We start from the raw sequence: 141,714 nt of genomic DNA, 5'->3' as shown, positions 1-141,714 counted from the left end.
GATCAGTTGGCTTCTGATAATGAAATCAGTTACTTCTGATAATGAGATAACCATTCATAGTCCCTATTCAATCCAAGCCTGACTGAATCAAGTTTACATATGAATTCCAATTCAGCAGCTTCCCATTGGATTCTGTTTTTGAAAGGTTTCTCTTGAACTATGGTGACTTTTAAGTCCTTGATGGAATGTCCTGGTAGACTGAAGTGTTCTCCCACTGGTTTCTGGATGTTGCCATTTTTAATGTCAGATCTGTGTCCATTTATTCTTTTGTGCAGAGGTTGGCTGGTTTGTCCACTGTACAGAGCAGATGGACATTGTTGGCACATGAGGGCATATATCATGTTGGAGGATGAGCAGCTGTAAGAGCCAGAGCCTTTCAAAAACAGAATCCAAAGGGAAGCTACAGAATTGGAATTCATACGTAAATTTGATTCAGTCAGGCTTGGACTGAATGGACTATGAATGGTTATCTCATTATCAGAAGTAACTGATCCCATTATCAGAAGCCACTGATTGCGTCTGCTCCCCCCTCCCCCTATATATCTGACCAGTTTCTTCTTACCCTCCACACATCTGATGAAGAGAGCTGTGATTCTCGAAAGCTTATGCTACAGTAAAGTTGGTTAGTCTTAAAGGTGCTACTGGACTCTTTTCAATTTTGCTACTACAGACTAACATGGCTAACCCCTCTGGATCATTTATAATCTGCCTTTCTCCCCAGTGGGGACCCAAAGCAGCACACATTGTCCTCCATGTGATTCTCACAACAACCCTGTGAGGTAGGCTGAGAGGGTGTGATTGGCCCAAGGTCACCCAGCAAGCTTCCATGGCAGTGAGGATTTGAACCTGGGCCTCCCAGATCCTAGTCTGACACTCTAACCACCATGCCATGCCACTCTGGCTGGGTAATAATCATGTTTCACGCTCCCTCGTGAACTACCAGTCCCAGAATTCTTTGGGAGGCCAGCTGGCGAAAAAGAAAGTACGACTGTAATCAGAGATGATCTCAGCTACAGTGGCTGCCAGTGCCAGTTACCAGTAGAACATACAGGCCCACCAGTATACCTGGATACTACTTCCCACCTACTTGCCCAGCCATACTGCCAGGCCCGGCCACAAATACGAATTAGGCAGCCAGAAGCTATACAGAGAAGGATACTAATCAAAGCTCTGGTTTTTCAGAACAGAGAAGGACTTTCTGCCGTTTGGCTCAGGCATGCAGCAGCCCTCTTCAAGCGTTCCCACACTTTGTTGTGGTACTAATCCTTACCACATCCCTCTAAAGGTAGGGAAGTATTATCCTCCCTTTACTGCAGACTGAGGGTTGAAGATGGAGATTATTTTAGTACATTTATATTCTGGCTTTCTTCCATCAGATAACTCAAGGTGGCATTAGAGGGGAAGGGAGGGGTCCCCTCAGGAGACTTCCCATCAGCAAGGTTCATCATGCGCCTTCTGATCAAGCCCCTTTGAGAGATGGTGGCTCACACTCTCAGCCACTGTATACAAGCCTTCCACCCTTTTCACATTTGGGACTCACAATGAAAAAGTACAGATTTGAGCTAAAGGTACCTGTCCATTTCTCTTTCTGCATTATCACCCCATTCTCCCCTTTCTCCTTTGTCCTGTTTTCCCTCCTTTCTCTATCTTTTATTTCAAAGGAGGAAAAAGCGTGCCACTGGCACATCGCATTGTGGTTGCTGTGTGGCTCAGTTACAAGTCCCAATCCTCCTGGGGTGGGGTGGGGGGAGCATCTGAAACCTTATGTATTATGTAAGGTGTTAATGTTAATCTCAAAAAAGAGAGAGGGGAGAGAGGGGAGAGAGAAGAGATGGGGGGAGAGAGAAGAGAGGGAGGAGAGAGGAGAGGAGAGGAGGGGGAGGAGAGAGGAGAGAGAGGGAGAGAAAGGAGGGGAGAGGAGAGAGAAGAGGGAGGGAGAGAGAAGAGAGGAGAGGAGGGGAGAGGAAAGAGGAGAGGGAGGAGAGAGGAAAGGAGGGGGACGAAAGAGAAGAGAGAGGGAGAAGGAGAGGAGGGGAGAGGGAGAAAGAAGAGAGGAGAGGAGGGGGAGGAGAGAGAAGAGAGAGGGAGAGAGGAGAAGAGAGGAGGGGAGAGAAGAGAAGAGAAGAGAGGAGAGGGAGGAGAGGAGACAAAGGGAGAGACAAGAGCCATTTCACATTCCAAGACAGCAACATGACCAGGGCAAACACAAGATAATGATTTCTTTTGCCTCCTCAAGAGACTCAACCTTGCACAACAAACCGGCTCTAGCCTTGTGTTTTCATCTTAGAAGCAATTTTATTTTTTTCCAGCTAGAGAACACATTTCTCAGAACATTTTCAGATAGACAATAATACAGAGGCATGGTGCAGCTCCCTGCCATGGCAGAAAACTAAGGTACACAAGCTGGTCTCCAAATAAAGTAACAGTTCCCCAGCACTGGAGGATTCTCTTTCCATCTGATGGGAAACGTCTTCTGTTCAACAGGAGCTTTTAATACTCCTGGCTTCAGAACGCCACTGGCGAGAAGCAACACCTGGAGAAACACGGCATTTGTTTTGAAAGAAAACCAACCAAACCACCTCACCGTCTTCTCAGTTCTGGATCTTGAAGGAAGCGAGGGGCCTGAACTATGCCGGGAGCAGGACTTCCCTCCTGTTATGGGCCTGCTTCTTTCTTCTGCAGAACGGGACTCTGAAATGACCAACACCACAGTCACTCAAAGCCCCTAAACTGGCGGAATCATCTTCCACACATGTGAAGCTGCCTTATACTGAATCAGAGCGTTTGTCCATCAAGATCAGTATTGTCTACTCTGACTGGCAGCAGCTCTACAGGGTTTCAGGCAGAAGTCTTTCACATCCCCTACTGCCCAGTCTGTTTAATTGGAGATGCCGTGGACTGAACCATGCATGCAAAGCAGAAGCTCTTCCACTGAGCCACAGCCCCTCCAAAGCTTAACAGTGTCAACTGATCATTAGAGATGGTCACGAACCGGGAAAATGGCGTTTCACTGTTTCACGAACTGCCATGAACTTGCCCGGTTCACAAACTGGTTCATTTGGTTCGTGCATGTGTCACTTCTGGGGCTGCAGAAAGCCCATCCCCCCCCATTGCCTAGGTAACAGATTTATCAGTGCCAAGCTGCCTGCAGTGGCGAACCAAAAAACAAACCAAAAGAACCGCTCTAAAAATCTTATCAGAAATGAACTCTGATGAACTGCAGTTCGCGAACCAAAAGGAAAAAAAACCCAGCCTGGTTCGTGATGAACTTTGGTTCGTATTTCGGTTTGTGACCATCTCTAGTCATAATCATAGCATGATGGCAATTCTACCTATCCGCAAATGACCAAGGAAGAGACTTGTGTTGGTTGAGGTGTGAATCTGCACTGAGCTCAGTAGGTGGCCTCGGGTAAGCCACTCCTCTCAGCCCAGCTCCCCAGCTGACCTATAGGGACGCGAACACTGACTTTGCTCACCACTCTAATCTGTCTAAAAGAGTGGTATATAAGCACAGTTATTGAGTTGTCATTCCAGGATTTTGGAAGCTGGATAAGCCAGGCACAATCCTTCATCCACCAGCAGGGCTGACACTAAAGTTGGGACAGAATGTCGCTTGGCTGTATGCTCCCAGTACAGAACCTGCTGCCTCCTGCCTGCTCGGCTCTACTCTAGTCTAGCCCAGCAACTCTGGAACTGCCTGAAAAGGGCAAGCCAAATACAGCTGTATTTTTAAAGGTGTGAAAACATATCATGTAACGCTTGGTACCCGGCTGAAAAACCCCAATTCCACCCTGCCAATTTCACACCTCCTCTACATAAGACAGAGGCAGGCATTTTTTTGCTGAGACTTGGAGGAGAAACAGCACCCGGGGTTACAAAGGTATCTTGCTCAGTAACAAGCTGGGGGTCCAAACTAAAAATATCCTGTCATCCGCTCTGAATGCATCCAGTCGCAAGTCCTTGCATGCAGCTAATTAAAAAAAGGAGGGGGGAAGCAGGCAGTACTACTCAAGCTGGAACCCTTTTAGCTATTCAGAGGACCATTTGATCAGTTTGTTTCTTTCATTCCCCTCCATTGGCTACAGAATCAAAAGCGGAGCCTGGGGGAGGTGGGGGAGAACTGTGCAGATGAGGTGGGCTCCACTGCCTTCAAAGCGAGACTGCTCCTGTAGGTGCACGCAGAGCATGCAGCAACAAGGGCACTTCCTGCTTGCATGCACAAGCCAGGCAACGGCTGAACAAACGATGCACGCACCGCATGCCTGTTTCAGAGATAACCCTAGGGGTCCTCCAACAGGATGCCCTTAGGTGCTGGGGCGCCCACCAACACCTTTCATGGCACCCACCAAGTGTTTTTAGAAAGTGGGCAGGGCCAGGTGGGGCTTTTGCTCAGCAGGGCTTCTGACTGGCTGCTGGAGAGTTGATTGTTGTGCAAGTTGCTTCAGCAGTCACTGCCACCGTAGAACAGAAGTCTTACCTTCAGTCATGCAGTGAAGAAGTGTATGTACACAAGAAAACATTTTTAAATGATAGGTTCATTTTAAAAGGCATCCTGTCCAACATAGCTTCTGCTGTAAATGTGGGAAGAGTTCTGCCTGATCTCACTCTCTGACATTTTATGGCTGGGCTCTGCCTCTTGTGGAAGCCATTTTGTCATTGGCTCTGCCTCCTGGGGCAGCCATTTTGTAATTGCTTACCATCCCATGTCAGAACTCCAACAGCGTCTGAAGGCTCAAAACAGGTTGAAAAATCCTGGATTATGCCTTACTGGTCCATCTTGTGTGTGGGGGTGTTTTTGCTTGTTTGCTTATTTTGAAAGGTTAAAGATTAGGCTAGCGTTTTTTTTAAAATGTAGTTAAATCTAAACATTCTGCTCACAATAAGGCTGCCTAGCCTTTGCTCTCTAGGAAGCTTTAAGCGTTAAGCCAAATAGGAGGTACTGTAGCAGGTGGGCAGCTAGCAAAAGACTACAATGCCCTGTTAACCAGAGTTTTTTTTCTGGGAAAAGATGTGGTGGAACTCAGTGGGTTGCCTGTGGAGAAAATGGTCACATGGCTGGTGGCCCCGCCCCCTGATCTCCAGACAGAGGAGAGTTTAGATTGCCCTCCACGGAGGGCAATCTAAACTCCCCTCTGTCTGGAGATCAGGGGGCGGGGCCACCAGCCATGTGACCATTTTCAAGAGGTTCCGGAATTCCAGTCCACCGCGTTCCAGCTGAAAAAAAGCCCTGCTGTTAACCCAATTTTATCAACATGTACATTTTATTAGAACATGCTTAGGGTTTCTCTGTTAATAGAAAAGGCTGTTGTGACATATTTTGTATTAGTAGTTATATCTACTGTATGTATGTATGTCATTTATAGTCCACCTTTCTCACTGAGATTCAAGGCGGATTACACAGTGTGAAATTAGTACAGTCAGTATCAAGGACAACTTCGTAAACAATGCCATAGGGTAAATAAACACAATTTTACAAAGACACAGCATTAGTAAGAATCCAATAGACAACAGGTAGTACATAAGGCAAACAGTGGTGAAGTCTACGGTCCCTAACTCACTAGTGGAGCATCTGAGACCCCTCCCCACAGTACAAGAGCCCTTTTGAATAATTCGGTTTTGCATTCTTTGCAGGAAGCTAGGAGAGTGGGAGCTCTCCTGGCCTCCTCAAGCTGGCCGTTTCACAGGGTTCTGAGAAAGCCCGTGTATGGGCTTGCTGTTGATTTTGCCCACGGGCAGGGTGGCACCTGCAGGAGACCCTATTCTACTGTCGTGGAGGAACCCAGGAAGGGAAGTGGTCCCATAGGTATGCCGGGCCAAGGCTGTGAAGAGCTTTGTATGTGATAACAAATACCTTGAACTGAGCACGGTAGCAGATGGGTAGCTATCAGCTACCATGCTATCAGGTATTATAACAACAACATCTGATTTATATACTGCCCTTCAGGATAACCCAATGCCACACTCAAGAGCGGTTTACAAAGCGTGTTATTATTATCCTCAGAACAATATAGTAGCCATGTGGCTCTTTTGGTGGGGATAAGTGTGAATAATGGCTCTTAGCAGTGAGCACCACTGACCTTGAGCCACCATAGCGATGCAGTTGTCTCTGTCTGCAATCCTGTCTAGCACATACACAGTAGCTAAAACGCACGTGCACACACATACAGCCTCCTGCTGAAATCCTTAGACTGGGGGGGGGGGGGCTTGATTTCAAAATGCAAGCCAGAACCACAGAAGACCCAGCATGCGTCACGCCAACTCCGTTACCTTTAATTCTTCTCCTGCTGGAGGGCAGCTAAACATCCTGGAGCACATCTCTTTCTCCTTGTCCTTGTAATGTCTGTAACAGCTGCAAAAGAAAGCAGAACCCCCCACCCCTGTTGTCTTTGGTCCCAGGCTCTGTTTAAAAAGCACCTGGTTTGAAATGAAGCTGAAACATACAACTCAGAGCCAAAACACACGTTAAGAAATACGTGTTCAGCACGTGTTCTCTTACCTCAAGGTTTGCCGGGATCTGTAGGCATCCTGGAAGCTTAAAGTAGGCGTCCTGGAAGCTTAAAGGATCTGTAGGCGTCCTGGAAGCTTAAAGTCCTGGAAGCTTAAAGGATCTGTAGGCGTCCTGGAAGCTTAAAGGCGTCCTGGAAGCTTAAAGCTTAAAATACAGGCGCCTGTATTTCCCTTCCCCTTTTTGCTGCTCTGTAAATGCTAAACTTTAAGCTTCCAGGACGCCTACAGATCCCGGCAAACCTTGAGGTAAGAGAACACGTGCTGAACCTAGGTATTTCTTAACGTGTGTTTTGGCTCTCAGGTGCAGGCCAAAGCACTAAGGACCACTTGCATCTTGCCATTTCTTACTCTAATTTTAAAGCTTTAAAACAAAAAGGCGTTCTCTCCCCACCCCCACCACAAGTTCAATGTTCACTATCTGCAGGGTAGCAGCCACCATAAATCTGGGAGAGTGTGAAACCAGGCACCCACTAACTCTCCATCACCATCAAATCCAGGGCTTCTTCTAAGTGATGGACACTGTGATCTTAACACCTTCCTGAGAGGAGAGCCAAGCAGGATTTCGAGCAGACTTGCTTTGGATGGTGTTGCAAATCAGCTCACAGCAGCATTTAAATGGCTGTTAATGAACTAACACAGCTTCATATACACAAGCTTCATATACATATAATTTCAGAATTACAGGAAATAGAAAATGAACATAAACCACATTAGAAAATGAACCAGTAATCCAAATGGAGAGAGAAAAACAAAAACGAAATGAGCGAAAGCGAGATCTGAAATACTACAAAACTACACTTCAAAATACTACAACCATTTAAAATGAAATGGAGAACAGTGAAGTCAAAAGATTTCAAATAAAGCTATACATATACATGACACTTTCCAGTATGTTGAGAGATTCAACAGGATACTAGCAAACATCAAGATATCCTGTAAGTCGCATCTAACTGACCAGGAAAAAAATCAACCAACCGTACATTTTGACCTTGCGTGTCCAGAAAAATTGTTTGTCCTGATCAGGCTTTGAAAAGGTCCACGGGATGTTAAATATAACACCACCACCCCGTTCTGTACAGAACGTAAGCGTACCTGTTAGGGTGGAGGTTAGGACGGATGGGTTAATATAAATCTAAATATAAATTAGATTTATATTAACCCATTCTATGACCACTTATACTAAATCTTTAGAATTATTCTGAGCCTGGACAGGTCTATTTTATCCTAAGTAGGATACAGCAATTGATCAATGACCACTAAAGAGGGCTGTTCAGGCCGAAGCGTGTACGACTGGTTGATCACAGCTTGTTCCAGTCAACTGTACGTGACTTACCCGATATCCAGTATCTGCCAGTATGCCAGACTTGCCAGTATCCTGTTAAATCTGTCAACATAAGGGGAAGATGCTGTACTAAAGTGTCATGTACATCTAGCTTTATTTTAATTCTTTATTATTATTACTATTTATGTCATTTGTAGTCCGTCTTTCTCACTGAGACTCAAGGTGATTACACAGTGTGAATCAGTAAGTCAATATCTATCAAAGACATTTCAATAAGCATGTAATAGGTACGTACATGCACATTTGCAAAGATTTAAAAAAACAGCAGAAATCCAATACAGATCTGAAGATGAAACAGAGCATAGGCAACTCCATGACTGACATATAAAACATAGGAACTACCCAGCAGGATCCTAATTATAGAAGTCTATGGTAACTCAATCTTTACAGCAAGAGTAGTAAAATCTGTGGACCCCTCCTTATGCCTTTACTGATGGGTAGCATTTTTAATTTCAGTTACTTTTACACTATTTGCTCATTTTGGTTTAATTCAACCTCTTGGGCACCTAATTCATTATTGGGCTGTGTTCCGCCCCCCCCCCTGCTATCCAAATGAAGTGAGTTAATAAGGGCAGACATTACACCTAGATCACAGCTAACACAGGGACTGGTGGTTGCAACTTCCCCATGAGAACTCAATGTTGATATGCCGCAAACTGGGACTGTAGCATGGGAGGAAGGGGGGCTTCAGCCTCCCCCCTACCTAGTATTGTTTTTCTGAGTCAAAATAGCCCTGAGGACATCTGCCCCCTGATGGGGCTAACGGCACCTTGAATGTCGTTTCAGGTCAAGAAAGCAGCACAGGGAAGAGGATGGAGGGGGCAGATCCCCCACTTTCCCCACAACCCTGATCCGAATCGGGCCCCGGTGGCACAGTCCGGTTTCAGTTCCCCATGGCAGTCACAAGTTAGAGGTAACATCAAGTTTGGCCCTGAGAGATTTCCTTTTACCCAAAGGAACCAGTAATCCCTGAACAGCATTTATACAAATACAAAAAGACTTGCTGACCCTGGAAGCGAGCTTAAGAGACAAGATCAGAAGGATGCATCAACCATAAAGCGCTTCGAGGAAGAAACCTGGACATATCCTACCACCAAAGCGGAAGAAGGATGCATTTCATTCTGACAAACCGTTCTGTGACTTACAAAAGCTTCTGCCCCAATTAAATTATCTGGGCTCTAAAGATGCCACGGTCTCCTTGCTTTATTCCAGTGAAGCAAGTCTGCTAAGTGAAGTGAAGAAAGGGCTCCCTCACCTGGCCAGCTTCTTCAATTCATTGTTGATGTCATGATTAAAGGGCTGCTCTTTTTGTGCTCGGACAAGAAAATCACGAGCTTTCTTGTACTCTGCCAGACAGAGGCATGCCTGGAGTTTAGAAGAATATCAGTGAAATACAGTTAAACCTATGAAAAATGCTTACGGTCTGGAAGCTCCCCCGAAAGAGAAGCAAGCCTCCAATTCACTGACAGAGCACCAATGCTTAAGCACCTGTTTTCTTCTTTCTCCTCCCAAAGCACTAGTTTATTTATTTATGACATTTATAGTCCGCCTTTTTCACTGAGACCCAAGACAGATTACATAGAGGGAGATTAGCACAGTCAATATCAAAGACATTTCAATAAACAATGCCACAGGACAAATAAATACAAGTTTACAAAGATGTAACATTAGCAAAAATCCAATACAGTGTTGAAGAAATGCTATGCAACAGAAGGGAGGTCTACATGGCAAGATTTCACCATTCTGATTCTGGCTTTCAGAGCTTCAGGAACACTGCAACTGAAGTATTTAAAATATGTCTGCATACTGTAACACCTGCACCCCCAATACATGGTTTCAGACTTTTAAACCAGCCCTCGGCAATTCCGTAGAATGAATCTAGACCAAATCCTCTTTTAACACCGGCCTCTGCCATATTCTCAAAACAGCTACTTACCTGGCCGCACCGGAACAGGGCTTTGGCATTTTTCTGATCTAGCTCCACGGCCTTTTCTCCATAGAAAAGTGCCCGAGTAGGATGCTGAAGTTTCAAGTAAGTAATGGACAAGTTCAAGAAGACCAGCAGTTTGGCGCTATCTACTTTTTCTTGTTCGTCCTCCTTGGCAGCCACACGGAGCAAGACTGAAGAAGCCTGCGCAGGCACAATAAACAAGCACTTAAAAAAATAATTTAACTAAGAGATTTGACATGTGGAACGAGTAGGTAGAATCTCCTACTGGACCTCCACGTGCACTAATGTGGAATTGCCATGCATGTTGGAGCAGGGTAGGTTTTCACAGGTGGACTGATGGGACACTTAAAAGTTTCCAAAGAAGAAAACTTTTTTTTTTTTGGAAGAAGTCCTTTTTTGTGACTTCGAGTGAACGACAGATCCATGTAGTTAGAAATCTTGAGTGTGCAGGGGCGGGGAGACACAAAGCTGTACTGTCCTCAATGGAAACAAAAGCACAGACAAGACTACAGAAGGTAGACGCGCTACTGAAATGGCAGATACGATCAGGTTTCTTGCCCTGGTACCATTCAAATTCAGCCTCCAGCTTCAGCACATGTTTCAAAGCATTCCCAGGAGGTGATGAATGCCAATTTCACCATTGGTCCCTCATTACAGTGGTCTTGGTAACAGTCACTATGCTAAACCAAAATGAACCCAGGAAGGGTTCACTGGCATGGTCATTATCGCACGTAGTTGGTTTCAGGTGCATAGCTGTGTCGGTCTGCAGTAGAAGAACAAGGTTTCAATCCAGTAGCACCTTAAAGAACACAATTTCCATGGTATAGGCTTTCAAGAGTCAAAGCTGTCTGACAAAGGGAGCTTTGACTCTTTGACAACTTATACCCTGGAAACCTTGTTGCTCTTTAAGGTGCTACAGGACTTGAATCTTGCTCTATCATTGCATGGGACTCTGCCCACAGACTAGGTAGTTATTTCACCCTGCTTTGAGCTGTACAACTGCTACTTGGGAGCTGCTGCTCTGTGATGGATCCCCCTGCAGAATGGCCTAAATATAATCCCAAGGACTTCCATTTAATGAGATCTCAGGTAGCAAGGCTCAGAAAGCCCCTTCTAGGGCCTGCAATGTCAATGAGCAGCAGTAAGTACACAAAATATGGTGAGGTGGGCCACTGGTGTGACTTGGTGTAAGGCAACTCTTCTGTGTTGCGGGGCAAGTCAGTGTATACCAGGGCTCATTTCGAGGGGGAATGTACAGGAACGCAGTTCCGGCAGTTCCCCCAAGAGGTCACGTCAGGTGCCCCCGCCCACCTGACTCTCGGCCATTTTGGGCCAGTTTCAACCAGGATTGGGGCTGGATCAGGCCTCTGACGGGTGGTGGATCATTCTCCCACTCATTACCGGCTCGATCCTGACCATTTTGGGCCCCGTTTTGCTATTTTGGGCCCAATTCTGGCCCTGAATGGCCAGGATTGGGTCCAAAACAGCCAGAATAGGTGATGTCAGGGGGGTGGCATAGGCAAATCAGTTATACTAACGACACACTTCCGGTGATGGCAAGAGGCGTGTCATATGCTAATGAGTTATGTTAATGAGTTCCTCCAGCTCTTTTTCTACAAAATGACCCCTGGTGTATACCAAGGAAGGGAAGTCATTTCCAGAAGGCCCCTCTCAAAGAGCTGGAAACCAATGCTTTCTAGATTTGCCTTTTGGGCAAACAGGGTACAGAAGTGGCAACAAGCTCAGGACACATAAAACTGATGTATACCAAGTCAGAGTACTGGTCTGCGTATCTCAGTGATGTCTCCTCTGACGGGTGGAAAGATCTTCCCCGTCATCTGCTATCCGAGAATCTTTAATTGGACAATTCAGGGATGGAACAAGGGACCCACCGCTGAGTTGTAACCACTCCAAAAGTCCAGGCGATGCTTTTCCTTTGCATTCTGCACCGCTCTAGAGAATGTGCCTTCCTCTAACCTTCACATCTGCCTCACTTACTCTCTTGTATCTTTCTCTGGCATCCATGAAGTGCCTCTGGCGGAAGAGGTAATTGCCGAACTCCCGCTCAGTTTCTGCCACCTTCAGCACTTTCTGTAGGGAGAACCTCTCCTGTTGCTCCTGTGTAAAAGGAAGCCACAATATTTATTAGACAGCCTTTTTAAAATTTTGAGCTTTTATGTCAGAGCACATGAAGGACAAACACTGGTTCAAACAACTCAGTCCTGGGCTAGTAATCTCACAGGTGTCAGGTCAAAGAACTCGTCGGATTCCGCAGTGTCTAAGAAATCCAACAGTTCGATCTCAAACAGGACGGTGGCATTCGGGGGGATCAAGGGAGGGCAGCCTGCCGTTCCAAAGGCATAATCTGGCTTGAAGAGAAATCGGGCCAGCTCCCCTTTCTTCATGGTCAGCAGCCCAACCGCCATACCCCGCAGCGTAATATCTGGAAAGATAAAAGGGAAATAATAAGTTTATTTCTGAAATGCGTATGCCATGTTACCATTCCAGTGATGCCCAAACTAGCACCCACCGGTGCGTTTCCTGGTGCCCTCTTCCTTCTTCTCCAAAGCATAAAGCCAATCTTGGTTTTCTTCCATCTTTTTTAGAACAGGAGATGTTTCAGAGGAGCCCGAGACAGTTGCCTCCATTGTAAGATGACAGTTTGTTGTAGTGGTTCAGAGCGGCAGGACTCTAATCTGGAGAGCCAGGTTTGATTCCCCACTCCTCCACTTGAAGCCAGCTGGGTGACCTTGGGTCCGTTACAGCTCTCTCAGAGCTCTCTCAGCCCCACCCACCTTACAGGGTGCTTGTCATAAGGATAATAATAAAACACTGTGTAAACTGTGAAGATAATAGCAACACACTGTGTAAACAGCTCTGTTAAGTTGTCCTTAAGGATGGTATATAAATCGAAAGTTCTTGTTATTATTATTATTTCTTAATCTTCATTTCCTAAGCAGTACAAATTACAATACAGGTCTGTCTTCTCAAACAATTGAATAACAATATTTTTTGAATAATGAACAGTAAATAGATTCAAGTTTACAAAGGCTACCCAGCAGAACTGGATATGGTGTTGGACAAGGAAGAAGCGCAGTCAAAACACTGACCTACACAAACAACTGGTGTGAAATGCAGCAGCCCTTTTGGGGTGGCGCCCAGTACCCTTTCTCCAAATTCAGTACGTGCCCAAAGACTCAACCAGATGGTGACCCCTGTACTAGCCCCATGTGCTCTAGAATGGCTGCAGGCGTTAGAACTCCCATGGCCAGAGGCCTAAGGATGGGAGAGGAAGAAAGATAAAAATAACAACAACAGCAGCAGCACTTATATACTGCTAAATAGATTAGTGCCTCACCTAGAGCGGTGAACAAGTTACAGTTATTATAGTCCCCACAATATAGCTGGGGCTGAGAGGAGTGGCTTACCCAAGGCCACCTACTGAGCTCATGGCAGTAGTGGGATTCGAACCAGTAGAGTGCTGATTCGCAGCTGAACCACTTAACCACTGTGCTACAGCAGACAGTGCAGGATTACCACAAAAGAGCGTGAGAGAAGATGCAGAAGATGAGGAGAACAGAGGAAGTGAAATTCAGACAGAAGTAGGTGACATATGCTTACCAGCACAGAGCATGAATGGTTTTCACACCCCCATAAGACTTATTCTATACTGTTCACAAGCCTACTTTGCAAACCTGAACTCACCTTCGCCAAGTTTCATGAGTCTCAGATTTCTTTTGAAGCAGTTTGTGTCAAAGGGTCTGTCCGTGTGTTCCAAGTACCCCGAAAATTTCACTGAGGAAGTTCAAAATCAGAAGGGAACAAATCAACTTATGCTTGGAACACCCTCCGTATTACTTAGGTCGTCAGTAGTCAACTGTTGATTTTCCTTTTACCATGTGTTAAATTTTGCTGAGTTTTCCCAGACGCTCTCTGATGAGAACACAACAGCTGCATCTGTTCTAACGAGTAAGATGGTGTCAGATTTGCTCATGTTACTTCAGGTGCTGGGGTGTCTGTTATCCTGCACTCATTTCCAAACAAGAAAACAGAAACTCAAGATTCTCCATATTTTGAAAACCTGAGGGAACTGCCTGACAAAAAGTCCTCTGCTCTTCCTAAATACACAAAGGCCTTGAACTGAGGGCCAAATTAGCTTACACTTTCCCTCCTACATGGATCCAGAGAAAAGGGGCGAAAAGCTATTCCCTTTCCACTGGTGAAAATGGGGTAAAAGGGAAACTGGAAGCTCCTCCTTCCCCCTCACAGCGCTCCCTCACTGCACCAAAGGAGTGATATTTAAGGTGAGTTCCCTGATATACGTCTGACCGCAAGTCCAGTTGCGCACCTGTGATATGACACTTATCAGGTGTATTTTGTAGTTAAGCCCTAAGAGTTCACATTTCCTCACTAAATGAAAACCACAAACAGAAGATACAATTTCTGCTTAAAAAAACCATTCCGGTCATTTGACAGTTATTTTTGTCTTCAAATCAAAATAAAATAAATAGTTAATCCTTGTCTTGGAAAGACCAATTTGCTAAATTTCTCAGTGCTGGTCAATGAGATTGATTCTTCAGCCCAGTTAGAAGTAGCTACCAAGGAGTTTGCAACTGGGAACAGATTGCCCACAACAGAGTGCTTCCTTTTGGGCATACCAATGGAATTAATGAAAAGGCATAAATCTATGGCATAATCTGTGGTATAATTACTCTATTCAAGTGCTGAAATTGATGGAATTTTCCAAAATTTATATCCCACTTTCCCCTGACTGGGACCCAAAGCAACTTTTCACATTGTTCTCCCTTGCTCCATTTTATCTTCACAAAAGCTTTGAGAGGATGCAACAGGTCCAGAATTACCCAGTGAGTTTCCATGGCATAGGGGGATTCAAACTCAAGTCATCTCAGGTCTTAGTCCAGGGTTCCCCAATGTGGTACCTGTGCATGCCATAGTGCCCACCAGTACTTTCCTTGGTGCCCACCAAATTTTTTAGAAAGTAAGCAGGGACATTGTAAGGAAGGGCTTATTAGCTGCTCGCATTCAAATGAGAATCAGGAAGACTGGTGAGTATCCTGGCTTTCCTTAGTCAGTGTGTGAGTCCATTCTGCCTTCAGACTTTCATTCTTTTTATTTATTTGCAATTCTTTTGCAAAGTGATAAGGGAGTTATGTTTGGCTCCGCCTCCTGTGGCAGCCATTTTGGGTTTCACACCGCCTCCAGCAGCAGCAGCCATTTTGGGATGGTGATCACCACATCCTCTCAAAATTCCAAAGGGCCCACGGGCTCAAAAAGGTTGAGGACCCCTGTCCAACTTTCTAACCACTATGTCGTGCCAGCTTGTCTAGTGGACATCACTAGATAAGACCATCTATATGAACAAAAGGCACTGTAAAATTCTTGAAGCAGGTCTTTCAACACAAAAGTTTCACCTAATACTGAAGCATCGGGAGGCACTATGACACCAGTCCCAGCATGGATAATCTCCTTCAATACTCCTCTGTCGCCAGTAACGTCTTGCATCCGTTGACTCAATCGGTGGTACGAAGACTAGTGGCAGTGGAAACAAAAACCGAGGTCAAGTGCTGAATTAAAAAGACAAAACAGTAACCATGTCAGGCTGATTTTGCATGGAGGTTTTGCTCCCATTTGGATTCAATCTGGAGCAGGGATTCAGTTTTTTGGGGAACGGCCCCATGACATCATTGCCTAATCATCCACTGTCTAGGTTTTCCTTGCTTTGCTGTGATCATTCCAAAACCTGGTGGAAACACTGCAGTCAAAACATGCTGTGTGGATAGGAAGGTGCACATTTTTGTAGGTCCCACAGCCATTGTCCTTGCCCCAGGGCTTTCAACTGCCACACCTCCCATGTCACCATAGGACTTAAAAAAAATATCAGTAATTGACATACTGCTGTCATTTATCACTGGCACTGTCAACTGCTGCTGATTAGAAAAAATAATCCCCCCCCCAAAGTCCTCCAGGGGTGGAAAGTGGACCGTGGGAAGGGGAGCCAAATGAAAAAAGAGCAGCAGAAAGAGCTGTGTGGACAGTTGTTTGCTACTGTGAATGCATCTACATCTGGAGGAGAAAACTCCTTAGAGGATCACATTTATTTATTTCCTTTATTTACAGCCCACCTTTCTGGCTGTTATACAAGGCAGATTACAGAATCTAGAACAATGCAATCAGACATCATAAAAAATGACCAGTGAACAATGATTTAGGACTAGGATTACAGAATTAGAAATCAATGTAAGCAACAAACTACTCAATGCAAGCCGTACGATAAACAATTCAGAAGATGGAATCACGAGCAACCTACATTTGTTGTCGGTTGTTCATTGTTAGTAAACTGGAGCATACTTCATGGCATGTGAGAAGTGTTTTCGCTTGGCAGATATGTATAAAGGAGGGGGGGGGGTCAAATAGGCAGAAGCGCAGCTCAGCTGTGTACCAGGTAAGCACATGGTAGACAGCAGCAGCAATGAGACAGCTCAATCTCCCAGACTGCTAACTAATTTAACACCTGTAGCGCAATTCTTGCACAGGTTTCTTCAAATTTCATGTTTCAGCTTACTGAGGTATGTACTTGCTTTACAGATGCTTCTGTCACACCCTCATTTCTCACTGCGTATCCATTATTTATTCTTCATCAAGTAGCATAAACAGAAGCAAACAAGCAGAGATCTGTGAGAAGTAAAAAGGGACACCCCCCCCCCCAACCTCAGCTTCGCGACCTCAACGGTAATGGCAGCAACTTCTCCAGTGGATTAGGAGCTTTGTTTAGGGTTGCAAAGACAACCCTCTTGCATTTGGGGGGATTTAAACCCTCCTCTATTTTTTCCAAGAGTATGCTGTAGACTTGGGGGGCGGCGGCGGGGAGGCCGTCTCCCAAGTCTGCAGAACTGTTTTCTGTCTGATTTAAGTATCTGCAGAAGGGGCTATACTTGAGGGTTAGAATGTATGATAAAAATAACCAATATCTGTTTTTCCTTTGCTTATCCACCCTGAGCATTTCAGACCCTTAAAAAAATGCTTTCTCCCCCTCCACAGTGCATCCACCTTCCATGCGTCTATGAATAAGGGTGCTGGCGGGGGCATCAGAAGCTTTGGATCCCATCACAGTCCATCTTTTTAGTTCTACGCAAAGAAAACGTTTACTTTCTGGATTTCTGCAACTGACGCCTGGGTTAAACGGACTGGAGCAGACCTTTCCTCCCCTCCTGGCTAGCTGGAAGAATTTCATCTTTCCGAACAGCTGCCAGAAAACAAGTATGTAAAGCCAAAAGGTATTTTAGGTATTTGGTGTTTAAGGTTATAAATTCTCAACTTTCTGTAAGATGATTTCTTTTAAAATCAACATGTTTAGATAAGTGTCTTGCCTTGGGTCCCATTTCTAAAAACAGCAAGGGCACAGCCTCTCGTGCAAAGTTCCTTTACAATCTATACTGAAAACTAGCATATTTTCCTATAGATCAGAACCAAACAGGATGCATCTCTGAACACTAACTGTGCTTCTATCTTTTCCTTGCTCTCCTCAGAGTACAAAGGTGAAAGTTCTTTGTTGCAGGAGGAGACATTCTATATATGCCCAGACAGTCACTGTGCCCTTTATATTTTCCCGGCTCAGACCCTAATAATGCATACCTCCCCGCATATTTTTCCCACCACAAAAAATGTTTTAGAGAAGGGAAACTGACAGCAGGGTCTCTGTAAGTATCTTCCCCTTTGTTCCCAAAGGCAATCTACACATGCTGGGGGGAGGAGGGGGATTATGACCTTAGGTTACAGTTGAGCAACTGTAGGTTGTAGATTTCCAGATTGCAGAAACCAGTTCCACTGGAGGAAATGGCTGCTTTGGAAGGTGGGCCCTACGTTCCCCTGCTGAGCTTCCTCTCCTCAAACTAAACTATCCTGAATCTCCAGGAATTTCCCAACCCAAAGTTAGCAACCCTACCTTAGATCCATTGTATGCACAAAGACCCCAAACTAGGAACTGGTTCCCTTCCCAAAGAAAAGGCACTCCACACATACCCAGTGTTATTTTTCGCCTGTGTGTCTGACTTGTGACAATGTACAGCGCCTTTACTTTGTCAGTTAGTTCTTACAAAATGGGTCAGCTCCGTTTCTTTTACTTTGGGAGTGGAGGCTGTTTCTCTGAGCACGTCCAGAGAACTTGCCCAGGAAGTACCCCCTCCAAACATGTTTAGACTAGGGTTTCAAGAGCCAGACTGGAAAATTACTTAAGAATTTGGGGGTGAAGCCTGGAGAGAGCAGGGTTTGAGAGGGACAGGTGGGCGACGAGAAATGCACTCTGCACATGCTTTAGGGTGCTGTGCTCAAGACTTCTGGAGTCCCAACACAAATCTTGATCCCTCACCCCGGTGCCACCGTCTCCGTCCCCCGCCTGCGGGCGAGTCCCGTCCAGCTTTTCGCGGCCCGACCGACGACCTCCCTCGCTCGCCTCCATTCCGCGCCTGCAAGCTCCCTGCCCAGCTTCCCGCGCAGCCGGAAAGAGCATGCGCAACTTGCAATCCCGCCCCTCGAGCTACTCGCCCAATAGGCCCGCGGCGGGAGCTGCTCGCCACGCCCCTCAGCAGCCCACCCATCCCTTGCTCCCCTGAGGCATGCTGGAACATGTAGTTTCTTTGCTCGTCTGCTCTTCCGTGGAGGTTTCTAAGCAGCCGCAGGACTCGTTATTAAAATAAAAATACGACAAGTACAAAGTAAACTCACATAAACAATGTCGCACCCATATAGAATAAGGTTTGAACAAATTTTCTTTTCCAGGAAGAAGGGGAAAAACCTTCTGATCATACGGTTGCCAACCTCCAGGTGAGGCCGGAAGATCTCTCAGAATTACCTGGAGCTGGAGAAAATGACTGCTTTGGAAGGTGGACACTATGGCCTTAGTCCCAGATGAGGCCCTCCCTAGGTTCCACCCTCCCCAAATCTCCAGGAATTATGTAACCCAGCGTTGGCAACCCTATATAGGTGCTTCACATAAGTTACGTTGCTGTCATCTTTACAATGGCCCTATTAAAGTAGATTGAGAAGGAGAGTGTCTCGCAAATTTTAATGCACTACAGCCCCACCAACCATATGCAAAGAGGGTTGCCAACTCCAGGATCAGCACCTGGAGGCAGTGGAGTTTGGTGAGGAGAGGGAGATCAGCAGGGATGGGATGCCAGTCAGTTAATCCTCCACAGCAGCCATTTTCACCAGGGGAACTGATCTCTGTAGTCTGGAGATTAGTTGCAATTCCTGGACAACTCCGGGCACTACCTGGAGGTTGGCAATGGCAACCTTAATGCAACATTATTATCCTCCCTCTCTCTCTGGCACAGACTTACTCATTTATTTGACTGACTTATTCAGCTTGGATCCAGCAAAGCGTGAAGGAAAAGGAAATTAAATGTAGGCGCTTTCCACTTCTGCAAACTATCGTGCAAGACCTGAAGTAGTACATAGCTTCGCCAGGTTCTTTTTCTTCTATTGCAGCTGACTTAACTGATTGGCCCGATTCTGCTCGCTTACTTCCCTTTTTTCTTCTTTGATTTTTCCTGCTTTTTTCAGTATCACGATTTTCATGGGTTGTTGTTTGCTCTTAGCTGTTCTGTTTTAGTGCTACTGATGTTTTAAAGTTGCTTTTAGTCTTACCTGGTCAGATTCATTTGTGTAATTTGTTTTGTTATACTACGGCACATGGATTATTTGAACTGAATTCCCCTGCTGTGTGTTGCTGCAGACAGTTGCCACACAGAAGTGGTATGATGTGGAAGCACCTCAGCTGAGATATTTGCGTCCTGCCCTTTCAAGAAAAGGGCATATAGAACAGGATGTTCTAGTTATCAGGACTCTGACTAGATTGTGGAAGTTCCTAGCTACTGTGGAAAGACCGTAACAATTGACATCTCAGTCCCAAACACCTTCAACGAGTGTGTGTGTGCACAGCTGTCTGTTTTGTTTAACATCGTTCTTGATTATTTATGACTGTTATGACATATGCACACTCTAACTGTAAGTCTCAGGTCAAATGGGGTATTATACCCCACAAAATAAATAAATGAAAATCATAATTCACAGTCCCTGGAGCATCCACCTACACCATCCCTTCTTCACGTTTCCAGTTTCTCTGGATCCTCTTTCCCACAACAGGCATCTGGACATAGCAAATGAGTGATGAAAGTTTGCTCTTTTCTGCTTCGTATTCAAGAGGTCCCTCCAAATCAGGAATCTTCTTTTCACACCCAATCAAAAGCTGATCCAGACTTTCTGACCAATAAACTATTTCCTCAGGATCAGAAGGAACTTTCCAGTCAGTAATTCTGCAGAGTGTAAAGGAAGCAAGAGGATGTGGTAGACCAGAGGAAAATCTCCACTGATCCCCCGCCCCTCCCCGGACAGGTCAGATCCCCCCCTCCCCGAACAGGTCAGGTTATTGGGTCAGATGGGCAGCCACAACATCTGGATGTGTATTCTCTCTCTCCTCCTGGCTGAGAATTAGATGTTACTTTAATTATTGTGTAACAGGGCACCATTTGAAAACAACAACAACAATGTGGTGGCTTAAAGTAGTTACAAAATTTATTACACTCGCCCATCACATGCAAATGGAGTCCGAACTAAAAATAAAAAATAAACCTTTTCTTTGAAACGTGGCCCTTAAAATGTTAAACTTTGTTTCCCCTTGCTTATACTTCTAAGGCATAGATATATCAACCAGGGCAATTACAGTTAAGTACCTCCAGGGGGGAAAAATCTGTATTTGAGATTATTGGATTTATTATGGGAACACGGTATGTGCGTTTTTCCTTGGATATACTTCTAAGGCAGCTTGTGATAAAACTATTTTAAGATAACATTTAGTGAAATTAACAATCAGAATAGACAGAAGCAGGACATAAAAACTATTTTATTATCCAAAGACCTTGGGAAATCAAAAGGTCTTGGGTTCTTGAGAAAGTTTGAAGGGGGAGAGAATCTCCCAGGTGGGCAGATACCATGCCTGAAAATGCACGTTGCTTGCAGTTTACTCCGCACAGCAAATGATCCTGCAATGCTTGCTAGACTGATATTTATCCAGGCAGAGGACAGCAAACTCACCAACCATTCATGCTGAAGCAACACTGGAGCATGTCTAGTGGCTCAGTCATGCTCATTCTCAAGGGAGATGCCTGTTTACACATATCTTTTATTTTGGGTTTCTTGAAGAGGCTGAATCTCAGAGCCAGGTTCATCTCTGGGCATCCCCAGTGAAAAGATCTCAAGTTGAAAAGGATCATTCTGTACCTGAGACTCTGTAGAATCACTGCCAGTTGATGCCTTACGAAATATAACGCCATTCTCATGCCCACCTGCACCCACAAGTGTTGCACCTGCCTGCGCAACGTCTTCACGTCATCTCTTTTCTTTGCTCATGTTTCCTCTGATTTTTTGGTTTCTCTTGTTAGTACGACTGCGCACCCACATGTGTAGCTCTGGTATTTCTCATTTACTGAAACTGCTCCAGAGTACTGTCTGTAGGTTTACACTAGTTGAGCAGCCCAAACAGAGTGGCGTAGCTAGCCTGGGTTTGTTGCTCAGCAGAGTTGGCAATACATGGGTGGGACAGCACACTACCAATGATCATTGAGGTTGGTAGGCAGAGGAAGGCAACAGCAAGCCACCTCTGTACATCTCTCACCTAGAACACCCAGGGGATGGGGTCACCACAAGCTGGGTGCGACTCAGCAGCATGTTTTTTTTTACAATTGTTGTGTCCGCCCTGCTTGCTTTTCATACAGGGCACTGTGGGAGGTGTTATTATTTTAATGTTTCAGTTTCAATGTGAGATGGGGGGAGTGGGCAGGGCTTTTTTTCAGCGGGAACGCAGTGGAACGGAGTTCCGGCACCTCTTGAAAATGGTCACATGGCCGGTGGCCCCGCCCCCTGATCTCCGGACAGAGGGGCAGGGCCACTAGCCATGTGACCATTTTTGCCGAGGGTGATTTAAACTTTAAAAAACTCCCCCCTTGTTCCAGCTGACCCAAAGTGACGTCATTGTGCGGTCCTCAGTTTCACCACTGAGTTCCATCACCTCTTTTCCCAGAAAAAAGCCCTGGGAGTGAGTATTGTCAGTTGTAGGGGATGTCGGGTAACGGCTGTGCACATACGAAGATGCAAACTTACAGTCATTGCATGTGTAGCCCTTGGTCCACTAGAGGGAATTAAAGAATTGGGTATTCCTTATAAGGAAAAAAAGGTGCATTTTCCCTGAGAGATTGGAGGGCTTGAAACTGCAAGGAGAACCACCCTCACCTCAGAAGGCCTCCTTTCTATGAACACTCTCTATTAAAATTTTAGCTAGAATTTCTTATAGTAATTACTGGAAGGGAGGATTGTGTTTATATTAATTGGCTGTTAGTTTGTATTTTGATTATTGTTGGGACTATTTGAAATGGATGTTATATGTATATTTTTTCCTGAGAGACTGGAGGGCCTGAAACTGCGGGGAGAAGCACTCTCACCTCAGAAGCGCTCCTTTCAACGAACAATCTCTATTCATATTTTCGAAACTCCTGTAAAGAACAGAAGACATCCCAATGCAGAGCACAGCTACAAGTTGGTGCATCTTCAAGGGACTGCAAGACACAAGTCAGAAAGACTGAGAGCCGGGTCTGCTTGAATACAACAGGCCTGAATCATTACATGGCGATTGTTGTTGTATATGCTTAATTACTGTTCCAAATAAGATGTCTTTTCAAGTTGGTTCATTGTTGTTATCATAAACGCAAGTGTTACAAGGTGGGATCACACTATCATAGACATGAACTCTCCCAGTTCTTAAATTAAAATATATATATTTATTTGATATTGCTTCTTCAACTAAATAGGTTACACATGCACAAAAAGTACCCAGGGATTCAGAAAATGTTCATTTATACAAGGATAATGTCATCTCTGGTTAAAGGTAAAGGTAGTCCCCTGTGCAAGCACCGAGTCATTGCAGGGGGATGTTGCATCACGACATTTTCTTTGCAGACTTCTGTTACGGGGTGGTTTGCCATTGCCTTCCCCAGTCATCTACACTTTGCCCCCGGGAAACTGGGTACTCATTTTACCGACCTTGGAAGGATGGAAGGCTGAGTCAACCTTGAGCCGGCTACCTGAACCCGGCTTCTGCCAGGATCAAATTCAGATCATGAGCACAGCTTGGGTTGCAGTACTGCAGCTTACCACTTTGTGCCACGGGGCTCCTACACAGGGCTCCTTCTGATGGCCTAATCTCTGGTTAGGCCATCAGAATAGACAAACCAGGCCCATTCAAACAGTACAAAGTCTGAGGACCGCCTGGGCTATTTCAGTTCAGAAAAATGGCATGGGGGGAAGGAGAGGAGGCTGAAGACCCTTCTCCACACACCCCAGAATATGGCCCTGCACACTGGTAAGTGTGGAATTTGCCCTGAGGATAATGGACCAGTCCTCTGACTCCACAGAAGGCAGTTTCCAATGTCCCAAACGGGTATAAAACACCAATAAAAACATACAAAGCTATACAAGTAACAATGCAGTCCGATGCAACAGTATTGTGGCCATGCATAAGTCACCTGTTTGTATGAAATGAAATCTTTTGGCTTAAATCTTCCAGCCCTGCCGCTTGCTCTTAGTAATGACTGAACTAGCTTCTTAAAGCATTCTACCTTCATTGCTAAAAGTAAAAAAGACAAAGCGTTCTGAGTTTGTGAAATGTCACACACACACACACCTGAGTGTATAACAAACATTCCATCTCAGCAAAGGTCCATCTCAGCTAGCTGTCTGAGAATGGGCTGGAGAACCAGAAGTGGCTGCTGCATAGATGGCAACAAGAAACCACTCCACCCTTGGGGAATAACCATCCCAGCGATAGGAAGAAATGTCCCGGATTAGAGCTCTATAGCTTAGTAGGCTCTTGGAATTCTGAGCTGCTGTCTTGGGCCCAGGAATCCTGTGCCACAGTGGGAGTAGGCAGTACAATGGGCAGGCTGTTGGTGCCCCGTTCGTGCCAGCACAAGTCCAGGATCGGGTACAACTTGCCCTGGAACTCTGCATGGAAAGTATAGATGGCCACTAGCTCGTCAGGACTGTCCGCATTGTAGAAGGTCAGCTCGCCCTTTTCGTAGTGCAGGTACACCCCAATGCGCTGGGGGTGAGCCAGAAGCGGCAGCACCACTCGGGGGCTGTTGAAGGCCTCGTAGACCTTGCCGTCCTTCAAACCAATGAGCCACGCCCCATGCTCTGGGCTTCGGCTCAGCTTGCCTTTGCGGCTGACCGAAGCCTTGACGATCCCCAGGCGCCAGTGGCTCTTGGTGCCCACGATAATCTCCCAGTAGTGCTTTCCCCATGAAAACCCTTTGTTGGCTAGGATGCAGTTGCTGTAGTCGAAGCGGTCAGGGTTGCTGTCCCGCCGCTGGAAGAGTAGATTCCCACACTGCACCACGGTGTTCCCCTTGGTCAGCTCTAGGATGGGATGCGCACTCACGGGGTCAAGCTTCAGCATCTCTGGAGCTAGGAGAAAGAGGTGACAACCAAGAGGGTCTGGGAAAGAGTCAGGCAAACTGCTGGGGCAGCCAAGGGTGGAAATACACACTGCAAATTACCTAGGGATGCTCAAGTGCAGGATTTTAAGTGTGGTCCTCCATTCACAGGCAGGCTGTTCTTGCTTGGCACATGTGCATGCTGCTTCCGCAGAAGCTCCCTTTGTGTGACTGCGTCTGCAAGTGAGTCCAGAGGCCAAGCGCCAATTCTATGGGAACAAGTACTGTAGGCTCCTTTGACTTGCCAATTTGCATTTCTTTAAGGTGTGAGAAAGTGTCAAGATCTGCATTGCGATGAATGGATGTGGGAGGTGGGAGAAACTGGGATGCTTTCAGCAGTTGAGGAGGAACTGATATTGAATGGGTGAATGTACTCACACGGAGCGAACCAAAGTGAGATTGTGCAAGTGAGTGCATGGGAAGCTGGAGGGGGGGACATGTGGAATGTGGTTCACTTGAGCATCCCTATGTACTTGGTAACGTCTCTGTCCATGATGGCAACTTGCCACTGCTTCCTCCCACGTTTGGAAATAACAGGGTGATCAAGGAGGTGTTAGCAGTAACATGCCAGAGCCATCTCAAAAAATCCTCATTTGGTGACACCGCCACCACTTTCAGGCATCACCCCCCCCCCCCCGACACACATGAATAATGTGAAACCAACATGTGAAGCTAACGTAGCAAACATGTTTTTCAGCATCTTGTTTGAAAATGCTCTCAGGGCAGCCTGCCCATCGATAGTAACCACGCTAATAGAGCCCTGCCTCCCACAATAGTAATACCTGGTAGGATTTTGCGTAGCAGACGCTTCCACACGGTCATCTTGATGTCGTCTTGGTGGAAGCCGGGATTAAAAGAGACTGCACTGAATGTGCCATCGGCTGGGTGCTGGCGAGGGAGCTTGGACCTAGAGTAAGTGTACCGTTGTTACTATCTCCTCCTAATTAAGACTGCGAACCAGAGGCAAATTGGCCATTAAGGTCACCAGAAAAAGTCCCAGGTGGTCTGTGGCCTGACGGGGGGCTACCTCGGCCCCAAGTGAGGGTCTGCCCTTGCTCCTATGGGGTAGGAAAGGTGCCCAGTAAAGCCTGGCACAGAATGGGGAAGAAGGTGCCCAGTCGAGCCCAGCACAGGGAAGGAGGTGTCTAGCTAAGCCACCCATCGCACAGGGCTGGCTGGGCAGGCAGTTTCTCCTTCCCTTCCTTGGAGGACGGGGCCCATCTCTAGGACCATTTCCCCCTCCCAGTTCACCCCTGCTGCAAATTAATTATCCACAGCCTTATAATCCTATCCTAAACACTAACTTCAGTGGAACTCCGCTTAGCATGGCACTGTTAATTACTGATTATGATACGGTTGCCAGCTCCAGGTTAGGAAATTCCTGGAGATTTGGGGGGGCAGGCTGGAGAGGGCAAGGTTTAGGGAGGGGAGGGACCTCATTAGGGTATAATGCCATAAATGCCCTCCAAAGACCAAAGCAGCCATTTTCTCCAGGAAGGGAAATATCAGGAGATTTGAGGAGTGAGGCCTAGGGAGGACGAGGTTTGTGGAGGGGCAGGATCTCAGGGGGGTATAATGCCATAGAGAGCACCCTTCAAACCAGCCATTTTCTCTGGGGGAACTGATCTCTGTGGCCTGGAGATCAGTTGTAATTCCTGGAGCTCTCCAGTCACCACCTGGAAACTGGCAATCCTACCTCACCCTGATTAATTGCTGGGACTGAAAGTGACAATGAGCAAAGATCTCAGACTTTTGAAGGCCATGGGCTTCTTTCCTCTTCTTTGCAGAAAGATACAAGAAAGAATGGATTATGAATGGGCAGCCGACAACTGTTCTTGTCTATAAGGTATGCAATATCCAAAGCGTTTATCATTAAAACCTATACAACAATCTATTCAAATCAGATTCTATCTATTCAAATAATATTTTGTCCATCCAAAACCCATGCAATTTATTTGAATCTTAAGGCATTCAAGACACACTTCTTTATAGAGTAGCAGTATGACCCTATATTATGAAGGAGGCTGCAGTCTAATACGCACTTACCTAGGAGTAAGTCTCACTGAAAACAGGGAGTTTACTCCTGAGTAAACATGCTTAGGATGTAAGATCAGACATATTTCACTTGGCCTTCTTCAGCAGTGTTTATATGCTGCTGTGAGTGGGTTGCATCTGTACATAATGGCAAACCATGGTTTGCAGTCAGGAGAACAAGTCTTGGAAATCTTCCAGTACTGGTGCTCCCTTCCCCTTGCTGCACTTGGGATATTGAGGTTTTCCTGGATTGCAACAACTGTGCTTTGGAATTCTGGTTTACAGGCAAGAAAGAAAACCAAAGTTTGTGGTTTGGATGGAATGAGAAACTTAAGTGAAATATGCCTGATTAGCTTCCATCAGGGATAGCATGGATTCTGTAACATACGCAAGAAACACACGATGATGACTACGGTTGGAACAGGCCCAGTCAGTTCCTTCCGTGTCACTCCCTCTCCCCATGGGGGCGTCCCTCCTGGCTCCACATTACTCCCCGTCTAGCTCACTCATTCCACATACCTTGAGGGTAGAGATCCGTATTTCTGTAAAAAAACAAAGAGATGCATAAAGGCTTAGCGATGGAGTGCTGCAGTAGCCTCAGGTCTGCTAGCAGCACCCAGGAAGGGGTAGGGAGCAGATGGGCACAAATCCAATGGGACTAGGGAACACCCTGCCCACATAGTACTGTTCATCATTTCTAAACCTCTTTATATAGTGAACTGTGCAAAGCAGAAATCACACTGTTTGGGGGTGGGTGCGATGTTGCGCAAAACTCGCGTGAGAAAATGCGATATTTTGCGTTTTCCCCGGCATGATCCGCAACGTTGCGCCATGGCCCGGCTTCAGGTAAGCCGTGTGGAAACGGCCCTTTTTAAGTCCCACTCAAATTAACATTTGTTTCAACGAGGCTTGTGCTGGAGACCTCTTTGCAGGATTGTGTCCCACATTCATTAGTTGGCAGGCTGGTGCCATTTCAATTTACCTTCTTTGAAGCTAAAGCATAGGGGGGGGGAGTTACTCATGACAGCCAGGCGTACCCTGATGAAATCCAGATGGCCTTCGTTGTTGAGTTTCTCCAAGGACCTCTCCAGTTCCTTCAACTTCTGCAGGGCGTTTGCCGTCTGCTTCACCTGGACCTCGATGGAGGCAATGAGGTGGGCTGCCTGTCTCTCAGCCTGCTCCAGGAAGTTGGCCTTCTCTTCGTCAATGTACCTGTGCAACTCCTGGAACTGCTTCCAAATCACACGTTTGAAGACGTCTGACTCGTTCTGAGAAAAACGAATTGTAATCACAAAGAAAATGCTGGGTTTAGCTTGAGATGCGGGGAGTGGGGGGGGGTGCAGATGCTAATTCTGGCTCCTGCCTACAGGGATTGGTTTTCCCGATGAACAAAAGAACCACCTGAACAAATGCTCCCTGGCAGCAGCCACATGGGTGGCTGGGCACCTGCTGTTTAGAGCTCCTTTGACCCCACATCCTTGACGGCAAGATCAAACGATACAAAAACACCTGGGCTGGAGCCAGCAGTCCCACAATATCAATATTGATGGTGCAGCAGCAGGCGCTTTGAGACGAGTTGCCCTTGCTGTACATTAATCTCCTCACAGGTCCTTCCAGTTACATCCATTGAGAAATCTGGTATCAGGACCACAGGGCAGAAAAATCCTGGATGGTCCTTTTCAACTGACCAGCTGTTAGACCTGAAATGAATTTCGAAACAAACTAAACCCTTCCGCAAGATTCAGAGACTCACATTTCCCTGCAAAAATTCAAAGTCACCCCCTGTTACGACCCTTTCTTTCTCTTGGGTAGATTTTGCCTTTAATCTTTCCCTCGCACCTTCTGGGTAGATTGCGGCCACCAGGAACATTATATGTCAAGATATTTTATTTAAATTTCCCTTTTAGTAATGTGCCCAAGCGCCAGGCTCCTTCGTGGTTCTATGTGGCCCTGAGGATAGGAATGGGATATAGCAATGACCGATACTCAGGGATATAACAAAAACAAAGTAAACTTTTATTTTTTTAAGAAGCGTATCGGTTTCTAAAACTTGATGGTTTCAAAGAGTAGTTTTCAATTCTTAAAGTTACTTTCTTAAACCCAGTCACACAGATCTTTTCTAAGGCTTCACACACAGTTTGCCTGCTTTTCCTGGACTGAATGTCCTTTCACAAACATACTCAGTTCAGATTTCCACATAGGTTATTTTTCTCTCAGAAACACCTGAACACTTAGGCCAGCACACAACTGGCCTCTCTTTCCCTGACTCAATATTTCTCTCAGAACTGCTTAAAATTACTCAGGCTGCACACAGCTTGCCTGCTTTCTCCTGACTGAATGTTCTTTCTCCACTCTGAGTCTAAAACTGCCTTCACTTTGCCCACACTCTCAGAGCAGAACCACAAGTGACAAAAGGCACAGATTGGACACTTGTCAGCTTCCCTCAAGTTTTGATGGGAAATGTAGGCAGCTTAGCGGAATGTTGGACAAGTGACAGTTGAAAAGTCCATTGGACAGCAGTCAGAGAGCGAAGCTGCGAGACCAGGAGGCCTACATTTCCCATCAAAACTTGAGGGAAGCTGACAAGTGTCCAATCTGTGCCTTTTGTCACTTGTGGTTCTGCTCTCAGTCATCAACCAATCATATCGCTCACTCATCCCTCTCTTTCACCCCCACTCTTCACCTATAGCACACCAAGCACTTAAAGACACATGCACACATTTACTTAAAATCATTATACCCCCTAGTTGAATTTTTATTTCACCATTCTTTTTCGGATGCTGCCAGAGTTTTAGAAAATGGATGCAATCAGGGGTCATTTCGTAGAAAAAGAGCTGGAGGAACTCATTAGCATAACTCATTTGCATAGCTCATTAGCATATGCCACGGCCTTTCCCATCACCGGAAGTGTCATTAGCATAGCTGATTTGCGTATGCCATCCCCCCTGACATCACCTATCCTGGCTGTTTTGGACCCAATCCTGGCCAGTCAGAGCCAAAAAGGGGCCCCAAATGGTCAGGATCGGGCTGCTGCTGAGTGGGAGAGTGATCTACCACCCGTCAGAGGCCCAATTTGGGCCATTTCAGCCCCAATCCAGGCCGAAACGGGCCCCAAATGGCCGAGAGTCAGGTGGGCAGGGCCACCTGACATGTGACCTCTTTGGGGAACTGCTGGAACTGTGTTCCTGCGCGTTCCCCCTCAAAATGAGCCCTGGATGCAATATATCAGATGAATAGGCTTAGGCTGGAGTAACTCTGAATAGGATTGCCCTGTTAAAGAAAGCCTGGATGGGAGGAAGGGAGAAGGGGGTGGGGGGAACGGAAGGAAAGTTTGGAGAAGGATTCAAACTACAAGTCCTGGTGCTTACCAGTCCTCCTGGTTATCCAGACTTGTGCTTGCTATTGCAGCCATGGAAAACCCTTCCCTTTGAATGAGGACAGCCAATAACAATTCTCAGCAGGTGCCAGGGAATTACTGGTGGGCATCATGGTACCCACAGGCGCCACATTGGGAAACCCCGCTTTACATATGTACTAAGGCCAGCACTGTTGTATTCGTAGTGCTGCATAAGGCGATGAGTAGTCATTGCACTGGACATGGGGGTGCAGGGAGAAAGGTGACTGGGGACGATGCTCACCGTGATGCGAGTTTTGTTGTTCATCAACTTGCTGATGTGCTCATCCAGGCTCCTTTTTTGCTGTTGTACTACAGTTATCAATGCAGCGAGTTCTTCCTGAGAAGCAAGAACGGAAGAAATACTTTTGTTATCAGAACAGGCAAAAGGTGGATTCGTTCAGTTTATTTGGGTCCACCACGAAAGGCATGCCAGATACCTTTTGAAAGGGCACAAAGATGCTCGGGGGGAAAAAAACACCCTACTTGTTTTAGATTCTTGGTCAAATATCCCTCATGCCTTTTAGCAGAGATATGAGGGACAACAATCAAGGGGTGGCTGAGAACATCTGAGCATAAGAAAATGGCTCAAATTGCTGGCCCATTCAGATCTGTCTTGACTACTCAGACTGAAATTGGCTCGCCAAGACTTCAGGCAGAGACAGGTCGTTCCCAGGTGTGTTACTTGAGATCCTATGAGACTGGGGGTTTTCTAAAGGGGAGAAATCAACCGGTCTCTCAAGGCTACACCTTGAACTCTATTTTCCCTGACTCATCTCTGAAAGTTAAGAGTAGGGAAGTGAGTCTGAAAAATGTCCTTAGATCAATTTGGGGATGTCTGAAGCAGCATTTGACTCTCTTGAGTGTCTGTAAAGTTATGCTTTGGGCTGAGCTTCATCTGGCTTTCTTCCCATTTATTTTAAATGGCAGGCCAGAAGTCTAGAAAGAACTAAAGAGGGGGAAAAATAAGAAGTGCTACATCACTCTGAGCATGTGCAAAGTGCCTTTTTAGCTCAGCTTTTGGTAACCACAGCCTGCTCTCAGACAACTGGGGCGGGGATAGAAGAGGCAAGGATTCAAGGTCAGGGTCAAGATTATCAGGCTCTTTCTAGGATTTGGTTCCACTGTGATTCAAACACACCCTTTTTCTGAGCAAGTCCTCTAAAGCCACTTCTCTGGGTTTGTTTATGCTTCCAACTTTATCTCTGTGTCCTACCCAGTGTCAGGACGGAGCTCCAGGGGTTGGCTTTCCATTCCCTTGGAAGGCCCCTTCTTGTTTGACAAGCAAACTCCATGATGTATTGTTTCCCACTCCTGCCCTTTTCAGAGTTCAGCTAATCATACTCCTTATCTTCTCCTTACTTTCACATGAACCCTCTCCCACCTGCTCCCAAACACATACACACGCGCTAAAACACACACCGAGTGTAATAGAAAGACGCAGGATCCTCGACGGAATAAACTGTGAAACAGCAATTGTGTTAGCCTCTTGCCACAAAATAAACATAAAGTTGCCAAATTCACAAATACGCCAAACAGTTTGGGGGACTCTACTAAAAATAAGAGGGATGCAAAAACCAACCAGGCAATGCGAAAGGCTCATCTTGCCAAAACTGACAACTTATGGAAGCTTCATCTGACATCGCCACAGAAAAGGATGCATGAATCAGCACTGAATACCAAAAGTTGCACTTCAGCAGTACATCTGATGTCTGAAGACCCAGGGCCAAACTACACGTTTGGGTTTTTAGTCCCAGAGAATGGATTCTAAAAAAGAAAGCAAAGCTCATACAGGCTTGGAACAGCAGCATTGCAGGAGGGAAGCATCCTGCCGACCCCTACAAGTTCTTTTCCTGTGCAGAAACAGTGTGCGTGCGTGGGGAGGAGATTTCCCTATTTTTATGGCTCTACATGAGAAACAGTTGGTACAGGGTGGCAGGGCAGTGTTCTAATCCCATTTGGAGTTTCCTTTATTTTTTAGAAGCCATTTCCGGCAGCTGCTGCGTGGCCACGGGGAACCCGGACCCTGCTAATTAACCTGAATGTGTGTTTTGGCCCACAGGCAGGTCAGGATGAGACACTCCCGAATCCTAGTCAGACCTGGGGATTTGGAGGGGAGAAGATTGCAGCGATCCCCCTAACACAGGGGTGGAGTGACTTCAGACTTCTACTGCACTCTTTCTAGAATTTCCAGGGTCCATGTGTGTGTGTAACATTCACAACACCAACATCACAGAGCTGGGATTGCTGCACAGCAAAACTAATCCATGTGTAATGCTCCCAGATCTGCACTCTTGCTCAAGAATGTGCCTTTCTGGCTGGCTGGATCAGACCAGGGTCCACCTAGGCTTGCATTCTTTGCAAGAACCCGAGCACGCTGAGGCTCCTTCTGGCCCCAGTCCCCACCCTGCCCAGCACCTGCCTTCATCCGGCTGTAGACAGTGGAGACGGGCATGACTTTGTGTTGCTGGTGGGTGCCAATGGTGCCACACAGCCCACAGATCACCTCCCGGTCTTGCTCGCAGAAGAGACTGAGGGGGTTCCGATGGTCAGGACAGGATTCCTCATTGGGATCCGAGTTGCTGACGGCGTGCAGCGCCTCGATGATGCGGGCCAAATTCACGTTGGGCGGGGAACTGCTGCAATCCACAGCTTTCCGGCACACAGGGCACAAGAATTGAGTTTCCAAGTCACCCGAGAGGGCCACTACGCAGGACTTGCAATAGGAGTGTCCGCACTGGAGCATCAGCGGCTCCTTGAAGATTTCCAAGCAAATGGGACACAGCAGCTGGTCCTCCAGCTCATTAATGCTCATCTTCCGAGCCATCGAGAAGTGGGTTTCTTCGCAGAGTTCTCCGGGCGTCCAATGACCTGAGCTGAAAAACACCAGTGGAAAATAGATATGAGAAACAGCTTTTCTTTGTTGCTTCTAATAGGTAGATTCCCAGCAATGAGAGCTGATAAAATTAAGGGTAAAGGTGGTAGAAAGTGCTGCCAAGTTATAGCTGACTTATGGCAACCCCTGGTGGGGTTTTCATGAAAAGAGACTAACAGAGGCGGTTCGCCATTGCCTGCCTCTGCAACCCTGGTCTTTGTTGGAGGTCCCCCATCTAATTACTAACCAAGGCCAACCAAGCTTATCTTCTGTGATCTGATGAGATCAGGCACACCTGGGCTAGAAAAAAAGTGATGTAAACATAAATGAAAATGTGACAGGCCATTTTCACACTTCTTACCGGTTGCGGAACATTGCACGAAACTCCTGGAACAGCAGCATCTTCCTGGTGCAATTTCCCATCATAACTCCAGTTCTCGCGTGAAATAGTGCCAAAACGCTGTTGTTCCAGGAGCTTTGAGCAATGTTCCGCGTCCAGTAAGAAGTGTGAAAATGGCCATAGATAGGATTTCAGCCTCAGCTACCGCTCCAGCAGTAATTAAGTGTCAAATTGTCTCTAGTCCAGTGGGGGATTGTTCTACGAGTGCACGAAAGTCCATGAATTACTGCGCACGGAAGTCCATGAAGTCCTGTACATGAACTACTGTTTGCCTCCTTTCTAGTCTAGACCTTGGCAAAGAGGAAGGGTTAGCTCACCTTCTGGCGTTCAGCTTGCTTATTCCCAAGTCACCTTCCTTCTCTTGTCTGCCACACTTGAGGAAAACCAACAAAAAAGGAGGGGCCACTTGAGGAAAAGGCAGCGCTAAGAATGTTTAATCGCAGTATTGCTCAACGTGATTGCCGGTCCGTGGTCTTCAAACAGCAAAGGCCAGAAAAACAGAACCCACACTGGAATTCCAGATCTCACTCAGTTTTCTCTGCCTAAAGGAAAACATCAGCAATTTGTGTTCCTTTACTTCATTGTGGGGGCAGACCCCCGAGAGCCATACAGCCTTCCTTTTCTCACCTACACCAATCCTTGGACCTTTCAAGAGGCAACTCCCAGCCACGCCTGACTGACTCTCTTCCCCGACCCGCTGTGGGTTCGAGCATTGTGCTTACTGAAAATCAGGTGGGTCACATGGCCATCGCCTTATCTTCAAAATTCACCTTGCAAAATGACTTTCACGCCCACATTGGGCTATACAAAGCTGTCCACTTTATATGCCTGTTTCTTACGGGAGCTTATGTTTGGAATGGCCCACTCTGGCTTGATAAAATTCCTGGATTTGGTGCCTGGAGAGGATGGAGTTTGAGGAGGTAGAAGAGCTCAGCAGGGATGCCCACCCTTTGAAGTTGCCATTTCCTCCAGGGGAATGGATCTCTTTAGTCTGGAGATCAGTTGTAATTCTGGGAGACATTCAGGCCCCACCTGTAAGCCGGCCACCCAACTGTGATGCAATGAGTTTTCTTTGCCTTTAAGCTGACATAGGTCTCTTGATGAACCCTATAATTAGCCAGCCAGTAGGCTTATTAATAGCGATGCAATTGTTTACTTATTTATTCCGAGTCTCAAGGGAAAGCCCTATCATACCATGTCAGATCTGAGGTCGTGCATGTCAGGCTCTGTAACTGAGAATACAGCTAAACAAACAAGGAGCAGCCTAGTAGCTGCAGCCCCTCTACAAGTCCAATTGAAACCTGGAAGTATCCCAGTAAGGATAACACACCCAAATGGGTATGTGAAATGCTGACCTGCAGCAGTGCTCCAGCAAGCCATTGCATACATTCATCAGTCTGGGCTTCTAGAGACAGCGGGTAGTGCTTTATCCTCGCTGGGGTACTTTCAGGCTTCAATTTGACTTGTACAGGGGCTGCAAAGGCTTCCTCTGATTCAGGGAACCGTTGTGAAAACCACAGATAAAAGTAAGGTTGCCAACTCCAGGTCAGGCAATGCCTGAAAGGACTTTGAAAGTATAATGCCATACAGTCCTCAGCAATTTGCCATACAAAGCAGCCATTCTCTCTAAGGGAATTGATCTCTATTGTCTGGTGACCACTTGTAATTCCAGGAGATCGCCAGGCCCCATCTGGAGGTTGGCAACCCTACTTGAAAGCCCTGAGCTTTGTCTGTTTGCCTGTCCATGGGGCTGAGCTGCTGCTGTCTACTCTATGGGGCAACTGGGTGCTCCCATTGCATCCCAGAAGTCAGTCAAATGCTTTGGGTAACCAACATTGCTTACAATAGTCTGAAATAGCCAAGGTATCCGGCAGCTAAAATCAGCCAGTAGAGAGATATCAGTGGAGGTCGTGTTAAAAAAAAAAGTATGGACATTCTCACAAAGCTGTATACTATAGGTTTTCAATATAAATGTCACACAGCTGCCCTTTACACTGTAGGTTTTAAGTGTAAATAGGGCATGCCAAACAGCTGTTACTTTTACTGTACATTTAAATATACATGCCACGTTACTTTAATGTCACCTTCCACATGCATTTTATACATTTATACATTTTATGCATAAATACATTTTATACATAAATGCCATAAAATTACCCCTCTCCCTGTGTATGAACCCTGGTAACGTTGTCAGCTCCAGGTTGGAAAATTCCTGGAGATTTTGGGGGTGGAGCCCAGAGAGGGCAGTATTTGGAGAGAGAAGGGACCTCAGTGGCGTATAATGCCATACAGTCCACCCTCCAAAGCAGCTATTTTCTCTAGGGGGACGTATTATCCATGGTCTGGAGATAAGTTATAATTCCGGGAGATCTTCAGTCACCACCTGGAGGTTGGCAACTTAAAGACGTTTGACGGTCACGCTCTCTCCCACAATCGCAACCGCGGGGATTTAAGTCCTGCCCACAATCGCTTGGTCAGCCTCCCTTCCGTCGCCCCGCCGAGGAACAGTCACCAAGTAACTACGCATGCGCAACGCTCTCCCGTCCTTTCCGGCTTCACGTTCTGTGTACGCACGCGCAATCTTTGCCACACCGCCGGAAAGGTTTTTTAAAAAAAGAATCTTTGGGCACATGCACAGCTTCTACCTCGGAAAACAACCAATAGTCGTCGGGGAAGTAGCGCACGCGCACCATCTTTTTTGAAGCCTTCCAGCGTCCTTTTCCGGTGTTTGACGCGTGCCTCTGCTGCAGTTTAAGTTTTCTCGAGCGGCTGCTTGGGGCACCGATGGCGGAGCGCAGGCGGGGCAGTGGCAGAGGACGAAGCGGGCTCGGGCTTTACGGGGCGGCCGCCGCCGTTTTGGCCGGGCTGGAAAGCGGGGAGGGTTCTCTGAAGACCCTTGTGTACGGAAGCAGCTTCCAGGCACGTATGCATGCTTTTGCAAAAATTAACGTGTGAAACTGAACAGTAAGATTCGGGTCCAGGAGCACCTTAAAGGCCAATTAGATTTCCAGGGTAGGAGCTTTCCAGAGTCAAAACTCCCTTCGTCAGATACATTGAGAAGTAGAAGGATGTAAGGTTTTATCGAGCCAGAAGGTGAGAGGGCTATTTACAAAAAGGTGTAAGGGATAAAAAAAATTACTGTAAAAAAGCTTGATAGTTAGGGTGTGAAAGAGCCAGTTTGGTGTAGTGGTTAAGAGCGTGGAACTCTAATCTGGAGAACTGGGGTTTATTTCCCATTCCTCCACTTGAAGCCAGCTTCAGGTCAGTCACAGCTTCTAGGAGCTCTCTCAGCCTTACCCACCTCACAGGGTGTTTGTTGTTGTGGGGATAATAACATACTTTGTAAACCACTCTCAGTTGGTGTTAAGTCATTCTGAAGGGAGGTATGTAAACCAAATGTTATGATGATTATTATAAGCAGAAAAAACAGCATCTATAGTGAGAGAAGAATCCAGTGTCCCTATTAAGCCCTGGGAAGTCCTCTCCATTGTTCCGAATGTGCAAATAAGCTCAATTTCATGTATTTTTCCTTTGAAGTTTCTGTGCTTTAGAACTGCTACTCTTAGGTCATCCGTGGAATGTCCTGGCAGACTGAAATGTTCTCCCACTGGTTTTTGAGTGTTGTGATTTCTGATATGAGTTATGTCTAGTTATTCTTTTGCAAAGGGACTGACCTGTTTGTCCAAAATAAAATGCTGAAGGGCATTGCTGACACTTGATGGCATATACAATGCTGGAAGAGTAGCCGTTGAAGGGTGCCATTGTACAAACTTATTTCCTTGGCGGTTACTCCAATTGAACTCAGTCATGAACCCTTCCAAGTAGATATGCTCAGGCTTGTACTACAAGATTGTGCTCCTGTACTTACTCTGAAGCAAATGTTCCTACTCCCCATAAGACTTTTTTCTACATAATAATATCTGCATTTATATACCATTCTTATAGACAGGTTAGTGTCCTACTCCAAACAGTGAACAAAGTCAGGTATTATTATCCTTGCAATACAGCTGGGGCTGAGAGGAGTGGCTTACCTAAGGCCAGTTGCTGAGCTCATGGCAGTAGTGGGATTCAAAACAGCAGAATGCTGATTTGCAGCCCGACCACTTAACCACTATGTCATATTTATCTTCCAGGGGACCTGTGTGGTTCTTCCCACCCACCCCTCAAAACAATCCTGTGGTGTAGATTGGCCTAGTAAATTGTGAGTGCTTAAGGCCATCCACTAAGCTCCATACCAGGGATGTGAACACTCTCTTTTCAGTCTAATCCGACAATCTAACCACTACACGGCCATTGAACCCGTATGTGTGTTTGAAGAGCAAGATGAATGAGAGTCACATAAGGAAGTAAACAGAGATACCCTGAGTAGAAAGAGAATTCCCTCCCCACAAAGAAAGTGAGGTCTGTATTTCAAACAATATAAGAAGCAGCCAAAGGTGGAGAGCAATAACAAAGGAAGAGCCAGTTTGGTGTAGTGGTTAAGAGCGTGGAACTCTAATCTGGAGAACTGGGGTTTATTTCCCATTCCTCCACTTGAAGCCAGCTTCAGGTCAGTCACAGCTTCTAGGAGCTCTCTCAGCCTTACCCACCTCACAGGGTGTTTGTTGTTGTGGGGATAATAACATACTTTGTAAACCACTCTCAGTGGAGAGCAATAACAAAGGAATATGAATAAATACCTAAAGAGGAACATTGGTTTCTGAAGGAGATAGATCAAGATGGGTAGCTGTGTTTGTCTGTAGCAGTAGAAAAGAGCAAGAGTCCAGTAGCACCTTTAAGACTAACAAAATTTGTGGTAGGTAGGTAGATATCTGAAGAAGTGAGCCGCGACTCACGAAAGCTCACACCCTGTCACAAATTTTGTTAGTCTTATAGGTGCTACTGGATGCTTGCTCTTTTCTATTGGTTTCTGATGTTACCCTGCCAGCCACTCCTAGCTTGTTAGCCAAAGTTTGACAGGTAGGCCTAAGGTGGGTTGGTGTTACCTGTATCATGGACAGCTGGTCCGTCCCTTTCCCCCTTGAGAACGCAGTGTCGTTTCTGACTTGTTTCCAGTACTGATTGAAGGGATACAAGCAAGCTTGGCCCTGGTTTAGTGATGGATGGCTTCAGTCCAGGAGCGGTTTGGGTAGGGCTAAATCTCCCTTATTTAGGCAGTACCCAACTTTACCTTTTCCAGAACCCTCGGCTGCTGTTCGCTCTTGTGTCAGAGACCCTGCGCTATTCTGATGTGTTGGACTCTATCTTGGGTGCTGCTGGTTTGCTCCGCATCGAAAAGAAGCTGCAACCCCAGCTGGCTAAGGTGAACGGGAATCTCCCTTTCCTCCATCCTTATTCACAACTCAATAGATTCCCCCTCTTCCCCCTGAGGATCTCTGGAGCCCCTTAATTCCCATCCCTGTCAAAATGAACTCCTTCCTTTTGTACTACTACACCTTCTTTGAATTTAGGAAGTGAAGTTGATCACTCACCTTTGATCAACAAGAAACCACATCAGGACACACTCAGTGTTGATATCCAGTTTGGGCTATCCGTTTTTCTGGAAGTCTGTCTGGAACACTGCACTTCCATAAACTGAAGTTTTCAAGAAGTTTATGTAAAAGATTCTTCAGGTTACTGCTTTAAGCTACTCAGTTTTTTAAAAAAACTTTTTCCTGGCCAACGTTGCAGTGAGCCTTTGGGAACAAGGATGCTAAAGATCCAGTAAAATAAAATGTATAAAACAGAACATAGTTCTAATGAAATTCCTCTAGTGTCAGTGCAAACGTAGGGTGCATCTTTTTTAGCCCACTGCCAGTTGTCTCCTTGTGTAGCTTAGAGGCTGACTTACGAAGCTGCCTTTTCCTCTGCAGGTGCTGGTGTATGACTTGCTCTTTGGCAAGGGAATGTGCGGTGGTGGGCGTGGGAAGGCCTTGGTGCTGAAGCACCGCGCACGGCTACAGGCTGAGCTTGCTCGCTTGAAAGTCCAGAAGAAAGTGAGCCGCAACGAAGACCTGCTGCCACCTCTGGGAGCTGAGGATGGTATGTGTGCGTGCACATGTGAAGGCTTGTGGTGTATTTAACAATAGTGGTTTTCTAAGGCTGCAATTTAAAAACCGTAAACCAAAGTCTGGCCACTAATTAAAAGCTTGTTCTCAAGTTTCTGTAATGAGAAAATTTGCGAGTTGTATCTATCGTCCAGGGAAATGTGTTCCAAGGTGAGATGGGGTTAGAAGCAACCAGATAGGTTGCTTGAAGTCTGGGTGTGATGCATGTCTGGATTACTCAGGATAATGTATTTGTCCTGTCAGGATGGGATTCAGGGGGAAAGGCTTTATGAGTGACCTTTATTTTGGAACTTCCTCGTTCTTGCATTTCCAGCCCCGCGGGTGCCACGCTATGTCCGGGTGAACACGCTAAAAACGCACCTAGATGATGTTGTGGATTACTTCAAACGACAGCACTACTCATATCAGGGCAAGGCTGGCAGGTTAGTTTGGCTTGTCCTGGCTCCTGCTCACTCCTAGGGATGCCAAGGCCCTTCCAGTTAGTGTAGCCCACCCACCCTCCTGGTCTTAGGCATGATTTCCATTAAGTAGCTGGCTCTGGAAAGTTTTTTTTTTTAAAAAAAGACTAGTTTAGCTTGTGGGGCAGACTCCCTCTGCTGTGGCTTTCCAGCTTTGTGAAGTGGCTTCTAGGCAGTTTGCTCTGAAGACATAACATCCAAAGGTTTCTGGGCTTTAGGACCATGCAGACCTCAGTGCCTGTCTTATTTCTCTTTAGCATGGAGGAAGTGAGCTCCTTGTCAGGAAAGAAATTCTTCCTGGACCCCCACATTCCTGAGCTGCTGATCTTTCCTCCGCAGACAGACTTCCATGACAACCAGCTCTATGTAGCTGGGCATATTATCTTGCAAGACAAGGTGAGTGTGGCTGGGGGCAGAGGTAAAACAAAACATTGCACCATGGCAGGGTTCTCAGAGGAGTGACAAGGATATGTGGAACACATTTCAGCAATTTCTAATTAAGCAGTCAGCCGCTGTGTTGCCTGGCTTATCTTTTTGGTACCTTCCAACTGGAGTTGCTTCAGGCCTGCGTTGTTTTTTGCTGGGGACTGACAGTCTTTTTTACAGCGCCCTGGTGGTCTGTGGAGCTTGGTGCGAGCATAGGAGGGGCAGGGGAGTAGTTGCTCTATTGCTCCAACTACTAGTATTCTTCAGTACAGAATAATTGGCAAAGGCTAGGCTTGCCCTGAGAATATGGCATGATTGTTAAACAATTATGGGAAGGGCTGTCTGTGCAGAGACTCTGTGGCACTTGTCTTAGTAACATGTCTGTGTTGTTGTTTTTTTAAGTGTTGTGCTCTTCACTAAGAGCAATATAGTTTGGTTTGCAGAAAAGATTCTGGAGTTTTCCCTTCTCCTTCTAGTATATTAATAAGAACAGAGATTTCTCACCTTGTGGCCACATCTCCCAGTAAAGAATTCAAGCATACCCTAGTATATTGAAATCCTTTGTATGCCACCATAAGGTTGTGCTCTGCAAAAAGCCAGACCTCAGCTTCTGAGTGCTGTAAGACTTTTCAGAGGGTGGCAGTGAGTTGCAATAGCCCAGCTATGTCAGTCTTTCACTCTCTACATCTTGGTACCAAGGCCCACAGGGTCTGGTTGGAAGAGGGGGGTTCAGGATGTTCATATCTCCTCTCTTTTCCAGGCCAGCTGCCTCCCCGCTTTTCTCCTCAACCCCCCACCAGGGTCCCATGTGATTGATGCATGCGCTGCACCTGGTAACAAGACCAGCCATCTGGCTGCTATCCTGAAGAACAAGGGGTGAGAGCATGAACAGGGATCCGGGAATGGGAGGGGAACAGCTCGTTAGGACAATGGCTTCTGTGTATCCTGGTGAAGAGAGACTCCAGGGTCTTGAGGAGTTTGCTGTCACCGATCTAGGTTCCTGAAGCTTACCTGCATAGTCAAGGGAAGAGTGGTGTGCTAGAACATAATCCCCCCCTTCCCCCCATGATCTGGCTTCTTTTCCAGCAGCTGGAGAGCAGGCCAAAATTTTGGTCCACTGCCAAGAACGCTGGCATGCAGATGATTAAAAGTAGATCTGTCCTTTTGGGAATACCATGCAGAAGCCCAGGCCCTCATAAAGAAATGCTCTTTTGCTCTGCTGCTTCCTGTTCTTTATGGAGATGCTATGCTTTCCCACCTTTGTGGCAACAGTGTCTGCTGCTGTGAGCCTTCACACCTGTTTCCATTGTCTTGAAATGCAGCCGGATCTTTGCCTTCGACTTAGATGCCAAGCGCCTAGCTACCATGAGCACGATGTTGATGCGAGCTGGGGCCACCTGCTACCAGCTGGCGCATCAAGATTTCTTAGCTACAGACCCTCGTGACTCCAAGTACAGTCAAGTGAAATACATCCTTCTGGACCCCTCATGCAGTGGCTCAGGTGAATGGAGGAGACGGGTGCAGAGGAGGGACTTCTTTTGCAGGGCCTTACAGCATTTATTATTACAGTATTTAAGCAAATTGGAGAAAAGATCAAAAGTCCAGTGAGGCAGTATTCTCTCTTAGCTGTTCTTTAGGTGATTGAGGTTACAAACACAGTTGAAATACTACACAGAGGTTGGAACTCTTTGGTACAAGACTATTTTTTGTACCACCTTGCCGAAGAAAAGGTGGTGATGGGTTGGGCGGAATGAAGTATTAGGCTCACGGTAAGAGTTCCTTTTTCTTGGAGTTAAAAGACACCCTCCTGATTAGTTTCTCCCATCCAAATGTGGAAGCAGGACTAAGATTTTTTTTAAAATCGATTTATAATTGCTCCAGTAGGGGGAAAGCCCCTTTCTATGTAAGCTGAACACTAGAGAAGAAAGTACTGAAAATATATGAACAGTAGTAATTCATAGTCTCCCTAGTTTGCTAACACCAGGGAAATCCACATCTATTATTGTGTGAACACTTAGTAAGACTCCTCAGCCTTCAAATCCAGAATCTAGTCCATGAAAACTCAAATTGGAAGAAAATCTTGTTAATCTCAGGTGTCACGAGGTTCCTGTTCATTTTCACTATGACGGATGAACAAAGCTACCTAGTTAGAGGCTTCTTAGGGCGTTACAAAATATCAGTTCTCTCCTGTGGGAGTGAACTGCTAGTATCCCCGGCAACTGAAACAAATCAATGTGGTTGCCAATAGCTGGTAGTACAACGGGGCAGTTTGCCAGTTAGCAGGATTGGGGTACCAATTCTCACACCCTGCCCCATGACTGAGCACTGCTTTTTTCCTGCCCTTAGGAATGACCAACCGGCTTCCAGTGGAGGAGAATGCCCCGCTCCCAGAGCGGCTACAAGCACTGGCTGGATTTCAGAGAAAGATGCTGGCACATGCCTTGAACTTCCCTTCCCTCCAACGCCTGGTTTATTCCACATGCTCAGTGCACCAAGAAGAGAGTGAGGATGTAGTGCAGGATGTGCTGCAGCAGCAGGGAAAAGACTTCAGGTAGTGGGAGGCAGCAGTAAAGAGGGTGTGCTCTGAGCTAAACACGGGGCAAGTCTCCCACTGATCAGAGAGAGGGGACGTGCCACTTAAGCAAGGCCTGCTCTTCTGTTCCTCTAACAGGCTGGTGAAAATCCTGCCCTCTTGGTTGCATCGTGGCGTGGGCGCCTTTGCTGAGGCCAAGTGCTGTCTCCGCGCATCCCCCAAAGAAACTCTGACAGACGGGTTCTTCGTTGCGGTCCTGGAGAGGAGGCGCGCAGGGGCCTCTGAAGAAAGGTGAGTGGAAAGGGTGTGTCGGAAGGCCCCAAAGCTTAATTCGAATGGCTTAAAACTGTTGGGCTTCAAGCAACAGCTCTGACTAGCAAGCCAGAGAAAGCTACATCTTTTCAACTCCTGTGGTTATTTCATTTCCAGCTCTACAGCTGAACTCCCCGAGACGGAAAACAGTACAGGAGGAGACGCTTGTCCCGTTCCCAAAAAAAGGATGAAACAGGCAAGAAGTGCTTTGTGAACGAACGGTGGAATTTATGCACAAGAAGCTTCCACAGGCGGATGAAACCCTGACTGCTTGTGAGAATTGCAGCAGTGGTGTGCCGAGACAGTGGACGTTTTGTAGTTTGAGACAAAATAAAGACTCTTTACTGTCAAATGGGCAGTCAAATTGTGGCCGTATGTTCCTTCTCAGGACCATCTGCAGCTGTACTCGCACTGTGGTCACCAAAGGATGTCCAGGTAGAGTTCAGATATAACTTTATCCTAGAAGGGATGCTGGCAGTTACCCCTGCTACATGACCACCCACTACCTTTGTATTGGGGGATAAGACTCAGTGAAGATGATTGGTACAAACAGAGGATGTTGTTGTTCTCTGAGAGGAAACAAGGCAGAGCCAAGCACACAGCCTGAACTTCCTGGGAACAATCTGAAGTCACAAGTGGCCATCATTTTTACTTGCCTACCACATATTTTGCACTGGAAAACCCATTCTGTTTCAGATCATAAAGGAAAAGGCCTGCAGTGGAGGTTTAACCTTAACGCCAATGAGAAAAACGAGAATTTTCCAGAACCTTAGATAGATATATAGCTAAAGTTTTTGCATTTGCAAACTCCTAATTCCATTTTTTTTTAAAAAAGCATCTTAGTGGTAGTTGCTGCTCAACTTGGTTGATCCCACGGAATCACTCCAACTGATGAGTCAGATGGGAATGGCTCCAGTAGGCAACCTGAACAAAAGAAAGGCCTCTGTATAAGAGGAATGGACTGCTCTGGAACATCCTTCAACCCTAGCCTAAACTACTGCTACTACTACTACTATACCAAATTGACAAGCAACAACCCTAGAGGAACAGGTTGGTGGTGACCAAAATAGAAAGTGAGAGACTATGGCTCAAGCAGTTTTGTTTTTTTATTTTAAATCAACATAAGCAAGGGGGGGAAATTGCACATTCACACTAAAACCCTCAACAGGAATGATCCAAGTATTCATTGCAACATTTTTAAAAAAAGGTCAAACCCATTCTTCCCATATTCACATACTGCATCCCACTCACACAGCATCTCCCAGCAACAGGATGCTCTGCACAGGCAACCAGACACAGCCTTGAGAAGAGCTGCCTGCTTCCCTGGGCAGGTTAACTGCTAGTCACTCCCAAGGCAGCACAGGGCAAGAGAGCAAAGAGAATTTCGTCTCCTCTGTCAGACTGGGGGAGATACTTGAAGTCAAATTATCTCCACTGTGAGATAAGCTGTACCTACCCCCCAAAACACACACATACCACAGTAGGGATGGTATGCAGATACACTAGGGGCTAGCCCTGGGTAAAAACAAAACCTCAGCCATGGAACTGAGATCCTTGAAGAAGCACTGTTCCTAGGGTGAGACACTGCTTTGGTATCCCTGAAGGTCAACACGTTGGTGCCTCACAACAGCTGTTTGTGTGCCTCACAACAGGGCCAGCTCCTTTGCACACCACGCACACCCCCTTAAGATGCATCCAGCAGCCTGTCAGGTTTCTCTCCTCTGTACTCCAAGAGATGCTTGTTGGCCCAAACAGAACACCCCCCCCCCAAAACACCATCTAAACGTGCAAGAGCTCTCGAAGCATTTTTTTAAAAAAACTTAGCCACATCCACATTCTAAACACAAAAACATATGAAACACTGGCCCATGTGAGGAGGCAGCAGCAGGCAAAGGAGCAGGCCTGGGCCCTCCTGAAGCTATCAGATGAGGACAGAGGCCTGGCCCGTGACTGTTGCTGCCCCCTCCCCCTCACAACTGTGCAGGCCAATTCCTAACAAACAGCTTTGTACTTTCACACCTCTATGAACCAAGCTTGAAGGAATTCGAAGGCAATTTAGCTTAAATATAAAAATAAAGTTTTATTTTGTTAAAAAATGTTTAAATATTTTTTTTAATTTAGACTTAGGCAGGCGCACACACACATTCACACTGTTGTCTCCAATGTAGTAAAAAGAGCTGGCAGCTGGATTTGAACTTCTAGACCAGGGAGCAGGTGACAAGCACGGGAGTTCTCATACCGATCCCTTTCCTGGGAAGGAGAAATACCACTTGCTGAGTTGCTCTTATATAACGCCTGTAAATGCAGGAAGAACGCCACCGGGAAGAGCTGGATAAATCTTTTGCAATGATCTCTCTTCCACTGGGGTGCTGGGAAAATCCCTTCCAAGCCAGAACCTTTGCTCCTCCCAGTGGATGGGAACAAGGCCTCAGACCTCCTAGCAGGGCTCCAGAACTGCTGAGCAGTTGGGGAGACGGCCCCACCCCTCCCGCTGCCAGCCTTCCAAACAGCACAATGCTTCGCGGTCAGGTTCATTCAACGCTCATAGTCACACAGTGATGCTACCGTCCACACCCAATTAGGTGGGGTTCGTCTCCGCTGGAGACAGGCAACCCCCAAAAATGTTTACAGCAAGTCCGGCATTATCAACATGCCGCCATACATACAATTCAGTTCTTCCTCCAAACTCGATTCACAGAGCAAATTAAAAAAAAAGAATTAGAGCACAAACATACCGTGAACAAACACAGACGATTTGGGAAAGGGAGGGGGGAGAGAAAAGAATAGGGTACTTCAATGGAGCAGCAGCATCTCTCTGCCACTGACTCACACAAGCGGTGCAGAGGAGGGGGGGGGCCTCCCCTCTGTGCCCCCTCACTCTGGCAAATTCATATTTTCAGTTCGCTGGGACGTCTGATCAGTCTTGTAGCCCCCGTTAACCGTGATTAGTGTTTCGACCAAGGGCTCCTGTGAAACCACAACACCTCAACAGCATGGGCTTTCCCCTCCTTGCCTAGGTTGTGGTGGAGAAGACAACCCACAAACTGGAGAGGGTTTACTTTGGAGAGGAGTTGCGACTGGAGGTGCCTGACAGCGTCCTAGGGAAAGGCTTCTGAGATCTGGTGTGTGACAGGATCAGGGCACACCATGTAAGGAATTTTAAAATACGGGGAGGGAAGAAGAAGAGGGAAGAGGGAGAGATGGAAAAAGAGCTGGATTGCAACTGGGAACATGCATGTGGCCAGCAGCCACTTCTACACACCACCCTCATTTGGCAGCCAAACATGGGTGTCAGGCTGAGGTCAGAGAAGGCAAGGACTTGGGGAAGACAGACCCATGGGAGGCTGTTTACATGAGGGAGGGAAGAGAGCCGATAGGTACAAAATTCCATCCAGACTCAGCCATGGATTGTTCAAGTAAAAAGGGCTTGGTTTCCCTGTCCTGCTTGAGGGGGGTAAAAAAACTGCTGCAATCCAAAGTAATTTCCTGTCGATTTCACAGAACAAGACTGTCAGGCCAGCCTCCCTTAGGACAGATGCCAGAACACACCTCCCTTGATTTGTATGCCCGGCGCAGGCCTCTGAACAGGTAAAGCCAGAAGCGGAAGTCCAAGCAAGAAGAAGCTCCTGGCTACTTTTTACGGGGATGCTGCCGTCGTGCCTGCAAACGTTGACGGCTCATCGTTTTGGATCCTGCCCCAATGGAGAATGCAGGTGTTGGAGGCCCTGGAAGTAAAGAAAAGAAGCAAGGTCCTCTTCAGCCTTTTCTCAAGGAGCTGGGCAGAAGATACCCCCCTCTGCCCGCCCATCCCCACACTGCTGTTTACATACAGCAGCTTCAGATTTGCCCCACAATTCACAAGGGTGCAAAAGACACTAAATTTAAGGGTGATGTGGTCTGTGTAATTTCATAGTCATCGCCCTCTCCCCCAGTTTTTGACTCCACTCTTCCCTTTCAAGCTCCTTGGTGGGGGGGGGGGGGGGGACAAGAAAGCTTGCTCATAAAACTGCCTAATGAAGAAAAAAAATCCCTCCAGTTTAAGCGCTAAAAAACCCTCAATGATGTTCAAACCCCCAGACTCTTACCAAATGTAGGCCCTGCTCCTCCAAAGGCTGGGGTAATGGGGGTTCCAAAAGGAAGGTTACTGCCTCCAGTAGTCCCTCCTGGTGCAGGTGAACTCTGCCCAAAAGTGGGGGTAGGAGTTCCTAGAACACAAACCATGGTTAGATTAGGGGAGCACTGAAGAAGCGATGAGGATGGAAAGAGTGAAGAACTGGAGACTTGACCTCTATCATGGGAACAGGTAAGCTATCGGGGTCTTTGCTCTCTCCTTCATATAGCTAGGTCTGGGGGCATTAGTTTCTCAGCTACATACCCTTCACCCCTCTTTTGTGGCATCTCTCTTCAAATCAAGGCCCATAGGACAAAGACAGTGGAAACGGCCATCAAACATCCTAGAAACGACACTGCAGTGTCCATCTGTTCAAACTTAACCCATACCCCTCTGGCCAGCCCCATGCCAAAGCAAAGCACTAAAACAGGGTTGAGTGTACTCTGCAGTGCAGGAAAGTGAAACGCTAAGTTTTGAAAGCAGAAAGTCATAGTAAGCAGCATGTGCATCTGTGCACACACATTCTCAATATTTTACTAGTAGGAACTCTGGATGCAGAACTGACTTTTAAAAAAGGCTCACTTCCACAATGAAGGCAATACACCTTATTAAACAGTTACAATGAGGTCAGCACTCCGTTGTGTTACATTCCGTGCTCCCCCGCCCCTTGCCAAAGAGATCTAGCTGTCCAAAAGAAGCCTCACCTCCAAATGCTGGCTTGCTCTCCGGAGTACCAGGGATACTGAAAGCAAAGGGAGCACTCTGGTTCTGGGCACCCAGTGGGTTTTGTGCCAAGGAAGAGGCAAAGGGTGTCGCTGCACCCACAGTCCCACTCTGCCCACCAAAGCTGAAGCCCACCATAGGGGTGCTGGATCCTGCAGCAGCTGAAGTGCCAATGCCAAAGGTACTGCCTGCTGCTGTTGGTGGGTTAGATGCCCCAAATGTGAAAGGAGATACAGTGGAGCTACCGAACACTGAACCCCCCGTGCCACTGTTTGTCGTCTGGGTGTTGGATCCAAAACCTGACATGGCTGATGTGGTGGCTGTCCCAAAGGAGAAGATGGATGTTGTGGCTCCAAATGCTGGCTGAGTGGTGCTTTTGGAGCCAAAGGATGTTAGAGGCCCAGTCCCGCCGAAGGTCGTCTGTGTGGTGCTGCCAAATGCTGGCTGCGCTGCAGGCTGAGCAACTGAGCCAGAGAAGTTGAAAGGTGTTCCGAAGCTCACTGGGCTGGCTGTTGGCTTGGTGGTGAGCTGCTGCTGCTGCTGCTGCTGCCCATCGGGGACAGTAGGTTCAAAAGTCAGCTGGCTGGCATCCCCCGTGTATGGAGGGGGTGGTTTTGAAGCAGTGCCAAAGGCCCCACTGAAAGCAGAAGGGCCGGACCCAAATGTCAGAGGAGGCTGTGTCGAAGGTGGTGCCGCAGAAGGGGCCTGAGTGGTGGCGGCAGTGCTGCCGCCACTGCTAAAGATGCTGAAGCCCATGGCTGCTGTGGTGGCGCTGCTGGGACCAGACTCTGCTGTGCTGGCGGATGCCTGGCTGAAGGCAGAGCTCGCCAAGGTGTTGCTGGGGCCAGCAGCGGTAGCCAGTTTCCCAAACTGGAAAAGGGGGGTTGCGGTTGCATTGGAGGCCACAGCACCACTGGAGGGGACCCCAAACAGGAAGGACTGGGATGACGGGGCAGTGACAGCTGTTGTGGTGCTGGGTGCAGGGGCTGAAGTTGGCACGCCAAGGCCGAAGCTGAACACTGGTGTGTTCATGGAGACAGTTGTTGAGCTTGTTGTGGCTGAGGATGACATTGCCATAGTCACAACAGACTCAGAGACAGTGGGAAACCCAGAAGATGTGCTTGAGGCAGTGGCGGGCAGACCAGGGGCTGGCTGGGGTGTGTGCTTGAATGCAAAGAAAGAAGGTGTCGTGGTGGCAGGTGGAGCAGCAGCTGCAGGTGGGGGTACATTCCCAAAGATGGGCTTGAATGTGCTGCTGCTGGGGGTAACGGAAGGAGATGCAGAGGAGGGCACAGTCCCAGGAGATGCAGCCACAGCCACAGAGGCACTGCCTGCAGAGAAACCAGGACTATCAGTTTTTGTCATGTTGCCAAAGATGGGTTTGAATACAGGTGCTGTGTTGGATACAGAAGATGCTGCTGCTGCTGCTGCTGCTGGAGCGGGTTGACTGGCAGGAGGGCTAGTGAGAATTCCAAAGAGGATGCTTGGTTTTGGGGCAGAGGAGGGTCTTGATGGGGTTTGGCCCAATTCAGAGGAAGATGTCGACACCAAGCTACTCATAGTACTGGCAGGCTGGGGAGCACTGGAGGAAGGAGCAGCCAAGGAAGAAGGTATGCTTAGCGTGAGTGAGGGCTTGGCCTCAGATGGGGTCATAGATACAGGGGAGCCCAAATCCAGAGAAACTGCAGGTGCCGTTGTTTCAGGAGTCTGTGCAGCAGAACATGAATCTGAAAGGAACAAGAAAAGCTCTTAAATTTAGGATCCATATGAGGGATGACAGTGCTCAGGACATCTATGAAGATACACAGCGTTCAACAGCAGAAGCATGCTGATCCATCACCATGTGGGAAAGCACAGTCTCATACTTTTCTTTTTGATCAGTGAATCCAGAATGCAGATCACAATCATTAGTGCGGGCGAAAGGGGGACAAGACTCACCCTGGCAGAAGGAAGGCTAAAAGTGCAGTTTGTCTATCTTGACAATATCTATATTTGTATGTATGACAGAAGCAAAATATTCCGTGGCTTATTGGCAAATATTATGGAGGGAGAATATGTGTTAAAGCACATGCTCCCTATGAAGTTTGGCAGAAGCTCCAGAATTCTGTGTTATGCTCTTGCATGACATAAGTATCCCTTAATCTCCACAAAATGGTCGGTTGCACCTGATGCTGTAGATCCTCTTTAACATGACTAGGAATTGCTTAATGAAGGCTCTTCACCAAGTCACCACAAGGCCTATCACAGTGACGTGGCACCCACAGACACCACGGTGCCCTACTGCTTCATCCTCAAATCACCTTCTGCAAATCAGTCAGTTCTGTCTTTCTTCCACCTCATTGGAGCAGGAGGGGCTTCAGCAGTACCCAGGAGGCATCACCTTTGGGTCTGCAGGGAGCACCTACTCAAAAGCAACTGCCTGCATTATAGGAAATTGCAACACTTTGCAACTGGCTCCAGGACTCAACGGCAGCCATTCTGTAATTTGCTTCAGCCCCCACTGTAATGATTTTGTGGTGAAAACCACTTCCTGATCTCAGATTTCCAACAAGATTTGAGACCTTGGCCAATAAATACAATACGGACTTGTCTTCTGGCATAGGAACCCACAACCAGTTGTCATAACATACTGTAAATATACACATTAAGAGAGCAACCCCCCCCCCACAATACCAAATGCCACCTGAAAGACTAAAGTGTTCACTGTCAAAGACTGCATCTCACCGGCCTCAACTGTGGCATGATGGGAAAAAGCTCTCTCCCTTGCAGCTTCCAGCAAGGTTTACAAAGAGAATAGATACAAGCAGGGCTTTTTTTCTGGGAAAAGAGGTGGTGGAACTCAGTGGGTTGCCCTCGGAGAAAATGGTCACATGGCTGGTGGCCCCGCCCCCTGATCTCCAGACAGAGGGGAGTTTAGATTTTGTGTTTGAGATTGCACAGAGGGCAATCTCAACTCCCCTCTGTCTGGAGATCAGGGGGCGGGGCCACCAGCCATGTGACCATTTTCAAGAGGTTCCAGAACTCCGTTCCACCGCATTCCAGCTGAAAAAAAGCCCTGGAAGTTTACATGGAAGCCAGTGCTCAAGTCAAGGGAGCTCTCCACTAGCTTCTGAAGGAAGAGCAACAAGGTACTGGTCCCCCATCCACAGGACTGACCTGCCTGCACTGCACCGCTCTGTCCATCTTGCATTTTCTTAAGGCTCTCCAACAGGGAGTTGGTCCCTGTAGCCATGACAGCCAATGGCACAGATGCAGGCTTAGCTAGTATCAGCGAGGACGACGGCGTATTAAGTGGGGAGGCAGTCTCTGCAGATGTACTTGGGGTAGAATCTGTTGGGGAGGAAAACATGTTGGAAAAGCAAGCAGGGCTCCAGAGTCACAAAGCCAGCTGAATACCCCAAAGAGATCACACAGATTGGTCACCCCAAGGCCAAAGCAAGACAAGATCCACCGTGCCTCTTGGAGTCACAGAGTCTCTCTCTTACCAGTTTTATCCTCCAAGACCTTGTTGAACCACTGCAGGGCTGCCTTTTTTTCTGCATCCAAGTCCTCCGAAGTAATAGCATAGCCCAGCTGAGGTGGAGGCGGCTGCCAAAAAACACAAAATTCAGTAGTTGCCTCAAGGGGCACTACAGCCTGCCACTGAGCAGGCACCAAGAACAGAAGAAATGCGTGGCCTCTGTTATGCCTCAAGGTTCAATCTTGGATCATTTACACGAGCAAAAGGAGGAAATGAGGTACTCCACAGCAATTGTTTGACCACAACACACATGGAGCAAGGAGTAGGACTTGAATACCAAGGATTTGGAAACAGCATGAGTCACTCTTCTTTAACACCCCATCATCAGCCCCCTCCATAGGTCAGCCAGAACCTGGCCTTTGAGACTCTATCACAAGACATGGGGAAGAGTTGCTGAAGGATGGAAGATACATACCAAGGTGAAATGGTCTCCACGCCGAGCAGAGAGTAGCTGGATCTTACGCTTGCGTTTGCCGCCGCTGCCAGAAGAAGACTGCAAATGTACAGAGCTGCGTCTGTTCTGCACAGGCGTTTCTGCATCTGCAGAAAGAGGCCAGAGTCAGCAAGCCTGGTTTATGCATGCAGCAGTGCTTAGAGACTTGAGCTTCTGCAGCACTTATTAAATTTTTAAAACTTTCAAAGATGACAAGAACACACATGAATTCTAGGAGTAATAACCACCTAAAAATTAGAGAGATGGCTGGTGTGGGTCTCTTTGTAGAGAGAGGTTTGAGACCACCCAGCAAGCTTTATTGGCTGAGTATCATCTGGCAACCTTGGTCTGAGAGTCCCAAAATACATCAAAATCGTGCCAGGTGACATCACCACAGCCATGCAAAAATAAGTTTGAAAAAGCTTGCAGGCAGTTTTTCAGGCACATTTATTTGTCTGCCCGCCCCGCCCCCCCACTTCCTGTAAGGCAGAAAAACTTTTAAACAGAAGAGGATCTTCACAGCAGATTCAATTCCACATCCAAAGAAAGGTCTTGCTTATGCTCCTGTTCAATATGCCCCTTAGGCACAAGCCTTGTCCCCTCATACTCACTCATCTCCACCTGCATTTCTGTGTTTGCCTTCACAGGTGTTGAAGTGCTGGATCGGTGAGACTCTGCCTCTCTGCACCAACAAGGGGGGGGGAGTTAAAGACAGTTCTGCAGGACTTGCTTCTTTCACTACTTCTTCAAATACCAGGCTTCAGTCTGAGGCCATGCACCACTCACCTTGCAATAATCTCAAAATGTTCCTTTCACAAGAGCCAGCCCTGTCTTTTTACAGAATAATTATATCCCCCAAACACAGTATTACACAGAAAAATGATGCTATCAGAACACTTAACACAGAGATATTAAGTGGTGGTTTTTTTTAAAAAAAAATCACTTCACTCACAATCTCCACACATACCCTTATAACAGCCCTGTATGGTAGGCCAGTATTATTGTCTCTCAAACTGCAGATTTTAATATTTTATTTAGAAATTTTATATGCTACCTCTCCAGAGACCTGCTCAAGGCAGCTTGCAACAAAACCATTAAAAGCAAATCCACTAAAAACAGGCACTAAAACGAACCAGACTTGGGGGGTGGGGGGCACAAAGGACAGTGGCTAACCTAAGGTCATCCAGCGCATTTATGGCTGAGTCGAGATCTGAACTATGAACTTCCCAGATCACAGTTCATTCCCTTGACAATTACATGACACCATTTCCTACAACCTATTTTGGTTCAACTCTGCTGATAAACGCAGTAGGCATGCACCAAGGGAAACCCAAAAAGGAAAGTCACAGTCCAAAGTGTACACAGGAGGTGATGCTCCCTCAACAGCCTCTGCCCACAGAGGCACCCCAATGCCTTGTCAGGATAGCAAGGAGAAACAACACTCACGTGAGGCTGGAGTCGGGGTACCTTGCTTTCTTGTTGGGTCTTTCAGGAGTCTGCGAACGGGAGGATGCCGGACTGGAGAGAGGAGAGTTACTTAGGCCACTTTTTTTCCACAGCTGAGGAATGGAAAATCATGACAGAGGCTATCAGAAGCAAGAAAAACTTAGTCCCATCAAATGTTCTGCGCCACCTCGAAAGCCAGTTAAAAGACAGCATGCTTTGGCCTCTGAAAATTCCAAGGCCAAATATTTGGGGGCTGTCAGGATTCTCAAAAGGGCCAGCCTGGAAGGATGCTAGCCTCCACCAACTCATATGCAGTACCAAGCACCAAGGTACTGCATACACACACCATACCTGAGAGAGGCCTCGGGTAGAGCTGTAGGAGCTGGCGATAGCATTGCGGATGGAACTGGGAATTCCGCCCACATAAAGGCTGTTCACGGAACTGAGGGAGGATGTACGTGATCTCTTGGAAGAGCAGTTATCCAAACTGTGGGAGATGAGGCTCCGCTTCAGGGAACCAGGCCTAGGGAAGGAGTCAAAGATTACAAGTGCACTACCAATCTTGATTCCTTCCCCCAGCCCAACAAAGTGGCATCCCAGGAAAGGGCTCACACAATGAAGACTCAGGACTCACTTGGGTACCAGAGATGCTGGGGCTCCATTGGCCACCAGGGGCTCAAATGCAGACTGTCCACTGCCACTGCTATCACGGCGCCTGCAGGAAAAAAAGAAACCGTTCGTTTAAAAGCTTCAAAGCAAAGCCAAGGCACTGGACCCCAAAAATGAAAGAGGATCACAAAATGCAGCCAGGCCGATGCCACTCTCCAGCTGCTATGGAAAATTCTCAATTTAAAATTCCCCTCAGTTGCAGAAAGTCAATCATTTCTTAGGGCCGACTACATATTTCAAGAGAAACCAGTGATTAAGATCTTCCCAACGCTTTGGAGTCAGTCATAGAGGGCCAACTCAATCAGAATAGTAGAGGCTGCAAAGTACACATTTAACTCTCCCAGTCATCAAAAATCACACTCACCTCAAGCTACTTGACTCACAGAGGGGGAAAAGATCTATGGTATACCTGATCCCATTGAGGAATGTGGGTGTAGGCTCTCCTTCAGTGACCAAGGAAGGGGCTTCGCATGTCAGCCCATCAGCAACACCAACCACAGTCTCCCCCATCTCCACAACTCTCGGGCACTACACTTGGGTAAACACACACTTGCCACTGAGGATGCCACACTCGGTGAACTGATATTCCCTTCTTTTTACTGCTTCCAGAGACAGCAGGTGGCATAGAGCCTGCAATTTTGGCATGCTGCTATAAATCTACTAGTGCCTTGGGTGACAAACAGTTGGAAAAAGTGGGACCTCTTGGAAGGTACGCCCACCGAAGCTGTACACTTCTGTCTCTAGCGAGGGCTCCTGCCAGACCTGGACAAACGCTTCAGAGACTTTGCCATAATTTGCAGAGGGTTTCTTGTTTGCAACATGGGAGAATGGTATAAAGTGTCCTAGGTACTTTGCTGCTAGCGAAAGGGACGTTCCCTTGTCTCATCTACATCTCTCTTGTCAAGCTCCAAGACTCAAGCTCAGACTAGCTGCTCTTCAGTCAGAAAGTACAGCCAAAAAGTGGGTACAATCTTGACAGGCCTGTTCTCCTACCACTGAAGAGAGTAAATGTTTATGATTTCAATTCCTGAACAAAACCTTCCCTGTAGACATGCAACTCTAGGGTCCAGCACCTCCATGCTGGTCCGCCACCAGCCCCTTACCGTCTCTTGTTTTCCTGGCCACTTTGGAAGCTGTTGTCATCATCTTCCACATTCCTCTTCCTGCTCTCTTTAAGAGCATTCAACACGGTCTCCTTTGCACATGGGTCTAGGGTATTGTTGGGCACTGGAGAGAAAGCCAAAGGCGAAGCCAGCTCTTCCAACCTGAAAGATGAAGATGTGGTAGTGACAGACAGTGGAAGCTCTCCTCCTCCATGGCACGGCACCCCGAGGCCTGAATTATCCCCATCCCTCATTCCCACCCACTTCAACCCAGTCAGAGTCTACAGGCAAAGTAGCAGAACCTAGGCAGCCTAGCCAGATCAACTTTGAGGCTGGTGTGTGTGACCTCACAAAGCACTGTGAGAGCAACACACTGATGCAGATTTAAAAAGTCACTCTAGAGCAGTGATACTCGCTCAAGGGCTCTTTGACATGCTAACTGTGGCTCTTCAAGGCACTGCTCTCCGATGTGGCATCCACCCAAGGATGCAGGGAAAATAAGCAAGCCAGTGCCCTATATGGCTTGTGCTTAGCTAGTGGTCCCCACCATGAAACAACCACTACAGAATGAGTAAGCTAACAAGCCTCCCTGAGCTGCAGTCTGCATGCCAGGGATAGAAGGGTTCATCCTCTGCACCCTTCTCTTACCCTCCACAGTCTCATCCTAGCACCTAGGCAGCAAACAGGAGGAAAGGATGCTGGCCACAAAGAAAAGAGAGCACAACTTCTCAAACAGCCACCCGGGAAAAAGAGTGAGCTGTCCACAGCAGGGTGGAGGTGATGTTACTCTCCTTTCTCAATGACCAGTTTGCTTTCCTCCATGAGCTTGACAATCTCACTCTCTCATCTGAGGGGCTGTACTTCATGTTGACAGAGCAAGAAAGCAAAGAAGCCCTTCCCTACACTTATGATACATAAGAGCTTCCTAAAGTTCATTAAAGGTGGGGACAGACAAGCCTACATACTTGGAGGAATTCTGGTTATTACATAAGGTTATCGTTACATATTTAATAATAATAGTTATATTATTGTATTTGGCAGAGTGGCATATAGGACATACAGTAATCACATGGCTCTTCTGCTTGATGGTAATTGCAAATGTCGCTATCCAAGTCATGGAGTACCACAGCTCTAGAGCCACAAGCCATGGAGACAGTCTAAACAGTCATACTAACAGGCTAATCAGATTCTGGACTGATGACACAGGGCCGTCAGACATAGTGACCCTTTTGCTGCTATCTCGAGGAAACTCTTTGGTGGCTTCAATGCACCCAACCACCAATCCAGCAGGCAGATGCAGGAAAAGCGGATGCTTCAGCTTCACTCTAAAACAAGCCCTGGAAAGCTATCCTGTACCCTGGCTGCAGGCACTGCATGAAGGGGATCTAGAAAAAGCACTCACATCGGGGAACGGCCAATATTACTGTCTGGCCGAGCAATCTTCACAGTCACTGGGCTCTGGACCATGACAGAGTTGTGAGCAGTCAACCTGGTTTTGCGCCGATAACTATCCCAGCAAATGGAAGGCAGAGTTCCCAGGGTGGCATACTGGGCCTGCTGGATTGGGTAGCGCCGGCGCAGCGCAAAATGAGTTGGTGGTGTTAGGTGATTTCTGGAGAGACAAAAACACACAACATGCAATCAGGTGAGAGAGAAAGAGAAGAGACCACTAATAAGCAGAGGTTTCCTGCTAAATTTTCAGACTGAAAGGCTGTAGACGGCATCTCCTATAGAGCAGTCTAATCACCATCCTAACCGTTAAAGGGGGCTTTTTTTGCAACCATGTTCTCGACTTTCCAGAAGAACTATATGATTACAACAGATAGCCAAGGCAACAGCCAGTGCAAAACAGTTTTTAGAATGTTGGACTGGGATTGAGAAGATGCAGGTTCAAATCTTCACTTGGCTCTGAAACTCAGCAGGTAAATCTTGGGCCAGTCACCACCTCAGCCTAGACAACTTACAAGAGGGTTGTGAGGATAGAACAAAGGAGGGGAAACAATTTATGCCCCACCCAGAGTCCATGGAGCAAGGATGGGATAAAAATGTCAACACCACAAGGTAATCAAAAGATGCTCTCCATGGTCTTTCCAGGTCCTGAGGGTGCAAACCATGCAAATGCTTCACTACAGACATTCCTCAAGGAAGCAGAATGCATCTCAAGGATTTCATGCACGCTTGTCAACCAAGGCTGCAGATAAGTAAAGAAGATGCACAAAATATGAACAGAATTCAGAATGAGATAAAATCCACCATATCAAAACTATTAATGTCATAAAACATCTTGCATGGTTCACTCAACCCAAACAACAAACCAGGCACAAAAGGAAAATACAATTACAATATTGACAATACCAGGGTACCCTCAAATAAGGTAAACAGTCAACAAACTGGTGTCAAAGACATCATCACTACCCAGGAGAAGCCTGATAAAAAAAGAAAACATTTCACCTGTCACTAGAACTCAAAAGCCTGGGCACCAGGCAACCCAGCATGGGGAGAGAGCACAGCTCTATTGCTTAACCCATTTTACCTTGAAAGGACACCCCAACATGGCTTCTATGGCAGACCCTCACCCATGTTGTCAGAGTGCTGGCAAAACACTCAGCATGCTGTGGTCATTACACCAATTGAAACGTACAACTTAAGGGCTAGAGCTGGGTTTGCACTCAAGGATGGCCCTGGACAAGTCACTGTGTTGAATCCCATCTAAATTACAGACAAGAAAGCACAGCTTCCCTATCTCCTTGCTCCCAAAACAGCCAGAATTGCCCCCTTGAAGTGCTCCTCTTTAGGGATGAAAAAACCTCCCAGGATGACAAGGGTGGGTGGGTGTTAGACGGCTGCTGTAAGAGGGGGGAATAGCTCCCCTTGCATGCAGTGATCTTTTCAACAGGGTTCAACCCACAATCTCTCAACCCAACCAGCCACACAGAATTGTTGAGAGTCTCACATACAGTACCCCCTGCATACAGTACTCTGAGCTCCTGGAAGAAAGATCCAAGAACAAAAGCGCAAAAACAAACATCTAGAGTTAGTAAATAAGGGAAGATGTTCAAGGGGCCAAGGTTTATTGATTACTGGGCTCCTTTATTTCTCCCCATCAACCTATGGCAAAGAGTGTTACTTCCATCACAGAAGCCTTGCATGATTTTGCTGTAAACTTAACTTGGTGAAGACATTGCTTGAGTCCATCACCAGCAAAAGTTCTGCAGCTGGCTTACAGGAGAGTTGCAACAGGACAACACTCATTTCCTTTCCACTAATCCTGACATGTCAGCTTCAAGGGCTCCTTCAAGGCATCAGGGATTTTATCGTAAAGCAATTTCCTGTTGTGTTTAGGACCAAAGGAGAACAGAATGCCCTGTGGGCACTTTTCATTCCCTGGACCTGGCATCTCTGCAATAACCACAACAGGAAGAAAAACCTTTTTCAATTGCACCCCATCTAGGGCTGAAATGGGATCACTGAGAATGCAACTTGCTCATATCAGAAGACTAGGCCTCCACAACGTCACAAGAAGATGCAGTAGATGGGGATTAATGACATCAGAGCACCTATGGAAATCATGATTACTAGGGATGGGGGAAGAATGGAACAACAAGGCAATGAAAATAATCAAGACCTCCTCCATTTTATTCTCACAAAAATCCTATGAAATGCGCTAGGCTGAAAAGTTAAAACAGCTTCCTAAATTTCTTGGCCACCAGGGATTTGAATAGGTTCTATAAACTAACCACCACCACAAGCTCTCTTATTAGCCCCGTCTGGGTTAGTAATTGGAGGGGAGACCTCCAACGGTCACGGCAAACCACCTCTGTCCGTCTCTTGCCTTGAAAACCCCAACTAGGGGTCGCCATAAGTCAACTATGACTTGAGGGCACTCTCCGCCAGCAGACCACAGATATTGTACACAATTACGAAGATGGGAAGAAGAACATCTGAGCATATATAAAGTGTTTTCACTTCCATGGCAGCGCCCTCCCCTTCAATGAGAGGTGCACACCTAGCCCTGCCCACTCGCACGTCTCCCTACAGCGCTCCCCACTGACAGGCCCCTCGCAGCCAGGCCTTCCCCGAGCATGTGCAGAGCGCCTTACCCGCAGAGCCGCCTCCGGTCCGCCGGGCTGCAGCTCATAGCAGGGCCGCCGTTTGCCAAGGCGCCGGCCTTGAAGCGGGAGGCTTCGGTGGGGGCGGGCCGCGCAAACGGCGGCGACTTTCTGCTTTTCCCGGCCGCCGCCGCCGCAGCCCAGGCCCCGCCCGCCGCCGCTGCCACGGACAGCGCCGCCCCGGAGAGGCCCAGCAGGAGCACCAGCAAGGAGAGCGACGCGGCCACCAGCAGGCCCGCCGCCGCCGGCAGCGCCCAGGCTCGACCCCCGTCAGCGCCGTCCCCTTCCGCCGCCGCCCGCCGCCGCCTGGCATGCTGCTGTTGCGGCCGTCGCCGCGACGGAGGCCACCAGCCCCAGCCGGGCGCCGACCCGCCCCGAGACATCCAGGCCCGGCCTGACGCGACGCCGCCGACACCCAGGCCCCCTCCCCCCCGCCGCGGCCGCCGCTCCGCGCGCGCGGCCCCTTCCCCTGCCCGGCATGCACCGCGCGCGGCCGAGGGGACGGGGCTGGGGGAAGAGGGCGGCCCTTCGCCGCCGAGGGAGAGGGAGGAGCCGCGGGGGAGGCCGGGAAAGGGAGGCCCGGGCGGAAGCCCGCTCGGCCTCTTCTCCCTCCTCACGGAGCTGTGGCGAGGGGAAAGGGGGACGTCAGCGCTGCTCTCAGTGGGGCACACCTCGCGGGGCTGTTGTGAGGCAGAGGGAGGCACCCACACGCACGGGCGGGGCGGAGCACATTGAGCGGGGCGCCGAGCCCAACGGCTTTTGGGCCCCACGGGGGCGGGGAATGGCGCATGCTGGGCTCTGATTGGGAAGCGCGCGGATGATTGGCAGGAGGAGAGGCTGGCTGAAGCGTTCCTTAACGTTGGCCTTTCCCGCCTTTTTTTCTTCCCTTCAGGCTGAGGCAGCCCTTTGGATGCGGCTTGCCAATCCCCAGGTGGTGCCTGGAAATCTCCCGGAAAGACAACCAGGGGTCATTTTGTAGAAAAAGAGCTGGAGGAACTTATTAGCATAACTCATTAGCATAATTCATTAGCATATTCCACGCCGCTTGCCATCACCAGAAGTGTGTTATTAGTGTAACTGATTATATATGCCACACCCCCTAACATCACCTATTCTGGCTGTTTTGGACCCAATCCTGAGCATTCAGGGCCGAAATTGGGCCCAAAATGGCAAAAAGGGACTGAAAATGGCTGAAAAGGGGCCCAAAATGGTCAGGATTGGGCCGCTGATGAGCGGGAGAGTGATCCACCACCCGTTATAGGTCTGATCCAGGCCGAAAGGGGCCCCAAATGGTTGAGAGTCAGGTGGGTGGGGCCACCTGACATGTGACCTCTGGGGAACTGCCGGAACTGCGTTCCTGTGTGTTCATCTTCGTTCTTCTGTGCCTCCACACATGGGGACTGCGCAGGCGCAGGCCAGCCGCCGGAGAATTTTCTAGAGCTTCCATGGCTCCGAAGGGGCCGTTTGTCGCGCGCCTCAGCGACCGTTTTCCCGCCCAAACGGTCACGTGATCCTCCAGCGACCAACGGCCCCTTCCCTCAGTTCTCTTCTTGCCGCCGCTTGGAGAGAACGTGAGCTTCGTTGCTCTGTGCTTTTGTGCTTCGTGCTTTATTCTGACTGATTGCTTGGCTTTTGACTTCGGACTTCGTGACCTCGACTATTCTTCGGATCTCGTTTGGACTTTGTTGTGGACTCGGTAATTTGACTCGGACTGTTTTTTGACCTTCCTTTTGCGTGCCCCTGAAGATGGCCTCAAAGGCTCTCTTCAAGCATTGCCTCCAATGCCACACTAAAATGGCCAAGACCGATGGCCATGAACTGTGCCTGTTCTGTTTGGGGGAGACCCATAATGTAACGGCCTGTAAGATTTGCCAGGGCTTCACCAGCAAGGCCCGACAGGAGCGCAAGGCCCGTCTTAACTCCTCCCTGTGGCAGAAGGTCATGTCCGGAGGCGCCCCGTTGCCCTCCTCCAAGGCCGGCCCTAGCCCCTCTGCCGAACGGCATTCCAGAGCTGGCTCAGTGGCCTCCGCGAGGTCGGGGTCGAAACCGCGTCCCCCGAGTGCCTCGGCGTCGAGAGCGGCCTCTCCAGCGCAGGGACCGGTGCGGCCGCCCCGTAGCGCATCTTCCACCAGGTCGGATCCGAGACCGACATCGGAACCGAGGATCCGTCTACCGAGTCCCCGATCGGAACCGACGACCGGGTCGATTCCGGTAAAACCTAAGAGATCGAGGCCGAGGTCCCCTTCGAAGGCGAGGAGCGCGTCGGTTCCGAGGTCTTCTTCGGAACCGGCGAAGAAGAAGAAGAAGACCAAACATCACCGGTCGCCGCATCCCGCTCCCCAGGAAGAGGTCATCGTGCTTCCTCACACGCCTTCCCCTCATCTGGATTCCCCGGAGCCAGAGGACATCTCCGTGCCGGTGCCGGATCCGATGGCCTTCGAGACGGTGCCCGCAGAATTCTCTTCGGGACCGGAGCCGAGCCCGCGCCGTCGGATCCGAACATCGCCTGCTCTTCGGTCGCCGAGGCTGGAACCGAGCCCGTCTCCTCGTCGGAGCCGTCCGTCGCCTGCCCGTCCGTCTCCACCAGCTGCCGGTCGTGAGCGACGTCGGTCTGGGGACAGTGTCCGATCGGTCCGGTCCACTGCGTCCCGACATCGACAGGCCTCCTACCTCCCCTCGCCATACCATTGCCAGTGGGAAGGGGCACCTGCAGGTTTCTCCGTGTCGGAACCGAGGCCTTCGACATCGAGGTCGACGTGGGCTCCCCCTCCGCACCAGGTTCCGGAATCCCAGCTCGGTTCCGATGAGGAGGATGTGGAGAGCTTTGGCGGCTACCAGTCGGAGTCCTGGTCCGAACCATCACCAGCTGAAGAGCTTGTACCATCTGTGGACTCGCCATTCGAGGACCTCCGCATCTACGCCGACCAGATGGCAAGGATGGCCAAGGCTCTCGAGATGGACATCTCCTCGGCAGTTCCCCAGACCAAGGACAAGCTCCTCAAACGCATTTACGGAGACAACCCGGCATATGTTGGCTTCCCCATGCTCGAGGGTCTTGAGGAAATCGTGGAGAAGGTGTGGCAGGTGCCCTGCGATCAACCTCCAACATCCAAGAGGATTGAGCAGCTCTACAAGATCAAGCAGGGTACCTGGCCGGCGCTGGTGAAACACCCTCCACCTTCCTCCTTGGTCACAGAGGAGTTCAACCCCAGGCGATCGGGTCACTCCTCGGTACCTGCCGATAAGGAGGGCAAGAAACTGGATGCCATGGGCAGGCGCCAATACATTGTTTCTTCCCTAGGTCTGAGGATTGCCAACTATCAGACCATCATGGCAGGGTACCAGCTGTACCTCTGGGAGAAGTTGGCATCCTATACACGAGACCTCCCTCCTGAGCAGAAGGCTGTGGTGTCCCTGCTGCAGACAGAGGCTGTGAGGCTGTCTAAGCAGCAGATGAACGCTGGAAGCCACGCTGCTGACACTGCTGCTAGAGGGATGGCTTCGGCGGTGGTCCTCAGGCGCCACTCCTGGTTGCGGTCTACGGCCCTGTCCCAAGAGGTGCGTTCCAGAGTGGAGAGCATGCCATTTGAGGGGGATTCGCTCTTTTCCAAAGCGACCGACGAGACCCTGAAGAAAAAGAAAGAGGACCGGCAGACGGCGCGGTCTTTGGGTCTGGCTCCAGCGGACAAGCCCTCCTCCAGGTCACGGTACGCTCCCCGATCTGGCCCTTACCATTACCAGGGCAGATACCATCAACAGCGGCCAGGCTACCAGCAGTATCCTGCCTACCAACAGCGGCCTTACCCTCCCGCACAACAGCAGAGGAGGCGTCGGCCCTTCAAGCCTCGTCCAGCACAACAACCGGCCCAGCAGAAGGATCAGCAGGGCACCGGGAGGCAGTACTGACGGGTCACGCCAGCCGTATCCCCGAACTTTTCGGACAGACTTAGTCCACTCCTCTCTGAGTGGGAGTCAATAACATCTGACTCATGGGTCTTAACTATTGTTGAACTGGGATACGGGCTGGAGTTCGTTGAGCTGCCTAGATGCAGTTCACCCCTGACAGCTGTCAATAACACTATGGCCGAGCTGGATGCGGAGATCGTGTCGCTCTTGGCCAAGGGTGCTGTGGAAGAATTGCCCTATGAGGACTCTGTGAAGGGATTCTTCTCTAGGTTCTTCCTGGTCCCTAAGAAGGATGGGGGCTTACGTCCCATCTTAGATCTGAGGGGCCTTAATGCCTTCCTCAAGGTGACCAAATTCAAAATGGTAACGTTGGCGGCTGTGATCGCCTTGCTGAAACAGGGGGATTGGTTTGCGGTTCTTGACTTAAAAGACGCATACTTTCACGTGGGCATACGGAAGGAGCACAGGAAGTACCTGAGCTTTGTTTACCGGCAACGGGTTTTCCGGTATAGGGTGCTCCCCTTTGGCCTGTCCACTGCCCCACGAGTGTTCACTAAATGTGTGGCCCCTGTGGTTTCCTTCCTACGGGAAGAAGGCTGTACCATCTTTCCGTACCTCGATGACTGGCTCATCGTGGCTGAATCAGAGTCTAGGCTGGTGCAGGACATTGGCTTGGTACTTAGCACTTGCCAACGCCTGGGGCTCCTGGTGAACTTGGAGAAATCCAAGCTGGTGCCCAACTGCAAGGTGTCCTACATTGGTGCACTGTTAGACTCTGTGGAGGGTAAGGCCCTGCTCCCCTTGGAGAGGGCTCGGTCCCTAAGGGGTCTAGTGTCCATGTTTAAAAGGAACCGGTTCCAGTCTGTGCGCACTATCCAGTGCTTACTAGGGCATATGGCAGCGGCCACCTCTGTGGTGCCTTTCGCTAGGCTGCGTATGCGCCCTCTACAGAACTGGTTTGTGCGGAGGTATGATGCTCTACTGCACCCTCCGTCCCTCAAATTCTCTATCCCGAGGGTCATCCTCTCCTCCTTGGACTGGTGGCTGTCTGATGACAACTTGTTTAGAGGGACCCCTTTCGGGTATCAACACCATGACATCACGGTTACCACTGATGCCTCTCTGTTGGGATGGGGGGCTTACTGTGGTGATGTGTCGCTGCAAGATGTCTGGTCTGACAGGGAAAAGACCCTCCATATCAATGTGCTTGAACTAAGGGCCATTCGTTTCGCACTTGTGTCTCTTACAGCACTGCTGAGAAATCGTCAGGTCTTGGTACAGACGGACAACACGACTGCCATGTACTACGTGAATCAGCAGGGGGGCACAGTGTCCATGGCCCTGTGCCGGGAAGCCACACTCACTTGGCAGTGGGCTATCAAGAACGGCGTGTCGCTCCGTGCTATACACGTGGCTGGGTCGGACAATGCCCGGGCAGATGCCCTCAGCAGGGTCCCTTTACTGGAACACGAGTGGGAACTGAACGTAGAGTGCGTTGGGCCGATCTTCCAGATGTGGGGTCATCCAGTGATAGATGTGTTCGCCACTGCGGCGACCACCAAGGCCCACACGTTCTGTTCCAGGGCAGGGAGCGACCCCCTCTCTATTGGGGATGCCTTCCAGTTTACGTGGACGCAGGGCTTGCACTACATGTTTCCTCCATTCCCCTTGATTCCCAGGGTCTTGTGCAAGATAGAGGAGGACGGGACGGACTGCATTCTAGTGGCCCCCTTCTGGCCACGGCAGGTTTGGTTCCCGAAGCTCCTGCGGATGTCCCAACGGACGTATGTGAGTCTGCCCCCTCGGCAAGACCTTCTCCTAAACGGGAGCCTGGTCCACCACGATCCAAGGAAGCTGCATCTAACGGCTTGGCGGATCGTTCCTCCCCGATAGGCTTTACTGACGAGGTACAGAGGGTCCTCCTGAATGCTCGTCGGCCATCCACTAGGCGCGCTTATGCGGCCAAGTGGCGCAGGTTTGAGCTCTGGGCACTTGCCAGAGGAGTGGTACCTGACAACAGTCCCTTGGGGGTGGTGTTCGAGTATTTGTGCCACTTGCGTGGTCTGGGCTTGAAGGCTTCCTCCCTCAAGGTCCACCTGGCAGCGATATCAGCTGCTCACACCCGAGTTGAGGGTGCTACGGTGTTTTCTCACCCACAATCCCGCCAGTTCCTTAAGGGCATGTACAATCTTTACCCACCTGTGTCGGCGCCAGTGCCTCAGTGGTCGCTGTCCTTGGTGCTCTCACGTCTCATGTTGCCTCCATTTGAACCGATGGCTACATGCCCCTTGGATATGCTATCCTACAAGGTGGCATTCTTGGTGGCCGTCACATCGGCCAGAAGGGTCAGTGAGCTGTCTGCACTGCGGTCTGACCCTCCCTTTCTTGTGTTTCATCCCAACAAGGTGGTCCTGCGTCCCTGCCTTGGGTTCCTGCCCAAGGTGGTGTCCGCCTTCCACCTCTCGCAGGATATCTCACTGCCTGCTTTCTTTCCTCAACCTTCCTCTAAGGGGGAAAAGGCCCTTCATTCCCTAGACTTGAAGAGGGCCCTAGCCTATTACCTGGATAGGACAAAGGGATTCCGCTCCAGTCCTCACCTGTTTGTATGTTTTGGGGCCAAGGACAAGGGTAACAGGGCTTCCTCACAGACCCTGTCTAGGTGGATTGTGTCGGCCATTAGCGAGGCCTATTCCCTAGCAGGGGTGGCTTGCCCGCTTCATGTCAGAGCCCACTCCACGCGGTCCCAAGCATCCTCTTCGGCACTCCTCAGGGGGGTGCCCCTGGTTAACATTTGTAAAGCAGCCACATGGTCCTCTGCAGACACCTTTGTCAGGCATTACGCCGTTGATGTCAATGCGGAGCAGGATGTATCTGTGGCCAAGGCTGTCTTACACTCCCTCTTTTCCTGAGGGAGTTTTTGGTTTGACTTCCTTGACGTACCTGTTGGGTACCCTTGAGTGGAAGTGTGTATATATGTACCTTGGGGGTGTGTATATATGTAAATATTGAGTATTTATGTGTCCTTACACAGTATTTTTACATAGATGTATATATGCATGTCTATTTATTGTTGATCTTGTTTGCTTAATAAAATTGTGTTGGACTTCACCCCCGCCTTCCTTATTGTGTGAAGCTTGGTACACTCCCATGTGTGGAGGCACAGAAGAACGAAGATGAAAACAGGGTTAACATACCTGTAACTTATGTTCATCGAGTTCTTCTGTGCTGACACACAACCCTCCCTCCTACCCCGCTGTGAACTCCAATGCACAATACTGTGATGGCTGTAACGGATATTGGTGTTTTTAAGGTGTTACGGCTGAAGTGTGTTGGTCAAGCGGCGGCAAGGGAGAACTGAGGGAAGGGGCCGTTGGTCGCTGGAGGATCACGTGACCGTTTGGGCGGGAAAACGGTCGCTGAGGCGCGCGACAAACGGCCCCTTCGGAGCCATGGAAGCTCTAGAAAATTCTCCGGCGGCTGGCCTGCGCCTGCGCAGTCCCCATGTGTGTCAGCACAGAAGAACTCGATGAACATAAGTTACAGGTATGTTAACCCTGTTTTCTCACTGGAAATGAGCCCTGACCACAACTAATCTCCAGGTTACAGCAATCGGTTCCCCTGGAGAAAATGGCAGCTTTGGAGGGTGGACTCTATGGCATTATATACTGCTGAGGTTCCTCCCCTGCCCAAAATTCCAGAATCTCCTGGAATTCCCCAACCTGGAGGTGGCAACCTTGTGAGACTGCTCTTTGCACTTTGGTTGCCAGATCGGGACATTCCTGGAGATTTGGGGGGGGGGGTGGAACCTGGGAAGGGTGAGGTTTGGGAAGAGGAGAAACCTCAACTGGGTATGATGCCATTGAGTCCACCTTCCCAGGTAATTATTTTCTCCAGGGGAACTTATCTCTGTTGCCTGGAGTTAAGCTTTTAATTCCAGATCTCCAGCCACCACCTAGAGGTTGGGAACTATAATATAATCTCATAAGAGTCCACCCTCCAAAACAAGCATTTTCTCCTGGGAAACTGATCTCTTGTTGCTTGAAGATCAGTTGTAATTGAATATATCCAGCTATCACCTGGTGGTTGACACCCTACTTTGAGCCTCTGCTGGAGGCAGTTTTTCTCTCTGCTCAGGTGTCTCTCAGTATATATCTGAAGTCCCATTTCCTGTATCTTATCTGCATTGGCTCCAGCCCACAGAAGCTTTTCATTCAAGAAGTCCTAAACCCTGGAAATCTTCATCAGTCTTTAAGGTGCTACTGGACTCGAATCTTGCATTTCCTATAACTTCTGTTCAGTGTTGGCCTCAGAAGACTTGGGTCAAATTCTCTGTTCATCCCTGAAAATGACTGGGGCCAGTCACTGACTCTCACCCTAACCTACCCTACAAGAGTGTTATGAGAATAAAAAAATCAGGGAAAGGATAGCTGTTTGGTACCCTGACCTGGATAGCCCAGGTGAGCCAGAAGCTAAGCAGGGTCAGCCTTGGTTAGTAATTGGATGGGAACCCTCCAATGAAGATCAGAGGCAGGCAATGCCAAACCACCTCTGTTAGTCTCTTGCCATGAAAACCTCACCAGGGGTCTCCATAAGTCAACTATGACTTGAGAGTTCTCTCCACCACTATAGCTATTTCGTAGAGAGAGTGCGTTACATGCAGGTCAGAGGTTCAATTGACAGAATAATCAAGTAGGATGCTACATCAAGGACCTCCACTTGATACCTGGAAAAATCACTGGCAATCAGAGAAGTCAATACTGACCTTGATGGACAAATGGCCTGACTCAGTGTACGGCAGCTTCTGGTGTTCCAAATGGGAACTCATGAGTGCCTTGGGGGAATTGTAGAATAAAAATGTGACATGTCAAGAGGTTTTGCTTCTGAGTAGACACTTGGAGCATTGCAGTGCTATCTCTAGAAACATAGGTTTATACTAGTTTCTCCATGCAGGGAGATAGGGCTGGGGGAGGGGGCAGTGGAGAAGAAACCACAATGTTGTGCAATAATTTTAAGCACAGAAGGCAAAGCCTTCCTTTCTGTGCTGAACCAAATGGACTGCTTTTAACTTGGATCATGTAAGTAGGCCTCTACAGATTAGGCAAACCAGACAGTTTTGCAAGGGACTCCCAGTGGCAACAAGCCAGAGACCAGGAAACCTCACCGACAGGTCAAGCTACCGATAGGGGCTGTCTATTTCTTAAAAACAGAACTCATCCAGACATTAGCAATGCACACTCAGCCAGTGGATAGTGTATCAGTGTTCTCTTGCCTTTGTTATGGAAGGCCCTGTTCATGCCTAAATAGCCAAACTTGGCTTGGCTCATCTTTTCGAGACATTCTTCCTGCTAGTTTGTGGAAATCAGTTACATCTATTTGCAGACTTGCCTGCAAAACAATGTTTAGATAATGACTGTTACAAGATCCTTTTCGTTATCTTCAGTTTGTTAAAAGTTAAGTACTCACAAAAACTGCAGGTTGCAGGTGTCAAAGCACACCTCCTCCTATACTAACTGGAAGTGTCTCTGCCAAGGGTCTATGCCAGCAAATATATCTGGCTAGAAATAAAGTATATTTTTTGTAGTTATTTTTGTTTTATTCAGAATCATGAGTAAAAGAGGTCTGCAGGATTGTATCAAAGTGGCTTCCATCATCTTGTTCCCCAGACTGGCCAACCTGATGAATCTAAGAAAGCCTATGCACAAGAGAAATGCTTCTAATGAGCTACTATTTCCTGCCATTTAAAAAGATTTAAATGCCATTACTTGGAAAATCAGGTACTTGCAAAACCCTATAGCAGTGTGAAACATTTTTAATTTGGCCTAAACCTCCTGAGGCCATTTTTCAAGGCGCAAGCTAGCTTTCCTGATTCTTTTTTTCCCAGTAATTCCATGCAGCATTGTCCCTCTGTTGTGGCATACCTGTGCTAACTATTCAATGGAGCTAACCCACTGCAATCCAAGCAGTGTGTGCAAAGAGATTGAAAAATACAGTCATGGCAGGCACTTTGTTCATTATGCTATAGCCTAGAGGTTAAGTGGATGGGTTGCAAATAGGGTTGCCAGGTCCCCTTATCCTCCCAATAGAAGGGGAGAACTTGGCATTCACTGTGTGTGTATGCTCCCGGCATGGTGCGACGAAATCGCGCAGACTCCGGGAGCACTCCCACACTTCACACTGGGCCGATTTGGGCCCCAAATAGGAGCCCAAACTGTTTGCAGCCCAAATCAGTCCAATGAGAAGCACGGGAGTGCTCTTGGAGCCTGCACGATCACATCACTCCTGGAAGTGACACTGTTGCGCTGCACCGGGAGTGTGCACGGGAGGCCTGTTCCCCCGCTGGCCAGGTGAGTGGTGGCAGGGGGTGGAGGGTGGGAGATCCCCCGCCCCCACCATGGGACCTGGCAGCCCTAGTTGCAGATCAGTACTCTGCTAAACTCTCACTACTACCTTGGTGGCAGCCCCAGCTCCCCAGCTGTATTGTGGGGATAATTATAATACTGACTTTATTAATCGCTCTGAGTGTGGCACTAATCTGTTCAGAAGGGTGTTATATAAGTACACTGTTATTATTATTAGTGGGGAGAGCTACTACTGTTTCTCAGTTTTGCAGGAGATTCTAGGTATGTCTGCTGTTTCTAGAGAGAGGCTTTGCCACTGAACAGAAAGAAAAGTTGGACTGTATAAAGAACAACACTCCTTTCTAGCAGAACCATTGTCCACTGACAGTCTGTGGCTAAGGGTGTGTGTTATTATGTATACTGGCTTCCTATGTTGTTACGGAATGAGACACTCAAGATAATGGATCTTCATGCATATTTATCATGCTGGCAGCACAGGCTGATTCCTCCATCTCTAGTGAAGACAAGACTGCTTTAGCCCTTTGTTCAAGCGGCAGGTACCCCTTGTCCTGGCGTAGTCATGTTAGAAAACTCTTGATCTCGGAGCAGACCATTACCGTCTACTGAAACATATACACTGACCGTCCTCCCTAACTTCTACCCATCCCCTTCCAAAAATCAGGACAAAAAAATGGGTTGTAATATTTATTTAAAAATTGAAAACACACATTCAACATATTATACAAAAAAAATTCCTTGTATTTAATACAATAATTAAAAGTTTTGTTGGAAAACAAAAAGCTGGCTGCCTGGACCGATTGGTGGGGGCCCAAAGCACGTGGTGGGCGGATTGAGTCACTTACAGGGAACTGCTCTAATGGAAGTTTGTTCACCCCCCTACTCCCCGGAATATAAGAAAAGTAAAAGGAAGAGAAAGAGCGAGCATTGGGGAAGATCATTCCGAGCCAAAATGGCCTTTCTGCTAGTGTCATGGCAAGCTTCTCCAGCTGGTCCTCATCCTCTTCCTTTTTGCCCCCAACATGTGTGGCAAATCAGCCTGAAAACCTGAGGTAGTACAGGGGCACAGGAGTGGGGGGAGTTGGGATGTCCCTGGAAAGGCTGAGCTGGAGAGGGAGGTCAACACCATATCCGCTCCTCTACCTGTGCTATGGCAACAGGATTGTTCCTATTGCTTTGGAGAGGATGGGCAGCCAAGGGACTTCATTCGAACTGGCGGTGGAAGGAGTGCTATTTGGTTCTTGATCTGCCAGTTAAGTGGCAGGAAGGCCTGGGGTATAACAGGCACCAGTTTGTTAGGCTATCTGAGCAGTGGAGGCTGGAGTGGGTTAGAGATCCTCAAGGAGTAGGAATGCAAAATACTCCCCCCCACCCCGGGATGGCAGTGTGCAACAGGCAGGGTTCTCATCGAGTAACCTGGAGGGCAAGGGAGCCTAGTATGGACTTAACGTTGCCAAAGGCCAGGACTCCATCAGCCAATACGATAATCCCGGACCCGTGACCTTTCCTGCTCAATGCAAGGCAGAACCACAGGGTAGCCAACTCAACCTTTCCATTATACATCTTCCTGTCTCCCTTTCTAAAGCTTCTGAATTCATGAACAGTGCTTGCTACGTACAAGCTATCTCAGATGAGGCAACTCAATCTAAGGGGTAGCTTGCTAGGAGGGAAAGGGTTAGGGCACATTGTTCAGTCAACTCTTGCTGGTTTCCCTGACCTGATTTTTTCCCACCCCATGGCTGAAATAGACCATTTGGCCTGTATAAACCAGATGTGGAGTGGGTCTATCCAAATGTGCAAGAAGGTATGTTAACGTTACCCATTCTGGGATGTTGAATTAAGAGACACGCTGGATTTTGACCTTAGAAGGATCACACCTGTTTGTTTTTTGGAAGGTAGTGGGGGAAATCAGGCCAGAAAAAAGTACAGTCTCACTGCCCAGATGTTTTCTGGCTAGTAGCAGTGCTATCCCAGCAAGGGAAAGTTAGGAGGAAAAATGCTGCACTTTTGACAGCCGCTGGCGTGACTCTGAGGAATCTACTGCCAGGCAATTCTTTTGATTCAGAGCTTCTTCTGCCATGCATGCAGTTTGCTGGTTAAGTTCAGCCAAATGCTGCTGGCCAAAGTTTTCCCAAGGCCTCTCTGCACAGCAAGAACTGGGCTGAAAAAAAATATTTCATACGCTTAGGGCACCAGCATCAATTTCATACCTACGTTCCTTCAGGAGCCAGAATGAAGAAGGACGTGGGATGTCCTATCCCTGCACACCCACACCCATCCATCCCTCTTCTGGATAGAGGGACATTCTTTGCTTCCTCCACCAGTCACTCAGGCCACGAGCCATTGTCTTCCCTTAGAGGGGTCACAGTGATCATGAGGTGCCAGAGGCAGCTCAGCCAAACTGCATCTAATTGCTAGTAGCAGTGAGAAAAAGAAGCCAGATCTACGTTAGAATCCAAACACCACCCTAGATTCCTCGCCCCCTTTCTCCCTGACTCTGATGAGCAACGATGGCTGAGGGAGCAGCTGCACTAGGCTGTCTGGTTCCAGTAGCTCCTACTTGGATAATGAAGTCCACATGGCAGGAGGGCAGCTGATCTGATAGCCGCTTACACCCTGAACACAAAGGCAGTGTGGCAGTGGCTTCAGCTCCATGCTAGCATCCTCTCTACCCCCAGCCCTCAGCTTTTCCAGCTCCTGGATTCCGAGCTGTTCGTGGCTGACAGAATACACAGTGAACTACTTGAGGCACCAGAAGAGGATCTGTTCAGCTGAAGCCAAGATGGGAACGGGCACCGGGCTAGTAAAAAAGAGGCGCTTGGAGGTAAGGAATGCTCCCTGCCAGTCCCTGAACAACCTTCTAAAGGGCTTTTCAAGATCAGACAGAATAGCTGGAACTCCTGGGATGACTCAGACCACATAAGCCCTCTGCACCAAGGACTGAGCCTCACAGATGGGTCCTTTTGTCTCTGTGCAGGTATGGCTGCCCCTAAAAGGTCCTTCCAACCCCTGCGCCAAGTATCTTGCTCGCTGAGAAAGGACGGCTGCACACCTCTGCTCTCCCATCTCAAACAACAGTATTGGAATCTCCTGCCAACGTCTTGGCTCTGATCCCAAGCAGAGACAGGCAAAAGAGAAGCAGCATGATCAGGGAGAGACCACCACGGTCCCCGGTATGGTCAAGAGCCAAGGCCAACCGGCAGCTCGGAGGCTGTGCAAAAAAGGAGGAAATGGGGGGTGGGGGGAAGAGAATTCAACTCTGCAAAGATGCTGCAAAGCTGTAATACATATGAGAGCAGAGCTGGTATCTTGTGGCTATGGAGGGGCAATGCTATTGATGCTGCTTAGGAGACAACTACCTTTCCTCTTCTCCAGCCTTCACTGCTACCTTCTTGGCCAGCAGGACACCCTAGCCTGACCAGCGTGAGAGAGGAATGTCTTGGTGGGCAGAGGCTTTGCGGTATGTTCCAAACTAGTTCATCATTCATGTTCGGAAGGAGCCACATCAACAGAAGGGGCCTCTTCTCTGGCTGCCTCAGGGAGCCAAATCTGCGCCTGGAGAGGAAAGCAGTTAGCACTTCAGCTTTGATTTATTCAAAGGTTGCCGTTCTCATGGCTTTTTAAAAAGATTGTTTCTACCACATAAATTACAAACACCAAAGGAATTGCTTGGTGAGAGAACTATTTCTGAAATGCATGGTTGTCAGGCTCTAATTTGGGGCATGTCTTCTAGGCCATATGAAGTTATGGCCACTGGACCAAATCAATAGCCTTTTTTAAAAACAGGAAAGGAATTCTAGCTTTCTTTTACCTACATGTTCTCACCCTGTCTATTGGCTCAATGAGCACTGGCATGAAATTCTGAACTCTACCACATCCCAGAGGTGAAGACGACCTCCAGTCCTTACACATTACCTCCCCCTTTCTGTGGGTGATAAACAACCCTTTGATGTTGCCTCTGTAATGTTAAGGTTGGATAAGAACACACTTTGCAAGTGCTGTTCTTCATCTTGCCAAGCTTTACCATATCCCAGTGAAAGAGAGGCTACAATCACAGCTTAGGAACTGATGCGGAGTTAGAATTTGCTTCCAAGTCTCTGTGGTCCCAAGTCTGGCAGGCTAAGCAGACCTGTACAGCCAACTTACCATTCTCATCCCAGCCCTCTGCCACGCCTGCCAGCTCATAGTGTTTCTTGCGTAGCTCACCCAGGCGCTGGCGTTCCTTCTGTAGCTGGCTCTCCAGCTCCAATACTCGCACCTGGCAAGGAGGAGAAGAGCTGTCACATCACCAAGCGGCCATTCTAGCCCTGGCCCACACTGCAACCTGCCTTGGCCGTGCCACCACATACCTGGGAGTCCATTTCTTGGCGCTTGATTTGTGTTAGCGTCATGGCAGAGAATTGCATGCTGTCTGTTGAGGAATCACATATTTTCAATTACTTTAATTAAAGGGGTTCACTGACTACACAGAAGGCATCTACTCCTACCCCCAGCCTAGTCTGGTGAAAACTAATCAGCTAGCAAGCACGGTTGCATCCATGGGATCCTAGGCAGGAGATTTATAACATAATAAGAAGAAGAACAGTGTGCTTATATATACAGCCCTTCTGGACAGTAGTGTCCACCCAGAGTGCTGATCAAAGCCCTTGTTGCTATTATCCCCACAATACAGCTGGGGACCTGGGGCTGAGAGGAATGGCTTAGCCAAGGCCACCTGAGAGCTCATGGCACTGGAACCAGCAGAATGCTGATTTGCACCCCAGCCACCTAACCACTATGCTATTTGCATGGGGCGGGGGGAGAGGCAGGAGACAGCTACAGTGAGCAAGAGCTATACAGAACAACAGCAAAGGGCAAGTCAGAAACCACAAACCTTTCTCCTCAATCTGTGACTTCCCTGACTTGGTGGAGGCCACCACCTCTGCTGTCGCTTGGTTGACTGCTCGAGAAGCCACTTGAAGTTTGCTGAGATTTGCACTGTCTTTATCTGCTTTCACCTGCCCGATCAAATAGGACAGAGTCAGAGGCTTAATTCCCAATGGGAAGGGAAAAAAAACAGTCAGCTGCCTGCTGGCAGAAAGGTCTTACTTGCTGGCAGAAAGTGACATGTTAAAGACCAAGCCTGGTTAGTCACATGCTGCAGTTGCTCTCAGACATATAATTTCCAAAAGCAAAAAGGCCATAAAACATGCTTCTTTTATTTAAAGTTTCAGCTATTCCACAATTTTTATCCTACAAGATCATTCAGGTTTTTTTTAAAGAAGGAACTCTGTGGCAAAGGAATCCTGGAGCCTAGAGAATATTTAAGATGCCTTTCTTGAGAGGTCTTCTAAGCGTTTGTTGTACAGAGCTTTCAAGAATGCAACTCACCCAAGATTGAACAAGCCACAAACCATTTTTAAGGAGAGGAAAAATCATCTGAACATACATTAGTCCTCTTCAAGACAGCAAAAAGCCTTACTGACCTTAAGATAGCAAAGCAAGCTCTGGACACTACAGGAGAACTACACTCCTATCACAATTCTCACCTCGTAGGTATTTTTCTGGTCTTTTGCTTATGCAGTTATGTTACTGGCCATTATCCCCATGATCAGGCACTGAGCTACACTGGTCTACTTAGCAATTTGCAGCATAAAGGGGAAGCACCTACCTTTGAAGCAGCAACAAGCTGAGCTGTACTTGCTGCAATTTCATGGGAACAGACCATTAGCTCCTCAAACTTCCCTTTGCCTTGAACCATAAGATCAGCAGCATCTCTAGGAGAAACGTACACAGGCAGGTTGGGCTTTTTCCAGCATCACACGATACTGCCCAATGGCCAATCCCCTGACACTTACACCATGACAGTTGCTCCCCATCCTACAGCCTTGGAGGCGGAGATCAGCCCCTCTGTCCACCGGGAATTCCTGGCATAGAACTCCTTGGGGGATGCTGCTCCCTGGATGAGAAGGAAATCTAAGTACTGCATGCAACATTTGAGGAAGTTCAGTTTGAGGAGAGCCAGTTTGGTGTAGTGGTTAAAAGCGGCAGGACTCTAATCTGAGAGCCAGGTTTGATTCCCCACTCCTCCGCTTGAAACCAGCTGGGTGACCTAGGGTCAATCACAGCTCTCTCAAAGCTCTCTCAGCCCCACCCACCTTACAGGGTTATTATTGTGAACAATAACATATTTTGTAAACTGCTCTGAGTGTGGCATTAAGCTGCCCTGAAGGGCAGTATAAAAACTGAATGTTGTTATTGTTGTTGTTATAAATGCTCCTGTGATTGGAAGCTTCTGAGCAGAGTGGAAGATTACAAAAGGTGATATGCATTCTAGCCACAGACCAGGAGAAACAGCGTCCTGCTTGGGAAACAGCTTGGGAGATCTGCTGTAGCATAGTGGTTAAGTGGCTGGGCTGCGAAACAGCACTCTGCTAGTACGACTTCGACTACTGCCATGAGCTCAGCAGGTGACCTTGGGTAAGCCGCTCCTCTCATCCCAGCTGTATTGTGGGGATAATAATAACACCGACTTGGCTCACCGCTCTGAGTGCGCACTAATCTGTCCAGAAGGGCAATATATAAGCACACTGTTATTATTATTATCCAGGGCAAAATCTCTGTAGGCTCCCTCTGCATTCACTCTCTCTCCATCCAGCAAGCTCCCAGTCTGTGATACTTGAAGGTGTGTAGGAGCAGCATGGAAAACAGGCCCTCCCTCCTAAGTCACATAGAAGCTGAGTTGCTGCCAGAGAGCCATGCATCTTTCACTATCCCACTTGCCTGTCTCTTGTTTGGCCTGGGCCACACGTACTACAAGCACTGGCGGCACCTGTTCTGTAGCTCAGTGTTTTGGCTTGTCTGCTGGAATGAGGGCTGAGGGCGAATACGGTATTTTCCCCGGTTACCTCCCCAGTCAGCACTCCTAGAACTGGAGCCCATTGGCTTTAAAATGAAAACGCAAAAGAACGGCGGTAGAAAAAACACGCCCGAAGACACATTTGTGCAGCTGCCTCTGCACTCACCCTTCCGCTCTCCACAATCTCTCGCTGGAGATCCTTGGAAGCCAGAACCAGATCTTGGATCGCCTGCATCAAGCCTGTGCAGGAGCCTAGAATCCTACAAGACACAAAGGCGTGGAATGGGGAATCCCAAGCAGAGGGGCTCTTCTTCGGCAACAAGGATCAAACAGCAGGCAGAGGAAGCGCTGCAATTGGGGCCTGAGAAGGGCTTGCCCTTTTCTTCCAGCACATTTACTGACGGAATGGGAGAGCATGGTGGAATGAGAGTGGGTGGAGGAATACAGTACTGTCCAGGAAAAGCTCCACACTGAAAAAGGGAGAGCCTTTGGCTGAAATGCATACTTCCAAGAGGCCGGATCCACTTCTATTCTTTGAGAACATGCAGCCTTTCCTTTTAGGTGGATGGAGATTCAGAAGGATAAGAGGGTTCAGGGAGAGGGATGCAACAGGGCTTGCTTTCTCTGTTGTGGCTTGGCGGTCTGCATGAGGGCAACGGTTGAGTAGCTCAAGGGAGCTCGCCTGACTCTTCAAGCATGAGCAAGGCAAAAGGTGGAGCAGACCCTCTTCCATCCCCACTCGTTTCCTAGGTCCCCCCTCTCCCTCCCACAATGATAGCCGCCTGGTACAGATAAAGTAGCCCTCAATACCAACCTCTCATTGACCTCGAGTTTGACTCCAGTATCCCCTGCCCGCGATTTGCTCAGCATCCCCTGTTTCGACAAAGGAGGGTGGGAGGTCAGAACTGCAGTTGACATATCCAAATACATTGGGAAGCAGGGCGAGTCCAGGGGCCACCGGCACCCACACACCTATACATGCCACGCAGCTTTTCTGGAACACCAACCGGTGTCTTTCTGAAAGATGTCAAGCATGGGAGGGAGAGGCAGGCTAACGTTCTCACCTCAATTCTGGCAGCAGCCGTCTCAATTGCTGCTGCTGTGGCTGCCAGTTCCTTGTCCACCAGGTCCCCCAGTTCCTCCTGTTTGATGTCCAGGCCTTTTGGGCGCAGCTCCTGCAAGAGAGCAGGTCATTTCAAGCTTCCTCTTGTGCTCAGCCACCATCACCCATCCCAGCATCACATGAAGGGAGAGAAACTCAGAGGACCTCCTTCCCCCTCAGGTTTAGACTTCAGTGTAGCCTCACCAGGTTGCTCCTGGCCTTCACCAGGGATTCCCCACCTTTCTCCACTCTTCCATCCAGCTACACAGAGGCTCACCTCCCCAATGGCAGCAATCCGGCTGAGGCAGTTCCTGACAGCTGTGCAGTCAGCACCCTCTAGCAATGCTACATCCTTCAGGGTCCCTAGATATTGCAGGGCCTCGCTCCCACACTGTCTGCAGGACTCCAGCAGCACTGGAAGCACACAAACAAAATCTCTGTTCAGCCACGCGGCCCTCTGAGATGCCCTGATCTTTCTCCTTGCCTCCCCACCCCCCACCCCGAGATGCAACACTCACAGTCAGCAGGCTCCATGGGGGCCATGTGTGATGTGGCACTGGCATGCAGGATGGTGTCTCCAGTCAGGTGAGCAAAGAGAGCCACCCCTGACAAGAGGCTGCTCACATCTAGAAGCCAAGTGGAAAAAGAGCATGTGACACCTGGGCTAAGTCCTCACCCTGCGCACCAAGCTAATGAACCCTCAACTCCTTGCATCAGCTGTCTGGGCAAACGTGGAATTGTTCCAAGCACACTGAGATCTCCAACATTCAAGAGAAAACTACTGCTGCGTGTTGGTCTGTTGCAACTGATGCTAGTTTCCCCTGATACAGACTGGAAAACAAAGGCCACTAACTCCAGGGTCCTGCTTCTTGTGAAGGCACTAGGGGAACGAGGGGTTCCCATGGCTTCCCACACATGCCACCACCACTGAGCTCAGGCTCGGACAACTGAGTGCGGCTGTGGTTGCTCTCACCTGACCGGTCAGCAAGGTACTGGCTGCATGCCTCCTCAAGCTGCTCGGTGCACTTCAATGCAGCCAGCGTCCTGGACAGAAGGTAATCTGCAGTAAGAGACGGATCGAGACACAAGATTAATTAAAGACACTTCCTGGTACTGCAAGAAGAACCATGCAAATCAAGCTGGTATACACAACACATCATCTGCACTGTTATTGCTATTTGGTGGGCTTTAGGGATTGTTGCAATAGTGACAGGGCCAGAGAGAGAGAGAGAGAAATGGAGGCATGGAAGGTAGGAGTGTTGGCAAGACCTGGAGGGGACATGATCCCTGGTTCAACTGAAGTCCTAGTTTCATAAATTTCAAGAGGAGCTTGAAGTCCATGTGGGTTCAGATTATTACATAAAAACGGAACAGCTGTACATTTTCCTCTGAGAGCATGAGGGCTAGGAACATGCATGTGCTGCACATGGACATCTCCAAGGAGGAAGGAGAAGTATTCCCTGCTCATGCTTCCCGTGCTAACCTGCGGAGCTTGTGCAGCTGATGTGAACGGGGTCATCCAGTCGATTCAAGGCCTCCTGGATCATGTGCTCAGCCTCTCCCAAGGCACACTGTAGGAGAGCAAACTGCTTGTCCAGAAGCTGTTGTTGGAGTTCCTGCGCATTACGTTCCTGTGAGCAGAGAAAGACAAGGCCACTATGCCGGCTGGGTACACAGCAAGGCTCGTTGTCCTTCCCGCCCTCTCCCTGTGTTGCAGTACCAGTTCCCAGCATGCAAAGTGCAAACTTGGCTCCAGGCATCTGGCAAAGAGGAACCGAGCAGGCATGCCAGGAAACGGAGGCCTTGGGCACATCGTGACTCCTCTGGACTACTCCAGAAAGTGACCCATTCGGCACACTCTATCGGCTTCTTTGGATGGGTCAACCTGATACCCAACATGAAATAAGCACTGTCAGGGCCCTAGAGCCAAAGAACGTTGGAGGCCACTTTGCCTCCTCCTAATACAAAATTAGTAGTAAGTGGAAAGAATCAGAACTATGCAGCCACACTTACTCTGTTTTAATATTGCTTTGCAAAAAGGAACCAATGTTTTCTTCCTTGTTGCTTTGATGGTCTAACAGATTCCATTCATTTTGCAGAACAGGGGGACAGGTTCAAAATACAGACACAGGAAGAAACAGGCCCTGGAACTAGATGGGCCTTGGTCTGCCTAATACGGCTTAAGGTGCATGCTGATCCTATTGGGGCAAGGACCTCAGGCCCTCTCTACTGGTCTTGGTAATTAGATGTTTCCTCCTATCGATTGCATTGACTTACACTGCATAATGCACCTTGAGTATCCACAAGAAAGGCAGACGATCAAGTAAACACACAAACATCCTGTAAGAGAACTGCTGCCGCTCTCTGAAGCCGCCCTTTAGCCCACCTTCCCGACTCCAGCCCTTCCCAAGCAAAGCCTACCCTTTCCCCCAGGCGGCACTGCAACTCTTCCACTGTCTTGCTGCCGTTCTCCTTCTCCTTCTCCAACGTGGCCTTCAGCTGCTGAACTTCAGCCTGCAAGGCTGCCCTCTGCTGGTCATGCTGGGCCACCGTCTCGGCAAGGGTGTCTCTCTCCAGCTGCAGCGAAGCCAGCTGGCTGCTTTGCTCCACTTCAGACTAGCCAACAAGCAAAAAGGGGAGTGTATTAACTGCACAAAGACCACCATCCAGAACCCCGCAGGGGCGGCATCCACCCACCAAAGCTTCTCCATCACCATTGCCTGTGTGCTCTTGGCTGCTGCTTGCAATGCCAGCTACTGTGCCAGTCCCAACTGCCATGTTTAATTATTATGAAAGGTACTTTATGTTTTTATTGCTTCAAAACTGAATCATAGTGCGATCCCTATTAATATTCAGATAATACCTATTTGTACGCCGCACCAATTTTTATTACACCAGTTTGGTTTAGTGGTTAAGAGCACCAGGACTCTAATCTGGAGAACCAGGTTTGATTCCCCACCTCACAGGCAGAGGATATTAACAACAGACTTTCTAAAGCCCTCTGAGTAGGTGTTAAGTTGTCCCTGATGGGCAGTACATAAGTCAAATGTTGTTATTATTATTATATTCCCAGTCAGTTTGAGCCCGTTCTAATGCAGAATATAATGTTATCAATTTTTAAAATTAATCTGTCTTGGACAAATTGATTTTGCATAGCTATGGAAATGCTCATGGTTGGTTGATTGGTTGGTGAATGTGTTCATGCATCTATGCGTGTGAGAGAGATGATGCATTGTAAGCACGCGCACTCTTTACCATCTAAAATTAGGGGGCTCAACTATGTTGAATCTGTGGGCATATTTGAAAGATTGAGAAAAAGCAGAGGGACACACCACTGAATGGCTACTGGGAACCAACCATTTCAACGTATTTAAAGTTTTCGTTTAGGCGAGTGTGGATGTTGGATTTTTCCTGGTTTCCTTCCCCCTCACATATGTTTAAATACAGTTTCAGTCCAATTGAACATTCAGAGGGTAAAGTCAAAAATCTCAGTTTTTGTAGGTGGCCAAGAAAACATTCTGATAATAGTGTAATTGCCCATACTTATTACTATGCAATTATCATACATTGTGACGGGAGGACTTGGTTACCAACTTCAAGCCTTTATGGCATTGGGTACTCGAGGTAAAGGCAAAACTGGGGAGTCCATAAGACTCTTTACAATGGATTAGATTAAGCGGATCTATATGTATGCATGTGTACCAGAACGTGAGAAGTGTGCGTTTGAGATACTGAAAGAGAAAAGGTAATCTAGATGGAAGCAGTTGCTAGGGTTTCCTTGGCTGAGGATCCATTCTCTCCCTCTTCACTCTTTGGATTTCCAAATCTCATGTTTAGTTTTGCTTCTCATAGAGAGGAACCCTTCCCTTCTCTTCCTGTCAACAGAGGAGTTGTGGTGGTCAACCTCTTTCAAGCACATGCTCACTTCCCGAGTGAAGCCAAATAGAGTTAAGCTGCGACTCAAGTGTCTTGTTACCCTTTAAAAGTTACTGACTATGCTTTGTGAGAAGTGGTTGCAATGCAGCCACTAACACCCTTCCCCAATCATTATCACAGGCTCTCTTATCATTTCACTGCATCTCAAAGCCTGCTGGAGAAGTAGCATAGAGTCGAGGCGATGGATAAAAAGGGCAAAGGAAGGGGAAGGAAGAATTAGGGAGACAGGGATGGTGTGAGAACAGGGAGAAGGAGCTTAAAGAGAAATATTAAACATCAAAAAGGATAATGGAGGAGTATGGAAATGGTAAAAAAAAGGACAGTGTGGAAGACAGCAGGCACCAGAAAGCATGTTGGGGACCACTGAGAGTAGCGGGGAGGGAGTGAAGAAAGACCTGACAAATATTTTTGAGGGAAAAGTGCTGGGCAAGAGGGTCTCACCTGCGCACTACACTCAATAGTACTCCTGAGGTTCTGAATCTCCTGCTTGCTGGCAAGGAGTTCCCTCTTCAAAGTCTCCAAGACTTCCGTCTGCTCCTGTGTCTGCAAGAGGAGCACCGGGGAATTGTTACACCCTCTTCCTGGCAATAGCCTTCGTCTCTGGCTACTTCCTCCAGTGTCACCCTGAAGCCTGCCATGTTTAGTCCTCACCTTCCGCTGGGCCTGCTTGCTCAGCTGCTGAAAGGAGTCCTCCAGCTCTTTCTTCTCTCGTTCGGCCTCCTCTTGCACCTGCCTCACCACTGTGACCTGCTTTGTGACTTCAGCATTCTGAGAAACAAAAGCAGAAAGGCAAAGGAAGAAGACTCCAGCTCCTCAGTTTGTGGGTGTTGCTGGCCTGCCGTTCTCTCTTCTAGGACAGTGTGAAGAAGGTTTCCTGGACCTAACAGACTGAAGCAGCGCACACAGAGAACTCCTGTCTTTGGGTCACAGGCCACACTCCCAGTTGCTGAACAGGAGAGGTACAGTTTTTGAGACAGTTTGGTGACCCTAAAGAGTTTTTCACCTTTCCCCATACAGCTTCACCAAACAAGACAGCCCGAGAGCCATAAAGCGTCCCTCTACAGCGCTTCAAAAAACTGCAACTCCTCAAACCTCAGTGCTAAGCAAGAACCAGCATTTGTGCTTAACAATGCAAACCTCATAACCTGTCCCTCCTTCCTGTCTGGGGCTTGCTAAGAAAAGATCTGTGGAGACGACGACTCAAGAATTAGAAATGTAAGCAAATGCATTCAAAGTTACTGTACGGAGAAACACTGTGACCTGCAACTGATCCAGCCACAGCCTGGAATTCCGTGCCAGGAAAGACGTTAGACACCTCCAAAGCCTTAAACTGCATCAAATGGCTTTTGACTTCTACATGTTTCAGGGCATGCGACCCATGCTTCATTGGCATGAAGCTGCACAATCTCAAGCACGGGCACTGGCGGGGAGGAAAACAGCACTACCTTGCGCAGGAGGTCCGCGTGGTTCTGCACGAGCTCGCTGTACTTTTCCTTGAGCTTCAAGTAACGCTGCTCTGTGGCTTGTGCTTTCCCTGCAACAGAAACGGGCGATTCAGCAGGGGTCCCGCTCTGGAAGACGAGCTGGCCCAGCCTGCCCTCCTTCTGGGACAGGCACACCTGTGCAAGACAGGTGGGGCAGAAATCCAATCCTTCGCTCTCCACAGCATCCCATTCAGCATCCTCATGTGACTGATACACCTGCTTCTTCCCTACATTCGACTGTGATCTTGTCAATCAACTAAACAGGGAGGGGGGCACTCCACACAGGACCGCCAACACATCATATGCTGGGAAGACAGAAAAAGGAATTCTTGGGGCCTCTCCACGGCTCTCTTTTGGTTCATCAAAACTTCTCTGAAAAGGGGCGCCAGACTTTTCAAATTATGGCTAGCTTTAATGATGGACCAACTTATTGTTATATTTTTAATCCATCTATTCTACATAAATACTTCCAGACAGGAATTGGTAGCCAAGATCTGACAAAGGGAGCTTAACTCCTGAAAGCTTATACCCTGGAAATCTTGTTGGCCTTTAAGGGGCTACCAGACTCAAATCCGGGAGCCAAGATATGCATCATTAATTTTGGTAAACATATATCTGATATGGCCATGAAGGCATCATAATGCAACTAAGATTTTTGTCAAGTCTTCAAGATGGGACAGGTCTCACTTGTGAAGTAAGTGGGCCGATCAGATCCCCACACTTTTACACCTCCCCAGAAACCCTGGTGGGAGACACCAGGGGCTGCCCCATCGCTGCCCTCACTCTCAATCTCTGTCAGGCTGCGCTGAGCTTTCTCGGTGTCTTCGTGCCGCTTTTTCAGCTCATCCAATTCAGCACGCAGGAAGTCACTCTCGTCCAGCGCCTGCTGCTTCAGGTGCTGCTGCTCCGCCAGCTCTGCCTCCAGCTCACTGATCCGTCCCTTCAGTTGGACCACCAGGCGATGACTCTGCAGGCCACAGAAAGTTAGGAGAGTGGGGCTTTAAGAGGATCCTGAAGTGTTGCAAGGCGACCAAAGCTGTCGCACCAGTCTGGCTGCGGAGGTCAGGCACCGCTATGGCAAAAGTGGTCATAGCAGTACGAGTTCACCAAACAACCGGATGACTAAAAATGGGACACGTTCCTGCTTTAAAGGGATCATCCAAACACTACATTCAGGAAATATCAACCCTCTAAATTGCAATAAAGGTGGGACGCGGCCCGTGCATGTTTGTGTAGGGAAGGATAAGTGAAACATCAGCCTCAGAATGCTTTATGCAGCACTTCTAAGCTCCTGCCCACATTTCTTCCCTTTACACTTAGCAAGAGCTCTGGGAAGAGCATCTATGCACTCCAATGGTCCTGGTTTTCTATAACAATTGCTTCAGAGTGACCCTTGCTTATGATGCACACCCCAAATTGCTTGCCTGTGCCCTCGGACTCTAGGCAGATGGGAAACAGCCAAATAAGAAGCAGATAAAAGTTAAAAAGGAAGGCAGGAAATGCAGGTCTAATTTGAACCGTGCCTCTAATTTCTCATATAGTTGCAAACTTCTTACTCCTTCATTCGCATGTACTGATGCTGTGCTTCAAAATGCTTCAGAACCATTGTCTGCCTATTAAAGTAACATATGCCAAATCCTCCGAGAGTCTCTCTGGCTGCCCACACTTACCCCTGCAAACCTCCCTCCATCCCAACAACAGACGCCAGTCTCTGCATCCCACCAGGGACTCAGTGAAGGAGCAGCAGGAGAGAGGGGATGGCTTTATATTCACCTCTGCCTTGAAGTTTTTCAACTCCTCCTTGAGCTTGCTGATCTCTCTGTGCAGCTGCTCAATCAATTGGTCCCTGGAAGGAAAGAGAGAAAGTTGCATCATCCCATGGGATTAAGTTCTTACATCTGACAGGACGGCACAGCTGGCACGTGAAAAGGATCTTAATTCATGGCCACCTAGGCAGACTCAACCCAGGGAACGAGTGGGTGAACTCCATCCACCCTTCAGCAAACAGACAGTCTCTTAGAAAGAGCCCTGTTAGACCAGACTAAAGGTCTATCTGAGCTAGTATCCCATTTTCCACAGTGGCAAATGAACAAGCCATAGCCAGGGCACAAAACCTCCCCCTTTCTGCTGCCTCCTAGAAACTGGCATTCAGAGGTATACTGCCTCTGAATGCAGAGGTCGTATTTAGCTACCATGCCTAATGGTCATTAACTGACATATTCAGTTAGACTGACTTTGTCTAATCCCTTTTTATATAAAATAGAAAAAGACTGAAAAATTCTTAACAGCCATTAGTACCTCCAAGACAACTTGCTTTCCAGTCAAGTTAAACCTAGATATTGTCCTGCTATGTTACACAGAAGAGACCTGAGTTTGGCTATCAGTTTTCATCTGTGAACAACAAAAATCCTGGGACCAGTCCTACTGTATGACCTTGATAGTTCAGAGACACGGCAAAAGCTACTGACAACTGTGCACCTAGGAATTCAGCTATTCAGCTAAAAAAGGAGAGAAAGATGAGTCCTCAACAAAATTAGGGGAAAGTGCATTTCAGAGGCCGAAAGAAAATGCTTAATGGATATTGACAGGAGTAAACTGGCCTGTTTCGGTCTCTCTCTCTCCTTTCGTATTGTACAGCACACCTTTCCCCGTTTCTTTTCAATCCTTGTCCCGTCTAAACTGTGCCATTGATCTGCTTTTTCATGTAAAGCCACTGAACTCCACTGAGCTTTGAATTGCTCCTTATGAAGGAGGACACCAAGGAAACAGCCCAGACACAAAAGGCTGAGGATATGAAGCTCTTTCCTCATAGCAGCTTCTGCCCAAACCTTTCTAAGATGCAGGAGCTCATTGTTCTCCAATGAGTCCAGATCCTGGCTACCTGCTGTCCTAAATAACAGGCCAGGAAGCAGGTGGCTTCAGGGTCCTGTTTTCAACCTGTCTAGAGGCAGTGGCTGTCCCTACCAATCACCACTGGTGTCTCATTCCTCCCAGTGGTCTTTAAAATACTCCAAGAAGTTGCAGCCATCTTTCCAGTTAACACCTGCAGATCACACTGTCAACGCTGGGGGAACTTCAACTATTTCTTGGATAAGCAACAGCAATAAAAGAAACACAACACTCTGGCATCATCCTGCCATTTCTTCAGGAGAACACCCAGGAGCAGGAGTATCTGTGGATCGCTAGCAGAGCATCTGCTTTTCATGCAGAAGGTCCCAGGTTCAATCCCTGGCATCTCCAGTTAAAAGGATCAGGTAGGAGGCGATGCGAAAGCCACTGCCAGTAAGAAAAGACATTTCTGACTTTGATGGACCACGGGTCTGAAAGTCTCTCTTCACAAGACCTCTGACAATAGGTAGCCGGGAAGGGTAGTTTAAAAAGACAGAGCCAGCGACAGGGCGAAGGCTTTGCTGGAGCTGTGAAATGCCAGAAGGGAAACTTCAGCCCATAACCTCTCCAGGTCCAAGCCCGGCATTGGAAGGCGGCTCCAGCCCATTTCCATTCCTCACTGCCCTCTGGTTGCAATACCATACAGTTTTAAACTGGAAAGGGGAAATTGACAGAGCCTTCCTGGAGACGAAGATGAAACGTGTTGAGGTGTCTCATGTAGAGAGACTCCGATTTAGTATAAGGAATATTCAAGTGAGAGTTTGAGTATGACCTGCACTGGGCTACGAATAGAGAAACTCAGTTTCTGGCTCAAGCAAAAACAGAATGCAATGGCCTGAAGATTTTGCACAAAGTATCACATAATGATGGACACAACACAACTTAATTAGTTTCAGCACACCGCAAGAAAGAGCAAGAACACACACACGAAATTCCTTTTGGCACTCCTACATTCTCTGCTTTCATCGCCCAGCTACAGGTGCAAAATGTGCCTGGATGTCTCTGAAGCCCAGTATACACCAGGCCCTGCAATGACAAAAGCTAAAATTGTCTTCTGCGTGTCCTCCTAAACCAGGGCTGAGAGAAGGGAGGGAAGAACCCCAGACAGGGATCGTGACTCACTTGTCATCCTTGTTCATCCCATTCTGGCTGTTAAAGTTGAACGGATCATTGCTGAAGGAACTGCCAAAGATGTCATCAAACTTATTTTCAGGGAGACTCTGGAAGACAAGATTAATGCAGTTCATCTCCTAGCAAGGTCCAGCAATCATGACACACTTGTGAAAGAGGTCCTATGCCAGCTCAAGGGTGGAGCGCCACAGGGAAGGCGCATCTACCCCAAACCCCTTGCTTTACAACCTTGGGCCCCAAATGGGGTGTCTTCTTCAGGCAGGGCCAATGTCAGCACACGGCAAGGTAGGGTGGCTGTCAGGGCCTGTGGCTTCTAGTGGGACCCATTGCTGCTGACTCCCTACTCATGCATCTCCTCTGATGCCTGCACTCATGCCTTTCCACTGCCTGCTGGTGAGAGCTTGGCCCCCTCTGCTTCCAGCTGCATGTGCTGCCTAGCACTGCTGGAGGAGGATATGTGGGTGGTGCACACAGTGGCCATGGCAGTGGGATTCTTAGCAGCACCCAGCACCATTGGGGAAAGGGCCCGTGGCAGTTGTGACTGCAGCTGGTGGGAGAGCGGCACCAGGGCAGGCATTCCTTTCAGACTAGCCACAACGAGCTCATTTCCCCATTTCTTGAATACTAGTCAAGTCAACATCCTCTGCAGCTCTGCTTTCTAAGGAGGAAGCAGCCCTTTGCGGTGGACAAGAGCCTTCTGAGAAACAGTTCAGGAGAAAGAGTACACACTACTCTTCCAATACAAGCCCCTGCTCCTTACTCCCTTCCTTGCTTTAATTGCCCCCCTCTAGCAAGACCAAAGGCACAATTTTTCCTTAATTGTACTACTTCAGGTTGCAGCTGAAAGGCTGCAATTTGGAAGTTTGTGCATGTCTGGGGTGGGATGGGGAGAAAGAATCCCTCCGTGTAACATGTCAGGGAGAAGGCTAAGGTGAACTCTTCCCGCCTTGACACAGTAAGTTTTCTAATGGCAGGATTTTATTTTTTGCAGGGGGATATAAACTAACAAGCTCTCCACTACCCAGAGCCTGAAACGGTACAAAACGGTGAAAAGGCTTTCTCCACCTGGTTCTGTTGGATGACTCAACTGGGCCTTAGCAAAAACAGAAACGTTAAAGCACAACAAGGGGTTGCTACCCTAAAATAACATTTTGAGATGAAGCCCACAGATGACAGAGACTGGTGTTCTCCAAACACTAGCTACAAAGACCACTGCCCTCTCTCTTATATAAAGACCAGATGTGCCCATTCGTGTCAGAACTGCTGCTCTTCATCTCACCTGCTGTGAGGATGTTTCCGTGTCTACAAGGTCCATGATCGGCTCGCTGTCAGGGGACGAAGCTTCCACTGGGATGACAACGACAGGGCTGATGTGCTCAGAGAGTGCTGAAGCCCGTAGAAAGTTAGGGGGATTCTGGCAAACAGAAAGAGGGGTGGCAGTTGGCAAAGTCGGAACAGCAGCACAAAGGCACATTCCATGTTGTGAGCCAATCCTGCAATGCTTCCATCTTGGTATGGAAAAAAAAAGGGCAACTTTGACAGATGTGCCGGTTCACTTGGACCACAATCTACAAGCAGCCTTCCGTTCAAGCACTGTGGGAAAACTGGAAGGGCCAGGAGTGGGGTGGAATACATCTGTCTAAGGCCACACATGGTCTCACCTCGGGCAGCTGAGGGATCTGAATCAGTCGCTTGAAATACTGCAGGTTGCTGGAGCGATAGAACAGATCCTTCAGCCTGCAAAATTCAAGAGCAAAGAGTCAAGTCCAAGCGCACCCTGGGCTACTCCAGGTTAAGGTCCGCCATCCTTGAAAGCAAAGCAAATTGAACGGATCGTCTAGAATGAGGCCAGTGGTTCTGTTTATCTTTCCTACACTCAGATCAGTTAAGGAAGCTTCTTAGAGCCAGAAGTCACTGATGCAGTGAAAGGAAGCCAAAGCACAAGGATTTTACTCTACAGGACGCATACTTCTTAACCCGCTGTAACTCGAGTCTCAGCAATAAAGTAAGTTTACAGAAGTAGTGACAATGCAAACCTGAACATGGTCAAGGAAGTCTTCCGGGGAAATGTCCCAAATACATCATACTTCCTACCACCTAGAACGGTTTTATCCCACCATTCCCTTCCTCATTGTATTCTCCCACAAACAACCCTGTGAGGTAGGTTAGGCTGAGAAGGTGTGACCACCCCAAGGTCACCCAAGTAAGTTTCACCAAGCTTCATAGCGGAGTGGGGATCTGCACCTGGGCATCCCAGACTCTCATCGGGTATTACACCACACTGGCTCTCCTTATCCAGTTGACTGTATATAAGAGAAGCTACCTTGTCACACTCCAGATACTATGGCTAGCCGGCACGATCCATTTCTGTACAGCTTGCACAACAGCGTCAGTAAACCTGGAGATATTTTTATCCACCTGACAATATTTTGTTCTTTGCTTTGGCTCCAGACAATACAACGTAGATCCAAGGGGGCCCAACTGATATCATTTGATTCATCTTACTGATTCCTGCTATCATGCAAAAGCTACTTCATTGGTCTGAAGCCAGCAGCTGGCTTGTAACCAAAAAAGACTCCAAAACACAGTCCTCCGGATCAGAACCAACAAGCTCTGCATGGAGCTGGGAGATAAGAAGCCTCAAGCATAATAGCAGGGACCATCAGGTCTGGCCATCCCTGCTTCTCCCTCAGCTGGGTGCTTCCTTCAGTGATTACTTGGTAAGCCCCACAATGGCTTCTGGCTTCCAGCTGGTATGACTGCAGGAGAATGGATGCACACTGCAAAGGCAGGGAGGGACAGTCTAGTCCCAGATCAGGGACACCACAAGCGTACTCCACAGGACGCTCTGTCAAGTATGAGACCACAGAAAGGAGCTTCAAAGTCCCTTCCCCAAACACCTACCACTGTCCACCGGTCTCAGCATCTCCGGCCGCAAAGGTAACATTGTAAAACTGAAGATTTAGCAAAACCCAAGTGCAGCTGATGATTTATTATTGGGATATTTGTATCCTGCTTTTCTCCCTACTGGGGACCCAAAGCAGCTTACAACACCATTCTCCTCTCCTTCATTTTATCCACATAACCACCATTCTGTGGGTTAGGTTAGGCTCTGTAAAATTAACTGGCCCCAAATCACTCAGCAACTGTCATGTCAGAGTGGGGATTGTGAACCTGGGTCTCTCACATCCTAGTATGACACTCTAATGCAGGGGTCCCCAACCGTTTTGAACCTGTGGGCACATTTGGAATTCTGACAGAGTGTGGTGGGTGCAGTAACAAAATGGCTACCACAAAATGGCTGCTGCAGGAGATGAAGCCAGCACAAAATGGCTGCTACCGCTGACCTTTAGTCATACAGCAAAGATCCTTGTGCTGTGGAAGCAGTTTCTGCCAAAGCAATATTTGTAAGAATCTGCACGGCCAATCAAACCTCCAATGGCCAGTCAGAAACCCTACTGGGCAATAGCCCCATCTGGCCCCACCTACTTTTTAAAAACAGTTGGCAGACACCAGGAAAGGTGTCAGCAGGCACAACTGTGCCCACGGGCACCACGTTGGGGACCCCTGCACTAACAACGAAACCATTGTTGGCTGGATGCAGATTGGTTGTTGTACAACAGTATGGTAACCAAAAGATTACCCTCACTCATCACAGGAGGTCTTTGTCAAGGTGAATGGAGTTTGCTTTAATGTAACACAGGAACCCAGAGAGGTCTGGATTCAAAGGTCTGGATTTCCACAATGTGGCAAACATCAGTTTCCCCACAGATCTCTGATGTGACAAAGTATCCAGAACAGATGCCCTCATGCCCATGCCCAGCAAAAAATAAATCAGGTCACGGTGGCTTTTCTGCATCCACCGCAACATCAAACTGACTGTCCAACACAACAAGTGCTTTGATCAGATATACACAAGGCACGGACAGCTTATGTTAGCTTAACTGATCAGTAAGTCCTAACCACAGATCCACACACACACACAACTTTCACAAGAGACATCTTCGAAAGGGAACAAGGATCAAGCAGCACATGCTTACTTCTTGAACTGCTCCAGGAAACGGTCCCTGTGGCCTTGGAGTGTGTCAGCTGGGAGACCTGGGTAAGAAATGACAGAAAATGGGATGAAGATCTCCAAACCGCCTCAGGCGACAGTGTTCTGAGGGGTATATACGTGTGTGCACACAAAGCAAAAGAACATGCCAAGATTTCCGTTTCCCGTGTCCATTAAGATACTGATATATAGTTCATAAAGTGGATCTAACATTCATTTGCTTTGTACAAAGAAATGCAGTCCACATTGATGCAACCGGCTACATTCTAGCGTTTCCCTGTTGTCCTCCCATCTTTCTAAAAAGACTTTGAACATGATTGCAATGTTAGCCTATCCAATATAGACTAAGAAAACACACAATACCAGGACACCACTATAACGAATGTACATATATTCCTGTCCACATGTAAAAGTGCAAAGTGCAAAGTGCGATGTGTTCAAATATATACAATACAGAAATACACAGTATAATCATATACAGCACATATGTTGTTCAAACAAGTCTTTACAGTCCGTATAGTTCCTTGCTTTCATTTAAAGTGCAACATGCAAAAAATTTTTATATGGAAGCCCATGGAGAGAATCGTGGAAGATGTAATCACATTCCCAGTCCCAAAATTCAAGATTTGTCCAACAACGCCGACGGGGATGTTTTGCTAGTCTATCCAATATAGACTAGCAAAACACTGAGGTGGGAGGAGAGGTCTGAGAGGTAGTTGCTGACGTGGTGGTTGTTCTATCTTCCTACGTTGCTTGGCCCTGCATTTTGCCATTGTTGCTATTCCTTCTCTGCACCCATAAGCCTTTTCAAAAGGTTGAAGTCTTACCTACCAGGAGAGGGAGGAAAAGAGCGGATTCATCTCCATTTCCCCAAGTAAATAGCGTTTTTTTTTTACTTATCATCATCAAAAATTAAAAGAGCTACTTGCCCCTTTACCAGTCCGTATCCTAGAACACAGTCTCTTCCATCATTAATTTTTTAATAGCTGCATTTGCCTTTTTTAAAAAAAAAAGTTCCTATTGCTTTTGTGCAGTTATAGGAATAGCAAACTAAAATAAAGTAAAAATCAAATTAGAACTGAATTAGAAGCAAAAATAAGATTACCCCATCCGTGAGTTGGGGTGGGAGAAACGCATCCAATAATCTCTAAAAAGCATTTCTGAAAGGAGCCCCCCAGTGCTCATTTTAGGGTATATTTATGGGGATCAATATAGGAAATCCATGGCTCAAACAAAACAACACGGGGCGCTGCTGCTGTGGGGCTGGGTGCCTGAGAAGAGAGAGAGAGAGAGAGACAAGCTTCCTCAGTTTTTAAGAGGGAAGTCGTCTGGCAAGACAGAGAAAACATCCATCTCCCAGGCTGAAGTTTGCTGCCTGCAAACAAGCTGGCATCCCTTTGCTTTGGCTGGTTTCCATTCCACGTGGAAGCCAGATCTCCACAGCACAGTGAAGGACCCCAAGGTGGCAGTCTTAAGCGCATTTACCCAGCAGCTGAGTAGAGAACACTGGACTGGGAGGTAGGAGAAAGAGGGGCTAAATTCTTCACACTCACCCTGCCTAAGCCTACTGGCTGCCTTGCAGACTTTTAAGCAGTCTGTGGAGAGACAGGTGCTCGGCGGGCACATGAACCCAGCCATGACGGGCATGGGAGGAGCACAATGGGGAATATAGCGCCATATTAAGTACCACCAAGTACCACAACTATAATTTCACTTGCAGGTGATTGTGGAAGAGGAACATCTTAGTGGCATGGAAGGGACCTCTGTCAGACAGGGTAAAAACAGCTCTGATCTTTAGAAATCCACAAGGGACTGGAAGTGCTTGGGCTCATCTTTGCCTTTAAAGATCTGGCTCCCTAATGCCAGGCATGGAGGCTGGATCAGCTTGCTCAGCAGTGGGAGAAAGGCACTCTGCAGATGTTCAGAGACATGATTTGTCTTTATTATTCTGTATATACCAAGGTACTGGGGCAATGTCTGAGCAACACCAGGATTCAGATCTCACTTCAGCCGCCCAGTCACTAGATCGCCTTTAGGCAAGCCACTCTCTCTCAGACCTGTATCTCCAATACTGGCCCAGCTGACACAGGATTACTGAGATGACATTTGTGAAGCCCTCTTTGCACCAAGGAAAAGCAAAATTATGGGGAACCCCGGAGACAGGAATTTAGCCTAACAGCAGGAAATGGGGCAATGGAGATGGGGGGGGGGAGGCTGTTGCGGACCACAGATTGCCGTCGGCTGCAGTGGGATTCAGGGCACAAAAGAACCCTGCCAGGAGTATACTTACAGGAGTGGAGCTTGAAGAGAAGTTTAACAGTGTAGTCATAGAGGTGGCTGCAGTCTAAGATGACCTGGATCAGTGGGGCCAACCGGCACTGCCCAGCAGCGGTGACCGACACAGAGCGAGACATGTCCAAGGAACCAAACACTGAGAGGGAACCACAAGACAATGCCATCAGGGCTGACTCCTTGGAAAGCACTGCTAGAGAAGCTTCATGAGGACAGTAATGGGGGGGGGGGTAGTTAAACAGGTCCTACAACTCAGGTCCTGTAGCATGATGCGGGGCCACCCCCTAGCCCTCCTCCAATGATTCTAGCCTTCTTCATCACAAACCAATTGCTCCCCTGTTAACCTATACTGGACCAAGGTCACCTGCTGCATCGTCAAACTCAGAGCATTTTACAGATATGCCGCTTTGGTGGGCTGTTTCAGATGTTCGTGTGACAGAAGGATCGTGGCACCATGTCCTGAGAAGATCTGCCATTCTTTAGCACTTCACTGCCCATTCTGGTCACACTGTTCCAAGAACAAACCTTCCCATGACGGAAGTCTGGACAGAAAACCTGTACTGCGCCCCCCTTCACCCTCTCTCATTATCAAGGTTTGTTTGGTAAGCCAAACCTAGCTCTATCATAGTCCCTTCATCTCTTCCCGTACTTCTTGGCATACTGCACCAAATTTTTGAGCAACTTCAGCATTATTTAAGGTTTTTTTTTAACGGAATCAGCAGTTCCAGGAGGAGGAAACATGTCATATAAAGGAAATGTGCAAACATTAGCCCCGGGTCAGTGAGGGATTCAATAGAGAGGTGGGCTGGATGCCTCGGGAGTGGAGTGGAGGTTGGAACTCGGAGCTGTGCAAATGACAAATGCCTTAACAAGGCACACAAACATGCAATTTCCTTCGAAGTTCAGCTGTAGTCCTCTGCAAAGGGCAAGGCTTTCAGGGCCAACAATTCTCAACTGCTCCTTGATCCTTAAAGACAACAACCACTGCCTCACCATTGTGAAGTTCATTTTCCTGCTTTAGGAGGGGACAAACACCTCCCTCCCTTTCCCTTTGCTCTGCACTGAATGTACACAAAGGGAAAAGTGTCCTGACATGGATAGCCCAAGCTAGCCTGATCTCAGAAGCTAAGCAGGGTCAGCTCTGGTTAGTACTTGAATGGGAGATCACCAAGGAAGTCTAGGGCAGCTATGCAGAGGGAGGCAATGGCAGACCACCTCTGAACATCTCTTGCCTTTAAGTCCTGCAGACTATGCAGTCACCGTAAGTTCAGCTGCAACTTGACAGCCAAAACAAAAAGGGGGAAAGGCTTTGCCTCCTGACTGGATATAAGGATACTATACAGCTGGTCTAGATGGCCAAGAGCTGGGAGAGAGATCAGACCAGTGGACAATATTGGGGGAGGGCATCATGCAGAAGGCAGCCTATCGCAAGTGCACCGGGGCTGCCAAAAAGCAGCACTGCCAGCAATTAGCCAAGAAAGACCTTGAGAGTTATTTAAAAGAACTTGTTATGGCATAACCTGCTGAATGGATTTTATTCCCTGCTGAAGTCACTTGGGCTGGCAGCCAAAATCAGAAGGCACTGTGCAAACACCTCTCCTTGCGGGAACCAAGAGCTACGGCAGACAGGGTGGAAAGAGTTCCCAAGACCAAGCACCAGGAGCCCCCAAGGCTGGGCAGCCTTGGTGCCAGAAAGAGAATAGAAAAATGGAACAGGCACTACTCCTTATGGCATCAGGCTTGCAACGCCAGCAAAACACTCCAAGCAACGCGGAATGGGAAGATGGAAGATTTTAAAGGGCAGTGCTTGTCTGCATTGGAAAGCCACTGGAAGGGACATATATCATAGAGGAGCAGATGGAAAACAGATGAGCTCAGCTGCCCTTGGTCCCTCCCTTCCTGCAGCCTAAGGCTAGGTTGCCTTCACCCACCCACAGAACCACAATCGACACCCTCATTCCATGGCCTTTAAAAAAGAGCAGACACAGTAGCAATGAAGTTTCTAAGGCTGCTTCCACACACATTGAATAATGCACTTTCAGTGCAGTTTAGCAACTGTTTGCAAGTAGATTTTCCTGTTTCACACAGGAACATCCTGTTGGAAATGATCGCTCAAGTGCATTGAAAGTGCATTAGCCAACACGCGTGAAAGCAGAATGAGAACTTCCATATACCCTCTTCTGACTTCCCTGAAAATTGTCTGCCTTTAGTGGGTCGGGGGGGGGGGAATCAGGGAGGCAGCCCAACCCCGTTAAGGCTGCATGTCTGTCAGGACAATAAGGCACAACCCTTCTTAGCTAATGCCTTGCAGAAGGCGCCCAGTGTTCCTGGCATGGATCTTTACCTGTCTGAAATAGGTTCAGTTCACACTCCAGGTAATCAAACATCTCCACAGTGAGTTGGAAACTATGAGAAAGGGAAAGAGTTAAGTAAACTACAAGACAGCATGACTGTCATTAAACTGGATCACCCCAGAACTTTTGTGGCGTCCCCAGTGAGCAAGCAAACAGCATTAGAGACCTAGCATGGCAGTGACAGAAAGGAGAACTGGAAACACACCTAACAGCCCTCCTACTTTTAATTCCCTCCTGCCACCCTGAGAGGTGAGCCCACCCATGCTTCTCAGCCACCTGGTCTATACTTCTAATGTTAGGCCAAGTCAGGCCAGGTACACCAACTGTCTGCCACCCAGCTGTTAGCTAGAAATGCTGAGATCATCCAAGGGAGAGGGAGGCAGCAGTCAGACATCCCTTCCACAAACTGGGATGGAGGAAGAAATCCACCCCCACAGAGACTGGCAGGCTCTAACTGCCAACTGAAAGTCTGGAAAACTATTTACAAAGGATGGAGGAAAGGATTTTTTTACCCACGAAGGAGGAACAACAAATAGAGCAACAATAATTAGCTGGAAGACCTTGAGAACTGGGGAGAAGACACTGAAATATCTGTTCAATAGCTATGTAGGTGCATTGTTTCAGGTGGGTAGCCATGTTGGTCTGCAGTAGAAGAGCAAGATTTGAATCCAGTTGCCCCTTAAAGATTAACAAGATTTCCAGGGAGACTCAAGCTCCCATGAAGGGAGCATGTCTCTTGAAAGCTTATAACTTGGAAATCTGGTTGGTTGTTATGGTGCAACTGGACTCGAATCCTACTTTTCTATTCAGATGCATGTTGCTAATTTGCAATTTTGATGAGAGGGAAAAACCCTTAAAGGCTATACATGGTGGAAAGCAAGGCCACCCCCCCCCCAAATAAATAAGGGACGTGGATGTTGCCAGAATTCCAAGGAGAAAACAAGTGGTCACACCATACCCTTGAGCCCTCCACAAAGGTTGCCACCCACCAAGCAACACTTACAAATTATTAACGTCATTCTCGCCCGTCTCATCAAGTTGCCTGTCTGACATCTGGAGGTTTCCAGGGAACCTGGGATTCTGCAGGGTGAGGCAGGGGGAGATGTGGACCAAGATTACCAGAAAGCACATCAACAGCCAAACTAGAGACAGACCTGGAGGGAGGCTCTCCCTCTTACCTCTCAAACTCAGAAGAGCACAAATGCCCAATGGGGAAAAGCAGGCCGCTGCGGATTTCTGGGACCAGAGCCAGAGATAGCTCTTGCCAGCTGAGGCTTAGGAATGCTTCATCACCTCATTGGGCAAATGGATTTATACATGAGGAAGCCTTTTCCTCTCCTTCGCCTCCTCCCTCTAATTGAAGACAGTATCCTTTCTCCAGCTCATTTTGAAATCCAGGAAAAGGAGAAGGAGGAAACATTTACTTGTTATTCACTTGGATTCATATAACAACTCATAAAAGAAACAAAATGAATGATGGTTATGAAGTTATCCCTGGAAAAGCAGGCTTTAAGAAAACAGGATATCAGAAGACTGGCTAAGTTAATCCTGAAATTTGGCAGTGGCGCAGCGATGCTTGGCAGGAGCTTCAGAAGCAGCCGTTCCCCTATCATTAGTCAACAGAAGTATCCCCGCCCCCATTCTTCACAGGCATCTCATGTTCATTCGCTTTCACTCGCACAAGCTGCTGTGGGTTTGTTCATTAGACACATACGCTTGCCTTCCAAACAGAGGCCCAAGAAATGCTTGCCGCGGGGCTCTAAGCTGAGCTTCCCGGTCCAGAATGCACAACAAGCTGCCCAGATTCCATTCTATAAATACTGGTCATTTCCATCTTAATCGTTCCTGAACGGGACGCAGCCGAGACAAACTAGTCGGCCTGAAGCCAATCACAACTTGGGCTGCAACACAAAGTCTGGGAGGAGAGCTTGTGAAGGAGCATTTCAGACAGTTTTGAGTCAGTGAAGTTGATGGACAGGCAGGGAAAACCCAAGCCACATCACCGGCCACTGATCCAACCCAGTAAAGTGTTCTGTGTATGAGCGAAACACTTCGCTTTCTCCCTGCTCACAGTTTTTTGGCCCTCAAAGATCTCTCCTTCTGCTAACTCTAGCAAACCAAGGACATGAAAGGACACCAGATTCTATTTCCCCTTCCCAGTTAAAGTAAAGAAACAGGAAGCTGTGACTAAAGCAGAACACCTGTCCCTAAGCAGGTTGTCAAAATGAAACAACAAAATCCTGAGATGGTAAAACGGACAGTTTAGATTGCATCAGGGGAGGGAGGCCATTCCCAAATTGCCACCAATCCCTCCATGTTTCCATCATCATGTGAACACCTTGGAAACCAGCTGGAGATACGGGACAGGATGGGATGAAGGGCAGAAGAGAAAAAGAAGGGCAGAGAAAAGGGAAGGAGCTGACATGGAAATGAGACAAAGGACAGCAAAAAATGAAGAAGTGCAAACAGGATGAAGGAAAGGACACAGAGAAGGGAACTTGAAAAGAAATAAGGCAGGGGTCAGAAATAAGAAAAGCAAGCAGGCGACACGAACTACAATGGCTGCACACTGTGGCACCCACAGGCACTCTGCTGGAGACTGTTGCCTTACACATACAGGAAAAGAACTAGATGAGAAGTGCATAAGCAGTCTTCTCCCCCTCTTCCCCAAGATCCTTTGGCTGTGTTGAGTAGAAGTAAGATGATGAGATGACAAAAAGCCCCTCCCCTCCTACTCTGACAAGACAGCTTTGTGCTAGAGCAGCCGCAACTCAGAGTTAAAACACACGAGACGAATTACATGAGGATGCTCAAGTGAAGGGAGACGCAATTTTAGCCGGGAAGCCAAGTTGTAAAAGACAGATTGGAAGGCTTTGTCAATTTCCCCTCTCTACAGAACCACAGAGATTGCTCCTCAGAGGGTTTATTTATTTAATCTTTACCTCCCAGAGGGGGAGGTGAAACTGACAGAGCCTTCAGGGAGGGGGAAGATGAAATAAACCCTCTGAGGAGGGATCTCCCTGGCTCTGTAGAGAAGGGAAATTGACAAAGCCTTCCAATCTGTCTTTTACAACTCCGCTTCCCAGCTAGCATTGCGTCTCCCTTCACTTGAGTATCCACATGTAATTTGTCTTGTGTGTTTTAGCTCCCAGATAGACTCAGCGATAAACTCAAGCATGGGAGGGTGCTTCCAGCAGGCAACTCTGCCATATTGGATCAGACTCTAGAGGATAAACAAACCAGATGAGATTCAACAAATCAGTAACTGTCTTCTCAAAAGACTCCATTAAAAGGACGATAGTGCTGCCTGGAACAGTGGAGAGGAGATCTAGCCAGCCCTTCGTTCGGGGCATGTCCAACACCTGGTGCAACCCCCAAAATTTTTGTTTAAAAAAAAGAAGAGCCAGCCAACTGCTTTTTAGAGTGTGAGGAAGCACAGCACAGACTATTTTTCCAAAACAACACAACCAGATCCACAAGTTGCCCAAATTCTGCCCAGGCTGTTTTGCTCTCTGTCATTTGCCTGAGAAAAACCAAGACCCCAAACGCCTGTGATTCGCTAAAGCTGCAACATCCAGTTTCCCTATGGTACTAAATCTATAGCAAGGATATTCCCACCCCTCCCTTTAACTGCATCCCAAATGGTGTCCAGCTACTGCTTTGTGATCTTTCCTAGGTTCCTTGGTCTGATTTCAGAGAGCAGGGAAGGCACGAGGATCTTCCCTTTGTGCAGTTAGGGCTGTTGGTTTTTGAAGGAGGAAGAAAAGCTACCTACTTTTGTGTGGAATTCCATCTTGGTTCTCAGCAGTTTGAGGTAGATGCTGCACAGCTGCCCATAGCCCTCGCTCAGGTGGCCCTGTGAAGACAGGTAGATGGTAAGGCTTATCTTTAGCAGTTTTCTTTGTAGAAAAGGTCCAGAACACTAGAGATGCCTTGGACTAGTTCACACTCCTCTCCCTGGGCACTCAAACAGTCAGTTCATGATATTTAAGACAGAAGCATAATACAGGTATTCTGAAACCTGCCCCCCCGAACCCTAGCCAGGCTCCATTGGCAGTGTCTAGGTGCCCACACCCTACTCCTGTCCACATTGCACACACGTGGCACCTGTCTGGAATCAGGAATGCCATCCTTGTGCATGCAGGAGTCTGCAGCCACTGCTGAAGTTAAGAGATGCCCTAAGCTAGGTGGAATGTAGATACCCAATCCCCTCTTCCAAACTTATTCGTGGACTCCCATACGAACAACTATCACCACTAAAGTATCTTTAAGGTAGCACTACAAGTACTGATGGCACAAGTTACCCATGGAGCAACACCCCTGAACATGCATGAAGCTGCTTTATACTGAATCAGACCGTTGGTCCGTTAAGATCAGTACTGTCTACTCAGACTGTCAGCAGCTCTCTGGAATATCGGGCAGAGGTCTAAAAATCAAGAGTCCCAACCAACGGTATCCGGTTGGCACCTCAGTTCAGGACTGGGAAAGCCCAAGAAGCTCCTTCACAAGTAAGCGTATTGCTACTGCCCTTCAGGCCCAAGCGAGCACTCACCCACATGCGGCTCATATCGCTGAGCTCACTCTTATACCTCACGGAATCCTTCAAGACCTGCCAGAGGAAGGGAGATGAGAGAAAGCAGCCATTGGGGAGCTTTGTGACAAACGGTTAGGAAGAACATGAATCCTGAAAGTGCTGATTAACAGATAGGCTAATCAAAATAATGTTATACACAGAGAACCTAATGGTGTCAATATCAGACTCTGGACAATCATTGGAAAGAAGCCCTGGCCCTAGCTATGTAGCCATAACACCCAGCCATGGTTTATTTTCCTTAGCCATGGTTAAAGCATGACATCTGAATACCTAAACTCTAGTTACAAACGGGATGTGAAACCAAGGTTCAAAGTGGAGTTGCAAACCATTGTTTCTGTTAACCATGGTTAACTTATATTTACAAACAATGGTTTAGGTTGTTCTTCTGCTTCTCTAGCCTCTTTGTTTACAAAGCAATGATGGAGTCTGACTATGGCACTTCCACTAAGGAGAGAGCTTAGTTCAACAAGCTTAACATTAGTTTTGTGGTACAACTGGGATCCTGACCAGGGTTAACATGATTAGCACAAACCATGGTTAAGTGTTATGTCTACACTGGGCCAGTGCTTGAAATCATCACAATTATAAAGATGCCAATACAAAGAGAAAAAAATCAGGCATACTTGGAATAAACCAATTTAGAACCCCAAATTACATCAAGGAATAATGACTGGATGTTAACCTGAATGTACTCTATAAAATTAAATTACCACTCAGCTGAAAAAAACCCCAGAAGGCCGACCTAGGAAGTTGGGAAAAAATAATATTTATCAGTTTGCAAAGATTATCCATGAAATCAAGAGCTCTTCCAAAGTCTCTGTATCTGTCTGAACCATAAAGTAGGAGCTGCTGAACAGACTTTTGCAGGCCAGGTACTAGCCAGATGTATGAGGGCTGCTAGTCAACAGAGCATTTTGGAGCCTAAAGCAGAAAACCAAAAGGAGACCCCAAAACAGGCACAACCCAGGGGAGTTTCTGCACCACTTCTGTGCATTCCAACAAGATTTGCACAAGAGGACAGAGCAGCAGATTGTACCCTTAAAGACCAACTGCAACTGGGATCTCTGAAATATTAGATGCAACAAATGTGGAAAGCTGTAATGTAAGACTCCCTGTTAAGCTACAGAATTTATTTTCCATTTTTGCTGCTCTTGGTGGTTTTTGAGTCAGATTATATTGTTGCATAATTTGTCTTAACCACTTTATTATTGTGAACCACCTTGGGCACTTGTCAAGAAGTTGTGTACAAGTATTTTAAAGAAACTTGGGGCTGTTGCCACTACAACTATCAGCACAATGTGCTCAAAATCATGAAAAGGATTATGAAACACAACATAAATGCCAGCAAATCCTAAAACGGTAACATTACTATAATAGGCACATTCATATACACATGCATTGTTAGTCCAAATATTAATATCTTTATTAGCAATTTGATTATTGCAACCAAGACAGTATAATTCAAGCCATAACAACTGGCAAAATTTCCAAGGAGCCCAGCTGTGGGTGAGAAAATTATGGGACACTGCCTAGATGAAGAGGAGCCATGTTCACTTGAAAAGAAGATAACCCTGAATGTAAGACGAGTCTCACCTCCCCCATTAAAGATGTTATACACATTTTTTTAAAAAATTACTGGACATCACTGTAATGTTTATGAGAATTTAAACTGACTCTCTTTTTTTTTTGATGGCATACCTGGAAAAAAGTTGTCCTGTTTTTGAGCAAATACAGTATTTGTAAAGGTTAGGTAGAGCAAATTTGTCAGGGGTGGGTACCCTTGGCAGTCCGAACAGGTATAAAAACGAATGCTGCCCTCAATCAACCTCAGAAAAAGAACCTCCAACAGCCAACAATGTTCTGCCACTAGTCCCCTCTAAGTAAGGGCCCATTTCGACTCCTTGTTGGATGTGATGATGATGATGATGATGATAATAACAACATTCGATTTATATACCATCCTTCAGAATGACTTAACACCCACTCAGAGTGGTTTACGAAGTATGTCATTATTATCCTCACTACCGAGAGCCTTTGGGCCACTTTGCAACTAATTAACTAATTAACTAATGTCGTTACTTCTGTGTTCTTGCAACATGATTGCTGTTTGACTGTGACTCTTTGAAAAAGATTGATATTGAAATGGGCCAATGAGGATCTAGATATCCCGTTAAGAGTTATTATGAGACTCTTCACACTCTCCACAGCCACTTAATGAAGAACCTTCGTGTCAAGTCTTATTTCCTCTAATACCATTGTGATGTAAGTGCTTTTTGGACCTTCTTTACTGTTGGACTTATGATTGTTGGATATGCTTTGTTATATGCTGCTGTTCATGCACTTTAATATTTCCATGTGCAATATAATTACTCTTTGAGGACTAGCACCTTACCATTTGTGTTCTGTGTTTCCAGTGTGTATATCCTTCACCCATTTGCAGTAGCACTTTAAGAATTTACTCACTTTGGGTACACAGACCGTATATGACAGACATAGAACTATACATTTCTATATTAGAATATTTTCCACAGAAGGACTCACTGTTTTCCTTGCTTTATTGCTCTATTGACTGTGTCTTATTACATCTTAGTCAGTATATCGCGGGTTTTCTTGCTTTTGTTTCTACCAGTTCTCTCCGCGATTCTCTCTCCTGTTGTATTATTATCCCCACAACAAAACGCCCTGTGAGGTGGGTGGGGCGGAGAGAGCTCCTAGAAGCTGTGACTAGCCCAAGGTCACCCAGCTGGCTCCAAGTGGAGGAGTGGGGAATCAAACCCGCTTCTCCAGATTAGAGTCCCGTGCTCTTAACCACTACACCAAACTGGCTCCACCTGATAGACCATCATGCACCAAACTGATGGACCATCATGCAGTGATCCAGGCCTAAGGAACACAGCCTCAGGAAAAAAAGGAATCATTTCAGACACTACCAGCCCTATCTCATCCCCAGAATCTCGCTTGCAAAAACAGGTCACTCAGATCAAAACTCGGCAGGAGGAAGAAAGGAGAAAGAGGCCAGCCTTACATTTGGGTGTCCGTCACGGAGGAGCTTGTGGAAGACGTGGCAAAATTTCCAGCAGAGTACGGCATTGCTGGAGAGAGGCAAGCGGTTCACGACAGACCAGAAGGTGTGGGCTCCTTTCTCGTGGTGCGTCCCCAGGATGCATGGTAAGAAGCAAGCTAAGGAAAAGTCTGATATTCCAAGGAAAAGGAGCACCCTGATTTCTTGGGGGGGGGCAGAGGGGGATGACAAAAATAAGTAACAGATACCCACAGGCAGAGAGAGAAGGGGGGAGAGAGAGGGAGAGCAAGGCCTGGGCAGCCAAGTAGCAGGGCCTGCAATATCCATCTTGACACAAGCTGGAGTGACTGAGAAGCACTCCTCGCTACAAACCGATCTGCTTTTGTGTTCATGGGAACCTTAAAGTCTGAAAAGGAATGTGAGAGTCTGGCCTGAAGACAGGTGTATTTTACCCACACTGCAGACTGGCCCACAAGTGTCACCTAGAAGGCAGAAGCCTTGTGTCCTCCAGCAGGTAGGATGAATTTGCTAGATACCTCAACCGATTGCTAGTGCTCTTTTGGCAAGAACCAGCCACCCTTGCTCCCTGCAGATGGCTTTCTGGGGTACAGACAAAGATTTGATCACAAACTGAGGCTCACTGGATTTGCACCAAACCCCTCACACCCAAATGCAGACCCTGTCCAGGACAGGGTGCCTCACCTAGTGCTAACATCCATCCAAGCTAGCTGCTAAGTCCATGTGGGACTCTGAAAGAGGGGGATGCTGGACCCGCTGGTTAAGGATAAACAGCAAATTCCCCACTCTCAGCTAGGCTCCTTTGCCCAGTCACCCCCAACTCTGGGAGGAGGTACTCCAGATACTGCTGGATGCAGCCAATGAAAGCTACCCTGCGTGGCTATCTACTTCCCTCATCGGCTGCTGCCTGCAATTCTCCCACTCACAGCTGTGGGGAAGCAAACCCCAGCTCTGCCTTGGAACCAACATCTCTTAGTGGCCAGGCCCAAACGCCCCTTGTTGTGGCAAGCGGCAAGAACATGGCTTGTAGGTAAGCAGAGGGAATGCCAGGCTACTTTGCCAGGCAAAACGGGCAACAGATAATGGTAGCACTCTGCAGTCTAGGGAAGGAGAATAGATCCTAAGCCTGCATGCCCGCTCAGCCCAAAGAACCCATTTCTGTTGCCTGAGCTCCACTCTGTCACTATGGAATCTCAAAGAAGGTGTTTCAGAGCACATGTAGAGAGCATTCCTTCTGACCTCTGAATACCACATAGCTAGGATTCAGAGGAAAAATCTTCCAGACAGCCTCGAGCCCCGGAATGTCCTGTTTCATAGCAGTTGTTCCCCACCACCCATCTCCCCAAGTAACTTAGTTCAGCTTGGACAAGACATGATGGGTTCTCGGCTTTGGCATTGCAAACACCACCCACGGCATCTTCTACCTCCGCCTCCTTCTTTCAGAGCTGCTACTTTGAGAGGATATTTCTGGCGTGTTTCTCTTTGACGGCGACTTCCTGAGCATTAATGGCCTTGTTGATGCTGACGGTCTGAAAAAGAAAAGCGAGGGGGAAAAAACTCAGAGAAGGAAGGGAAACATTAGCAGGAAAGGCAGGGGCTGCAGGCTAACAGACACACCACCACCACCGCCCCCAAGCACCTGTCAATGGCTGGCACCAGCCTCCCATGTCCGCTGCGCTCTGCCAATTCCCGGATCCATTTCTGGGAAGGCTCTGGCAGCTGCCACGCTCAGCAGCAGCTGCCAAGAGCTGTTCGCTCAACACAGTGGGTGAAGCGGTCAGATGAGAGTATTGGGGAGACTTGCTAGAGCTGTGGGAGGTCAAGCCAGGCCAATCATCCTGAGAGCTAGCGTGGTCTGAATGAGGGGACAGCTGCGCATGCCCCTGAGGAAGCAGGGAAGTTCGGGCATCCAGGAGAACCTGGGAGATGAGTCCGAGGACAGGGTAGGCCTCCGGCCGCACTGCCAAGCCTCCCGCTCCTTCTCCAGCCAAGATGCATCAGGGCCAGCTTTGCTGTTTCCCTCCCACTTGTATCCTCAGTCAGTTTGGGTGATGGGGCTTGGAAGTTTCCGTGTTTCTTCAGACATCTTTAGGGGGAGGAAAAAGACTTCTGAAGGACAGCAGTCCCACAATCCTGGGTGGCAGTGCCAACTGTGCTCACTGCCCTGGCACACGATGCTGAGGTTATGAGAAATGTGCCTGAATTTGGGCAGTGGAGGCGGGAGTCAGGTGTCACTGCCGACAAAACTGGCAGCACAAACTAGTGGCCAACCACAAGTTTCCTGGCTCAATTTCTGGCAACTGGAAAGGGGAACACCCTATTTAGAAGTTGCTCCCATCTTGGTTTCCACAAAGGTTTGTAGAAAAATGCTGTCTTCTTTTACACAAACCAATTTATCTTGACAAATCCTGTTAGTTGTCTTAGCCAATGAAGATACCCTCTGTTCTCTTCCTAGCAAGGCATCCAGGACAATTCCAACCCTACCCTGCTCCCATCCCCCTCACTGCCTGGTTTACCCCGGAAGATAGGTTTAGATTGAAAAGGCCATCATCCCATGTTCTACAAATATGAAGCCACACAATGCCTTACAGCCAGCTGCAGCCTTTTCACAGACTGCAGGTGGTGTTTTAAATACCAGAGCGCGCTCCTAGCAATGGCTTTTCTATGGGGATTCATTCAATACAGCAGGAAGAGTCTGCGGGATTGAGAGCATTTCCTAACAAGAATGGGCAGAGCAGCTTGAGCAGTCTGAAGGCACAACTTTTCTACTCAGAGATTTCCCCTCTGGAGGAGACAAGAGAGCACTTGGGATCCAGTACGGGGGGGGGGGATCACTCATTTTACCAGCAGTGCTTTCCCTCTTGCCCAAGGGAATGACTCAACATAATCTACTGCCAGGCTCCATAGGCAGCTATCCTAAAGAAAATACATGTTCGCATTCTTGCTGCTTTTGGGATTGCTAGTCCTGTTCTAAAGACTGGCAGTGGGGTGGGGGGGCACAGGGGGTTGCCCATCCAAGAGCCTTCTTTTGCTCTGTCTCACAGTACACTTCATTTATTTATTTGATTTATACGTTGCCTTTCTGTTTACACACATCCAAGACCACCAATAAAACAACTGATAAACTTGTAATAATCAGGCACAACTAAAAAAAATCATTTTTAAAGAGAAACAACCATGTTAAAACCTTAAACCTTAATCATCAAATTAATTCCAAAGCCTCCCACAATAGACATACTTTCAGATTATGCAGAGATGCGTGTGCAGTCACACCTCCTGGGGGACGGAGTCCCACAATTTATTTATTTAGGATACTGTGAAGCTGCCTTTCCAGAGTCCTGCTCCCGTTAAAATGACCCCAGTATTAAAAACAAGATATTTTTAAAATGCCATCGGCCATAAGCAGCATAAAAACTATCCATAAACACTACCCATAAAAAACTGGAGCAGACCATTAAACAGCCGCTAAGATAAAAATCAGTAAAAGTCTGGATAGAAAGATCTGTTTGGGCCTGGTGCCTAAAAGAAAGTAAAGCAGGTGGTGAAGCAAGCCTCATGAGCAAGGGCATTCCAGAGGCAAGGTGCCACCACAGAAAATGCCCTGTCTCTTGTCACCACCTGCCTTACCTCTGAAAGCGGGGGCACAGACAGCAGGACTTGAGGGGCAGATCTTAACTTGGCTGTTCTAGTCTAAGCATAGAGGTGAATAGTATGGGAATAGATGATCCTTCAGGCACCCAGCCCCAAAGGGCCTCTTCCCATGAAGTCCCGGTCAACCAACCTTCACGGTGGACTAGTTAAGGAGTATCTCAACATTTACAGTGTAATCCTAAGAAGAGTCACACCAGTTTAAGCCCATTGATCTATTGCACTGTTAGTCTTGCTAAATGAGACTACACCATTACAAAAGCAAACCGCGGTCCTGCAACTATCAATGCTGCCATGGCCAACTCCGATGCTGAAGGAAGGCTTTTCTGCAGTCAAATGTTTTAAAGGAATTATAATATCTGACTACCAAAAGCAGAGGGCACTACAGAGACTGGAAGAACAAGCCATGCCGGTGGGGAAAGCAAGAGATTTTGAAATAAACAATCCCTTATTCAGTCAAAAATAAATTTTATTGATTTACAAAATTTATTTATTTATATTTGATTTATAGTCCGCCCTCCCCACACCAGCAGGCTCAGGGCGGATTACAATCAACACACACTCTAAAATGACATTAAACAGCGAATACAGTTTTAAAACCATCTTTCAGTTGAGCCCATCTTTCTGTCCTCATCAGGGCCACAACGGCGGATAACAGATTAAAACCATACAAAATTAAAAACACACCTTAAAGACCATTAAAACCAAACAAAACCCCATCTTTCAAACAAAACCATGTTAACGTTCACATACAATACAGTAAAAGAAGTGCAACGTGCACCACCATCTCCACCCGCCATGATCTCCCAACACTTTCACCTATAGGGAAAATTGTTCAGGGACTCAAAATCAGTTTGGCCTACACCGGAAAACCAAACCCCTCAGCAGAGCCATGCTGAAGTCGACCCTGTGGAAGTCCACCCCACGTAGGCCTGGCTAGAAAATTCTCAGGCACAGGATCGCCTGCAATGTTAGTGTTGAGGAACCTGAAACAGCCATTCCTGTGCAACGCTGGCCCCAAGATCAGCTTCCTGCCTCCTAGCAACTAGATGATTTTTCCAGCCCTGCCAATTGAAGCGTTAGATTTGCACTTGGAACTAGAGCATCAGTTGGAAATTCACCAAAGCCGACAAAGGTCCCTTTGCCTTGCCATAAGGCATTTATGCTTCAAATGCCATGTGAGAATTCCCTTGACGTCCCACAAAGGAGCATTATCATCTGGGGAGAGGGAGGAAGCGGAAGTCTCACAGTCCAACTGCGCTGCCAGCCAGCAATATCGCTTTGAAAAGCCCGAACCTCCAAGGATGCCTTGCCCAGCTGCAGAGCTCTGAATGAAATCTCTCCGGTTAAGCTGCTGTGGGCGGGGGTGGGTGGGGGGGCGGAGGCTGAGCAGGGCAGATTCTGGAGCCTGATTTCCTCCCTTCTGCACCAGTTCAAGAGCCACCCTGCTCTCTTCTGGAAGGTTCATCAATAGGACTCAGCATTCTCAGGGTCGAGGGCTTCCTGGAGCCACAAGGGATGGAAGCGGTCAGTGCTCAGCTGAAAGAGCAGTATTGTCCGGTGCTTCCTGCTTCAGCCACTCTGTACGGAGCAGGTTCCGGAGAAGCAATTATCGGCTGCAACACACAGGAAAACACCAACTCAATCACACACCCCCAACACAACAGGCAGGGAGCAGGGTACCATACAGATTGGTCAAGCACACTGCTTCAGGAAACCCAAGATCAGAAGAGAAGCACTATGAAGAAAGAGTCCTTGGGACCAACCCTAGAGCAGGGGGCTGCAACGTACAGCTCCAGAGCCAAATGTATGGCTCAGTACAGAACCAAATACAGCTCTTTAAAAAAGGATATGAAATCTTTAAGATACAGCGGATGGGTAGGTGGATACTAAAATAACCAGCACGGAAAAAAAATAGCAGGAACAGATTTTAGGGAACTTGAGAGCTTCTTAGAGATGCTTTGTAGAAAGGAAAATGATAGAGGTGAATTCTGGCCAGGAATTCCAGATCTGAACCATGCACAAATTTATTCCAGTGCGCTAAAACAACTGGGCAGAGCGCTCCTCCTGTGTGTATTTATTACTTATTGTGAGACCTTATGTGTAGCACTTCCTAATAAAGGCCTCATAATAACCAGTGCAGAAGATTATATTATCATTACTGTTAACATCATTTACAGGCTGCCTTTTTCCTTGAGACTCAAGGCAGATTATAAAACACAAAAAACAGTTTGGTTAAGCAGCAGAGACTTCCAATAAACAATGCGGTAAGACAAGATTACAGAACTGGAAAAACAATGTAAACAAAAAACTGCCTAAGGCATACAGATTATTAATCGACGTCAATCAGTAAAGTGAAGCTGTATCTTTTCAAATGGGCTTTCTTATACCTACTCTTTGTCAATTTCTAACTCAGACTTTTTATGTAGTTTGGCTCTTTAATTATGAAGTGTTGCTGACCTTTGCTCTACGTTGTAAAAGCCAACAACCTCTTCACTTGACAAGCATCTCAGTTGTCCGCTAATTTCACTGTGTTTCGCAGGATGTGACCAAGGACTCTGGGGCGGTTCTCTCACTATAGCCAGCCACATCTCATTCGGCTCAGCATCATACTGTTTGATACACCATACCTGAACCCTGCAACCAAGTGGCAGCCATTTTGGTCACATGCTGCCAGGCCTTCTTTTCCGATCAACAAGGAGTAATGAATATTCATTCTTTACTGGCATCTATAAACGGAGAAGGCACAGTAGCCACAGCAAACTCAAAAGGGATTGTTGCCAAAGCTGGAAACGAGCAGTTCTGGGAAGCCTGAGAACTCCTGTTGAGGGCATTTGGGATTGGCAGATCAGCTGAAGACCTGAAGTTCAAGCTCTAGATCACAGGCCACACACTCACACACACAGAGTACAACAGGTGGTTTATTACAATGCAGCTTGCATACAAAGCCCATGGAGAATGGAGATTATGCCACCAGAGCTGGAGGTGAGTGTTCCTCGTTTCTAGTTCAGCTCCATGTCGCAAGACTCATTTCAAGAGCACTGGTGCTTTCTGCCAACCATTTACAAGCAAGTGCATATGAGGCAGTACGGTGTAGTGACTAGAGAGACGGACTTGGATCTGGGTGACCCAGGTTGGATTCCCCGCTCTGCCATGGAAGCTCACTGGGTAACCTTGGGCCAGTCATAGCCCCTTAGCCTAATCTACCTCACAGGGTTGTTGTGAGAGGAAAATATGGAGGCAAGAAGAATTATGTAAGCCTCCCCATTGGAGAGAAAAGCAGGATATAAATGAAGTAACGTAAAATACAAGCAAATAAGTGCACTTGAACCACAGCCATCCAAAGCCATAGGGCAGGTGACAACTTCAGGATGTGCAAGAAGCAAACTACCCTCTCACAAGTGCAGTGGAGCCCAATGGTTGTTCCTGGTTCCTGCTCTCTGTCTGCTTGATCAGCTTCAGTTCCAGGGGAAGTGCTGAGGCGGTCAGGCTGGCTAAGCCTCCAGGAGTGGGGGAAAGAGAGCTTTTCTGGTGGCTGGGCTTAAGCAACACGTGCCTCCAAAATGGAAGAGCAATTCCCTACTTTGCATGAGACTGGAGAAGCACAAGTTGCCAACCAAACTTGCTCTCCCCATCCAGTGATGAAGGTCCTTCGACATCCCGCCCCCCTCCCGGGCAGCTGGTTTTAGTGCTCAACTGCCCCTTTCAACCAAAAGGCTGTCCAAAATGTCCAACCTGAATGTTTCTGGCTGCAGCTTAAGCCTTCATTTCTTGCCGGGGCCACAGATGACACTGAAATAAATAAAGACAATGAAAGGCTCTGCTAACAGATGCACAGGAATATTATGTTAACAACCTTGGAAAATGTTTAGTCTAACCTAAGTTTGACTGCAGAATAAAAAAAATAAACTCCTTTATCATGGCTTCTTCAACACCCAAAACATTTCCAAGGGAGACTCTTCTTTCCCTGAGGGACCTAGACAGTACATAACCATTATAATCAAAATTAAATACAGGTCAGAATAATAGGTCATGCATTCGCAGGAACATCACTTCAATGATAATGGAACCGGCCATGGGTAAGAGAAGAAAACAAACGGCTTCTAGGCACAATCCTGGACAAATGGACACCGGCCCTCTAAGGATACATGCAGAGCATGCTCACTCCCTGCAAGCTTTCGCCTTGCATAATACCAGGCCAGCACAATGGGCCTGAGCCACGGTCATCTTCCTAAGGAGGAGGATACAGGCACACCTGGGTGGGAGAGGAGCACAAGAGTCCAATAGCCCTAAACATGCCCCAGCCTCAAAACCACTATTGCAAGCTTCCTCTTCAGCAAGGAGCCTGCTGCACAGCAGTTCCTCTTTGTTGGCAGTACCCCAGCTGCTTGGAAAGCTAGCAAAGCAGCCTTCGCACATATGAGCACACATCCAGAGCAGGAAGCGCTGGAGCACCTTATCATCCACTTTGAGGCGGCCAGAGTTTTGGTAATGGTCACGGCACCCTTTGCTCACCTTGGTGGTGGTAGAAAGTGCCTTCAAGTCATAGCTGACTTATGGCAACCCCTAGTGGGATTTTCAAGGCAAGAGACTAACAGAGGTGGTTTGCCATTGCCTGGCTCTACAACCCTGGTCTTCTTTGGAGGTCTCCCATTCAGTTACTGACCACAGCTGACCCTGCTTAGCTTCTGAAATCTGAAGAGACCAGGCTTGCCTGGGCTATCCAGGTTAGGTCTTGCCCACCCTTCTGTCCCCCAAATAAATACCCCTTCCCCAAATCTAAAAAGCACTAAATAATAGATTAAAAACTTCATGTAAGGCCAAAGTCCAGCTAATTTTTTTAAAAGAAAAACAACATCACCTTCTTCTCATTTTACTTAAGAAATAAATGAAGAGCTGTTTTAGTAGCCCAAGTTTCACAGAAGCGTGCATCTCTCTGTTTGGCTGAAAATATGGAGGGTAGGGCCTTCTGTTCGCAGACACGGCTCCCAAATCCTTCTTAGAGACACCTTTTCTCCTTGAAAACAAGCTTTGCCCCCCATCCTTCCCAAGCCGCCATCCCTCCAGGCCACTGGCTCAGCCCCACCCAACTAAGAAAGGAGACAGCAGCTGCCAGATCAAAAGGTTCCTGCCCCTGTATTCTCTATGGGAAGAAAGCAAACAATACAGTGACAGCATGGCAACATCTCCCAAGGCCCCAGAGTAACACCAGCATTCCCACAAGAGGCACAGAGAGGCAAGGGGAGCGGGCAATGAACAACCAAGGTATGCCCTTTTATGCAGAGTTCCACAGTCAACTTGGCTCACCCAGTGTCATGTCTGAATTACGATCTTCCCACCAGTCCCAGAACGCTTTACTTGCACTGTGAGTTCATCATAAAGAAACAAAGCTCAGCTCAGGGAATCTTGCGTCACCACCAGGTCATTTGGAAAGCCTGAGAAACAGACATACACTGCAAACACCATCTCTGTACTCCACATTCCTCTCTCCTCAAGCACACCAAGTAAACTCTAAAGAGCACCACGAAGTGGCAACAGACACACCATAACAGCGTGGTAACAGTGACACTTCAGCCATCAAAATCTTAAATCACGAAGGCAGAGAAGATGTTCCCTGCTTGGTCCCCCAGGCAAGTTTCACTTCCCCCTGGCAGCCAGGCAGGAAGCCATTTACAAACCTAGGGAAAGTGAAGACATCCCTCAGCAGACCAAACATATGAAATTTCCACTGATTAACATGCAGGGTCATCAATTCCTCTTTCCTCAGAGTGCTGTGTAACATTCAACATTGCCCTGAAATTCACCCACAGCTTCTAGGAGCTTCTGGAGTAACTAATCTGCACCCGTTCCTAAGGCCTGCTGTTTTACAGAACACCCCTCGGCAGAATCCTGAACACTTGGTATTTCAGTACTTCCTGTCCCTACCTTGTACAGAAAAGCCTAGAGAAGAAGGGATGCCCCATGAGCTAAGACCGCTAGATCAAGCAAAGCACTCTTGAATCAGCATGACATTTCTCCAAAGGAGCACCTCTTGAACAACAGAGTACCTTCTTCCTAGACCCCAAGATCATGGGATAAAGACCTCAGTGCCTTCCTTCAAATACACTGAAAAAGGTCCGACCCAAAATAGATACCCAGAACCCAGACCAGAAACTCTGGGATTGGCTGCCTGAAGCGTCACTGACGTAGTTCTAAAGTTCATGACCACAGCTTTGAGTCATAGAGATGCCTGCTCAGATACAAGACGGAAGTTTTAAGCAGTCAGACCTTGGCAGCATCTCTGCACCCCAGGTGACCCACCATCTGCCCTACAAGCTGTTGTTTGTGGCTACCTGGTTCTGAAGAGCAGCAGAATACTATGACCAAATTACAGGTCTTGATCTAACCCTCTGTCCCCCTTTCAAAGCACTTCTGTTGACCCAAGAAGCCCTTGACTGCTTGGACACTTCAGGGAGTACTTTCTGCCACATGCCCAATTCTCTGTTCAGATTGACAGAAGGATGCCCTCTTGACTCTGTCACCTGCACTGAGGCAGGAAGGGGACAAAGATGCCTTCTTGACACCAGTCCCTCACCCAAAGTGGCGCTCCCTGCCCCCTTTAGTATTTTTCTGAAATATTGCCAAAACCTCTCCAGGAAGGTGATTTTCAACTGCTGAGATTAAGCAGTTAGATCATAAGCATTTTTCAGCATGTTGCTATGCTGCCCAGGCACCAGAATACACATGTATTACGTGCCATCAAGTCGCTTCCAACTTATGGCAACTCAAAATGTCCTAAGGTATCCTATGAGGAGCATACACGTAGGCTTCATTTTTGAGGAGAGGGGGTGTCGGGTTCACCTCTTCTTTTGTCAACTCCACCTCCTCTTGCTCCATCCCACCTCCTGGTAGAACGAGTTGCCTGAAACTTGCCTATCACTTCCATTATGCTCCAGCCAAGAGATGCCCTCCTGGGACCATCAGCTCCCTTTTCCAGGAGGCTGATTACCCTAAAAGCATTGATTAGGGCTTAATTACAGAAATGGCATGAAGTCACCAACAGCCAATTAACAGCTTATCATTCCCCTCCTCCCAATACAAAGCTAAGCCAGGCCCTCCAGGCTGGACCAAGTTAGACTTTTGTGCTCCTTGAAAGGCCGCCTTATTCGCCAAAGAGAGTTTCAGGTAGGGAGCCATGTTGGTCTGTAGTATAGAAAAGAAAAATCTGGGTCCAGTAGCACCTTAGGGACTGACTGGTCTCTAAGGAGCTACTGGACCCAAACCTTGCTTCTGTTCCCAAGGCTCTGGGTCTGGCTTCTTCACTGCGACTACAAGAGATAGAAGCCCGCTCCTGTCCTCACCTCTCTGACAACAAAAGAATGAGAAAAAGGTCTCCCAGAGCTTCAAACATCGCAGCTCCAATGCAAGGAGCATCTGGACTTCTCCCCTCCCCACCTGCAGCGTTTGGCATCTGCAGGACACACAGTCTGATTCCACTTGCACCTTGGAGGGTGGAATGCTGGAAAGAGCAGACCCCCCCCCCCCCGCCACACACACAAAGAGGAGTCCTGCTTTGAAAGGGGAGCGCAGGCTGCTCCTGGCACTAGAACTCAGACCTCACCCGTCCCGTAGGAGGGGGAAAGCCCTCGAGGAGGACGGGTCATGCCTGCCGCTTAGCGCTCAATTCACTCCCTTGTATGCAGACAGATCGCAAGTTCTAGTCTTTTTTGCATCGCCCAGATAAGCACACAGAAATCCAAATTTTGGAGGCAGGGGGGAGAGACACGAGAAGTCTTTCAAGATGCAAAGCCTGGAGGGAGGGTTCGACTGACCAGCGCCGTGAGCGGCTGAAGCTACAGCCAGCCACAGCAGCACGCTTTCGTCGGGGATCTATGGTAGGCGGGTACCGGCGACTGCCATCTTCCATCCGCCCGTCTGGAAAGATCGCCTCCGGGGATTTCCTTTAACCCCGATTCGCCTCCTACAAAGGTGGCGACCGCCCCGAGGGCTCCCCTGCGGATTCGACAGCTGGCCTCATCCCGAGAGCGCCAACCGCCAACCCGCCCAGATGCTCCTGCGAAGAAAGGGCAGACAATGCGCTTGTTTACCGCCCCTGCCTCCGCCCACCCCCCGCCCGCCCGCCGGTCTGCAGCATGGCATTCACCTCGGGAGGGGGGCAGAGTCTCCGATCCCCATTCCCCTGGGTGGCCCCCTACCCGCGCCCACCTTGCCCAGCCCAGTTCAGCCCAGCCCCGTCGGAGCATCCCAGCCCTGGGCCGAAGAAGGCACCGCCCGCCCCCAGCCTTACCATCTTGCCCACCTCCATGGCCGGAGGCGCCTGCCTTGGCCAGGGCGCGCAGCGGGGCGGCGGCTCCCTCCTCCGGCTACTCCGAGATGCCCATGGCCGGCGCCGGCCGCACCGACGGTCTGGCTACGTGAGCCCAGGGCGAGGGCGAGGGCGGGCCGGGAAGGCGGACCGAGCGGCTGCAGAGAGGCGAGGCGGGGGGCCGCGGCGATGCCGGCCACCCGAGGCCGCCCCTCTCCCGGCGGCTGGATTGCGCCGCCGCCGCGCCCAGGCGCAGCGCCAGCCGGAGAAGGCAGGAGGGAGGGAGGGAGCAGGCGCGCGCGTGTGCCTGGAATGACAAAGGGCCGCCGGCGCTGGGAGCCTCCCGCGCTCCCCCCTCCCCGGAAGGGCAGGGGGCGGGAGGCAGGCGGGCGGGGGCGGGCAGGGCTCTCCCCGCGCAGATGCTCCAGCCGGGAGAGGGAAGCACAAAGGCGGGCGCGGCAGGCGGCGCAGAGCCGGAGCGGGGGTTCCTGCGGCGCCCACGCGCTGGGATTCTCCTGCCTTCCCTCCCGCCTGCTGAAGGACTCGCGGGCGCAGCCGCTCGCCGCCCCCGGCCTCCTCCTCGGGCTCGATCGCAGGTGGCAAACGGAGGAGAGCGCGCAGCCCGCTCGTCACCATTAAAGAGGCTGAGGTTGGCTGCCGGGCGGAGCGCCCTGCACTCCCCCCTCCAGCCCGCACCCGCAGATACTGTGGGCATCCTACAGCGGCATCTTAGAAACCAACAAGATTTTCAAGGGGTAGGCTTCCCAGAGTCAAAACTTCAGCTATAGGGCGAGGGGAGATCCCTGAACCTTTAAATCCCAGTGAGGAGGTGGGAGGGGAGACAGGATGTACAGGCGTATTGCAAAGACAGGAGACAGGATGCAAAGGTATAATGCAGCTGAAATTGGCATCTATAGTGACACATGAATCCTATGTTTCTAATCAGGCCCTGGGGGGCATTTTTTTGAGCTTGTAAATGAACTCAAATTCAGCAATTTCACTTGTAATTTGTCCTTGAAATTTCTTTTTTTGACTTTTAGGTCAGAAATGGAATGTCTTGGAAGATTAAAATGTTCTCCCACTAATAAGCTACATGATTTTTAAAAAGTCACATTTTCTACACCTGGCATCAGATACAGGAGGCTAGAAAATACATGATTGTCCAGGACTAGGGTCTGGTCCTGTCTCTCTTTCCAAAGAAGCAACCTAAATAACAAGCCTCATCTAAAAGGGAAGCTCCCGAGCTTTTGCCCTGGCTTCGATATCAGTGTCCTAACCCTAGGCTCCTTACAAGAAAAGCCCACATCTATGACTGTTTACATTTTGCTTTGAATCGCCCTCTTTTTGTAAACACGCCCCCTTTTGTTGTGTATATGAATCAATCCTGATGGCTCCTACATTCTTAGGCGAGTGGAACTCTGACCAAAGCTAGAATTGTTTGTCTTTAAAGTATGGCAGGACTCACTTTATATTTCTGCTACACTAACACCAATCTGGAATAGATACCAGACAGTGGATCCCATGAGCTCCTCCAACTATGGCATTTCCTTAGAAGTTCTGCAAGGTTTTAGACTGCAAAACATCACTTTAATCGTACAGATTTCTGCTTGATAACCATAGTGCAGTATTACTCACCCGTATTGGTCACATCAGGACAGCACTGCTAAGAATTAGTAAAATGTCCTTGAAATTAAGCAATTGCAATGCAGAGGTTAATTATATGCTAGGAGTGGTGAAGGTAATGGTAAAGGTAGTCCCCTGTGCAAGCACCGAGTCATTACTGACCCATGGGGGGACGTCGCATCACGACCGTTTTCTTAGCAGACTTTTATTACAGGGTGGTTTGCCATTGCCTTCCCCAGTCATCTACACTTTACCCCCAGGAAACTGGGTACTCATTTATTGACCTCAGAAGGATGGAAAACTGAGTCAACCTTGAGCTGACTACCTGAACCCGGCTTCTGCCAGGATCAAACTCAGGTTGTGAGCAAAGCTTGGGCTGCAGCACTGCAGCTTACCACTCTGCAAGAAGAGAAGGTACTAGTTACTGTTTTGCCTCTGCAGCAGCAGGCTTGCTTTGTCACAGAGATTTCACCTCAATAGGCTTAAGGACTGAAAGACTTCCATGGGTAAAGAATAGTTAGCATTGCTTCGGGCACTTGGTTGGCAAGGCAGTGGTTAAAGAAAATGCCTTGGAAGCACTTACTGAGTATCTTTCCCTCATCTTTCCCTTGCTAATAAGAGACCAACTTCTTAGCTATACAGGTTTCCTAAACAAAAAATGCAGGGTCAGTCCTGCCTAGAGCACCGTGCAAAGGAGCTCCCATCAGCCAAGCATTACAAAGGCTTGCCCTTTGAATCCCACAGCAACCTGACAACTGGACACTCCAGCTGATTGCCTGCGATAAGCCACTGGCATGCAGTGGCAAACATGATGGCGCAAACAGGCATTTACCCGAGCTCCCCCTCCTAGCCATAAGCATACATTGCCCAGATTGCAAAATGCAACCCTGCAAAACAGCCGTTTCCTCTTCTCTAGCCACCCCCTCACTCAAGTATCCAGTCATTTCCCCACAAGCTTGAGATGATATGGAAGCTCCCAAACTGAACAATTCCCCCCGCCCTCCACCCCTTGCCATTAGGATATCCTCTGAACAGAGACTTCATTTGCGGTATTGTGGCTAATCATGCAGACCCTGTTCATTATCCACTTGCAGTATTAGACTATCACAATGTGCTCTTCATGGAGCTGCCCTTGAAGGTATCCTGGAAATTTCAATTAGCGCAGAATGCCCATGTTCTAACTAGTATATGACATCCATTTTGAAGTAACTGCACCACTTTCCTGCCCATTTCCAAGCACAATTCAAGGTGCTCGTTTTAAACTTTGAAGCCTTTCATGATCTCAGGCTCTCATACTTAAAAGGACCTGCCCTTCCCTCACAGCAGCCCTTTCTGCTTGCCAAATAAAGACCTCAGCAAGATTACAGCCATTCTCTGCAGTGGCTCTGATCCTCTGGAATGCCCCAAAGGAAGAGACCTGTAGTGCACCATCCCTTGCAATCTTTGTCAAAGGTGCTAGGCTGTTTTTAGGAGGAAAAGTGAAAACAGAGACTTATTGAGCAGGCAGTTTTTCCATTCTGAATAAGGTGCAACAGTGTTGTTTTACGGAAGGGCTGGGCTCATCTTTTAGAATTCTGCATACTGTAATGTAATTTTTGTATTGTATCAGCTGCTTTGATCATATGGGCATACATTTTCAAAATGAAATAAAAATATGGTATCATATAACAAAGAATTCCACATGTTTTGCACTTGCCAAGCTGCAACCCACTTGGATTGAATGTCCTTCCATGAGAACACAGCTGCCGAAATCTTGAACCTAGCTTTTTTTAGGAAGAGGCATTTAAGACTTTTTTACCTGTTCATTTCATCTGAGCCCACAGAACATACCACTTGAGCAGTCTTAATATTTGTTTTTAATTATTCACATAGCACCATCAATATGCACGGCACTTCACAGAGTAACAAGGAAGAAAACAGGGGCTTGCCCTGAAGAGCTTTCAATCTAAACTCTAACACAAGGGAAGGAGAAACTGGTGGAAATAATATGCTCTCATTTCATAAAGGGTGACATGACACTTTTTCCTGAGCGACAGGAAGCCATTTCAAGCACCCTGTTGGGCAACAGCCCATCAAGCCCCCCTGGCCAGATCCCATTAACAGAAAGGGGGTGCTTACTGAATCCCACACAAAATAAAAAGCACCCCAGGAATTTCAGAATACATGTATGCTCATATTTTATGAGTCACAGCCAGAAAGGTAATGTACATAACCATGCAGGTATAGAAATGAGCCCGTGACATGGTCATTACCTCCAAATGGAATGAAACAGTAGAGCTTCATCAAGTGAAAGCAGTTATTTGTAGCTCAAAGAATACCTCTGGAACAGAATCAAGCTTTTAAAATTTAAAAAGCATGTTGGCTAATATCTGCTTCATTACTCCAACAACCGACGTCTTGGGGTGCTCACTGAAACCCCCTGCCACAAGCTTCTCAAGAAATCCATAGCTGGAAGCCACAATGAAAAGGGAACAAATTGTGCAGGGAGCACAGAACAAGAGCAGAAAGCTCCTGGCGTGCCCACGTGAAGCTGGGCTGAATGGGTGTTTGGGTGGATACGCATTTCCCTTGCCATGAAATCCTAAGTGGGCCAAGAGTCAGCTCCTCCCTAAACAGGAGCTGGAAAATACTCTCCCCTCCTTCTGCTCACATCAGTACAGCCTTGGCCAAACTGCTACACAGGAAGCTCATTTAAAGAGGCATCTTGCCCATGCTACCTGCTGAACCGAACAGATAGGCTCGCACATGACCGTGTCTCCAGCACACAAAAGGGGCTGCGAAACAGCATCACTAGTCTACAGCTGTAGCACACACCTTTTCATGAGGGTTGGAAAAAAATCTGGGCTCGCAGGAACCAGCCCTGAACAGGGCCATGTCAAGTTTCCAGTTTCCAAGGCACCAATGTGAGTAATGCCTCGAAGGTACGCTGAGTGCGGTCCAACTGCTGTAGCTGAGCAGGTGCAGCAGATGAAAAAGAATTCAGCAGGAAGGTCCTTCTTGAGGCACATGCACTTCAAGGGGGAGGTCTTTGAGCCAAAAGGATCGCTTTCTGAATTGCCCCTGTGCTCAAATGCAAAGCTCGTCGGTGTGATGCACGGCAGCCATGAACATGTAACAGCAGAATACAAGTGACAAATCCAGTCCCCAGGGACTCAGGACACTGTCTCCAACCCTCTCATGGGTGCACATGCAGGAAGGAGAGATGGACCAATATATTCTGACCACGATTTCCTAGAAGGCCAGTCAGAGATGAAGACCAGTTAAGGATGCTCTGACCTCCTAAAATATAGCAGCAACACACTGCAATCTCCTCTTGGTAAGTAACTGTGTTACAGCTGAGGACAAGCTAGCAGTAATATGTGGTTTTACTGTCACCACATGTAGCCCTGTACTGAGACAAGGCTCAAGGCCTCAGTAAGGAAGTGTAGGCTAGAGGAAGCGGTGTGCGTCCAGATGAAAAGCTGTTGGTCACCTGCCTTGAAACAACAATACATCCTACTATATAAAAAGCAAGCCGTATTGGCAACGACTCACTTTTTAACCTCGAGCAGGCGCATTGCCGACGACTCTGGTCTCGAGGCCGCTACCAAGCACCCACTTGCTGCCTGGAGGGGGCCCACTGAATCAACGGCCTAAGCACTCCTCCCCACGCCTCCCCTCAGCACCATCCCGCTCTGGTCTCCAGGCTGCTGTGAAGTGCCCACTGAATCAGTTTTCTAGAGCCCATTGTATTTTTTCACACAACTGGCATTTTTCCCTAGTTTGTTATATCCAGATTACAATCAAGATTCAGCAGGCCCTAATGAACACCTGAAGCTGCCTTATATTGCATCAGACCATTGGTCCATCATACTCAGTACTATCTACTTCGACTGCTAGTGGCTTTCCAGGATCTTAGATGGAGATCTTCTGTGTCATCTGATCCTTTTAACTGGAGATTCTGGGGACTGAACATGGGTCCTTCTGCATGCCAAACAGATGCTTTACTACTGAGCCACGGTCCCTCTAAAATGGGCACTGGTCGCAGGTTTCATACGGACATGGCATCAGCTCTCAACTCACCATGCAGCTTCAAGCCAAGTGCCATCTCCCTCCTTAATTCTCCATTTGCTGAATGGCAACATTAAGTAGCCACCTTCAAGGGAGGCTAAGAGGGTAAATGAGAAAGAACTATGAACCATGCTGTACAACTATGGCCCGCTCCTAAGCACATTTAATCAGAAGCAGAATTCCACTAACTTACCTCTTAGTCCTAGTAAGTGTGTATAGGTTTATAGCCTGGATTAAGTGCCACATAAATGGAAGAAACTTGGTTTCAGTCCAGATAGCCTCTTAGCTGACCTTTCCTACAGCTGCCAGATATCGCTGACACCATCTTATTCCTCTTCATTCCAGATGGGCATTTCCAGTCCCGATAACATTCTCTTGCTCTTTCCTCACCAATTTTTGGAAGACTACATCAAATGCAATATTCAAGTAAAGACAATCCAGAATAGGAGTAGACTATTAAAACAACACAAGGGGCACTCAGCTCAGAGCCGGCCAGAGATGACAGATGTAGGCTCAACCGTGGTTTCCTCCTGTTCTGCCACCAGCAAGGTCCAGGTTAAGCACCGCCCGAAGCACCACTGAGTCTCAGCTAAGCTTGTTCCTGGTTTCCAGAAGCCTTCCAGGGCCACTAACTGCCAGGAATCTTCCCATCAAGAGCCAGTCCCCTCCTGCTGGGAGGAACTGCTTCAGCACTCGTTGTTTCTTGCAGCTGCGTTGTGCAGTTTTGCCTTATTTCACTCTGAATTCCTCCATCTGAATATGCTGCAGGTTTCATTTGCAAGGAGAAATCCAGGTTCCTTGATGCAATGAAGACCAGGCTGCCAGTTCATTGTGCACAGAAAGTGCTTTCTTTCAAAAGAACTAGCAGCTCCTCGGGAGCTTAATGTTTCTAGTGGGGAAACACATCTATTTGATCTCTCTATTCACTGGCATCTCACTTGGCCATGCTGGATTTCTATTATGAAATATCTTCTGTAGAAGAGAACAGAATGGCACAGAATACTGTGGCTTGGTTATGGGTTGTCTAAGTAGCAATACAGGAGGGGAAGAGCCATGGCTCAGTGGTAGATTATCTGCTTGGCATGCAAAAGGTCCCAGGTTCAATTCCCAGCATTTAAGGATCATGTTGAAGGCGATGTGAAAGACCTCCACCCCAAACCTGGAGAGCCACCGCCAGTTTGAGAAGACGATATTGACCTTGAGGGACCAATGATCTAATTCAGTATGAGGCAGCTTCATGTGAGTTCAGTAACAAGTAATCTCTTGGACCAGTAGAGTTGGCACACCAGCTAACTGGCCGCGAAAGTATTGTCAAATATTTCAAGAAGCCAAGAATGCCACTGTACAGGCGGGCATGTTGCATTTAAAAACAAAATCATTCGGATATCATTTGCTAATAAGGTTAGGAGTGAAGGGGCTACGTGCCCCCCAATTTTTTTAATAAATGGAGTACAATAAAGTTAAAAAAGAAACGTTGAGCTAACTATTCACATGTACAAAAGCCTTGCCCAACGTTTAAGTTTAGCATTTTTGTAAACCATGTATTTCATTGCTTCATAACTGTTAATTTGTTTTTCTTATTAGTATTTGACCTGTTAATGATTGATTTTGGGTGGGTCCAATAAAATACCTGTCTAGTCAATTGGTCCATCCTCAAGGGCATCTCAGTTCTTCTCCCCACACAGAAATATGACTGCATTTTCACAAGTGAAGCTTTTTGGCTTGGAATGGCATCACAGTACAGAAATCAAAAACAGAAAAGCCCTGTTAAGATTTATACATTGTAATCCCACCCTCCCTCAAAGGAATTCAGGCAGGCTTGCATTATTCTCCCTTCCTCTACTTTATCTTCACAATAACCATACTGTGAGGTGGGCTGGGCTGGGCAAAGAATGTGTGACTGGCTCAAGGGCACTGAGAGCTAAACTACAAGAGATGAATTACACGAGGAGGGGCACGTGAAGGGAGTCACAATGTTAGCTGAGTTTTAAAAGAGATTGGAAGGCTTTGTTAATTTCCCCTCTCTACTGAGCCAGGGAGATGCTGATCAGAAGGTTTATTTCCTCTTTGCCTCTCAGAAAGGGAGGTGAAACTGACAAAGCCTTCCAGAGGCAAAGAGGAAATTAACAAACCCTCTGAGCAGTGATCCCTGGGCTCTGTAGAGAGGGGAAATTGACAATGCCTTCCACTCTCTTTTAAAACTCAGCTTCCCGGCTAACATTGCGACTCCCTTCACGTGCTCCTCCTTGTGTTGTTTGCCTCTTGTAGCTTGGCTCTCAGTGAACTTCACAGCCAAGCAAAAGATTCAAATCCAAGTCTTTCTAGTCCCAGTTCAACACTCTTAACCACCGTTCCTACAACGGATCTCAACTGTGAAGACAGTCTTAGGTGGGTAGCCATTTTGGTTTACAGTAGAACAGTGGGATTTGAGTCCAGTGGCACCTTAGAAACCAACAAGATTTTCAGGGTATAAGCTTTAGAGAAGCAGAGCTATTTGAATAAGGGAGCGCTGAGCCTCGAAAGCTTATATCCTGAAAATCTTCTTGGTCTCTCAGGAGCCACTAAGCTCAAATCCTGGCTCCCAACTGTATCCTCTAGTAGAGTTTCATTTGTTTTACACAGAGAGAGAGAAGCACTGCTGAGCCTCAGAATTAAGATGCCATCTGAACTGCCAAAATATGCATGGACAAAACAAAGAGACGGCTAAGAGGCCCTGGAAACAATCAGTGAGATCAAGGAGGAAGAGGGTTGAGTGCCCTTCCCTCTCTGCCAACAAGGGCAGGGAGAGAACCTATTCTTGGACTATGAGAACATTGCGGAAAACTGCCTTGGTTTGTTGTCAGATCTACATATTGCTTTTTTTAAAAAGGAAAGGAGAAACGGAGGCAGAGAGTCCTCGTGCTGTCATTATTGATCCCTAGCTATTTTTAACCTCCCTTTGCCCAGGCCGTTCTTGTCAGACAGCCACAATTCTAAGCTTTGCACAGAATCGATGCAGAGGAAGCAGCGGCTGATCCAGGCATTTGCTTGAGCAATTTCTTTATGAAGAATAGAGTAGTGAGGGGACTGAAAGGCAATGTACCGTTGCATCCTGACTCCCTTCTTTGCAACACCCCTCCCATCTTCCAGCTGGGATATAAAGGTTCAAGGACCTCCATTCCTACTTGTATCTGATGAAGGGAGCGCTGACTCTCAAGAGTTTGTACCCTGAAAACCTTATTGGTCTTCAAGGTGCTACTGGACTTGAATCTTGCTGTTCTACTGAAGACCAACATGGCCACCCACCTAAAACTATAAGGATCTAGTAATCCCACTCTTCTTCCTCCATCACATTTCTTATTTCCTCCTCAGACCACTGTACTTGTAGGCGCTTCCACCTAAGTATAAAACTGTGACAGCATCCTCATTCTTCCACTGAAACATGCATGGTTGCAAAAGCATTTGCAAGATGCAGTACAGAAGACATCCGGAGGGGTTCAGACACGAGCCACACCCAGCATGTGGCAACTCGTAGGCTGAATCAGAGGCCTAAAGGCATGTTTGCCTACAAACCTAAATGATGTAGCAGGGAGTCACACAAAGAACTATGGGGGGGGGAGGGGTCCAAGTTTTTGATGGGTGAACTGTTAGAGATTCTTAGCCCTTGAGTACAATCCCAAGAGCTTTATTAGTTGAACTAGATTACTTTGGGCCACATTTGCATTACAAACATTTAACTCCAAAGATGTATTACCACTTCCCTTGGCTATGCAAGACATGCTTTGCCAAAGACAGTTATCTTGGAACTGGCCCCAGGAATACGCCACCATTAGAAATTCCTGATCCGCACAGGCTGAAGACCTCTTGGAATGCTATCCATCAGCTGCTCTGGTCTTCAGCTGCCTTCTCTTATAGCGCTCTTCTTAGACAAGGTTGTACGCTTACAAACTGCCCACAGCTTCCTTTCCAACATTAAATTATTTACATTATTTATAGCCTGCCTTTCTCACCAAGGCTCAAGGCGGATTACTCAGTGTGAGTCAGTACTTTCAAATTCAAAGACATTTTCCATATACAATAGGGTAATAGGGTACATAAATGCAAATTTACAAAGATTTAAACCCGCAGAAATCCAATACAGAGCAGAAGAAATGCTAAAACAGAGCATAAGCAATTCTAAGACTGACATATTGAACAACATGGAAACTACTCAGTGGGATCATACTTACAGCAACAGACAGTACATAATAGTAAAGTCCCTATGTATCTTGAGACCACTTCTTTACAGTGCAGCTTTCCTACTGGAGGTTTATTAAGCTGGCATCTCTCTCCAGCTGAGATGACTCTTTAATCACTCCAGCTGAGCCCTGGAAGGCCTAAGAATTCCCCATTCCTTCTCTCCCAAATCAATTTGGCACTATTTCCCTACCCAGCCTAATAGGATTAGAGCAAATGAATTATTCAGGTAATATTCAATAGTGTCAATTCCTCACAATGCACAGACTGCATTGGCTGGGAAAGGGGACTCAACTGCCTCCAGGAAGCAAACAGCCTTAGAGGAGATGACTTAAGCTTGCCAGCTGGAGGGGGTGGGGTGTCCTGTTCCTTTAACAGAAGTTTAATGTGTGGAAAGGGGCACTAAAGCTTTTCATGGCTTACGTTAAATAAAATTACTTGAAAATTGCTCACAACTCATGCTAATGTTAAAGAGACAGCTATAAAGACCAGTTTAACTGATGGCAACCCTCAGCAACTCAGTGGAGCACCCCTTAGAAGTGTGTCACAAGCCTAATCCCACACTAAGCAGCCGCCGCCAATGAGGAGTATTTGTTGCCATGTCCAACATTATAACTCCTCTTCCAGAGATCTGAGCAGGAAAGGAGCTTCCAGAATGATGTGTTTAGAATAAACGGGCACAGTATTTCCAGGAAATAAGCAACATATTTCTGGCCTCAAGAGAATTTCCACCTTAAGCCAATTTATGCCCGTTTCAACTGGACAACACAGCAATGGCGAACGAGCTCTCCACAGTAACTAAATGATCAGGAATTTGTTCTTTTCACTTTGTACATACTGGAGAGGCAGAAAAAGGTTCCAACACTAGAAGCAGGGAGAGGGCTCTTTCCTGAGCCACCAGGAAATGATTCATTTTATTAACAAGGGGAACCTAGAGCCAGAAGGAACCCTTGTGGCTACCTCCCTCTTTCTCCTTTAAGTGCTTCTCTCCTCAGCTCACCCATACATTTCAGGGTGGAGCTCCTGGATTAATGGGAATAATTCAAGTTAATTAAGTGGATATTTCAAGCAGTCCTTTAAAAGCAGACTAGACAGCCAGACACATGACTAACAGAGAGATTTCTAGAAAGAAGCATACGAGTTTCAAGTGTGGTCCTGAGTCTGATCTTTCCAAATCTAGTTTTCACACAAACATGTAGCTATAATGGAAACCCACTCTCAAGATTAAGTGCTTTTGGTGTGAAGAAATAAGTGTTTCCCTAGCTTTACGCTATTTCCTCATAGCAAAAGCACTTACTAGGTTTATAATCTAGAAGGCTCTCACATTTGGCATTACTGAGGAATCCGTAAGTGCAGGCTGTGCACGAACAGTATTTTGTTAGCTTCATTCCATTCAGGTGGCACCCTTTCCAAGAATGCAGGGATCTGGCAGCCATTATCTATGCTCCTATGATCTCCTGGACTGATCCAAAGCTTCAGTAGACGGAGAGCACTGCTGTCCATGCCACAATGGGAATCAGGAAACTGCACAATTTTTAGCAGATCCTTCTTGTATAACACTGGCTGCCTGCTGGTTTCTGGTATTAACTCAAGACTTTGACTTCAGGGATCACCTTTCCCTAAATGAGTCCTCACATCCATTAGGAATTAGGGGAGGTCAGTTCTGTGGAAGTACAGAGAAGGGACTTTTTAGAGCCAAACTACAAGTGACACCTGACACTAGTTGGACACTTGTCAGCTTCCCTCAAGTTTTGATGGGAAATGTCGGCAGCTTGGCAGAATGTTGGACAAGTGACAGTTGAAAAGTCCATTGGACAGCAGTCGGAGAGCCAAGCTGCAAGACCAGGACACCTACATTTCCCATCAAAATTTAAAGTAAGCTGACAAGTGTCCAACCTGTGTCAGGCATCACTTGTAGCTTGGCTCTTAGAAGCAGCCCTTTTCTGAGAAGCTTAACCTAGGGAGCGGGTCTCTTGATTTTTAGGAGAAAGTGCTTTTTATTTTTTTGAAGTATTTCAGAGGATTACTCTGAATTGTTGCATTGTTTGGGTATGCTCATTATATTGGAATGTTGCATTGGGGATTGTCTTGTATATTTATTGCTGGCTTGAATGGTCTGCAATTGATTTCCAGCCTAGATTTAGACTCCAACAGGTCTCCAGAAACACTTTCATTCACATTATCTTCCAAGGCCAGTATATGATGCACATCGATCAGCCATTTGGCTTACCCTAATCCCACCTAAAGCAGCATTACCAACTATTCATCAACTCAAAAAGATTTTTGCCTGAATTCCGAGGCCATTACTCTAGTGGAAGAAGTTAGGATAAGCTGGAAACCCCATCAAAAGTGAAATCTGAGCACAGTCCAAGAGTTGCAGGATAGCCTGAGGCATCTGGCTTTTAAACCTGAAAGAGCTTGGCTCCAATTCATGCCCTCTCACACAGAAAGCAAACATGTTATTGGGACAGGGAAGAGAAGAGACATAACAATACTTTCCATGTGAAGAATGCACCTTGTTGGCTTCGAAAGAAGCTGATCAGTAGCAGGCTAGTAACTCTTGTCAATATAAACAAAAGATAATTGCTCTGTGGCTGTGCGTATCGAGCGCATTACAGGCTCCTTGCTTCTCCATGGTCCTGAACAGACACTGGGGAAGCTGCCAGATCGCCTGGGTTTTGACCTTCTCCATCCATTTTTGTCATTAGTGAACCTCTTTCAACAGACCAATTGATTTCACTCTTGACTGCCTCCTTCTCTTGGGAACAATCTAATAGGAGACAATGAAAAAGGAAGGGCCTGTGCCAAGCAGATCCACACATCCAGAGCTCAAGCCAGCTGCAGGACAGCAAGAACTTCAAACAGAATAGGGTGAGTGTGTGTATGTACAGACACAGAGCATAACAGAAGACTCCCCTCTCGGTTTCATTTTCCAGAGGTGGAGAGTGAGTGTCTTGTATGCTCAGATCTTCACTGCAGAAGGTGATCCTTTTCTAGAAGTATAAAACTTCTCCAAAACACATTTTCTTCAATCTCCCCCCCCCCGCGAACGAACAGGAGAGTAGAGGCCAGAGCAGGGAACTAGCCAGATTATCCATTTACAACCACCACTTCGCATTCCTTTCACAAAACACTTCCTTCCTGCTTAGAACAGGAAAAAACAGACCTGAGATTTCCTTAAACCCAGAGAGATGCTCTGCAAATATATTAGACAATCTGAAAACAAGTGCCATAGAAGGCAGTTTATAAAGGAAACCTTATTTGGTCGACTGCTTTTGGTAGTTTTGAAGCATCCAGACAGTGAATCAGAGAGTCTAAACCATCTCTACTTAGACTTGGCAGCAGCACTCCTACCTGCTCATACCTTTGCACAACCTTTCATCCAATACTCTCTCCATTTCCAGGTATCTAACCTGAAATGGTCTCAAGTGTGCAGCAAGGAAAAAACAGGAGATCACGAGACTGCAGCCCAGGGAATGACGACCTGTCCCTTGAAATACTGCTGACAACATAACTGCATCAATCCCATCCAAGTTCAAGGAAGGCTGTAGATGCCAAACAAAGATATTTTTAATTCTCCCAAGGCTTTGGTTAGTTGCTTCACCATTCTGAGAACACTTCAGAAGGCTGTCTTCACCCATTACATTCCTTTGAAAGACATTTCAGATGTAGAATCCCAACCCAAAATAAAGGACATGGAACTCAAACAAACTTGTGTGATTCATGCACAATTTTTGTTCCCAGGATAGAATCGGCCGCCTAGGGATGTGATTGGCAGTCTTCAAAGAGCAGCTGGATGAATGCTTGTCAGGGATGCTTTAGGCTGTTCCTGCGTTGGGCAGGGGGTGGACTAGATGGTCTGTAAGATGGTCTGTAAGTACCCTTCCAACTCCATGATTCTACATAATACTTTGCCCAGCTTTGCCCATAAGGTAGGCAGTTCAGCAAGAGAAGCCACAGCCCCAAGCAATGGGACCTTTGCACTAAAGTTCTGCAGTCCTATCCCTGGCAACCTATTATGTTTCATTATAGGCAGAGAGTAGGAGCCCCGTGGTGCAGAGTTGTAAACTGCAGTACTGCAGCCCAAGCTCTGCTCATGACCTGAGTTCAATCCCGGCAGAAGCCAGGTTCAGGTAGCTGGCTCAAGGTTGACTCAGCCTTCCATCCTTCTGAGGTCAGTAAAATGAGTACCCAGTTTCCTGAGGGTAAAGTGTAGATGACTGGGGAAGGCAATGGCAAACCACCCCGTAAAAAGTCTGCCAAGAAAATGTTGTGATGCGTCGTCCCCCCATGGGTCAGTAATGATTCGGTGCTTACACAGGGGACTACCTTTACCTTTACCTTATAGGCAGAGAGCCACTTAAATGTTTGTACAGCTAGAGAGGGAAACCCAAACTAATAAGGGCAGCCCTGAGTCACAGCCATAGATTTGGAGAAGGGGAGCTGTGAAAGTAGATGTGATATCATGGCCACTTAAAGTCTTCATGTGCATCTTCATGACCAACTGCTCCCAAATTAGAAGTTCTGAACCTCATTTCAGTACCTTCAGCTGCTTCAGCAGAGAATCATACAGCACCTGGAATATGGTCCCCAATTTGGGCATCAGTAGCAGTCGTCTATTGCCTTCTACTGGTGAGAAGCAGAACCGCACAGCTGGACTGGAGGAAGTCTCAGGATAAACAGGACCTTTATGATGAGAGCACCTGCACCACCAAGAGACTTCCTCTAGAACTGAACACAGACTCACACAACTCTTCAAGGCCACAAAGCAACTTGGGTGATCTTGGTCCAGTCATTTTCTCTCAGTTCAACCTATCTCACAGGGTTGCAGTAATCAATAAAATAATAGGATCATCCCACCGAGACACACCTCCCTGGAGCCTTTGGAGAAAGAGGTAAGAGGGGCATATAATGGATCTATGGCTCTGGACCAGAAATAAAAAATCCAGGCATTTACGTGTCTTGAGATGCTTACTTTAACACATTCACACCCCTTCTCTGCACAAAACTAGCTTCCTGCTAAGGATACAAACATAAAGAGATGCCACTACTACAAAACAAGCAAGAGAGACAGGTTTGTCTTTTAAGCAGCCTTAAAACAAGGCCTATGAGTTGCCTTCATCATTACTGGTCCAGCTTTAACTTTGGGGATTATGGTGCTTGTTCTAGACAGTATCAGCAACTACAAATGCCATTATAATATGAAGACACAACAAACATTTAAGAAGTTCCGCTCACAATTAGTATCCTCAAGCCGTCAATCGACTGAATGCTTATAAGCAAGTTCAGCCACTAGGCCGACCAGATGTATCTTGTTTCTGCATCGAATGAATGCATTCATGAAAGATGATGCTAGAATTAAAACATGCGAGTCTTTAAGGTACCACAAGATTCTGAGATGCAACTGCATGGATACTAAAGCCTGGCTAGCTTGAATCCCAAACCTGCCTCATTAAGAACCAACCTGGTAGTATGCCAACAACCTCGATACTACTTCAACTTCTTCACTGAGGCCAACAGACAAGTTTCTAAACAATGAGAGCACTCAATTTAAGCAGTTACACCACTCAAGGTGAAGATGAACCCCAGAGGCCAAAATATAAGCACCCACAAGCTGCCTGTTGAGATACAGTATGTACTTGCTTTCTCAGAATAGAATTTTACAAGTCCTACCCCCCCCCCCACTTTTTTTTCTGGCCGCAAGCCAACTATGACTTGAGGGCAGGATTTCACTTTTTTCAAGACGGGCATGGACATTCTAGACAAAGCAAAGCCACTTGCACCAAATTAAAAGGAACTTTTCAAACAAGTTGCTCTGCTAACTCCACTGATTTTTGTTTACTGTATGTTGCCTCATTTCTACACGGTAAATATTTAATCTGCCATCTTCTGCTGTGCAAGAATTGATAGCTGCCGACACCAGCTGCCAGAATAATGGAGCTATTCGCACAGCAGCTTATAGATTGGGCTTTCAGAGCAGCAGTCCTGCTACAAAAGAATTAGGTCATTCTGCAAAAGCAAGCGCCAGGCTGTGAAATCTACATTATTAGGAAGGCACCCTCAGGGACAGAAAACGAGGAACCTCCACAGGGTTGACACTGCTGAACTCAAATGGAAAAAGTTCATCTCTGTTGCCTTTCCACTGTTACCAAGCAGATGCCATCTCTGCCCATACCTCCACCCAGCACTGTTGGCCCATGTTGTCAGCTCTCTGGAGTCTCAGGCACAGAAAAGTCTCTTCCAACTCCTGCTACCTCAGGTCCTTTAACTGGAGATGCCGAGGTCTGAACCCAGGAAATTCCGCAAGCAAAACAAGTTCTCTCTCCATCCCCACCCCCTTCATACCTTGAATGGTTGATTGTCTCAGATCTACAGTATAGAAAGGGAGATTTCCAATTACTGCTAAGTTGAACAGTCTTTGAATTTACATCTGACCTTGTATTTCCTAAATCTCTCATAACACTTTGGCCCTGTTGTTTACAATTTTTAATTCATCATCTCATTTATACATAAACCTTGCCTAGTGAAGAACCCTGTATTTGAAAACCAAGCTCTAGTTCATGGAAGCATATGCCAAAAATATTTTTTTAAAGTCTTTAAGGTGCTGAATAGCCCAGGTGAGCCTGATCTCGTCAGATCTCAGAAGCTAAGTAGGATCAGCCTTGGTTAGTAATTGGTTGGGAGACCTTCAACGAAGACCGGGGTTGCCAAGGCAGGCAAATGGCAAACCACCTCTGTTAGTCTCTTGCCAATGAAAACCCCACCAGGGTTTGCCATAAGTCAACTCTGACTTGAGGGCACTCTCCACCACCAGCAAGGTGCTACAGAACTCCTCTTTAGTTGAGCTTAACGAGAGACCTTCTCCTGCAGTCTAAGCCCATTTCTAAGGCTTCTGTTCTAGCCCACGAAGATCAAGCTATTCCCTTGGCTCTCTCAATTATGAAGCTAGTAGAGCTTGAGGCTGAACTCCCCACCTTGGTTCTCATGCCTTCTCCCCATACATCCCTTTTGTTGACACCGAGCTGTGGCTCTCAGCCCATATTCCACCAATGTAAGAATGTTCTAAAATAATACAGAGTGCCAAGATAAGGTGGGATGAGCACTACAGGCAGTTTGTTCTGTTAGCTGGCATTAGATTTAAATAATTAAGTAATCACACACACCTCTCAACTGTACCCAACACAAAGAGGCAAGACAAGAAACCCTTTTGGTCCAAGGTAGATTAAGATAATAAGCGGTTCAAAATAGGTTGAGGTTAGGGGTACAAATGCCCTGACCTGGATAGCCCAGGTGAGCCTGATCTTGTCAGATCTCAGAAGCTAAGCAGGGTTGACTTTGTTTAGTAATTGGATGGGAGAACTCCAATGAAGATCAGGATTGCAGAGGCAGGCAATGGCAAACCACTTCTGAATGTCTCTTGCCATGAAAACCCCACCAGGGATTGCCTTAAGTCAACTCTGACTTGAGGGGTCTCTCAGGGGCATAAATATAATCAACAGAAACAGATTTTACTTTGCAACACACCTTGTTAAAAGGACATGGCATCTGATGGCTCTGTAGCCCATCTTCTCTACCATGCTTTGCATTTTAGCATTCTCTGAAAAGGCTGCATGTAATTTCTGCATCTTCAGGAACTGCATTCTTCATATCCCAGTTGCCAAAGACACTGGGCAATACCAGATGCAGAACAAAATGCACACTAGTTGTTAAAAGCATAGGCAGAGAGTTCCTCACCTCAAGGAGAGATTGTATGTTCACGCACAAACAAACACAGTCCTCCAGTTACCTAAAGCTGGGACTTAACAAAGGAGAGCATTCTCATCCTCTCAGGAGCTTTCCTAAGACACCTGGTCACTGGGACAGGCAGAAGACTGAGACAGATGGACTACTGGTCTGACCCAGCAGGGCAGCTTATATTTACCAGACAGGCTTGAACCTCATCATTTCTAGGATTAAAATGCTTAGCCTTTGGCTGTAACTGCTAACAAAACAAGGAAGTCAGAGTATGGAGGGCAAGCACTTCCCAGCACCTCAACTGCAGGTATTTAGCATCGCATAGGTTTTCCCCATTGGTTCTGGCTCCATTCTGCTTTGATTTATACACTGATTTCCACATGAATTTTTTTGCCTTTAGTTTTCGCTTTAGGTTTTTTGGTTTCTCCCCATTTTCCCTCAGTTCTTTTGAGACCACTTTGACCCCAATTTTTTCCTCATGCATAATGTTCCTTTTGGCTTTGTTTGTCTTGCCTATTCCGATCCACCTCAAACCCACTTTTCAATTATTGGACTTCATCGCCAAACCACTCTTCCCCCCTGACCTTTCTTTCCACCCCGTCCTGATTTTGTTTTCTATCTTTTTAAAGTTGTCATTCTCCTAGTGTTATATAGACTTACTGTTGTAACAATACATGCAACAGATTCTCTGGAATCCCAGCTTTCATTTTAAAAAGCAAGTCTTTAGCCAGTTCCATTACAGAGAGATGCCTTTTTCTTTATATCTAGCCTAGGGGCTAGAGACTTAGTTTATTTTTAAATAAAAAAATTAAAAATCATGCAGGTTGATGTAAGACTATGAAAATGACGATTTTAAAAATATTGCAAAAGCCCTAGGGAGCGGGGGTTGGCCACTTCTGGCACCAGGAAACACAGCAGTTTGAAAAGCACGTAGTCGCTGCTGCTCCAGGCTCTGTCCCAACAGATGTCAGTTTGCCCTGTCAGTGCCAGCCTCCATCTCCTAGCTCTGGGTCACACTAAGGGGGGCTCTCTGGTTTGGAGCTCAGGTGTGGGTGGCAGAACTGCTCCCCTTTTAGAATTCCCCATGCAAAGTTGTCTCCATGTGTTCATTTTTGATCTTTTATAAAAAAAAATTCAGCCCTTGTATTGATATCATGTTAAAAGCATGCCCCCCCAAATAAAAAAGGGGGGTGCTGTGACATCGCTGATGATGACATCAATGACGACAGTACCCTCCCTTGAAAATCTTGATTATTTAAGGCAAGTACAGAACAATACAAACCGACTCCACAACTGTAAAAATGCAAAGGGAAGGCAGACATGCATCCAGTGCCGGGGGATCAACTGCTAAGAAAATCAGGAATAAGTTGAGTGTGCAGAACAGCTCTCATTCAGGAGACAGACACCTCAGCAGGGTAAGGGAGGGTGAGCAATCTCACATTAGCTAAACTCAAAACCTGACATGTCTACTAGCTTTCCTGTGTCATCACTTGCAAGTGACAAAATCTATTTGTCTTCTTTGTCTCTGCTGGTGTCAACATAATTCTTTAAATAGCTGTTCAGAACAAATATAGCTGCAGCACTTTTGAGAGAATCTGATTTCCTGTGTACAAATTTAGCTTCTCAGCAAAACTGACAGAAGACTAGCGTTTCGATGGGGAATAGAGAACAGGTGGCTTGGGGTTTTAAGGCTTTTAAAGTAAGTTAGTGTCGCTTAATCTGTTTGTGACCTCTGTAACCTTGACTTTTCAAAGGAAACACACTAGATAGGACCCAGAAAGAGAATGCATGTAAGATGAAATCTTTTCTTCTAGGCCGTCCCACTTAAGCCTGTGCTGGCGGTACACCGATTACCTGAGCCTGCTTGTGGGGAGAGCAGACTATAAATTTAATAAACCATAATAACAACAACACGCAAATCAGTCAGTGGTCAGTTTGAGGAGCAGGTTTCTCCCTAATGATTTATACAACAGCTTCAGCAAGGCATAAACACCTTAGCAGCTGGTCCATGCATGCAAGCATGCCTATGCACAGATATCAAATACCAGAAATTTGTTGAGCACATTCTACTTGCTAGATTAGCCCTGAGAGCAGCCTCTCATCTTCATACTACTTCAGAGAGACAGCCACCATACAACTGCACAGATGTAAACAGTAAGTGCAGCCTGCTGGGCCAAGCCAAACATATTCATCTCTCGCTCTCATCATGTGAATTACTGGGAGTCAAGAGATACTGCTGAAGGCAACCATTCACTCATCACTTCTTTAACTGCAAAGTAAATAATTATCTGTGGCCCGTTGCCTACTTGCATGTTTTAGAAGTTTATAAATGTTTTAGCCAGAGTGGGGATAATGTGGACACAACGCTTGATTTTCAGCATAGGGGCTGAAGGTCCATGAGGTAGCAACCTGGATGAACCTAAGCGGGTCTGATCATTGTATGGACAGGTGGCCTCCTGGATTCACAAATCATGAAACTCAGATACTAGGCCTGCCAACGAACCCCTCTCAACGGAGACCTTGACCAGTCACACACACTCAGCCTAACCTACCTCACATATTGTTGTGAGGCTAAAATCAAGGAGAGGAGAATGATATAAGCCACTCTAGATCCCCACTGGAGAGAAAGGCAGGGTATAAACGAAGCAGATAAATAAACCAACTAGACTTTAAGTTACACAGTGGAAAGAAGGTGAGACATAAACATAACAGGTCGCCAACACTTTTATGGCTCATAAATTCTGTGTTGTGATCCGGACAAATGAAGCAGTTTTTACAAGAATCCCACTGAAGGTACTCACCCACCCACTTTATAATGGGGTGAGGGGGAAGAATAAGAAAGGGAGTATAATACCTTCCGAAAACCTCCCTGCTCCAAATAAAGTGACTCAGCATCTTCTGCAAACAGCATTTTTTAGAAGTGAGAATTAAGGGAACCATCTTCATGGCTATATGGTCCTATTCTACTACATTCTCTCTCTTGCTCAATGTTCTAATAATCAAATAAAGTCTCTGCCAGACTATGCAGAAATTCCATTTGCCAATACCATGAACCATACAACTCCTCACTCCTTGCCTGCTACGGCATACAAAATCAGGACAGAGAAATGTAGTTGAGCTGCTGATTTCCTCTGCTTGATGGCTATAAAGGAAGTGGGATGACTGAAGCTGAGCAATGGATGAAAAAAGGAGGCCACACGATTCCAACTCTTTTGGCTGAGGCTCTTTCATTTGGCAGAAAATTCAGCAGCATTTTGCAAAACATTGAAGAGAAAAATGTGGATCTTATTTCATAGCCATTAAATCTTGCTCAGGAAAGAATCCCAAGGAAACCTTTCATGATGGTGAAGAAAAAGAAAAAACAGCAGCTACGTAATACGTAACTTTCTAAGGATAGGTGATGCTACAACTTCCTAAGGAAAAAAATGTATATTTTTTAGTGGGGAAAGGTTTCCCGCCCCCCCCCCCCCAAACTGTGGCTTTCTTCTCAACCCACTGCTATCCAGGCTGCCCAAATGTCTCTCTGTTCTGCCACATGAGGCTCAAGACTGTCTCTGGACTGAGGCTGGTCTTTTCCTACCTCAGCCCTCATGAATCTTTGCAACAATCCCAGGCCATGTTGTACTTCTTATCAGCCAATCCCACCCTTGCCCATAGCTTCAGACTACTACTTCTCCAGAGTAGAATTTGCCATTTGCTCTGTAAAGATTTATCTGCTGCTCGCATACAGAACATTAGAAGAAGAAAAACAACAACAACAGATAAAGCGCAGCCAATACAAGGTGCTCTTCCATAGTATCCAGAAAGCAACAAATCCCAAAACCAGCAACAGAAACTGAACTTTCATCTTGCAGAACTTTATACTTGAAGCTTGATAGAAAGCAAAGGGGAACAAAAAGGAGGGGGGCAATCATATTTATATGCAATGATTGTGTAATGAAGTCTTGGATCAACAAACTAAGTAGCAGATGCTGCTAACAGTACACTTAATTTGATTATATAATTAACAGAAGTATCCAACCCGTTGATGACGCAAGTCTCTTTTTTAATGTAATAAAATTAACACTTCAAATATTTTTTTACCATATTTCGCTTAATCTTTTCTGGCTAGACAATTCAGAATGACAAGCGTCATATTGTTCTCCTCTCCCATATGGTATCATCTGTGAACAATCTGGCATTATCTCACAGTCCCCAAGCTAAACACAGGCCAAATACATGACTTCTTTAAAACAAATCCATTCAAATAGTTCTATGATAGTGCTTTTTGCTCACATTCATCTTCTTCTATGCTGCAGACAGGGACCTGTATTTTCTGCTTATGCTAATCTATTAAGTGCTATGAACACTAATGGTGCCATCTATGTATCTAAATGCCAGCTTCCCAAGCATAGAAATCTATGCTTTCTTCTTCAAGACCTTGTAGAAGGGCTTCCCTTGCTTACAGTCAGTTCCCCCTCTCCTCACAATCCAAAGCAGCTTCTCATCAATTCCTAGGGTGTGGAACCTGTGACAGGATTGGGAAGGCCCAATGGAAAAGATTCAGACACCCCTTTCCAGTCAGGTGGGATGGAAGTGAACTCACTTCAGAATCTATGTAAAGTAAGTATTCAGCTCAAGCTGATTGGAAGAGGAGGATTAAACGTTGTCCCTTTCCTCAGGTTTCAGAGGGGGACAAACCAGAGTTAGAAAGACAGAGAGGTCCAGGCACTCTGTTTACTGCTCTGACTGTCTTTTAATATGCAGATTGCTATTCTCAGGATTTCCTCCTCCTGACTTCCTCCCTCTCTCTCCTTCTCTTCTTAGCTTTGTTCCAGGTAACACCTCTCTCCTTCTTCTCCCTCCATCTTGGCAGCATGGATGCAGACCTTGCCCTGCCATCCATGCCCATCCTTAGACTAGATAGGTAGTTAGGATCTATCTCTCCTCCTTTCCTATCAGAGTATGGCGTTCCTGCAATAAAAGAACTCTTATTTCTTTTCTAAATATAAACCAAGTGTATGCTTTTATTATTTTCTCTCCTGCACACACACCAGCCAGCAGAACCAGCTCACAGCCACCTATCATCACACTTCCTATGCCACACAATGGACTCTGCTAATGGCCCAAACATGGAATCCTTTAATTAGGTTTCTAGGGCCTACAAAATTTATTTATCAAAGCTCCCACTTGAGGGCATCTCACAGAGCAGGAGGGAACCCCAACATCTTGACATTCAATAAAAATTAAAGGGAAGGAGAACTCTGAATGATTTTGTACTTTGGGTGGGGTCTGGAGAGCTCCTGGAATTGCAACTGATTTCCAGCTGACTGAGATCAGTTCCCCTGGAGATGAAGGCAGTTTTGCAGACTCTACAGCATTATACCCTGCTGAGGTCCCTCCCCATCCCAGACTCCACCCTCCAGGAATTAACCCTACTTTGGGATGGACAAGTATGTCTAGGGTCCTGAGATAAATATGAAGAACTCACCAAGAGGGGAGACAGAGAAATACCACCGTGCTCAGAAACTATTTTCAGCACCATTCGCAGCAAAATCCTAAGCAGAGTTATTCCAGTCTAAGTGCATTGAAATCAATGGGTTTAACGTGGAGTAGGATTTCACTGTATGTTAGGTCAGGATCAGGTCTGACTGACTGATAAAAAGCTTTACCTGACAGTTCCTGAGAACAAAAGGAGAAATAAAAATCACAATTGAAAATGCCACTGAAATCATTTGGCTGAAGTCACTGCAGCACCTACACTCTGCATTCTTCTAAGAAACAGGAGCAGAAGATGTGGCAGGAAACTCGCAGTGCCAGGGCAGATGATAATCCACACTATTCTCCTAAACAAATGCATGATGGTAGCTGCATATCTTCCTATGTCTACTTTTGAGATATTTTTATCTCCCTCCAACAAACATTCTCTGTGTAGACAGAAATATATTAAGTGGCAGTGCAATGTTGTAGCTGGAGTATCAGAAGAAGAAGCACCTACACTTCCCAGAATTGCAGAGATTAACTTCCCAGAATTGCAGAGATTAATTTAGCAAAGGTGTTTTCTAGGCAAATTCATGGCCCGTTTTTGTTTGTTTTAACTGCAGCTATGATGCAATGGAATCACCTTCTAACTGCAGGACTGTTTACCAGTTTTAGTTTTGTATATTTTAGAATGGTGATTGTAGCAGTTGTCATGGATTTTGTTTTGAAAAGCCACTTTGTGCAGGGAATCAGCAGGATAGATATACCATATGCCCCTACTGGGTAGTTTCTATGTTTTTTTTAATATACCAGTCTCACAATCACTTATGCTCAGTTTCAGCATTTCTTCAACTCTGCCTTGGATATCTGCTGTCTTTAAATCTTCGCAAATTTGCATTGATATGCCTTATTACATTGCTGATTAAAATGTATTTGAAATTGACTTGTATTGACTCACTCTATACAATTCACCTTGAGTCTCAGTGAGAAAAGCAGATTATAAATAACGTGAATAAAAAAAAAATGCCTTATTTATTTAAGGTAACCATTTTTTAAAGTCCCATGCCCTTCCTCAAAGGAGCTCACGACAACACATATTGCCCTTCGTCTCCTCCTACACAACAACCCTGTAAGGTAGGCTTGGCTGAGAAAACCAGGGAACTTCACAGCGGGGGAGGAGCCGAACGCACCTACGTCACGACGCGCCCCTCCCCCTCCATCAGCCTCCTCAGAATCCCCTCAGGCGCCGCTCCCTCCCGTACCTGCCCCCTCTCGAACGCCTCTCTCTCGGCAGCGTCCACCAAGCCCGTCCCACCGACAGTTGCCACCGCTCCTCCTCCGGCTGGGACCGAGACCGGGCCGGAGAGCCCGCGGCGGTTTAACAGGCCCTTAGAAACCGGGCTGGGGACACGCCTGACAGAGCCTCCCGGCCGCTCCATGTCCACAAGCTATGAGGAGCCTCACCCGACGGCCCCGCCCATTGGACTACGCTGCTTGTCACTCATTCTGGCGGTACCGCTATTGGACAGATGGCCTGCAGGAGGAGGAGTTGCAAACCCCATCCCTATCGGACTCGCCTCGCCTCTACTTAGCAGCCCGCCCTTTTCTTTGTGCTGATTGGTCCTCGGAGGGCATCGCTCGCAGCTTATTGGGTACATGAACTGCCACTGCTGAAGGAGGAGGAGCTTCGGATCCTTATTGCTCCACCTCCTTTCCCAGTCGTTCATATATGGAAAGAAAAAGTTTAAACCCGCCCCACCCCCAGAGTCACCCCCAAATCAGGGGAATGGGCAAGGTTTGATTGACATGTGACATCTGGATCGTTGAAGGAAAACCTCTTTGAGTTGCCAACCTCCAGGTGGTAGCTGGCGATCTCCTGGAATTACAGTTGATCTCCAGGCCACAAATATCAGTTCCCCTGGAGAAAATAGATCCAGAGGAGTTAGCCGTGTTAGTCTGTAGTAGCAAAATCAAAAAGAGTCCAGTAGCACCTTTAAGACTAACCAATTTTATTTTATTGTAGCATAAGCTTTCGAGAATCAAGTTCTCTTCATCAGATGCCTGATCCAAACTGGTCAAATACAGAAGAGGAGGGGAGGGGAAAGAACAGGACATATATCACAAGAAGACAGGATGCAATTAGTGTGAAGGCAATCAAAACAGCCTGGAGAAAATGGCTGTTTTGGAAACTGGACTGTATAGCATTATACTCTGCTGATGTCCCTCCACTCTGCAAACCCTGCCCTCCCCCCAAATCTCCGGGAATTTCCAAACCCAGAGCTGGCAATCGTAGCTGTGATGCCTTAAACACTGTCAAAAATTTATATTAGTGTAAGCTATCTTAACTGGAGATCATAAATACACTTGCCCTTTGCTAATAGCTTGGCAATTCTAATTAGTGGCAGTGTCATCTAGTGGTTAGAGCACTAAACTAGGACCTAGAATAAGGCTACCCATCCTCTAGGTGGGGCCTGGACATCTCCCATAATTAGAACTGATCTCCAAATGAGATCTGGAGAAAATAACTGCTTTGGAGGGTGGATTCTCTATGGCATTATACCCAATGCAGTTCCTCCTCTCCCCCAACCTTCCCCTCACCAGGCTCCACCCCTCAAATCTCCTGGAATTTCCCAAATGGGAGCTGGCAAACCCTAGCTGAAAGAATCAGTTTCAAATCCCCACTCTGCCATGGAATCTTGCTGGGTGACCTTGGGTCTGTCACACACTCTCAACAACCTCATAGGCTTGTTGTGAGGATAAAATGGGGGAGTGATGTAAGCCGCTTTGGATTCCCGTTGGGGAGAAAAGTGGGGTAGCAATGAGGTAAATATATAGATCATTACTAGTGACAAACAATGCTAAAGGAATAATTCTTTACAATTTCTCCTCCTCATACACATAAGTTTGAGTACATTATGTTATTGAGTTCTTATATGCTATAAGTGTGAGTACATTAGATTGTATGTAACACCATCAGCACGCAGCACTTTAATGATTATGAAAAGGAATATATGACTGCTTAACTGGCGCAGAGTGGTAAGCTGCAGTACTGCAGCTCAAGCTCTACTCACGACCTGAGTTCGATCCCGGCGGAAGCCGGGTTCAGGTATAGCTGGCTCAAGGTTGACTCAGCCTTCCATCCTTCCAAGGTCGGTAAAATGAGTACCCAGTTTCCTGGGTGTAAAGTGTAGAAGATTGGGGAAGGCAATGGCAAACCAGCCCGTAAAAAGTCTGCCAAGAAAACGTCCTGATGCGACATCCCCCTGTGGGTCAGTAATGACTCGGTGGTTGCACAGGGGACTCCCTTTATTTTTACCTTAACTGTAGTGAGAGTGATTGGAGCTTGGGGTGGACTTGGGTCCTTGTGGTTTAGCATCAGTATCCCACTAGTCAAAATTGCTACCGGCTAGGAACGTTTTTTTTTTTTTTGGCAAGGCTGAGTAGAGGAAATGTTACTGGTCCACAAGCTCTCCAAGGCCGCCTTCTGCCCACTCTTTCCTTGTCTCGCCACCTTGTCTGCCCTCTCCTCTCTAATGGGCTGTTTGGAAAGCTGCCCCCTTTGTTTGGGGCCTGTTCCAGACAGGGCTAATGAACTTAATGCAGCCACAGCTGGGCTGGCACAAAGCAGGCAATTAATAATTGAAATGCTGGAAGCCCCAGAGGGCCACGGGAGGGGAGGGGAGGCCGAGGAAGGGAGGCAGAGCCTCCTGTTGTTTCCAAAAGAGAGACCATGCTGTGCCAGTTCT

General features: G+C 47.5%; 5 protein-coding genes across 7 annotated transcripts; 1 reads left to right on the top strand and 4 right to left on the bottom strand.

Annotated features, from left to right (window-relative positions):
* Positions 1–2,409: 2,409 nt before the first annotated feature.
* On the bottom strand, positions 2,410–18,276 carry FKBP6 (FKBP prolyl isomerase family member 6 (inactive)). The gene is made up of 9 exons (XM_055001810.1): positions 18,187–18,276; positions 15,233–15,350; positions 13,506–13,595; positions 12,041–12,243; positions 11,799–11,918; positions 9,786–9,980; positions 9,105–9,214; positions 6,268–6,349; positions 2,410–2,691 (listed from the first exon to the last, which is right to left on the bottom strand). Exons 1-9 carry the CDS (start codon positions 18,274–18,276, stop codon positions 2,656–2,658), a joined length of 1,044 nt encoding a protein of 347 aa, XP_054857785.1. The 3' UTR covers positions 2,410–2,655.
* A 5,445-nt stretch (positions 18,277–23,721) lies between these two features.
* Positions 23,722–32,619, bottom strand: TRIM50 (tripartite motif containing 50). Its single transcript, XM_055001809.1, has 6 exons — positions 32,215–32,619; positions 30,037–30,132; positions 27,436–27,666; positions 26,918–26,940; positions 25,147–25,271; positions 23,722–24,335 (listed from the first exon to the last, which is right to left on the bottom strand). Exons 1-6 carry the CDS (start codon positions 32,617–32,619, stop codon positions 23,722–23,724), a joined length of 1,494 nt encoding a protein of 497 aa, XP_054857784.1.
* Positions 32,620–35,780: 3,161 nt separating this feature from the next.
* Positions 35,781–43,201, top strand: NSUN5 (NOP2/Sun RNA methyltransferase 5). Its single transcript, XM_055001187.1, has 10 exons — positions 35,781–35,986; positions 38,247–38,369; positions 38,920–39,088; positions 39,428–39,536; positions 39,830–39,968; positions 40,759–40,874; positions 41,321–41,499; positions 42,345–42,549; positions 42,670–42,822; positions 42,961–43,201. Exons 1-10 carry the CDS (start codon positions 35,852–35,854, stop codon positions 43,055–43,057), a joined length of 1,425 nt encoding a protein of 474 aa, XP_054857162.1. The 5' UTR covers positions 35,781–35,851; the 3' UTR covers positions 43,058–43,201.
* A 730-nt stretch (positions 43,202–43,931) lies between these two features.
* On the bottom strand, positions 43,932–59,281 carry LOC129344497 (nuclear envelope pore membrane protein POM 121-like). The gene is made up of 13 exons (XM_055001186.1): positions 58,949–59,281; positions 56,251–56,460; positions 54,849–55,010; positions 53,711–53,791; positions 53,428–53,599; positions 53,077–53,189; positions 52,242–52,312; positions 51,613–51,737; positions 51,163–51,265; positions 50,834–51,007; positions 47,659–49,404; positions 46,929–47,048; positions 43,932–46,568 (listed from the first exon to the last, which is right to left on the bottom strand). Exons 1-13 carry the CDS (start codon positions 58,984–58,986, stop codon positions 46,474–46,476), a joined length of 3,210 nt encoding a protein of 1,069 aa, XP_054857161.1. The 5' UTR covers positions 58,987–59,281; the 3' UTR covers positions 43,932–46,473.
* A 10,612-nt stretch (positions 59,282–69,893) lies between these two features.
* On the bottom strand, positions 69,894–139,407 carry HIP1 (huntingtin interacting protein 1). 3 transcript variants are annotated; one of them, XM_055001343.1, is made up of 31 exons: positions 139,231–139,407; positions 104,399–104,462; positions 102,919–103,061; positions 99,852–99,908; positions 99,075–99,155; positions 96,303–96,379; positions 95,290–95,351; positions 92,944–93,084; positions 90,640–90,697; positions 88,261–88,336; positions 87,879–88,013; positions 86,591–86,688; positions 84,353–84,425; positions 83,363–83,546; positions 82,541–82,629; positions 81,747–81,863; positions 81,537–81,638; positions 79,581–79,775; positions 78,643–78,790; positions 78,133–78,219; positions 77,678–77,785; positions 77,437–77,573; positions 77,122–77,232; positions 76,872–76,930; positions 76,224–76,317; positions 75,057–75,157; positions 74,870–74,975; positions 74,093–74,216; positions 73,569–73,630; positions 73,366–73,477; positions 69,894–72,774 (listed from the first exon to the last, which is right to left on the bottom strand). In XM_055001343.1, exons 1-31 carry the CDS (start codon positions 139,405–139,407, stop codon positions 72,755–72,757), a joined length of 3,198 nt encoding a protein of 1,065 aa, XP_054857318.1. In that variant the 3' UTR covers positions 69,894–72,754. The 3 variants fall into 3 exon arrangements, with proteins under 3 accessions (XP_054857318.1, XP_054857319.1, XP_054857320.1); XM_055001344.1 differs by lacking the exon at positions 139,231–139,407 and adding an exon at positions 114,869–114,965; XM_055001345.1 differs by lacking the exon at positions 139,231–139,407 and adding an exon at positions 114,881–114,965.
* Positions 139,408–141,714: the final 2,307 nt, after the last annotated feature.

Source organism: Eublepharis macularius, chromosome 17 (genome assembly GCF_028583425.1).
Source record: "Eublepharis macularius isolate TG4126 chromosome 17, MPM_Emac_v1.0, whole genome shotgun sequence".
Lineage (NCBI taxonomy): Eukaryota > Metazoa > Chordata > Lepidosauria > Squamata > Eublepharidae > Eublepharis > Eublepharis macularius.
This window is presented reverse-complemented; position numbering and strand designations above follow the sequence as displayed.

Excerpts from the sequence above, each read along its gene's own strand:
- FKBP6 (XM_055001810.1), bottom strand. The coding sequence starts at position 18,276 with ATGGAGGCGAGCGAGGGAGGTCGTCGGTCGGGCCGCGAAAAGCTGGAC. Across the intron at positions 13,596-15,232 it reads TCCCGATGCTTCAGTATTAG|TGAAATTTTCGGGGTACTTG; the intron begins GTGAAACTTTTG and ends GAACTTCCTCAG. Across the intron at positions 6,350-9,104 it reads GAATTGAAGAAGCTGGCCAG|CTGTTACAGACATTACAAGG; the intron begins GTGAGGGAGCCC and ends TTTCTTTTGCAG.
- TRIM50 (XM_055001809.1), bottom strand. The coding sequence starts at position 32,619 with ATGGCTCGGAAGATGAGCATTAATGAGCTGGAGGACCAGCTGCTGTGT. Across the intron at positions 26,941-27,435 it reads GCCATCTGGATTTCATCAGG|AAATACGGATCTCTACCCTC; the intron begins GTACGCCTGGCT and ends GTTTTTTTACAG. Across the intron at positions 25,272-26,917 it reads TACGGATCTCTACCCTCAAG|GTCCAAGCTCCCTCGCCAGC; the intron begins GTATGTGGAATG and ends CACTTACTCTAG.
- NSUN5 (XM_055001187.1), top strand. The coding sequence starts at position 35,852 with ATGGCGGAGCGCAGGCGGGGCAGTGGCAGAGGACGAAGCGGGCTCGGG. Across the intron at positions 38,370-38,919 it reads TGCAACCCCAGCTGGCTAAG|GTGCTGGTGTATGACTTGCT; the intron begins GTGAACGGGAAT and ends TTTCCTCTGCAG. Across the intron at positions 39,969-40,758 it reads ATATTATCTTGCAAGACAAG|GCCAGCTGCCTCCCCGCTTT; the intron begins GTGAGTGTGGCT and ends TCTCTTTTCCAG.
- LOC129344497 (XM_055001186.1), bottom strand. The coding sequence starts at position 58,986 with ATGAGCTGCAGCCCGGCGGACCGGAGGCGGCTCTGCGG. Across the intron at positions 52,313-53,076 it reads TACCCCGACTCCAGCCTCAC|AGAGGCAGAGTCTCACCGAT; the intron begins GTGAGTGTTGTT and ends TTGTTGGTGCAG. Across the intron at positions 51,738-52,241 it reads AGAAATGCAGGTGGAGATGA|ATGCAGAAACGCCTGTGCAG; the intron begins GTGAGTATGAGG and ends CTCTTTCTGCAG.
- HIP1 (XM_055001343.1), bottom strand. The coding sequence starts at position 139,407 with ATGGAGCGGCCGGGAGGCTCTGTCAGGCGTGTCCCCAGCCCGGTTTCT. Across the intron at positions 78,791-79,580 it reads AGTGCCGCCTGGGGGAAAGG|GAACGTAATGCGCAGGAACT; the intron begins GTAGGCTTTGCT and ends CTCTGCTCACAG. Across the intron at positions 77,786-78,132 it reads GTACCTTGCTGACCGGTCAG|ATGTGAGCAGCCTCTTGTCA; the intron begins GTGAGAGCAACC and ends CTTGGCTTCTAG.